Here is a 129,542-nt window from a genome sequence, read left to right as displayed (position 1 = left end):
GGAAGGGCCGTCTCTCCAGACTACACACAGGGGACTAGCATGTGAGGTAGAAAGCTAATCTAGAACCTGCCCTATCATGAGAATATTGCATTGCAGGGGGTTGGGCTAGATGACCCTTGTGCTCCCTTTCAACTCTACAATTCTAATTATTCAGCCAAGTAACGGATACAGAACTTCTTAGTACTTCTGCGTTTATTTCTGTTCTATCCCATTCCTGATTTAATCTATCATATGTACAACTGTGAAAGGAGTATAGGACTATCAGGATTTTCTGTTTCTTGGATACAAAATGTCTTGGGCTGCTTCTGCCCTGCCTGGCCCGGCCCCTTCTTCCCAAAAACAACCACAATTTGGGAATCACTGACACACTAGGGAATGCCAATTGACATCAGCTGCAGAACTGATGACACAGCCTGAGTTCAAGTGGAAGCTGCAATTACAAGGAAAAAGGAGAAGCGTGAAGAGGCTAATTATGGGGTAGGCAAGCAGAGGGCTAAATTTGGGGCTTTTTACTGCTTTAGTACAAGACTTCAGGGAGCTGAGGTGTGTGATATAGTAAGGAAGAAATGGCCAGATGACTAGGGAGGGGGGAAAACAAATTGGGCATGAAATATTTCCATGATTATTTCCAGAAATCTGGACAGATTTGCCTTTCCTGGCAAATCTTGTAGAGAAGTGGAGATACTCAAAAGAATTGCAAGAAACTACGTTTTCATAAAGTGGCAGGGTAGGTGGTAGAAGGTACTGTTATTTTTCACTAATATTCAGCCATAGCCCAATGGATGAGGGATGGGGAACCTGTGCCCTCCCAGAGGATACTATTTTCTTATTTTTATTTATAATTTACTGAATTCATATCCTGCCCTTCCTCTCCAGGCGGGTGTGAGGTTTTTTTTTTTAAAAAAAAAACATAGCAAATATAAAACAAATTGATGGTACAGAATACAGGCAATCCTCATTTTGTGTGTGGGTTCCATCCCAGACCTCCACATGCATTGTCAGAGTGCACATAAATCTGTTCCTCCGCCCCTTTTGTGGCGTTTTGGAGCTACTTTTGGGTTTGGCGGCATGCGCATGTTATTCGGACACACCAGGAGTTGCCTGTATTCCTACTACTCAATATGTTTTCACATGCAATGTATATTTTCATATGCAATTTAATATCATAACTTTAAACTGCTGTTATATTCATTTACTTTCTTTATACACTTGCTTAAAAAAACCAAATTTAATCTATATGTCATATTCTTTGTAAAGTGCCAAGAGGTTTCACTTACAGTTATACAAAATTTTGTTAAATAAAGCAAGTTGCAGGAAAAATATTTATACATAGCAACTTGCAAATTTTGCTTCTGGTGTTTATCATTAATTAATATGTGTAGTGTTTGTGTATCACTGTGAAGCTGTTTTCTTGCCTTCCAAAACGGCCCCTGTATTTAGATTTCTTTCGCTCTCTCTTTTTGAAGGTTTCCAAATGTTCTGAAGAAATTAAAAATTACATTGAAGAAAGATCTGGAGAAGACCCTCTGGTTAAAGGCATTCCTGAAGACAGGAACCCTTTCAAAGAAAAAGGAGGATGTGTCATTGCTTAGAAGAACATGGTTAAGCAATATTGAAAGTGGAATAAAAAGCATCCTAGCATAACTAGCCAGATTTAAGTTCCAGGAGTCCTTATTGAACAAATAGACAGTGATAATCTTTATTATTATTATTTTTTTTAAAGAAAACAAAATACCTGCTTATAATTTTATTCCATGAAGCAGATTCTTGCTTACTGTATCCCTAAATAAATTTCTAGAGGCTGTTTCCTGTCCTTTTAATTTCCTGCACATGCTGATTTGAGTAATAAAAGAAATCTATTTGAACAATCAACTACAGTGTTATTTTTGTAAAGAGAATGCTAAGATGCATGGTGAAAGGTTTCTTTTTTTCTTTGCAGAAAATAGAACCATAACTGTGAGAACACCATGATAGGACTGTTATAATAAAAATAGTTCATTTACATCTGGTGAAGTACAATGATTATGTGAGGGTTTTAGTTTTTTGGTCAGCTGCAGTTGTGTGGTGGCAAATTCAGAAGTGCTGGGGCTTCTCATGATAGTCACAGCCATGACCCACCTCGCTACCACCCTTCTAAGATTATACAACCTTTTAATGTTTTTATATTGTAAACTGCCCTGTGAACTTCAGATGCAGGGCAGTATAGAAATTTAATAAATAGTAATAATAAAACAAGAACATTCTAAGATTATATTTACCCAATAATAAAAATAATAATTAGGGATGCATTGCTATAATTAGTGCAGATCTCCACATGTTGCTTTAAACTAGATCCTATTTTCTATGCAAATGATTCCGGTTGCTCCAATATCTTCTTTCAGAGTGACTTAAGTTGCATTTCCCTTGAAGTTCCATTGTATATAACAGAACCTGCACACTATTGCCTTGAAACTGAGGCACCTGGTTTCAGTGTTCCTAAATGTTTAAGCTTTGGAGCTACAGAACAGCAAGTCCTCAATGTTCACCCCATGCGCTTTCTCCAAAGTGACCCTAGGAGCCAATCCTCAATGGCTGACTGACCACCTTTCACTCTGATTGGCTCCAATCAGCACAAAGGATGAGAAGGCTTTTTCTCAGTGGCTAAAAAACTTGCCTTCTATACTAACAGAGTAGCTCTAGGACACTGGAGTCAGGGACCCTGCTGTAGAAACTGTCACAGGTATTCAAGCCTCCACGACCCTGGACTGCTGTAAACAATGTACTTCAGATTAAACCGGCTTTATTCGTTTTTTAAAAAACCCTTATCTACTTCTTTTTGTTTAGAAAACAAATATTAAAGCAGTTCACAACAGGCGATCCAAAATCCGATTAAAACCAAACCAACAAAAAGCAACTGTAATCAGGTAAATAAAGTTACAGGTAGGTAGCCGTGTTGGTCTGAGTCGAAACAAAATATAAAAAAATCCTTCAGTAGCACCTTAAAAACCAACTAAGTTTTTATTTTGGTATGAGCTTTCGTGTGCATGCACACTTCATCAGATACACTGAAACAGAAGTAAATAAACTATACAATAGCATGACTGCAATAACCTTTGGCCCTCTGTGTGTTGTTGGAACAGAGGAAGCTGCTTCATATGAACAGACTACTGGTCCATCTAGCTCAGTATTGTATACATTGATTGGCAGAGACTCTCCAGGATTTCAAGCAGGAGTCTCTTCCAATCCTACCTGGGAGATGCCAGGGATTGAACCTGGGAGCTTCTGCTTACAAGGTAGCTGCTCTACCACTGAACCATGACCCTTCCCTACAACTTGTTGGGATTCCTATGCACTGGCGAGCTATGTAACGTGAGCCAGGCTAGTGTAGTTATTGGGTTTGTTCCCAGGAGAAAGGAAGTCTTTATCTCCCTATGCTCACATGATGTTTTTCACTGTACTCTGTACACTCTTTCTCTTCCGGCTAAGCAAGATGCCAGACACAATGCTGTATCTCTCTTGCCATATTAAAGTAGTTAAACTCTACTTACTGATTCCTGTGTATTGTTCTCAAGCTGAAGGCAATCACAATTTGCTCTAGCTTCTGTTAGCTGTGTGGGGGCAGGCTAGCACCTGCCCCCCTGGCTACGGATTGCTAACACAACTATCAGCCTTGACAATTGGCCATGCTGGCTGCAGTTGATGGAGTTCCACAGCACCTGGAGGGCCCAAACTCCCCCCCCCCCGACACAGTGGGCACCACAGTGGAGAAGACTCTTCCCAGGACCCCAAAAACTCAAACCTCAGCGTAGGACAGCCTTCTTCAACCCTGGGAACCCAGATGTTTTTGAACCACAACTTCCATGATCTCCAGTCACCTCGCTCCCTGCAACTTGTGGCCTCTCCCTCTCAGAAGCCAGCCGTGATGCTGTGTTCGGAAGGCAGGTCAGCAACCCTGCCCTGCCTGTGCCACCCCACCAACTGCGACTGGAGCCGTTTAAGGCAGTGGGGCTCTTTTACTGAACTTGAGTAGGCTTTACTTCTGAGTAAAACAGAAGGCTTGCACTGTTAACTCATAGGTTCAATGAGGTATGTGGAAGCTTTTTCCAGCAGGAAGGCTGCATTTTTCTTGGTTATGAACTGCCTGTCCACATGCAGACTCAGTTCTCCCCAGACCACAATTGAAATTTTAGTTAATTTTAAAATTAACCAGAAATTAAATGGATTAAGTCCTACAGAATAATAGGAAACGCTTATATTGAACCAGATTACCAGTGCATCTTGTTCAGTATTGTCTAGACAGACAGGCAGTGGCTCCAGCATTTCAGACAAGAAGTCTTTCCTGGCCAATAGGGACTGAACATGGGACCTTCTGCTTGCAAGGTAGGTTCTCTGCCACTGAGCCACCGTCTTTCCCACTAAGCCCCATTGAATTCAATGGAACATCCTCCCAGGTAAGTAAGGGAATACAGCCTAAAGATGTAAAAGTATGGAATTGATGATTTCTAAAGAAAATATGTACTTTTAATAGACTTATACAAACTTGATATACTTACTGACAATCTTAATGTACACACTTATAAAAAAACGGCAGCTAGCAAGCGCAACATAGGTATTCTCTCTTGTTCCCTTTCTTACGCAGGAGAGAATACCTCTTCCAAGATGCCTCCAGGTCACATAAGAAGCTGCTGAGACACACCATTGGTAGTCCATGTTGTTGTTGTTATTATTAACTGAATTTATATACCGCCCAATACCTGGAGGTCCCAGGGCGGTTCACAGAACAAAATCGAAATATAAAACCACAAAATCTATAATCAAAATTGTTGTGTATTGAGTCAAAGGATTTTATATCTGTATTATTATTGTCTGTATTTGCATTAGGATAAAGTAACTGCCTTTTGGTTCCAGAGGGTACAGCTACTATTGGTTCATTTAAGCTGCTGTATTTGGATCCTCTGTCTTATTGGTTTCCTCCAAAAGGCAGCACTGTGATTGCTTGATATTGTTCCCTCCAAAATGTATCCCTTCCTAGCTAGTCCCCTGTCCCTATAAATGTAGCTTTCCTCTCCTCAGTCTTCAGTCTTGTTCACTTTAATAAAGAGCTGTTACTAGAGAACTGTCTCCAGCATGTTTTGTCAAGAGAGCTGAAATCACAAACCCCACGTCACAACAACTGGCGACGAGGATGGGATCCGGAATGCTGAGGAGCGGTTAAACACAACCCTGCCTCAGAGTCCGGATTGCAGCTGAGAACAAGACTCACTGGCCAGCTGAGAAGACGACCCTGCCCGCTAGGACAATGGAGAGTCCAAGGGTATTGGAGCCCTTCCAGCCATCAGAGCCCCACACCTGGGAAGACTATGTCGAACGCTTCGAGTTCTTTGCAGTGGCTCAAGGGATCACCGATGCCAGCAAAAGAAGGGCCACATTCCTGAGCTACTGTGGGCCCGAGACCTTCAAGCTGGCCAAGGCATTACTTGCTCCAGCGAAGCTGAGTGAGACATCTCTCAAAGATATTCTTGCCTGCCTAACAAGCCACTTGGCGCCTACTGAGACCAAGATGGCCCGGCGGATGGAGTTCCATAAGAGGCAGCAGCATGCTGGGGAGTCTGTATCCACATTTCTGGCTGAACTCCGGAAGCTCGCTCAGCACTGCGGCTTCCAAAATCTGGAAGAGACTCTCCTGGATCGGTTTATTGGTGGTCTGAGCAGCAAGAAAGCCAGAAGACGCATCGTGGCTAAAGAAGAGGTTACCCTTGCTTCAGCCTTGAAAGAGGCCACCGCCACGGAGAATTATGAAAGAGAGGAGCTTGATGCCAGTCGCAAGGCCACTAAGCCACAGATAGAAGTTGCGCATGCCATGGACGAGCTAGAGGCTACTCCGAGCCAGAGCCCAGTCCGTGGGGTCGAGTCGGTGCGTCAGGCCTGCACAGTGCACAGAGATCGCCGAGGCAGTTGCCCAGGTTGTGGCGGAAACCATGAAAGGAAGAGTTGTCGTTTCAGGGATGCTATCTGCCGGACGTGCGGAAAGACGGGTCACATCGCCAGGGTCTGTAGATCGGCGGCGTCGGGAGCGACAGGAGCACCTAGACTGGAGCATCGCAGACCGCCCACAGCAACTCGTTTTCTAAAGGACTGCCACTACGTAACGGAGATCAACGGGAGGGCCGTGCAGTTTCCAGCGCAAGGCAAGGCACACGTCAAGGTGAAGATTGAGGGTCAGCAGTGCGACATGGAGGTGGACTCCGGATCCGCATTCACCATCGTGTCGGACCAGACCGCGAAGACATTCTTCCCCAGGGGTAAGTTGCCCCCTCTGGAGCCCTTTCCGGCAACCTTGCAGTCGTACTCAGCAGGCCGCATCCATGTTATGGGAATATGTGCCGTGAGAGTACAGTTCCGGGACAAACAGGCTGTACTCAAACTGGTGATTGCGAAGGGCAGTCGCCCCAGTCTCCTGGGCACTGACTGGTTCCCTGCCCCGGGACTGAGTATCTCAGGGCTTAATTCAATCCAAACCTGCCCTGAGATGAGTGAGGTATTATGCAAGGAATTTGCTGGTCTCTTTAATGGAAAACTGGGTTGTTATAAAGGGCCCCCAGTTGACTTCGAGTTGGACCCCGGGGTGGCTCCAATCCGACTCAAACCAAGGCGAGTGCCATTTGCACTGCAACCCAAGATCGAGGCAGAGCTGGATAAATTGGTCAAGCAGGGAGTTCTCTCACCCGTGGACTCTGCTAAGTGGGAGACTCCAATCGTCACGCCCCTTAAAGCAAATGGGGAAGTCAGGATATGTGCAGATTACAAATGTACTATCAATAAGGCACTCAGGGGAAACTCATACCCCATTCCAGTCGTATCACATCTGTTGGCTAAACTGGCTGGGGGCAAGGTGTTCGCCAAAATTGACCTGGCACAAGCTTACCAACAGCTGCCAGTAACCCCACAATCAGCGGAAGCACAGACTATTGTCACACATAAAGGGGCGTTCAGAGTTAACAGATTACAGTTCGGAGTTTGTGTGGCCCCAGGGATTTTTCAAGGGCTCATGGAACGCCTGTTAAGAGGTCTGCCGGGGGTCTTGCCATTTTTTGATGACGTTTTGATTGCTGGAAAAGACCCACAGGAACTGGTTGCGCGTGTCCGTGCAGTGTTGCTCAAGTTCAAGGAGGTGGGGTTGCAACTGAAAAAAGAAAAATGCAGTTTTGGGGTGCCAACTGTGGATTTCTTGGGGTTTAAAATTGATGCATCAGGCATCCACCCCACAGATGCTAAGATTAAGGCCATCATCGAGGCACCACGACCACAGAACAAGACGGAGTTGCAGTCATTCCTGGGACTTATTAACTTTTATCATTCGTTCTTACGCCAGAAAGCTTCGGTAGCTGAACCATTACATAGACTATTGCAGAAAAAGAATGTGTGGCGATGGGGGCGGGAGCAGCAGAAGGCTTTTGACTCCTTGCGAGGAATGCTGAGTAGCAGGAGCGTCCTTGCTCATTATGATGAGTCAAAGCCGCTGGTCCTGGCATGTGATGCCTCTCAATACGGTCTGGGGGCTGTGCTGAGTCATAGGGAACCGGATGGGTCGGAAAAGCCCATCTCTTTCTATTCCCGTACGTTGTCGCCCACAGAGCGCAACTATGCTCAAATTGATAAAGAGGCACTGGCTATTGTGTCCGGAATCAAAAGGTTCTATGATTATTTGTACGGTCGCCATTTCTCCATTGAAACGGACCACAAACCACTGTTAGGGTTGTTCAACCCAAACAAACAAACGCCACAAATTCTCTCCCCCAGAATGTTGCGTTGGTCAATATTCCTGAATGGGTTCCAGTACACCTTGACCCATGTGCCGGGGAAACAGTTGTGCCATGCTGATGCGCTGAGTCGATTGCCCCTTCCTGGCGGGAGCAATGAGGATCCTGCTCCGGCGGAGCACATTATGATGCTAGAAACACTTCCGGGGGCTCCTGTAACAGCTACGGATATAGCTGAGAAAACGAGGAAAGATGCTGTTCTCTCCCGTGTGCTCACTTGGGTGGGGAGGGGGTGGCCAGGTGGTCCGCATGAAGAAAAATTCAGGCCTTATGCGACAAGGCAGCACGAATTGTCCATGCATAAGGGTTGTCTCCTATGGGGAGATAGGGTGATAATCCCAGCACCACTGAGAAACAGGGTTCTTGAGACGCTTCACATGGGACACCCGGGAATGGTCAGGATGAAGTCGCTAGCCCGATGTTATGTGTGGTGGCCTGGAATGGACCAGAACATAGAACAATGGGTACGAACATGCAAGGCATGCCAAGAGGTGCGGCCAGAAGTGGCCAGAGCACCAGTCCACTGGTGGGAGCAGTCCAGGACTCCCTGGAGCCGGCTGCACATAGATTTTGCTGGGCCATTCCAAGGGAAGGTCTTTTTGGTTATCGTTGATGCATATTCCAAATGGTTAGAAGTGGCGATGGTCCCTAGCATGGCATCAGCTGCCGTAATCAAGGTGTTGAGGCAGCTGTTTGCTACCCACGGGTTACCTGAGACCATTGTATCAGATAATGGGGCAGCTTTTGTATCCCAAGAATTCAGGGCATTCTTGGCTGATAACTTTATAAGAGGGGTCACATCCGCGCCCTTTCACCCATCCTCCAATGGGCAGGCTGAGCGCATGATAAGAACAGCCAAAGAATCCATTGCGCGCTTAATGGAGGGTAACTGGTCGGCTCGCATTGCGCGAATGTTATTTTTGCAGCATGCGACGCCGTGTACTGCGACGGGCAAGTCGCCAGCTGAGCTGCTCTTAGGTAGAAGACTGGTAACGGTGCTGGATTATGTCCACCCAGATAAAATGCCAAACCGTAATTCAAGAGCAACCCCCCAGGCTGAGACTGACACAACAAGGTATCTCGCCCCTGAAGATCTGGTCTGGGTGAGGAACTATTCACGAGGTCCGCGGTGGGTGGCCGGTGTGATCACCCGGGCTAGTGGACCTGTGTCCTATTATGTGACCTTGGAAAATGGGCAAGTTTGGAAGAGACATATAGATCAGCTGAGGCGCCGGGTGCTCAGCAGGGAGGAGTCAGATAATTCATCCCTGGCTAATGACGCACAGCTGCAAGACCAGAGTGAAAATGGTCCAGAGGTACAGTCACCAGGGGCTTCAGCAAATGAACCAGGGTCTGCTAGTCCTCATGATGACGAGGTACAGGTCGGGGACCCTGAGATGTCTGGGACTCCATCTGTTCCTGATGAAACCCCTATAGCAGCCCCTCCACCACAGGTAACACCCAATCCAGAACCTGCAACACCTGTTGTCAGGAGATCAGGTAGAAGTTGTAGGACCCCACAGTACCTGAGGGATTACGTCTGCTGTGCTCACTAGGGGGGGAGGGGTGTTGTGTATTGAGCCAAAGGATTTTATATCTGTATTATTATTGTCTGTATTTGCATTAGGATAAAGTAACTGCCTTTTGGTTCCAGAGGGTACAGCTACTATTGGTTCATTTAAGCTGCTGTATTTGGATCCTCTGTCTTATTGGTTTCCTCCAAAAGGCAGCACTGTGATTGCTTGATATTGTTCCCTCCAAAATGTATCCCTTCCTAGCTAGTCCCCTGTCCCTATAAATGTAGCTTTCCTCTCCTCAGTCTTCAGTCTTGTTCACTTTAATAAAGAGCTGTTACTAGAGAACTGTCTCCAGCATGTTTTGTCAAGAGAGCTGAAATCACAAACCCCACGTCACAACAAAAATAAAAACAGCAACCCAATATCACCCCCCCTCCCGACACCATGCCTGCATTACCAGACAAGGGAAACAGGCATTTCTGCTTCACAAATGCTGCCCACCCCCCATGCAAATCTGCTAAGCGACTCAAGCGCTTGTGAATAATTAAATTAAATACATGTATATTGTTTGCAGCTTTCGCTGTTGTTGGTTTATTTGCAGGGAGCTGCAAAGGGAAGGCTCCACTTTAAGGGTGCGACGATGGTCCCTGGAGCTGACGCAGCTCCTGCTCATGGACCGCCCGCGAAGCCTGACGAAACCTTTTCCCAAGCGACGGAAAGCGCGCTCGCTGAGGCTAAGGGGGGGAGGGGCGTTTCGAGAGGCGGCCCAGCCTCGCTCCGTACTTCTCCGCCGCAGGGGCCACGCATGCTCTTTAGCGGCCCTGCCGAACATGGCCTTGTGCTGGACTTTTGCGCTAAGGCGCAAAGAGGGAGCCAAGTTGCTGCTCCTCTTGCGCGGGGCGCAAGGAAGCTCTCCTCGCAGTCGGAGCAGCAGCGCTGCCGCCGTAGCCGGGTCCCCCCCCGGAGACCACCTAATATACACGCAGGAGCATTTCGCCTTGAGGGCGTCTCTGAGAAAGGTATTGCGGGCCGGGGCGTCTCGGCCTCACCTCCCGCCTCGCCTCTTGTTGTTGTTTTTTGTGCAGAGAATTGGGCGCTGGAATCCGCAGCCGCGGTGCCTTTTGAGTTCAAGACCGCATCCAGACCCCGCATTGAATGCAACAAGGTGCCGCTTTAAACCGATCACGGCTTCCCCACCCACCCAAAGAATTCTGGGAGATGTAGTTTGTGAAGGGTCCCGAGAGTTCTTAGGCGACCCCCTGTTCTCGGAGAGCTACAATTCAGAGTGGTTTAACAGTCATTCTCTCTTCCTGGAGAACCTTGGGTGTTGTAGTTCTGGGATCAGGGGACTCCTAGCAATGCTCCATTAACAGACTACATTTCCCAGGATTCCATGGGGGATACATGACCGTTTAAGGTGGTATCATGGTGCTTTCAATGTATGGTGCAGATGTGGTTTTACTGTCAACGGCTGCAGACTCCCATTTTTTGCCCTGAAGGCAGTGGGCATTTTCCTTTTCCTGGCAGCCTCCGCTATTAGCTTCCATCAGGCCCAGCCAGCATGGTCAAGAACCAGGGATGATGGGAATTGTAGGCCAGCAACTTCTGGAGGTCCTCACATTGGCTAGAACAAAACAGACTATCTACACCTAGGGAAATTGCATGGGTGTTTCATTGAGTTTTTAAGTTGGGCTTTGAGTTCTGAAAAAGAAAAAAAGTCCTGAAGCTGAACAGGGATAACATGAGGTAGTGATGCTTTGTTCACAGTGCCATGCAGACACTCCTTAAAAACCAAGCAAACTGTGGACCTAGGCGTGGAAGCAGCCGGACTCCGGTGCAGGGTCCAGAACTATGAGACAAAGGGATAACTGAAAATGCAATGCTGGTGGTATATGCTCTTACTAGCAGCATTCTGAGTAGCTGCTCCAGTACTGGCATAATTTGTAGATGGGATTACAAACAATTGGGATAACAATTATGACTCAAAGGAGAAACTGCACCACCCTGATTACTGAGCCCTGGCGTGCTTTGGGAGTTGGTTTGATTAAAATCTACAAGAACATTACATTATTTCATCATTAACTAATATGCTAAGCATTTCCAGTTACGGTACTCAATTTTTTTGTTTCCTAATACTTTCAAAAGGTTGGGGAATAGTATTTTAACTCAGTAATGTGTTCCTGTATGACTGGACGTACACTGTGCCGTATTTTTTAGCATTGTAAGGCTGCAATCCTATACTAACTTTGGGAGGAAGTTCCCTTGAAGTCATTGGGACTTACTTCTGAGTTGACATGTATAAGATTGGTCTGTAAGGAGGCAGCCACAAGTCTACTATCTTTCTGCCTAAGCACTCGCGTTTCTTGTTTTAAAATAAAAGGTGAGGGAGGTATGACTGAGAATCTTTGCTTATGATTAAACATTCTGGTGCTCTAGTTATTCTGAGTAGGAACTGTAGGTATCCTGCATGGGAACACTGGATTATACCAACACATGCATTCCTGCTGCCTGTGAGCAGGCAAATATTGCTGATGCTTATCTGGATATGATGGAATCTTGGTTTCTTTCACTGAGTGGAAAAACTAGGTTTACAGGAATAGTTCTGTTTCATGTTGTCTTTCCTCAGATATACTTTGACCAGTGCACGAGCCAGGGTAATCATTTAGCTTCCTTCACTTCTTTCTTGCAAGCCTTTCAGCAAGCATGCAAGACTAGAGATTTCTCAGGATATCTAGGGCAGCAGATCTCAGACTTCTTCTGCAGCTATTGAGGTGCAAGAGGGAGGTGTTGGCATGCTCCAGAAACCTTAGCTTGTGGTTAGGGAGCTTAAGCAGAAGCCCAGGTTTGGACAGCATACTGAGCTAAACCTTGGCTTAGCTCAGTGCAGTGCAGAAGTTAAAATAAGAAGAAAACGGACCAGGTAGGAGCAGAGCAGCTTTGAACTCTCTGGGAACCTGTGTAGTCCCAGTGAGCCATGGTTTGGCTGACCATGATATCTGAAACAGGCCACTGTACCCTTTTCTGACTAAACTACAATACTTAGCCTCTCCATGGAGGGAAAGAAACTCTTAATTGTGCCAGAGGCAGGTCACAGAACACATGTCTGAACTCCGAATAAGCCTTTCTGCTTCAATAATACTTCGGCCACGATAAATACTTTTCTTGGCTTGCCTCTTAGAACCTTCCTGTGGACATTAGTGAAACACAAGGGATGTTTATTACTACTGTTGGCCGAAACCATTGTCCTCTTGTCTTATCTTCCCTGGCCTTCCTTGCAAACTGAGAGAGAAGGTGCTCTGCAATCTTATTTTGATTGTGCTTCTTTGCTAAATGAATACTGAAAAGTATTTTAGATTCCAAAAGAAGAAGAAAGGGGAGACGATATCTTTGAGAAGCCACAGTCAACAATATTAATCCTTGAGAAGGTCAGTGAAGTTTAAAACATTGGTGTGTCCAATTAGAGCCTGTAATCCGGTTAAGCAAAGGAATGCAGTATTTGAGCTTCCCGTAGAAAGGGATAAAGCAAGACTGGACATGGTAGGAGTTGCTTTAGTTCACTTTGTTTCTGGTGATTCCATCAATGTATGACATGATTCACATAGATGGGACTGAGCTAAAAATGGCTGGGGAAGGAATGATGTTACCCTGCCCCCCCCCCGGTCACCTCAATCTGTCAGCACAACAAAAGGCACGATACATGCAAGTACATTTTACGTCCTTCCTAGACCAATGACACTCTTTGGAAAAGGTTTAGGTACACGAGTTTGTGGTATTTGAAGGAATTGCTGTGACATATTTGACAATAGCAGGCTCATAAGCCTGTGAACAATTGACTGTGGCATGAGAAGGGGCCTTTTTGATGGGTAGTGGCTGTGGAACTGAGGGGATGGAACTATCTGACCTGGGAGGCTTAAAAAAATACCACATTTATACCCCACCTTTCCTTGTAAGAGCTCAAAGTGGCATACACACTTCTCCCCCTCTTCACTTTATCCTCACAAGAACCCTGTGAGGTAGGTTTGACTAAGAGACAGTGATTGGCTCAAGGTCACCCAGTGGGCTTCATGGTTGAGTGGGAATTTGAACCCTGTTCTCCCAGGTGTTAGTCCAGCACCCTAACCGCTACTCCACACTGGCTTTTCTTATGTGCCCACATTATAGACGTACTGTCTTGCAGTCAAGACTGTGCTATCTTCTATTCCTGGCTTGCTGTAGTATTTCGACAGATTATTCAGCTGCATCATGATGATTATCTGATTGTGTTTCATTATATATTGTGTTTACATTTTGCTAGCTCTTTCGAAGGATCTTCCAAATGGAAAGCATCATATAACATTTAATATAAATAAATAGTTTTATGGGGAAAGGCCCAAGGAACCTGTCCTGGAGAGTAAAAAGTTATGAGAGGAAACCTAAGACCTCAGAGCAATTCTCAAAAAGTGGGGAGGTTTTATGGCAGGTGAAATCTGCAGGCTTTTGTGGTTATCCAAGGCATTCTCTGAGTCAGATTCACAACAGAGTACTCATTTTCTATATAGTATGGAAATGCTGTGTTTTTGAAGGGTCTAAAAGCCCAACGCAGGTGGCGCTGTGGGTTAAACCACAGAGCCTAGGGCTTGCCGATCAGAAGGTCGGTGCCGTTGCTCGGTCCCAGCTCCTGCCAACCTAGCAGTTCGAAAGCAAGTAGATAAATAGATAAGTAAGTAGATAAATAGGTACCGCTACAGCGGGAAGGTAAACGGCGTTTCCATGTGCTCTGGTTTGCCAGAAGCGGCTTTGTCATGCTGGCCACATGACCTGGAAGCTGTACACCAGCTCCCTCGGCCAATAACGCGAGATGAGCGCCACAACCCCAGAGTCGGTCACGACTGGACCTAATGATCAGGGGTCCCTTTACCTTTAATAGCCCAACAGCCCTGTTGGTTTTTCCATTAAGTAAATTGGGATTAGGACTGCAGTTGCAGGTGATTCTCTCTAATTTATGTGTATGATGGGCAACAGTGAGATGGTACCTGCATATTTAGGTGGAAATCCTATGCCCACTTAACCAGGAAGTAAACCCTGTTGGAGTTAATGGGACTTACTTCCGTGTAAACATGTGTAGGATTATACTGTTGTTTGACAAGTGTATCCCAGTAAAGTTGTTTTTAGCTATCTCCCATTCAGGGGTGTGGATTCCCAGGTTCAAAATATTACCCATATTTGGAACTCCAGGTTCTCAAGGGAAAACATCATTTTCTTGTCGTTGTAAGAGGCTGCCTCTTACCATTGCATTCTTGGGTTGTCTAAAGCCAGGGCCTTGGGTATCAGCTAGAGTCAACCCTAGACCTTCAAAATGGGAAACTTAAGGGGTGTGGTTTCCGTTGTTCTGAATATGAATAGGGATGGTACTGTAAGCAGTTTTTAGTGCCTTCTATTAGAATCATCCCCAGACTTTATAATACAGTACAAATGAAAACATGCTGTATTGTGAAGTGAATTCAAGAAATTACTTTTAAAAGTTCCTTTTAGAGTGATTATCCTCTTGATTATCGGTATAAGTGGCAAAAATAACTATTGTCTCTGGCAGTCATTGATCTTAATATTAGCTTTTAAAATGGCCCTGTTGTCATTAAAGAACTATGTCTGTCTCTTTGCTCATTCTTTGCTCCTACTATCTTTCTCCTCATTAATTAAAGAGCAGTCTTCATGAATTATTTTGTCATGAGGCTATGAGAAAGTATTTTCCTTGCTGTTTCCCTCTGGCATTATAGGCATAGCAAGACACTGTTAATATAATAACTCAAATCTGCTCTATTTATTAGGTCCCAAAATGTAATTACGGTAAGCACCATACTGGTCGTATTAATATATACAGGAGCTAAAGTGGATATCACAGTTACGAATAATACTTAAGGGATTAATTAATTAGGCTACATCTGCATCTTAGAGCTAAAGCACTCTTATTCTACTTTAACAGTCACAGTTTTCCCCAAAGAATTCTGGGAATTTTAGCTTTTTAAGTGTGCTGAGAGTTGTTAAGCGATTTCTATTCCTCTCACAAACCTACAATTCCTAGAGATTGCTGGGAAGGAGGGTTGTTTCTTAAACCACTCTGGAACATAAATTCTGTCTACAATTAGTAGCACCTAATTTTGGACAAGAGGCTGGACTTGTTAAAAAAAAAGGTTGTTGCTTTTATTTTCCATTGCAACCTAAAAACTGACCTTTAATCAGTTACTAAGGTCACCAGACTGTGTATTTTAAAATCTTTCTCAGATGATTTTAAATGTCTTTTAAAGTCTTGCATAGATGACCCCATGCTTGGCTTATGATCAAGGGCAGATTTCATTAAGGCCCACTAAGTAACTTTAACAGAGGTGTAGGGGAATTGGTACTCAGCTGCCTTTTACTATTTTATCTTAACTGTTATTAGAAACATTGGACAGAAATGAAATATAAAAATCATGCATATCCATGTCTTGTTCCTCCTATGACTAATGGAAGCCGATCCAGTAGGCATGTTTTTTTTTTTTTCCAGATTGAGAGCACCACCTTTGCTGTAGGAATTGTATATACTGGTAATTCTGTATTGTGGCAAATAACTAATCATGAACAACTGCACTTTCTTGTGCATGCATGTGAATGAGCACAGAATTTCATTAAGGTGGTGTCACAGTGGCCTGGGTGGGCTACTTCAGAGTAACGACTCCACACAGCTCTGCATTTTATCCTTTTATTGGTGCTGTGTATTTACAGTGCTGAAAGCAGTGCTATTTACAGATAGTGGTACATGTTGTTAGTCTTCCGCAGAACCTCCGAATGGCGGTTTGCGCGTTTTCCCCCAGCAAAGTAATCTTGGCATGCTGAATCTCCTCCCCCGGCGCTTTTTACGCAATTCCGGAGTAGCTGGGATCGGCCTCTTTCCCACCATCTCCCTGCTTCCCTGTTCCTTTCCCCGGCGGTGCCTGTGCTCCGCTAAGGTACTCAAGCTCCTGTTTCCACTTCCTGAATCACCACTCGAAGTCTCCCCCTCCCCACTGGGGGAGGAGCTGGTATTCAGTATGGGAGGGGGCTGCCGGTACCTCTTATCCCTCACAGGTGGGGTTGTTGATGTCTCTTCAGTATTGGTTAATGCTCCAGGTGTGTAGAGTATATCTTGAGATGAAAGAGGGTGGAGGAGGAGCATCCTTTGCCTTCATGGAGCTTTGTGGGCAGCAGCAAAGAGCATAAGACAAAGTTTGTGGTCCAGCTATCCTAGTACAGTTGTACCTTGGAAGTTGAACGGAATCCATTCTGGAAGTCCGTTCGACTTCCAAAACGTTCAAAAACCAAATGGCGGCTTCTGGTTGGCTGCAGGAAGCTCCTGCAGCCAATCAGAAGCCGCGGCAGCCCTGTCGCTTCCAAAAGAACAGTCACTTCTGGGTTTCGATCGGGAGCCAAAACATTTGAGAACTAGGCTGTTCGACTTTCAAGGTATGACTGTATTAGAATCTACAGTGCTTTATGGTAAGATAATGTTATCAAGTTGCAATAGTTTGCAATTCATCCCAGATATAGCCTAGTTCACAACTTCTACTCTGTATTTGTTTGCGCTTGGTGACCATTTGGAGGCCATGACTGGTGCAGAATGCTTTGGGACAGCTGCTGACGGAGTCTATAATTTATTATTTATACCCCGCCCATCTGGCTGGGTTCCCCCAGCCACTCTGGGTGGCTTCCAACAAAACATTAAAATACAGAAATCCATCAAACATTAAAAGCTTCCCTAAACAGGGCTGCCTTGACATGCCTTCTAAAGGTCTGGTAATTGTTGTTTTCTTTGACATCAGGTGGGAGGGCGTTCCACAGGGCGGGTGCCACTACCGAGAAGGCCCTCTGCCTGGTTCCCTGTAACTTGGCTTCTCGTAGCGAGGGAACCGCCAGAAGGCCCTTGGCATGGACCTCAGTGTCCGGGCAGAACGATGGGGGTGGAGATGCTCCTTCAGGTATACTGGGCCGAGGCAGTTTAGGGCTTTAAAGGTCAGCACCAACACTTTGAATTGTGCTCGGAAATGTACTGTTCAATGAAGCTGAATGTTGGATGATTCAACAGAAGGAAGTAATTCTTACCACAGCTACTGTTAACCTGCAGTTAATCGTGCGTGCGCGCACAGAACAATCTGACTATCTAGAATGTGTATACAGTAGTACCTCAGGTTACAAACGCTTCAGGTTATAAACTCCGCTAACAAAGGAATAGTATCTCAGGTTAAGAACTTTGCTTCAGGATGAGAACAGAAATCGTGCTCCAGCGATGCGGCAGCAGCCGGAGGCACCATTAGCTAAAGTGGTGCTTCAGGTTAAGAACAGTTTCAGGTTAAGAACGGACCTCCAGAATGAATTAAGTTATTAACCAGAGGTACCACTGTCATTATATACAGTCATACCTCGGTTTAAGTACGCTTCGGTTTGAGTACTTTCAGTTTTAGTACTGTGCGGACCTGTCTGGAACGGATTAATCCACTTTCCATTACTTTCAATGGGAAAGTTCACTTCAGGTTAAGTATGCTTCAGGTTAAGTACAGACTTCCAGAACCAATTACACTCATACTTCGGGTTAAGTACGCTTCAGTTTAAGTACCGTACTCCGCAGACCCGTCTGGAATGGATTAATCTACTTTCCATTACTTTCGATGGGAAAGTTCACTTCAGGTTAAGTACGCTTCAGGTTAAGTACAGACTTCCGGAACCAATTGTGTACTTAAACCGAGGTACCACAGTATATCCATAGTGGAAGCCTGCAAGGAGTTGATACCATCACTGGAAAAGGAAGCCCAGGACTCCTTTTGTTTGTGCTGATTACAAGGCAAACACTTGGCACAGACGACAATCATTAATAACCCTGTTTAATCCATTTCAAGAATGCCGTGTTAAAGGAGTGGTATAGGGAGTATTGACAAGAAAACACTACTGTATATTCTTACAGTAGTAAGAACATCTCAAGAGAAGCTCTACATAGATTTGTCAACACATGACAGTTTAGAAAGTAGATGTGTTTACTTCAAGATTTATATGGTTGCCTATTTTTGCACCATGAGATTTGCTTATTTTCCTGGTGAGGGGGAAAGGATTAAAAACAGCAAACACACTTATTTTGTAATAATGATTTTGTGGGAATGTTCAGGAATGTGGATGAGGAGATATTGTTTAATATATCCTATCCCCGCTTGCGCTAGCAAGCACAAAACTTTAGCAGAGTAAAACATTCCCCTTTTGCAAAATACACAGCAGAAGAACGTTTGCGCAGGCTTGATTTAAGCCACTAAAATAAAGTGTATTTTCCTGGTATTTCCCCTTTTTCCCTCTTAAAAGAAAAGACACAACACAATGCTCTTAAAAGTATAAAAGATGTTTACTTACAAGCATCTCGAGGTACAGCACACTCAAGAGGTAGACTTGCTTAGTTAAAAGGTAATATATACATTGTGAAGTTCACTTATAAGAAGTGAGACTCCATCTCATCTCTCTCTCTAGGCTGGAGGCCTTGAGGGAGAGACTCACTAAGATGTGTGTAGTCCAAGAGGTCTGGTCCAAGAGAGGGAAAATGGCTGTTTCCTTCAGGATTTATCTGCCACTTCCTCAACTCATTTGCATGTGAAGGAAGAGGAAACTACGCTTAGTCATATCCTCCTCCTCAGTCCTCCAAGTGGACTATCTAGGGATTGTTGTGACTTGACTGCACTTAACCCTTTGCATCCCACAAACCCCTTCTCAGGCAATTCACAACATACACAAAAACATACATAAATAACTTTAATCAACCACCCAAGAGTCCCAGCTTGCCACGAAGATCCTGGAACTTCTCTCTTGGCAGGGGCTTTGTTAGGACATCTGCAGTCATCTGGTCAGTGTTGCAGTAACACATTTCAACAAGTCCATCCTCGATCACCTGGCGTATGTAGTGGTACCTGACCCCAATGTGTTTGGTGCGTGCAAGGAACTTTTCACTTTGTGTCAGCTTCATACTGCTCTGATTGTCCTCCATCAAGCTGACAGGTCCCGTTCTTGGCACGCCAAAGTCCTTCAGGAGCTGATCCAGCCAGGGGATCTCTCTGCAAGCTTCCGAAGCCGCAATGTACTCAGATTCTGTGGACGATAAAGCTACACATTTCTGTTTATAGCTGCCCCATGCAATAGCTCCGTCCCCATACATAAAAACATAGCCACTTGTGGATTTATAATCCTTATTGTCCCCAGCCCAATCCGCATCAGTGTACCCAAGCAGTTTAGGGTCTCTGACAGCTGGCAGTTTTAATTTACAGTCCATGGTTCCCTTTAGATAACGAACAACCCTCTTAACTCCAGCCCAATCATGCTCAGTGGGACAACTTACTTTCCTACTTAGGATCCCCACTGCACTTGCCAGGTCAGGTCTGCATGTGGTAACCAAATACAAAAGTTTGCCGACCGCTGACCTGTATTGCGTGTTGTTTGGCAGCAACTTCGAACCTTGTTGATTCTTCAAGAAGTCTGTGGCCATCGGTGTCGCAACTGGGTGTGCGTCCTGCATCTGCATGCTTTCAATCAGTTCAGTTATCTTTTGCCTTTGGCTGAGTAAGAACGATCCATCCTCTTCTCTCTCAACTTGAATTCCCAAGTAGTATTTCACTTTTCCAAGTTCCTTGACCTCTACTTCCCTGTTGAGGTGTTTGACCATGTCTTTATAGTCTTTCTCATTTGACGTAGAAATTAAAAGGTCGTCAACAAAGGCTAAAATGTACGAAGACTGTCCATTCCTTTGTTTGGTGTACAAGCACTTATCAGCAGTCCCTTGCTTGTACCCAAGCTGCACCAGCATCTCATGGAGTTTCTGGTTCCAAGCCCTCGCTGCTTGCTTCAAACCATAAAGTCCTTTCTGCAGCTTGCACACTAGATGTGCCTCATTTGGTTTAATGAAACCTTTGGGCTGCTTCATATAAATCTGCTCAGAAATTTCGCCGTGAAGAAAGGCTGTCGCAATGTCAATATGGTAAACTGACATTTGCTTAGATGCTGCAATACTTAAAAGTAGTCTGACACTGCTGTATCGAACTGTCGGTGCAAACACTTGATCGTAATCCTCTCCATACTTCTGGGAAAAACCTTGTGCCACAAGCCTAGCTTTGTAGCGTTGCACCTCCCCTTCTGAACCCTTTTTAACCTTGAACACCCATTTACTTCCAATTGCTTCCTTACCAGGAGGTAGTTCTGTGAGTGTCCAGGTCCTGTTCCGATGAAGTGCATCTATCTCCTCCTGAGCAGCTTTCCTCCAGAGACTGGCTTCATCTGGTGGCATCCTCTCTATCTCTTCCCATTTGGAAGGTTCCTGTGGAGACGCCGACCTTGTAAGGTAGGACAGCCGTAATGGTGGAACACCTCTGTTGGTTCTGGATGAGCGTCTGACCTCTGGTCTTTCGACCGCATCAGCTTCCTCATCCTCCTCCAGCAGTGGCATATCCCCATACAGCTGCTCGTCATCATCTTCGTCTCTGGTGCTGCCAGGGGCCTGGACCTCCACGTCTTCTCGGGTGTCACCTATAGGGGGTGCTACGACACTAGAAGTTGGATTAGTACTTTGTATTGGTTCAAAAGGAAAAATCACAAATTCCTCATCCTGTGGCTCCTTGGAACAATCAATGGCAGTGTCCTTTGTATCAACTTTGCCTTGCTCATCGAAGTAAATTACATGCTGCGAACTTGTCTTGCCAGTTTGCGGATCCAAGACTCTATATCCTTTTCCTCCAGAAGCGTACCCAACTAGGATCCCTGCCTTCGCTCTGGAATCAAGTTTGTGTCTGTGCTCCTTGGGCACATGATAGTAGCACAAACTTCCAAATACACGTATATGTGACAAATTTGGGGCTTTTCCATGCCAAAGTTCAAATGGTGTGCGCTCTGCGCCTTTTGTGGGCAGTCTGTTCTGAAGATAGACTGAGCAACGAGCCGCTTCACCCCACAGCCTGTGTGACAAGTTAGCTTCCTTTAGCATGCACCTTGTCATTTCCAAAATGGATCTAAATTTCCTCTCTGCAATTGAGTTTTGTTGGGGTGTGTAGGCAACTGTGGTCACGTGTGATATGCCTTCTCTAGCCATGACGGCCTGCATCTCATGTGAACAAAATTCCCCACCATTATCGGACATTAAAATGGAAGGGGCTCGCTGGAACTTGTTCTTGACCATGTTAAGATAGTCCCTGAACAATTCCACTGTCTCACTCTTCTCCTTGATAAAGTAGGCTACGCAGAATCTCGAGAAATCGTCCAAAAATATCAAAATATATTTATTACCTCCTAGAGAAGACACATTCATTGGTCCACATAGATCTGTATGGACAATGTCCAATACTTTAGTGCTTCTCTTCTCTGCACAACGTGGGAAAGAAGGTTTAGTTGCTTTCTCACTAACACAAGTTATACATTTTGATGTTGGTGTATTTGTGTTGCTTTGCTTTACCTGCAGACCTCTCACAAGATCACCTTTCTGTAGTTCCAGAATAACGTTGGTGTCTCTGTGTCCAAGTCTCTTGTGCCAGAGTTCCAGACTTCCTTCGTCCTTTTGACTTGGTTGCGCCACCTTTGCAGACTGGTTCTGCTGGTTCTCTGAAACATTAAGCTCATATACACCATCCTTTAGTGTGCCTTGAACATAAACTTCATCATGCTTAGTCACAATACATTGTCCTTTTTCAAATGTAATTTTAAAACCTTTCCTGTCCAAACTGGACACGCTGAGTAAGTTGCAATTAAGCTTTGGTGCAAACTTAACTTCAGTTATCTTAGTATTAATTGTTTCATGATCTACGTTGAATTTCAAATTCACAGTTCCTGAACCAATTGCCTTTACAATGTTGCCATCAGCAATCTCAATTTCAGAGGTTTCATCCCCATTAATCTCATTAAAATACTCCTTTTCATAACAGAAATGAGAACTCGCTCCACTGTCAAGAATCCACTTATTGCGCTTATTTTCACAATCCTGGACAGCTAAACTCCTCTCCTGCATCAACATGGTTTGCTCATGACTCCCCTTCTTAACACCTTGTGGTTTTGAGGGGTGGGATTCAACTTTATCCCCATTTTGACTCTTGCAGTTCCTTGCTATGTGGTTTTTCCCATTGCATTTAAAACAAATTATTTCTCTAGATGTCTGTCTGGACTTTCCAAAATGCTTGGATGCATAGCTGCTATCCTTCCTCCTTGGATTCCTTTCTTGAGAATCAAGGCTATCTCTGCATTCCTCTCTTAAATGGTTGATAAGCTCATTAAAAGTTAAATCCTTTGTGTGATCCATTATACTTTTAAATGGAGCAAACGTAGGTCCCAATGATGCAAGCATAAACGTTACTTTAGTCACATCATCAAAGGCTCTGGGAGTAAGGGCAATTCTTTGAACAATCTCAGAAAAATTCTTAAAATGCTCTGTAAACTCTTCTCTAGAATTCATCTTCAACTTGAGTAACTTATCCAACAAGTATCTATAGGAACTCTCTGTAGATTGTGCATAAATGCGTTCAATGTCCTCTAGGATCTTAGATGCATCATCTTCAAAATTTATCATTGATAGATGCTCATTCCTCAAACTGCTCAAAATTATGTGCTTGGCTTCATCATTTTTAATACTCCAAGCTTCTATCTTAGCTAAAGCTTCTGCATCGGTTCCTGTAGGCTTTTCTTCCTTAATGGCCTGCAGAACACGCCTAGCAGCAAGATAAACTAAAACGCGCTGCTTCCACTGCACAAAATTATTGTCATCCAGCAGCATAAAACTTGGTCTTGCCTCACTATCAAAACTGGAGCTTGCCATCTTAAAACTTCAAAAATTTCCAAAATTCAAAAATCTTTCAAAAATCAAATTCAAAATCTCAAAAATATCTTCACTACCTCTGATCTTTCTCAGTGCTGTAAACTCTGAGGGAGGGGAGGGGTAGTTAATCCCCCAAGCACACTGCAGAACAAAGAGACCATGTGCTCAACCAGGAAATCCTAACTGGAAAAATCCTACAGAGTTCAAAATCACAATCCAAATCAATCCTTCAAAAATACACAAAATACGCAACTCTGGGCCGCAATAACCCTTTGTGGGAATGTTCAGGAATGTGGATGAGGAGATATTGTTTAATATATCCTATCCCCGCTTGCGCTAGCAAGCACAAAACTTTAGCAGAGTAAAACATTCCCCTTTTGCAAAATACACAGCAGAAGAACGTTTGCGCAGGCTTGATTTAAGCCACTAAAATAAAGTGTATTTTCCTGGTATTTCCCCTTTTTCCCTCTTAAAAGAAAAGACACAACACAATGCTCTTAAAAGTATAAAAGATGTTTACTTACAAGCATCTCGAGGTACAGCACACTCAAGAGGTAGACTTGCTTAGTTAAAAGGTAATATATACATTGTGAAGTTCACTTATAAGAAGTGAGACTCCATCTCATCTCTCTCTCTAGGCTGGAGGCCTTGAGGGAGAGACTCACTAAGATGTGTGTAGTCCAAGAGGTCTGGTCCAAGAGAGGGAAAATGGCTGTTTCCTTCAGGATTTATCTGCCACTTCCTCAACTCATTTGCATGTGAAGGAAGAGGAAACTACGCTTAGTCATATCCTCCTCCTCAGTCCTCCAAGTGGACTATCTAGGGATTGTTGTGACTTGACTGCACTTAACCCTTTGCATCCCACAGATTTTGCATTCATCTCTGTCTTGCTTCAGCACATAGCCAGTTTTCACGACAAAACTGAACAAAAAAGCAGTAACTTTCTGATAAAAAGACTAACATTTCTATCTATTAGATGTCAGAGGAGGAAAATTCTAAGGGTATATAAACTGATTGTTGTGAGGATAAAATGAGATGCGGTGGTAGAACTGCAAATATCATCATGAGCTCTATGGAGGAAAGGCAGGATATAAATAAAGGTGCTGGTCAGCAATTAGGCTTGTTCAATCTTCTTACTGAAAATCAAGTTGCTGCTATAAGCAGATTTCAAGAAACCTGTTAAAGAGTGTTTCAGCGGTGTGTTCTTTATTATAAATATATATATAAAATACAGTAGATGGGATTCAACTTTGCAAGTGGAACCTACAACAAAATGTTGCAGTGTGGAGTGTTCAGATTTCCAGCCATGCCATTCCTGTCTCACTTTCCAGTTTTCTGTCTCTCTGGCCCTGTCAATCTGCATTCTGTGACCACTCAGCCCAGTGTTCATTTGGCTGATGGGGGTTTTGTGCCTTCTTTGGATTCTTTCCACCCAAATATTTTTTGTAACTTTGGGGTTTCACAAGCCTGCTGACACCTCTTCCATGTGTGAAGGTGTTACAGTGTTGGCTATATAAGCCATGACACCTAGCCTCAGAAACGGGGGAAACGATTTCAAGTTCACTGACATAATATACTCTACTGCACATAAGTCAGTAACTCACTTCCTGCAAACTTTGGTGTGTCATCTGAATATGTAACCTGAATGCTGACTTTTGTACCTCTGTGATAGTTTTAGCTGTTTGTAATAAATTGTGTGTTTTTTCTGACAAAAAAGTGCTTTCCTTCTCATGTTAATAGAACCATCGAATGGTAGAGTTGGAAGGGACGCCCAAGGGTCATCCAGTCCAACCCCCTGCAATGCAGGAATCTCATCTAGATCATACATGATCATTCAACCTCTGTAAAAACCTCAAAGGAAGGAGAGTTCCACCCCCTCTTGTGGGAGTCTGAGCCACTATTGAGCAGCTCTTACTGTCAGAAAGTTCTTGATGTTTAGCCGGAATCTCCTTTCTTGTAACTTGAATCCATTGATTTGGGTCCTAGCCTCTGGAGCAGGAGAAAACAAGCTTGCTCCATTCTCCGTATGACAGCCCTTTAGATATTTGAAGATGGCTATCCTATTTCAATCTCTTCTTTACCAGGCCAAACATACCCAACTCCATCAACCATTCCTCATAAGGCTTGGTTTCCAGAACCTTTCAAGATTTGTAAGGAAAATAATTCTTATCTCATATTTTTTTCCCTGCCTCCATTTACTTCCAAGCAGCTTCAGTACACCTGCGGGGCAGGAAGGATTCACAAAGGAGTGTGTGAATTTCTGTGGTTCCCCAAAGGGGACTTAGTCGGAAATGGGGAAAGAGCTGCTATTTGTCAGGCCCTCCAGCAACCTTCACCAATCTGTTGCCCTCCAGATGCTTTGGACTACAACTCCCATCAGCCCCAGCCAACACATGGAGGCTAGTCCATATGGGCAAATGGGGCCTATCAGCTTTCCCCCTGCTTAGTCTCCATATTGCCATTTTAGAACTCAGTGGGGAGGAGGAGGGGCAAACTTAGAATTTGTTGGCTTTACCTTTCATTGGCTCTGGCGCCATCTACTGTGGGGTTCCCTGGCTTCTGCCCTACCAGCCAGCACTGCCTACAGGATGATTTGAATTGAAAGAGTGATTAAGATGAGGGAAATCTCCCAAGAATGGGAAAAGTCAGCTGTCCTTAGGTGTTAACAAAGTGCTTTGCTTCTATTTAAGAAGAGAAGCGTGACATACACACCCCGCCACAATCTCATTTAAGCTGTAGCATCTGGTGTTAAGCCTATCTAGCCCCACTGAAGCTAATGAGACTCAGCCAGGGCAAATAGCACAAGCTTAACTTTCCAAACTCTTGTCTCCCCCTCTCCCCCATTTCTCAAAATACAGATTATTGACAAAGAAATCAACCCATTTGTGGACAAATGGGAAGAAGAAGGACAGTTTCCAGCACACCAGGTTTTTAAGATTCTGGGGAAAGCTGGATTCCTTGGAGTGAATAAGCCAACTGGTAAGAAATAGTCTTAAGCCTTTACTTTTAATGTAAAATGCATGTTCTGGCCTTTAAATGGCTTGGTTCAGAGATTTACCAAAAGCTGTTTCTAAATTAATCTCAATAGCTATTTGTAAATTCATCTCATTTGGAACATTTTAAAGCCGGGGGGGGGGGGGGAAGAGAGAGAGAGAGAGAGAGAGAGAGAGAGAGAGAGAGATTTCACCAAGATACATAGCAGTTTCCCCTACCCTCCCAACCACAGGTGTAATTTGCTCTGGGTGTATTCCAGGAAATATTTAATGTATTCTTGCAGAGCCTCCTTAAACATTCGAATGAAGAGTCTGACCTTATGAACCATTGTGCCAGCAAACAGGTGTGTAGGATGAGAATCAAAGTTCATTGTGGTCAATCTGCCTTGTGTGAACTGACTGCATTTTAGAATTTAATGCAACAACTGAGAACGGCAACAGAAGGTTGCAGTGCTTTTAAAAGAGCCAGCCAAGCTGGCTCTCATCAGTACCATTTCTTTTTATCTCCTGTCTCTCTCCCCCTCTCCCCCAACAGTCAGTCAGTATTTTAAGGTTACTGAGCATGCTTAGGCTTGGTTTTTTATTTATGGGGTTTTGTACTTCTGAAAAACTTGGGGTTTCCCTGAGACTTGCTTATACCTTCCGTGTGTGTGGTGCTATTTTGTCTACCTAGGGGCTGGAGAATGTGATCACCGTGTCAACCCCATAAATCTGAGGATGGTTTCATAATAGGATTTAGGGTTGCTGCACAGATCCATTACACAGGGCAGCATAGAAAAGGACAAGGACGGTGGGTGCCCCAGACCTATAAAACACATTCAAAGCCTACCCTCAAATAATTATGGGAATTGTACTTCACACATACCCCACAGACCTACAATTCCCAGCACCCTAAAAAAACTAGTTCCCAAGGTTCTTTGGGAGAAGAAATGTATTTTGAATGTGCTTTAAAGGTCTGGGGTATATACAGCCAAAGGTAGTTTCATTAGGGATAGGTCCAGGAGAACATGGGTTGTTGCCAAGTTACATTTTTTCACCTTAAGGTCAGGAGGACTGCTAACTTTGAAAAAGAGCCATTGGTTTGCTCTGACTCAGGTTTTTGTTAAAATCAGACTTTTAACTTTGTGGCAGGACACCTTGTAGAAATTGTTTTTTTTTAAAAAAATTAATTTTTATTGATTTTGCATAATAAAATTTTACATAATAGCAAAGACCATACACATACATAACATATTTTTCACATTCTCCTACCCCCCTCCCAGAGCTCTCTCCTCCCACAAGAGAACCCCCCGAGAGGAAGGCAATCAAATGTGGTTCATTTTATAGTTGGGTCTCTATCCACCTCCCCCCTTCCCCCCCCCGAACCTCCCTCTGCCACCAAGAGGTCCCAGGATGGCAAGGATAGGGACAGGCGAATATCCACCCAGCTGTTGTCTAACTTTAACTTTCAAAAACGATAAGAAAAAAGAAAAAAAGAAAGACAAAAAAAGAAAAAAGAAAAAACAGAAGAAGAAAAAAAGCCACAGCGTATCTAATTTCCTAAACATTGTCTATTGGGCTTCCCCAGACCCCCCCCCCTTTGTTGATTTTCATTTGCCAGCTCCATCTTTACAGTTTTCACTATTTACCAACCATTCTAATCTCATTTAATTTAAAATTGTCCATTTAGCCAATTAATCAAATTATCAATAATTTTTTTTTATTTGTTTACTTATATATCTCCTTCCATTCCCCTCCTTCTCCCCACACCCCAGAACTCTCCCTGCCACTGAGAGCCTCCAGGGTACAGAAGATAGGAAGAGATGGCTCTTTTTCCAGCTGGTTCTCCCCCTCCCCCCCTCCCCCCCACTCCGGGAGTCCCCCTCTGCCACCAGGGAACCCCAGAACGGAGACGACCACGGGAGGAGGATTAGAGAACCCCGCTATCCCATTATTCATTCTTCCCAGCTATACTAATAATCTTCTTTCCAATCTAAAAAGAAAAACGCACACACATCTCTATTCTACTTTCCCTCCCTTGCCTGAAATTTTCCTGCAAGAACTTTCATACTTTTATAAAATCTATATATCATTTTCTTATTCCATTTTAAATCTTATCTTCTAATTTTAGCCTCTTCCCCCCCTGTTCACGGCACCTCCCTTCTCGGATCAGCAAACTCCATAGTCCATAAACCAGTTTCAAACCGTTTTAGCCAGCCTTTAAACAAGAAACCTTTTTCCATTTACCCCACTCCCTTTCTGCGAAATTTTACATGTCCAAATTTTCCATTCCCTCGCTGTTGCCCCTTTATTGTTTGTATCATCCACTCAATGTAGGTAATCCTCTCCCACGGTCTTTGTTCCCTATGGGTATTCTGAAGTCCAGACATAATTTCTGCTCCCCCTTCCATGGGAGCGTCATTCCCCTGATTCACGTGCTCAAAAACTTTTTCCTCTTTCTTCTCATTGCAGACTTCCTCTTGATCCAAAAACTGACATGTTTCTCGCTTTCCTTCTGTTTCTTGTTTATTCTCTTGTTCCAACGTTTTTTGTCCCTTGTCCCCTTGAAGAAGTCGATTTGTTTCCTCTAATTGAGCAATCTGTTTGTGTGTTCCAATAGTAAGTTCCCATAAGAATTTCAGAGTTTTTTCTTTAAATCCAACTGTGTAATCGTATGTTGACATTTTTGTACTCCTCTCAAGGACACAGTGCAATCCCAGAGCACAGGAAGTGTTAGTATTTTTCATTCGATCGCCATTTTTCCAAACTGGTTACAATGTATTCAGAAATTAAAATCCATTACTTGTTTCTAAATTGTAATTCAAGGGAGTTTTCGTAAGCAACTTTTACAGCTCAGTTTATCAACATTGTTTCAAAACTCCCTATTACACAAATCTTGCTGAGTCCATCAGGACCGCCGATTCCAGCAGTAGTAAGAGACTCTTCTCTCTTATTAAATCTCACACTCTCCCCTCTGCCTTGTCACCAAGGGGGATTTCAGCACAGTTCTTGCAGATGCATAGATATAACAAATCCACAAATGACTTGGCAATGGGTATTTTCTTAACTGTTTCCACTTTCAATCAATATGGGGGAGATCGGCTTCCGTTTTTTAAATCTCCACCCGCTCCAAATTTAAGTCCCAAAAAGAATTTTTTAGCCTTCTTACTCACGGTAATCTATTTTTTGAGTCCTTTTTCTTTGGAAGTATTCAGCGCTCTCCGCCTCCGGAACGGAGCTTCTCTTTGCGAAGACAACAATGGTGCTCAAAATGGCCCCGCGACTACAACCCTCCTCGCTCTGGGGCTCTTATCAGAGCCTACCAGAGAGTTGGGGAGTCCGAATTGGGGCTCCGCTGAGGCTTTTCGTCCCTATAACGCTCGATATAGGGCTCTATGGGGTGCAGCGTCGCCCCCGCTGCTCCCCCCCCTCGCAAAGACAGGCTGCCTCGGAGATCGAGGCAGACCCCACCGGACGGCGCTGGCGCTAAACCGGAAGCCCGACACCTTGTAGAAATTGGACTAAAGTGGACTACGCCAAGAATTCAAATCACTTGCCAATTTTGTCCTAGGGTCTGCTGTCATATCTCTGTTAAAACACTCAAGTAGAAATTGAGAGAGAAATAACTTCTTGCTCTTACCTTGGGAAGATTTTTTAATCCTTAGTAGCTTCTGAAAGAGAACTAGAACTAGTCTAGTTACTAATTTTTTTAGTAAACATACTGTACTTTGAATCATAGTCAGGGTTGAAAAGATACAGAATCCATGAAAAGCAAATGAGGCATAATTGCATGGTTCAGATATAGTTCTGAGTAGTTATATGTGAGCATTTGGGCATTCCTGTTTAAGAAATGCACTTTTTATAACCAAATTGCAGAGTTAAATGGAACAAAAGCTTGGTAATGTATCACTTAACTTGTTTTCTTTTTTTGTCTGATTCTGCTTTTTAAAAAAATGCTCAGCTTTTAGCATAAATTGAACATGGGCTTCAAAATGCACTGCATATTTAAATTGCACAAGATTGGACTTCTTTTATTATCCTACAGCTTGGGTCATATCTCTAGCTGTGTGCTGGATGACTTTTCACCACAAGAAAACTAGCAAGATGTGCAAGGCAAACATTTTGAACATATTACCAGATCTTGTTGAACGCCTGCTATTTGCTATGTCCCACTCAAGTACGGGGTTTTCCTTGCAGGGTGGTGTGTTTGCATGTTTTAATATTGTCTGCAGGTAATGATGACTTGTCTCTTTAATGCTCCAGAATTCAGCCTCTGTGATTTTGGTTCCTTATAAGAATGCAGCTATTTAAAAATAGCCCCCCCCCCCCGGCAAATGTTTCTTAAGTCTCCAATGTGAATATGTTCCTCAAGGTATAATATTGTCACCGTTTCATTGTGGAAACTTTGCTTCAACTGGGCTGGCTGGGAGGATGATTCTTTGATTTTATAAGAGATAGACTGTGGGAATTAACTATTTAATAGAGGGTAAGATAGTAAAGAAAATAAATACCAAACTATGCTATCGTTGGGGACATGGGTGGCACTGTGGGTTAAACCACAGAGTCTAGGGCTTGCCGATCAGAAGGTCGGTGGTTCGAATCCATGTGGCGGGGTGAGCTCCCGTTGCTCGGTCCTTGCTCCTGCCTACCTAGCAGTTTGAAAGCACATCAGAGTGCAAGTAGATAAATACGTACTGCTCCAGCGGGAAGGTAAATGGCGTTTCCGTGTGCTGCTCTGGTTCGCCAGAAGCGGCTTAGTCATGCTGGCCATATGACCTGGAAGCTGTACGCCGGCTCCCTCGGCCAGTAAAGCAAGATGAGCGCCGCAACCCCAGAGTCATTCGTGACTGGACCTAATGGTCAGGGATCCCTTTACCTATGCTATCGTTGAAGGCATTCTTTTCTTTATTGTTTATCTTGGGCAGTTACAGCTTCAGGAAAGGCCCAAGAACTCAGACAAAAGAAATACAGTCATACCTCGGGTTAAGTAAGCTGCAGGTTGCGTACTTTCAGGATAAGAATGCGGCAGACCCGGAAGTGTTTAGTTCAGGGTTGTGCGGCGCACGCATGCGCAGAAGCGTTCTGCGCACTTCCTGTGTGCGCGGAAGCACCGCTCTGGATACGTACTTTTCAGGGTGCGAATGGCACCCTGGAATGGATCAGGTACGTATCTAGAGGTACCACTATAGATAGTGTGTTTATGTATGCACATATATGTTCTCTCTCTCTCTGTGTGTGTGTGTGACCTTTGATTGTATCTCCATGATATATAATTAAAGCCAAAATTCTGTCGAAACAATGCCATTATTTTAATAAGGTTTGGCCCAGAATGAGGGAACGGTAGCCATAAACAGTTGCTCTGCTTCAGAAAACTGCTACACTTTGATGGGTTTGCTTGAGAAATCCAATTAGTTCTGAGCTTCCACTTTATAAAAATGCTGACGGTGCAAAGAGAACATTAAAGATTAAGTTTAAAGGACAAATGAGATTATTGGTTAAAGAGAACTTGAAACCAGAAACTGGATCAAAGCAGTTCTCTAGACCGGCATACTTAGAGCAGTCTTGCATTCCCAATTTGGTCGATGATTAGACTTCTCTTTTCATATCTAAGGGTATGTTCACAGAACTGTTTGCTTCCCACCAAATGCTCTACCACTGCTAATCTTTTACATGCCACTAGCATGATCCTGGAGTTTCTTGACAAATACAGTCATACCTCAGGTTACAGACACTTCAGGTTGCATGTTTTCAGGTTATGTCCCGTGCTGAACCTGGAAGTACCCAAACTAAATCGTGCTTTGTGCATGCGCAAAAGCGCAGAATTGCGACCCACACGTGCTTAGGCTGTGCGTTGCGAACGCTGCAGGGTACGAACGTGCCTCCTGCATGGATCACGTTTTCAACCCGAGCGTCCACTGTACTGCCGTTCGATGTGGTGTTTCCCCGCCACAAACCAGTTTCAATCCATTTTTTTTAACAAACAAACAAAATAAAAGCAGAATAATGTGAGCATACCCTAACTGCTGTCGCACAGACGCAGATGACAGTTTGATGAATAGGAGTTCGAGGAGAGTTTCAGAGGCGGGGAGACCGAAAAGGTCATGGGGGTCGAGTGAAGACATTCATGTGCCCTTTCTAATGGAAACATCTCATTGCAAATGCAGCGTCAAAAGCTGCTTGGGGGGGGGGGGAGATGACCTTGCTGTGTTTCAAACCACTAATATGAATGTACTCTTAACACGGCTTGTCTGAAGGTATTTAGGCTGCAGTCAGTTGGTATTATGCCAGTTCTGATGTTGGAGCAGCTGCCTTTGAAAATAACTTCACTAGTTTTTGTATATGATTAAATAAAGTTTTTTGAAATCCTGCATCACAAGATTTCTAGATTTGGTGTGCCTCTCTCTGTCTTTGTTTTCAATCACCCCATCTCCTTTCTTTTCTTTCTTAGCTGGATTGGATTGCAAACCTTTGGGCAAGGCTTTGTGTTTTATGTTATATAGCACTTTGTTGGTGTTTATGCAGTTAAAGAAAGGTAAAGGTAAAGGACCCTTGACAGTTAAGTCCAGTGGCAGACAACTCTGGGGTTGCGGCGCTCATCTCACTTTACAGGCCGAGGGAGCCGGTGTTTGTCCGCTCCGCAGACAGTTTTTCTGGGTCATGTGGCCAGCATGACTAAGCCGCTTCTGGCGCAACAGAACACCAAAACCAGAGCAGTGCAGGGAAACACCGTTTACCTTTCTGCCGGAGCAGTACCTATTTATCTACTTGCACCTTTTGGCATGCTTTCGAACTGCTAGGTTGACAAGAGCTGAGACAGAGCAACGGGAGCTCACCCGGTCGCGGGGATTCGAACCGCCAACCTTCTGATAAGCAAGCCCAAGAGGCTCAGTGGTTTAGACCAGTGCTCCCCAACCTTTTTATCGCCGTGGACCAGTCAACGTTTGATCATTGTACTGCGGCCCGCTGAGGGGGGGGGATGTTGATTGCTTATATTTTATTTAGATTGTTTTGATTTAATAATTTTATTTTAATTGTATTTAATGTTCCTTGGGTGGCCTGGTACCAATTGATCCATGGACCGGTACCGGTCCGTGGCCCGGGGGTTGAGGACCACTGGTTTAGACCACAGCGCCACCCGCGTCCCCCTATGCAATTAATATATAATAATTTAAAAGATGTTCAGGAAGGTGGTGTGCATGCCCCCCCTCCCCCCCGCTCCTCATTTAAGCCCTACAATAACCCTTTGAGGTATGTTAGGCTGGAAGGCAGTCACCGACCCAAGGTCACCCAGTGATCTTCATGACCAATTGGGATTTGAACCCTGGTCTCCCAGGTCCCTGTCTGACACTCTAACCTCTACACCACCTTCGCACACAATTTCTGTCTAGCCACCTGTTCTACTTCAAAAGTAGGAAACATCTGCATGGTTGTTCCATTGTGAAGAATGAGATGTGTAATAGGAAAAGAATGTTTCATCAGAAGTGGACAGCCGTGTTTAACGGTGATCAACTGAACTGTATTGGGTTTTTATTGTGAAGGTGTCACCAGCTTTTGTCTACATACGTAGTTGTAGCTTATTAGTTTGACATTCCAGTACATTCTTTTATTAATAGTAAACTCTGGTACAAGTTTGGGGAAGTTAGTAAGCAGTTTTCATTATTGCAAGAGGAAAAGGAAAACCATAAATAATCAGCGAATCCTAAAATTGAATGACAGAAATGCTGTTTGAGAACATCTTCTGAGTCATACTGTTTTCAAAAACTTGCTCCAGAAATGTTTGATTTATAGGAAGTCAACTACAACGTATACTTAATGGCTCAATCTGGAGAAACATTTTTCATTTTAAGGATTGGAAAGACCAAGGACACATAATTTCTTAAGATCAAGCAGTGATCTACTGAAACAGACATACCTTCCATCTTTCCAAATAAAACCCGCAAGAGAACAACTTTTAAACAAAATATGGAATTCCTTGTTTAAAATTCTATTCAAAAATCTCTTGTTTCAGAATGCTCAGAGAAAGTTGGTTTTAAAAATCTATACAATTCTATCTGAATTTAAAAGGCAAGCAACATGCATAAAAATGGGTTTTTTTAAAAAAAAATTATTGCAAATTTGTAAAGAGAAAGAAAAAAGCAGGGAAGAGGGAGGGATAATTCTGACATTGATATTGGTGTTGCCAATGATCCCAGCCACCTGTGTTAGCATAAGGTCTGGCATAGCTACGGCCATTTGCACTAGGCTATAGGATTGTTATGCAAGACGAGAATATTGCTACCCTGTTGGCGTCCAATATCTAGGCCTCCATTTATTAATGTTTGTCTCCTGAATATTTTAAACGAAGAGTGCAGATTCGTTAGGAAGGAATGCATAAATAAACGTTGAGGCAAATTAAATCAAGTGTCCGTGCAATCTCCAGAGTACACAATAAAGCTAGAAAAGGCTGTTCTCATTAACATTTTTTAATGGCAGCATGGCATGAAGCGACACAAGCTTCTAATTAGAGGAATGATGTAGGCAACACTCTAGGTTGGTAGAGGTATGGCTTGATCTAATGCTGAAAAAAAGAGTTCCCACGGTAATTGTGCTTACTGATAACCTGAATATTCAGAAACTGGGGGGCCAAAATTGAGACAGGGCTGAAAAGTGGAAATGTAGTTGGATGGTATTGTGCAACAGCTAGGAAATTGGGGAGGCAGCAGGGGACAAAGAAGGGAGAGTGGTAGATAGGTGGTGAAAGAGCGGGAGTGGGGTGAGGAGTAATAATGGATGTTATTTTCTGACTGATCAAGATGGCCCGAAACTGGAATGACCTATGGAACTGGCTGATTCATCTGGGAGACCTTGAGTCCAGGGGAGGGGGGGGGCTGAATTAGATATAAGTGTTTAAATGTTATGATGATAAAAGAAATAATATCTGAATGTATGGAAAATTTTTGGGTAGAAATTTGAGGCTAAGGGGAGAAATAGAGGATAGATGGATGGGAAGATAAATTTAGATTTGGATTAAGATGAATTATGGGTGGAAGATAGTCGATGCTTTTAACAATAGAAATAGTTGTGAGATAATGAAAAAATGTGTTGGAATGATTTAAGATAATAAATGAAAATTGCTTAATTTGGAGTTAAAAATGGACCCAGTGTGAGAGGAATCAAGGACGTCTACAATGTTAATTAAAATATTAGAATTGATATGTTTTTCTTTTCTATGTTTTTCTTTTTATTCTTTTTTTTGTGAATTTTTGAAAACCAATAAATATTATTTGAAGAAAAGAAAAAAGAAACAGTGGGGTGGGGGGGAATGGCACAATCCCAGTGAGTCTGTAGCTCAGAGCATAGGCTTTGCATGCCAAAGGTCCCAGGCAAAATCTTGGGGTCTGCAAGCAGCGCTGGAAAGACCTGTGTCTGAAGCCTTGGAGACCTGCTGCCAGCCATTGTAGAACAGTGCAGACAGTACTGAGGTAGATTGTCTGTCTTGGTATAACCACCAACCAATTTTTATATGCCTTTACCTGGGAGTAAATTGTCTTAATCTCAGTGCAACTGACTCAGGTGCAGAACTGTTTACATGCTGCTTTTTGGGGGGTGGGGAGCATTTTGAAAATGCAACTGCAGAGGATGGGAAGACGTCCCATGGGCAAAATGTAAACTCTGTTAAAGGAGCATCCAGCCTCTATTAACAGAGCTTCAGTATATGCACTCCTAGGATTGTTCTGCCCTTTTTCTGGTGGCACATTTACCTTGGGGAGCCGTTTCACCTTGCTTGTCAACGTAGCAGCGACTTCAGATTGGCAGATTCATTGCCTGCTGTTTTGCAGATGCCCCTTTCCAAAGGGGAAGCTCCGGCAGGCGTTAACTCTGAGCTCTGAATTCTAAGTGAGTTTCGGAGACCTTTCTTGTGACCCAAGCAGAGACAATCGTATAAAAGTGTCTAATGGCAGGGACTGTGGAGATCCCTGTGGAAAACGGGGGCAATCTATTATTCCCATGCCTGCAGAATCTTAATAGCTGATCTCAGACAGTGCTGCGCTGAATACTTCCCATGTGTGTGAAAGGAGAATCCTTAACCTCAATAGATATACAAGGAAACTTGATTTTTTAAAAAATGCTATGTCCGGCCTTGTTTTTTGCCCCTTTGATGCAGGAAAGAGCCCTCTGTTACTCAAACAGTTAATTACTGTCCTTGGGAAGGGAGAAGGAATGCCAGTATCTCTGTGGATACTTGCAGAAAATCCTATCTCCCTGGGGAGGAAACGGCACAGCTGGAGCATGAAATGTACATTTTCTAATCGTTCTGGGAAGATCACTTGGTAGGTTTTTGTTGTTTTCCCAGCTCAACCCCAGCTAAGGTTGAGGATGGATGGAGATGGAGGTATTGTTAGCAGGAGTGAGAGATGGGCACTGTGGTCGCTTAGGAGAATGGGGCAAGTGAGGCCTTCCAGCAGGGATGGGCAACCCGTGGCCCTGTACATGTTGGTGGACTCCCACCTGTCACACTGCTTGGGGATCATGGGCAGTGCTTTAAAAAAGAGAGAAGAACTTGGGGATAGCCAGGGAAGCTGAATGTTGGAAGATTGTGGACAAAAGAACGTACTTCACACAACGCAGCATAGCTGAACTATGGAATTGGCTCCTACAAGAGGCAGCTACCAACTTGGAGAGCTTTAATAGAGTATTAGACAAATTCATGGAGTAGAAGTATGATTTTGAATGCCAGTTGCTGGAAACTGCAGGAGGGACGAGCGTTGTCATGCTTCCATCCTGCTGGCATGCTTCCTGGGGGACCACTGTGAGAACAAGTTGCTGGACTAGATGGGCTTCTGCAGCTGAACCCAGCAGTCCCTTCTTATGTTCTTTAGATGCTTCCACTTGCTTCACGGGATACGTCTGTCCATAAAAAAATCATAGTTCCAAGATGGTGGGTGGTAGGAAGAAACCATATAACCTTTGTGTGGTGCTTAGGATGTCATAACTGTCTGCATGGTTCTTAGGAAATGCAGTTCCCCCTTCCCCACTATTTACTCTCTATCAGCTATTTAAGGCAAAAGATGTAAAGTTCGGCTGTCGTGTTCATTGGGCATTGATTACTTAAAAGGTCAAAATGATGCTCCTGTTGGTAATTAATCTGCGTTAAGGCCAGGGTTCTTTTTTGTCATGTAAGGAGCAGAAAAACACCTTTCTCGATAGTGGCAGGTTAAATTTTTAATGAACATGGCCTTTGTGCCACGATCGTTAGTCATTTGTGATATAATTTGATTTGCAATTAATTACAATGATGTGTTTTCCATTAATCAGCCGTGCCTCCTTAGGCAAGCAACAGCAAGTTTAGTCTAGGAATGTTTCTCGGAGCATTTAATCTGTGAGCAAGTGCAGCTCCTGGAAAGTAGGGAAAGATGACACTGTCACTTTTGGTTGTGTAAGTTTCTCATTTCTCCACATTTCCACAGCAAATTTTGATTTTCCTCATGAAACTTCATTCGCATTTTAGTGTGATTTTTCTCCCTATACAAAACATTTGACTGATATATGCATTTTGACTGATATATGCATTTTTGCTAGGAAATGCCCCTAAAATAATGCATTTTTGTATGTTCTGTTCAATAATATAAGCATTTTTGTTCAAAGTTCCCCTATTACATGCATTTTTGGTTGGAGAACTGCATTGCAACATTTGGAGAAGTGCAAATTTTGAGGAGTACCTGTGTTTCAGTGGTTGGAGCAGTAAGAATGAGGCAGTTTCTCATTTAATGCAAGCAAAATTGAATTGCTTCTTAATACCAAAGGGCAAAGACGCACAAGGTATAACACTTGTGTTGACGTCAGCGTAGAGGCCCTAGTGACAGCCCCACAACCGCAAAGGCTGATAAACTGAAGCCAATTGTACTGCATCACCAACTGTACACCGTATTCCGTGCGTCGTTTGCATCATAGATTTGTATAAAGGTGTTGTGATATTTGTGGTCTATTTTCTATGCTTTTCTCTTAATGTCCCTCAAGATGGAAGTAGCCTTTTCCACAGCACCAGTACAGAGACATTTCAGTCAATGCCCAGATCCCATTCCTGGCCTACGGCTGCCAGCACAAACAGTATCAGCATTATAAGCGAAGCTAGGAATTTTTTATCCCACTTCACACTTGCTTCAGTTGAACTGTTTTTGCCTTTTTGATCCCCATTCTGCTGTTTTGGAGAGATAACTTCTGGGGTTCTTTGCTGTCCCTGTTTTGTTTTTACCACCCTAAATTAATTGGGGTCATCAGCAAACTTGGCCTGCTCAGTGCTCTTCGCTGTTTTGTCACAATACAGTACATAACTTTGGGGGACCCCACTTTTTACATGCCTCCGTTGTGAGAACTATTCATTTATTATGTTCTCTGTTTCATATTCTTTAACCATAAAATTTTAACTGTTTCATATTCTATATCCATAAGAGCATCTTGCCTCTTATCTTATGATTACTAAGTTTGCGTAGGAGTCTTCGGTGAGGGACTGTAGCATGAATCTGCTGCAGCTTGGTAAGTTTGTTTAGGTTATTAGTTTGCTGCTCTCAGTTTTTAAAATTGTTTTTACTTCATCTCATCATAAGGCATGGATTAAGGCACAAATGTCAAAGTCCACTTTTTGAGGGCAGAGCTGCATTTCAGGTCATACGTTTCATCTTCCACGACCTTGTTAAAATTTTGTTTTGCAGAGGAAGCAGTTTTCCACACGTTGAGAAAAGGAGAGAATCAGAACACTAATCTCTGCTGCATATTAAGGAAAACAGCCTTGGAAAAACTGATTAAAAATCAAGGCACACTGCCAAAAAACCTGGCTGTTCTTTTTCTCAACAAGCTCAGTTCTTAAAAAAAAATTAAATAGTTATACATTAATTCTGGTTTCCAAGGCTTTTAAAAAAGTGTTATATTTTGGTCTGCTCCCCCCCACCTTTTCTTTCTCTACCTTCTTTCCTCTGCCCTCACCACAAAACTAATGGGAACTGTAGTTTACCCTTAAAAGAGCTACAATTCCCAGCACTCTTGACAAAATACAGACCCCAGAATTCTTTTTCCCAGGCGTTGCTTCAAATGTATGGCACAAATGCAGCTTAGCTATGGATGGAAATGTTGGATGGGAAAGCTGGTGCTGATTGTAAATATATCTCAGATCCATGGTCAAGGGAACAGGTTGCTATATCTTCTCCCTCTTTTATTGTGCCCAGATATCCACTTGACTGCTTAATGCTGGCAAACATCTATAGCTGTTATTTATAAACAGAATTTGAAACTGTTTTTAAGTGTATGACAGAGCCCAGGGTGACAAACATAAAAAAAACTAAAACAGTACAATTTAAAATAAAATAAAGCGTTTTTAATTTTTTTTTTAAAAAAAACAACTAATTTCTTTTGCAAAACAATTTTAAAAACCCATCTAAAAGCATTTTAGGACATTTGAAAGCAATCACATACCCCCACAGCTGGCACAGCCATTACCTTTCAGCCATCAAACACCTGGGTAAACAGGATTGTTTTTACATTTCTCCTCAAACCCAGTAACACACTTTACCAGGGAGGGCATTCCACAAATGGGGACCACCACCAAGAAGGCCCCGTCACAGGCCAACACTGCAGCAAGAGGCAGCACCTCCAACAAGACGGCCTCCCTTGTTGATTGTGGACCAAAGGTAGTATACATTGGATGATTCACTCCTTTAGGTACTTGAGTCCCAGGTCATTTAGGACTTTGGGTGCTAGTACTACCACTTTGAATCAGGCCTGCAAGCTCACTGGCAACCATTGCAGAGTTTTCCGGGTTGGTGACACCTGGTATTTATAAAAAAAATTAACCGCCTCACCTCGGTGTTTAATCTAGGAATGGGGAATCTCTGGTTATCTAGATCAGGCATCCCCAAACTGCGGCCCTCCAGATGTTTTGGCCTACAACTCCCATGATTCCTAGCTAACAGGACCAGTGGTCGGGGAAGATGGGAATTGTAGTCCAAAACATCTGGAGGGCCGAAGTTTGGGGATGCCTGCTCTAGATATTCTGGGACTACAACTCCCACCATCCATGACTATTGGGCATGCTGGCTGAGGCTGATGGGAGTTGGATTCCAACAACACTTGGAGGGCCACAGGCTCCCTATCTCTGGTTTAAACTTTTGTTTAGTTAAACTTCCTTTAATAAGAGGTTCCATAGTAGCAAGAATAGGAATGTGGAATCTGTGCCCCCATTCCACCCCTGCGGATGTTATCATCCCTGAGCATTGACCATGGTGCTTGGGGCTGATACTAGTTGATGCCTGACAACAGGCTCTCTTTAAATTCCAACTCAGCCATGAAGTTCATTGTGTGACCTTGGACCAATCTGTTTCCTGTGTCTGTTTTTCTGTCTGTCTCTCTGTCTGTCTTATATACCCCCTGACAGGAGGATAAACTGCATGTTTGTGATGTTCAGAGAAATCCATGTCCCCATGATGGAAGGGTGCAACATAAGTGTAACATGCCTAACCCTCATGGTGCGTTTATTTAAGAAAACCAGGCGCCTTTGAAATAACTATTGGGGAAGGGGGCCTTATGAAATAGATGAATTTAAATTAGCCTGAGAAGAGGTTTGTTTGTACATTTCAAAATGAGATAAGGTTAATTAAAATCAGCGGCAGGGTCCTGAATAGGTGCCAACTAGGATTCTGCATGATCTTGTTTGGCATTTTATGCATTAGTTAATACAGAACAGGGCATTTGTTTTTAAAACTGCTCTTGGCTTGACGGACCATTAAATGCATATTCAGTGTATCCATGTGTGTTACTTTATTGGCTTTGAACCTCTTAATAATGCGATTATGCATTCCACCGGGTTGCTGTGTGATCTGTGATAAATTGTATTGCAATTAGCATTGACAGGTACTATTATAGTCAAATGCCTGTATTGCTATTGCATTTTTTTTTGTCTTTTGCAGAGAGATTTGTTTCAGGTTGTGTACCATTTATATAGTGCCATCAAAGTTCTGGACTGCAGTTCCCATCGCCCATGACTAATGGCCATGCAGATGGGAGTTGGGGGTCCCCTACGCTTGCTCCAAAATTTTGCACAAGAGAGGCAGAAAGAGAGAGGAATGAATGCAGGGGTAAATCGTAGAAAATATGTTGGGCTAGCAGGCAGGTGGGCATTAAGATCACGTTTGCCAAGTAGTCCTGGAAATAGCCTGATAATGGAAGTGTCAGAATAGATTAGTATCTGAAGAAGTGTGCATGCACACGAAAGCTCATACCAATGACAAACTTAGTTGGTCTCTAAGGTGCTACTGGAAGGAATTTTGTTTGTTTGTTTGTTTCCTGTAACTAGAATAGATTAGCTTTCTCATTGTGCTTTATCTCTGGCCTGGAATATGATGATGATGATGACGATGATCCCTCAAGGCAAGTCTGTATGATTATATCCCCACTCAGTGCAGAATGAAGCTGCGGGAGAAGAGTGTGCTTAAGTCCATCGGGTGAGGTCATGGCCGAGGTGACATTTGAATCTGGAGGTTACAGACGTATAGCTCCCTCTCAGCCACTGTGCTACACCAGCTTGTGTCTGTACTGCAGGGGAACTGCTAATGCCCTTTGTGGGATTATCATTTTCTAGGATGTCCAACTAGGCAAAGTGCTGATTACACTTACAGATTCTGTGTTCTCACATCTCCGACTGGGGTGCTGTTGTTGTTATTTCTGTTGGTCTTTGTATCTTAGTTTTGAATCTTGGTATGTGGGAATTGTTCGGTTTGGCGCTGAACAGTATTTTTTATTGTTTTATTTATTGTTTATGACTACTTTTGTTATGTTGTAGTTGTGTATCTTCATGTTGCAAGCCATCTTGAGCATAGTTAGAACTGTGGAAAGGAGGCATACGCATAAAACTTACGTGTGCATGTATTAAGGGAGAAGAGTTTTTTCATAGTTTTTTATAGTTTCTAGTGGGGTAGCTATGTCTCATCCAGCAAAAAACAACAAAAGACTTGTTGTTGTTTAGTCGTTTAGTCGTGTCCGACTCTTCGTGACCCCATGGACCATAGCACGCCAGGCACTCCTGTCTTGCACTGCCTCCCGTAGTTTGGTCAAACTCATGTTCGTAGCTTCGAGAACACTGTCCAACCATCTCGTCCTCTGTCGTCCCCTTCTCCTAGTGCCCTCAATCTTTCCCAACATCAGAGTCTTTTCCAAGGATTCTTCTCTTCTCATGAGGTGGCCAAAGTATTGGAGCCTCAGCTTCACGATCTGTCCTTCCAGGGAGCACTCAGGGCTGATTTCCTTAAGAATTGATAGGTTTGATCTTCTAGCAGTCCATGGGACTCTCAAGAGTCTCCTCCAGCACCATAATTCAAAAGCATCAATTCTTCGGCGATCAGCCTTCTTTATGGTCCAGCTCTCACTTCCATACATCACTACTGGGAAAACCATAGCTTTAACTATACGGACCTTTGTCGGCAAGGTGATGTCTCTGCTTTTTAAGATGCTGTCTAGGTTTGTCATTGCTTTTCTCCCAAGAAGCAGGCGTCTTTTAATTTCGTGACTGCTGTCACCATCTGCAGTGATCAAGGAGCCCAAGAAAGTAAAATCTCTCACTGCCTCCATTTCTTCCCCTTCTATTTGCCAGGAGGTGATGGGACCAGTGGCCATGATCTTGGTTTTTTTGATGTTGAGCTTCAGACCATATTTTGCGCTCTCCTCTTTCACCCTCATTAAAAGGTTCTTTAATTCCTCCTCACTTTCTGCCATCAAGGTTGTGTCATCTGCATATCTGAGGTTGTTGATATTTCTTCCGGCAATCTTAATTCCGGCTTGGGATTCATCTAGTCCAGCCTTTCGCATGATGAATTCTGCATATAAGTTAAATAAGCAGGGAGACAATATACAACCTTGTCGTACTCCTTTCCCAATTTTGAACCACTCAGTTGTTCCATATCCAGTTCTAACTGTAGCTTCTTGTCCCACATAGAGATTTCTCAGGAGACAGATGAGGTGATCAGGCACTCCCATTTCTTTAAGAACTTGCCATAGTTTGCTGTGGTCGACACAGTCAAAGGCTTTTGCATAGTCAATGAAGCAGAAGTAGACGTTTTTCTGGAACTCTCTAGCTTTCTCCATAATCCAGCGCATGTTTGCTATTTGGTCTCTGGTTCCTCTGCCCTTTCGAAATCCAGCTTGCACTTCTGGGAGTTCTCGGTCCACATACTGCCTAAGCCTGCCTTGTAGAATTTTAAGCATAACCTTGCTAGCGTATGAAATGAGCGTAATTGTGCGGTAGTTGGAGCATTCTTTGGCACTGCCCTTCTTTGGAATTGGGATGTAGACTGATCTTCTCCAATCCTCTGGCCATTGCTGAGTTTTCCAAACTTGCTGGCATATTGGGTGTAGCACCTTAACAGCATCATCTTTTAAAATTTTAAATAGTTCAGCTGGAATATCATCACTTCCACTGGCTTTGTTATTAGCAGTGCTTTCTAAGGCCCATTTGACTTCACTCTCCAAGATGTCTGGCTCAAGGTCAGCAACCACACTACCTGGGGTGTACGAGACCTCCATATCTTTCTGGTATAATTCCTCTGTGTATTCTTGCCACCTCTTCTTGATGTCTTCTGCTTCTGTTAGGTCCTTACCACTTTTGTCCTTGATTATGGTAATCTTTGTACGAAATGTTCCTTTCATATCTCCAATTTTCTTGAACAGATCTCTGGTTTTCCCCATTCTATTGTTTCCCTCTATTTCTTTGCATTGCTCATTTAAGAAGACCCTCTTATCTCTCCTTGCTGTTTTTTGGAAATCTGCATTCAGTTTCCTGTATCTTTCCCTATCTCCCTTGCATTTTGCTTGCCTCCTCTCCTCCGCTATTCGTAAGGCCTCGTTGGACAGCCATTTTGCCTTCTTGCATTTCCTTTTCCTTGGGATGGTTTTCGTTGCTGCCTCCTGTATAATGTTACGAGCCTCCATCCATAGTTCTTCAGGCACTCTGTCCACCAAATCTAAATCCTTAAACCTGTTCCTCACTTCCACTGTGTATTCATAAGGGATTTGATTCAGATTGTATCTTACTGGCCCAGTGGTTTTTCCTACTTTCTTCAGTTTAAGCTGGAATTTTGCTATAAGAAGCTGATGATCTGAGTTACAGTCAGCTCCAGGTCTTGTTTTTGCTGACTGTATAGAGCTTCTCCATCTTTGGCTGCAGAGAATATAATCAATCTGATTTCGATGCTGCCCATTTGGTGATATCCATGTGTAGAGTCGTCTCTTGTGTTGTTGGAAGAGAGTGTTTGTGATGACCAGCTTGTTCTCTTGACAGAACTCTATTAGCCTTTGCCCTGCTTCATTTTGAACTCCAAGGCCAAACTTGCCAGTTGTTCCTTTTATCTCTTGATTCCCTACTTTAGCATTCCAATCCCCTGTAATGAGAAGAACATCCTTCTTTGGTGTCATTTCTAGAAGGTGTTGTAGGTCTTCATAGAATTGGTCAATTTCACTTTCTTCAGCACCGGTAGTTGGTGCATAAACTTGGATTACTGTGATGTTAAAAGGTCTGCCTTGGATTCGTATCGAGATCATTCTGTCATTTTTGAGATTGCATCCCATTACAGCTTTTGCCACTCTTTTGTTGACTATGAGGGCCACTCCATTTCTTCTACAGGATTCTTGCCCACAGTAGTAGATATGATAGTCACCCAAACTGAATTCGCCCATTCCCTTCCATTTTAGTTCACTGATGCCCAGGATGTCGATATTTATTCTTGTCATCTCATTTTTGACCACATCCAGCTTACCTCTATTCATGGTTCTTACATTCCAGGTTCCTATGCAATATTTTTCTTTACAGCATCGGACTTTCCTTTCGCTTCCAGGCATATCCGCAACTGAGCGTCCTTTCGGCTTTGGTCCAGCCGCTTCATCAGCTCTGAATCTACTTGTACTTGTCCTCCGCTCTTCCTCAGTAGCATGTTGGACGCCTTCCGACCTGAGGGGCTCATCTTCCAGCGTCATAACTTTTATATGCCTGTTGTCTTTGTCCATGGAGTTTTCTTGGCAGGGATACTGGAGTGGCTTGCCAGTTCCTTCTCCAGGTGGATCACGTTTAGTCAAAACTCTCCACTATGACCTGTCCATCTTGGGTGGCCCTGCATGGCATAGCTCATAGCTTCTCTGAGTTATTCAAGCCCCTTCGCCACGACAAGGCATTGATCCATGAAGGGGAAACAAAAGACTTATAGAACCTTAAAGACTAACAGATTTATTATGGTTTAAGCTTTCATGAACATACAGTATGTTTAATGCTCATATTTGTGAGAGGACAGCAATCTCCTCTGCGCCCTTGAGTGTTCGTCTATAGCTGGTAAAATGTGGCAGATCAAATCTTTTCACAAAAGTGCTTTTCCTCATTGTTCTGGACTCTGAGAGATGATTGTCAGGTTTCGAGTAAGGTTGGCATTTGCATATGAAAAGCAGCTTGAAGCAGCTTATTATGCATTTAAATGGTTGCTTCTAAATTTTACATTTTATTAACTTAAAAACTCGCCCACTGCAGCCCCCCTCCCTTGTTACAATAAGTCCCCAAGTTCTCCAGAGCAGATTTTTGTAGGTGTCAGAGGCTGTTGTTGCGACTACTCTAGAGTAACGATGCTCCACATTCTTGTCTTTAGACAGTTTTATTTACCGTGTTCCCCCTTTTTAAAGACACCGTCTTATAACTTTTTTTCCTCAAAAAAAAACACGGTGTCTTATTTTCAGGGGGTGTCTCTTTTTTTTTAACGGTGCTACATGACTTGGGTTTTGTGAAGCAAGAACTGTCTATGGATAGATCTGCTCTGGGCGCCGGCGCTGGAGCCCTATCGGTTGCAAAAGCTGACGCAGATTGCAACGTAAAAGAGGAGATACTTAAGCCGTTGCATTGGGACACCTTGTTGAAGAAAAAGTGAATATCTCCCTGTTCGCGACGCTTTTAAAGCCTTCCCTTTGTCCCCTTCCTGAGCTGACTCTCGAAACATTAATGAACTCCCTCCCCCTTGCCCTTCTCCCCTCTAACGTGGCTGCCTGCCTGCAGGGACGATGAGGTGGGAAACCTCTTTGCCAAGTTACCGTACAGCAGTTAAGAGAGGGATGCGGGCAGACGGACAGGTTGCCTTCCTCGCCACCCCTCCAGGCTCCCTGCGCTCCACCGGCAGCTCCTCTTAAGCAGTGGGGGCGGGAAGTGATCCTGCCGAGGGATCTGGCTCCGGAGACTCTGCAGGGGGTGGGGTGGGGCTGCTTCATCCAGCGGCAGGCTCGCAACTCCCCCCTCGCGTCGCTAGGGCTGCCGAGGCTGGATCGTGTCCCTCATCCCGCGCCTGCGCTGCGCACCAGGTTTTGCCCGATCTGGTTCCGCGAGTTCCTAAAGAACTCGCGGCCCATAACGTTCCAGCGGCACAGCTCCCGCCGCCGTAGTCGCCCCGCTGCCGCTCTGCCTCAGGCCATGTGGCCCACAATGTTCTGGCGGCGCAGCTCCCGCCGCCGTCAGTCGCCCCGCTGCCGCTCTGCCTCGGCCATGCGGCCCACAATGTTCTGGCAGCAGAGCTTCCGCTGCCGCTCTGCCTCCCGCCACCGCTCTGCTGCAGCTCCCACCGCTGTCAGTCGCCCTGCTGCCGCTCTGCCTCAGGCCATGCCGCGCACAATGTTCCGCCGCCGTCAGTCGCCCTGCTGCCGCTCTGCCTCGGGCCATGCGGCCCACAATGTTCCGGCAGCAGAGCTTCTGCCGCCGCTCTGCCTCCCGCCGCCGCTCTACCTCCCGCCGCTGCTCTGCTTCGGGCCATGCGGCCCATAACGTTCCAGCGGCACAGCTCCCGCCGCCGTAGTCGCCCCGCTGCCGCTCTGCCTCAGGCCATGTGGCCCACAATGTTCTGGCGGCGCAGCTCCCGCCGCCGTCAGTCGCCGCTCTGCTTCGGGCCATGCGGCCCACAACGTTCCGGCAGTGCTGCTTCCGCCGCCAGTCGCCCCGCTGCCGCTCTGCCTCGGGCCCCCTCCCATCTGGTCTCAAGCCTCTCTGAGGCTCCAAAGGGAAGCAACAAGGTACGTCTTATTTTCGGGGTATGTCTAATATTTCGCGAATGCATAAAAACCCTGCCATGGCTTATATTATGACTACGTCTTAACAAAGGGGAAACACGGTAGTGCAGTCTATTTACAGTGAAATGGGGGTGCAGAAACATGTCTGCTTAGTCCGAGCCAGAATCTGGGAATGGCGCGCCCCTCGTCTTCTTCCAGCATAAGAGTCTTGGGACGCCAAACCTTCTTCCCCGCCTTCTCCTGCGTAATTCCAGAACCGGAGGGAAAAGGGGCCTGCGTTCCATGTTTCCCTTCTCCCCCTCTCTTTCTTCCTCCCTCATGTGTAGCAGGGGCTCTTCTGTGTTGCCGGAGCCCTGCATCCCTCTTCCTCCTTCCTCACTGGACCCCTCCCCCTCCCCTCTGGCATTGCTGCTATTGGAGGAGCTGCTCTTGATGATGGGAGGGGGATCTCTGTATTCCCTTCCCCTTACAGTAGGGTACAAGAATAGCGAATTGACAAAAGTCACTCCTTCCACCTCTATTGGCAGGAGTGCCCCTTGAGTGAAATTCTTCTGAATCTGAATCTAAGACAATTAATACCACGCTCTGTGGAGCCCAGTGGGTATCCATTGATAGTCATACTCAGAGTAGACCCATTGAAATTAATGGGCATGGCTAACTTAGGCTGATTAATTTCAATGGGCCAGTTCTGAGCAGAACTTCCTTAGATGCAACCCTAGGTTTCCTTCTTTTCAAGAGGGCTGCATCATTACCAATTGGAGGCACCAGATTTGGGGTAACTTTCGAGGTAACCTTCGAGTTTGAGCTTTGAAGCAACAGTACTTATGTCCAAGCTTGGTCAGTGCTGTGTAATGGTCTCCCTGCACTGTCCTTGTGTGGGAAAATAGAGCTAGTATGTACTCTGTAGTTTGTCCTGGTGGAGACTTAATTTCTTTTCTGACAGATGTCCGAGAGGAGCAAACTCTGACCCAGTGGAGCAAGTCAAGAACCTGACTTCTTTACGCCCAGACTAATGAAATAAGTCCCATTTAGAGAAGCATTAACATCAGCTTAAAGCCTTGCTATCAACTCTTCAGCAAAAACAACCCTGGATAAATCTTAGCCCATGATTTCTGGTACTGTATATTTCCGTAATTGAACAAATGCCATTTGCTTCAAAATATGAGGGCTTTATGAGTTTTTCTTAATGTCAGTTGCTAAAAATCCTTTTAGGCTGTACATATATAACTTCAGACAAATAAGCATGAATTAGGAGGTTTATTCCTGGTGATGGAAATGGGAGGAATAACCTTTAAGAAGAGAATTTAGAAAACGTTTTCTACCAATGTAAGCATTCTTCTTAATCATGGTTTTAAATTGGGTATTAAGCGAGCAGTGCAAATAAGCATCCCTTGAGCAGATCACCACTTAGAAGAGCTGTGAGCTCCTCTCCAGGAGCCTGCATGTTTCTGCAGTCCCAGTAAACTATAGTTTGGCTTTACAAGATGTACAAACAGTATAACACTTGATTCCATGACAATTTTTCATGCTGGCTGGGGCTGAAGGTCGTTGGAATGCAAAATATCAGGTCAGAGAAGGCTGCATTATAGGATACTGGTAGCCTTGCCAGCATTGATCGGGAATTCTTAGAAAGCAAAAAAAATCAATTCAAATTCAGTTCACAATCTTGATTTAAAATGATATCCAGTTGTATCCAAGCATAAATGTCAACCTACTCTTTTCTGTGATGGACCATCCTTCAAAAATTAGGTTACGGTAGCTTAAGAGGTAATCCAAATGCATAGTGAACAACAAATTTTTCAATAAAGTAAGTGGTGGTGGTAATAAATAAATAATAAATTATTGTAATAATTTATAATAAAACAATAGTAATAAAAGTAAAGTTTTGATTGAATACAATTTTATAATTCTAAAGAAGAAAATTTCCTTTCTTATGAACAGAATATGGTGGCCTCGGCCTGGACTTCTCATACAGTATTGCAGTGGCTGAAGAACTGGGAAATATTCGCTGTGGAGGGGTTCCCATGGCGATTGGAGTACAAGCTGACATGGCGACACCTGCCCTTGCAAGGTAGGTATTCCAAGAAAACTCACTGGCTCTTTCTCTTGACTTTAAAGGGTTTGTTCTTCAGGGGGGCAGTGAGTTTTAAAAAAAAGCAGAAAAAGAGCTACAGCTTTCTAGCTCTGCATAATGAAGGAAGGCAAAAATGGAAGATTTTAAATGTGACATATGTTTCACCCAAAGACATAAAATACAACAAAGGAACAAGAGTAGCGCACACAAATTTTAATGAAAAGTTATATCCTTGTTGGAGGATTTGTTTAAATGCTTCATTTGGTTGTTTCAATTATTGTGAATCGCCCTGGGATCAATTAACAAAAGGCAATATAGGAAATCCCACAAATAAATAAATAGGGTAGCTATTAACTTGCCTGGTATGTGTTTACATTCACCACAATTCAGCAAAGATCTGAAATAAATGGTAAGGTCCTGGTTTAATTTGTTTGCTACCAATTTCAAGAAAGCTGCTATTATTTTGGTGTAAGGGCAAAATGAGGTTATAGCAAGAGGGTTTTTTCAGATAGTTTGTGTGATGCTCATAAGCACATATTTCAACACTAAATAAAACAGAAGCGCTAACCCCAATATATTATTGTTATCATCAACTTCATAACTTGATTACAAGACATCCAATTTGGTCTCTAGCTGCAGTGCATAGCTTGGGAGTAGGAAAGTGCCTTCCTATCCATCTTGTGGTGTAACTGTATCTAAAGAGGCTGTTGACTCTTAGTACCTGTATAACAGATTATCATCAAGTGCCCAGATGTGTTTACAATGTCAAGCCGGCTCACCGCCTGACTGATGGCCCCTCCAGCTGCCTCTGTGAACATCGTATGGGGCAAGTTGTGCACTCTGCCCCAATTTCCCATCTGTAATATGGGAGCTGCCATATGACCTACTTAGCAGCTGTTTTGAAGGCAAATGCCATGAAGATCAAAGACCACTCTGTAAATTAGAAGGAAAGGTAACATAGAAAAATCCATTAGTAGAAATGGTTCTGTACACCTGAACCTGCATATTATCTCAGCTCACCAACACCCACCACTTCGGCAGGTCAATAATCGCTCTAGTTTATCAAAGCTGCTGGTTATCTTGTTTGGAAGTTCAGGAAATAGAAGCCTTGTTACATGTTTTTTTTCACTGCAGTACCATTACTTTTGCCGATGAGATGAGCCTCAAGGTAAAAAAAAAAAAGTAAATAAACTCTCAGCAGGTAATATTGCCACCCAACTCAATAGAGACAAGAACAAGATTGGACAGTTAATTTGCAAGAAGATGGATGGAAGTAATTCGGGATGAGAGAATCATAGGAGCATCAACGTTCAACATGTAGACACCAGAGTTAAAAATACCATGAAAGAAAATCTCAAAGGGATTTTTATCACCTGTCTTAGAAACTTCTGTATGTAGAAGCTGTTGAAAAGTTCTCTCTGTCCACACCATTCATAATTTTTATGCCTGTCATGTCTCCATCACCGTTGCTCAGTTTCCCCCCTAAACCAGTAAGTCAAAAATGTTGGTTGCTCCAGCCACGGGATCATTTTGGTTGCCCTTTTGTGCACCTTTCCCAGCAAAACAGTATCCTTCTGAAATAGAACAACTTTAACCTGACATCTGAAACCTACCAGAGATGGTGCCTGCTTGATTTCTAATGGAAGGGGGTTCCATGGAGTTGGGCCCACAACACTCAAGGCATGCCTCCTTGTTGACACAAGTCATGTTTCTGGACCACAGAGGACCCACTAATAATGTTCTCCCAAATGATCTCAGTAATTTACTTGGGACATATGGGGTAAGGTGGTCATTAAAAGCATCACAGACCAAATCTTCTAGAGCAAAGCTAAGGGTGGCCTAAAATACAGTGTGTTGTTGTAATCCAGTCTTGAGGTTACCAAAGCATGGACTACGTCAGTGGCTGCACCTGAAGCGGATCAATGGCACCCTTAGCCTCTGAGACAACCTGGTTATGCTTTCTTGGTGGGGCAGAGATTGCCTTCTGTTGTGTTGTCAACTATGAAGGAAGCCTGTGGATTTAGATTTAAGCACACGTAGGCACATCATCATTATTACTGTTGATATATTCATGGCCTTGCACACAATCATCTAAACGCAGTGTGCAATTAAAACAGCAAACGGTATTACAAAACAACAACCAGCTGATATATTTAAAACTAAACTAAAACAATACAGGATAGATACCTGTGGCAACCAGCTGGGAAAGCCTGTTGGGATGAGAAATGTCTTCAGCTGCTTCCAGAAAGTGGAGATAATGGGTGCCTGTTGTATTTTGACAGAAACGTTATTCTACAATACAGGGGCAGTCATACTGAAAGTCCTACTCTGAGTTACTGGAGCACAGGCTTCTGTGATTTGTGAAACTTGCCAAAGAAGCTTTCCTGCAGACCATTGGCTTTAAGGTAGTGTCTCAAGTCACCTGGTCCTGAGCAGTAGATTTTCGTAGCAACACCTTGACTTGACCCAGTAGCAAATCGGCAGCCAGTGAAAATCCTGCAATCAATTCGTTATATGCTGGTGGTAATTTGTCCCCACAAGCAACCTAGCTTCCATGTTCTGCACCACCTGTAGCCTCAGGACCAACCCCAAGGGTGGCCCTACAAAAAAGTCCTTTGCAGTAATCCAACCGTGTGGTTAAAGTTGAATTTGGAATTGGTCAAGTCCAGGTGTAAAATGCATTTTGCCTGTCTTCCCATCTCTACTCCTTTCTGAATTAACAGCCCTATTATTTATCTAGACAAGTTAGAAATGTGAACATTCTTTGATCGATATGACGGCTTCCCCCAGAGAGATCTTTCCAAATAGCATTCTCTCTTTCCTTTTAAACATGTGTGGTGTAAACCCCCAGACAACGTGCGGGTTGCCATAATTTCACATATTGATTGCTTCCTCCCAAACTCTGGCCCATTTATTGTACTGCAGAGGATAAAAATGGCAGCTTGATGCAATAAGACTGTGGAAAGAATTCCCCAGAATGGGGTTTTGTTATATTTAATTCTTCCCTGTGGTTTATAAACAAATCAATAAATAGCCGACACATGGCTTCATCCCCCCCCCCCCCCGCCAGTGTTTTGGCTTACATTTGCAGTGTTTTTTCAACACCATGTGGCAATGACAGCCTCTGGGATACTAATCACATCCATTTACAAGCTACACAAATGTCTCACGGAAATGGCAAGAATATGCTGCACTAACAGAGATGGGAGGCGACAGGGAAGGGACACATTGGTTGAGAACTGAATAGGCACGTCCAACTTCCAAGAGATTGTCATCTACTCCCACTATTAATAAACTGGCAATGATCTACCCATTGGATTGAATGACCAGAGTCGAGGAGCTTATTTGGGGGAGGCTTCACCAAAGTTTGAGCATGATCGATCACAGACACTCTGCGATCAACCGGTAGGTCGCGATTGACCTGTTGGACATGCCTGGAATACGAGAATCTTTGCAGCAGAAATTGCAGGCACTGTTGGTAGGAAGAGCAACATGGGAAATTCTGATTATATTGGGAGTCCTGCATAATAAACCCTAAACCGCTTGCCCTGATACTTCTTTTGCAAAGGAATTGCAGGAGCTCAAATGGACCGCCTAGCCTTCCCTCTAATAACAAACTCCAGGGGCAACGGAAGTGCAGCCCATAGCAGGTCTTCAACAAAAGGGTGGCATCGCCATGCTTAAGGGAACACTGAGGTTTGTAATTTTTTAATAAAACTTCTAAAGCAGGAGTGGAGAGTCTGCAGCCCACAAGCCACCTTTGGCCCATCACAGGTCCCAGCTTGGCCCACAAGGTTTTCCCCAAACCATGGCCACTTTCCCCATACCTGATGGCAAAACTCACACTTCTCACGATGTTGCAATGCATTTCTGCAACTACATAATGCATACATGTGTGAAGATTCATATACTGTACAGTGGTACCTTGAGTTACAAACGCCTCAGGTGACAAATGCTTCAGGTTACAAACTCCGCTAACCTGGAAGAGTTACCTCGAGTTGAGAACTTTGCCCCAGGATGAGAATGGAAATCGTGTGCCGGTGGTGCAGCGGCAGCAAGAGGCCCCATTAGTGAAAGCACGCCTCTAGTTAAGAATAGTTTCAGGTTAAGAATGGACCTCCGGAACAAATTAAGTTTGTAACTTCCTCTGTTACATTGAGGAAATTTGCTTAGCAAAAGCATGTATAGAGCAAAAGTTGGTTCCAGAAATGTGTCTTAACAGGAGAGTTTTTCATGAGGACTGTTTCTATTATTATTTACTGCAAACTGATATGGAGACCCAAACTTAAGAATGGAAAAACGAGAAACTGAGAAAAACAGAAACAGATATATTCAACCCTCCCTAAGCATTATGGTGCTGGAGGAGACTCTTGAGAGTCCCATGGACTGCAAGAATATCAAACCTATCCATTCTTAAGGAAATCAGCCCTGAGTGCTCACATGAAGGACAGATCCTGAAGCCACCTAATAAGGAGAGAAGACTCCCTGGAAAAGACCCTGATGTTGGGAAAGATTGAGGGCACAAGGAGAAGGGGACTACAGAGGACGAGATGGTTGGACAGTGTTCTCGAAGCTACAAACATGAGTTTGACCAAACTGCGGGAGGCAGTGGAAGACAGGAGTGCCTGGCGTGCTATGGTCCATGGGGTCACGAAGAGTCGCACACGACTAAATGACTAAACAACAAGAAGCATGTGACTCTCAAGATTGACTCTTTTCAGCATTGCTGCTGTTCAGTCTTGGGTTATCAGCTGTTTGATGCCCTTCTGTGCTGATCCGCTGCGCCACTTGTGTGTGCCAAGTGCCGCACTCGTCCTGGAAGATCTGCCATCTCCTTTGAAGTGGGTCATTTGACGTGGCGGTTAGAAAGACGTGAGCGTAGGGTGGTTTAATGAAATGTGGAATGTGAAAGAACTCAACCTGCAGCTGTTCCTACTTGAAGCTACACTTTTCCCCCCACTGATGGTATGTCATAAAGTGACAGTCTTAATTAGAAACTTTCCTCACTTTAGATTTAATTAATTCAGTTGCACGGCGCTCCGCACGGCTCCTTTTCCTCCCCTGTGGGATATGAAAGAAGAAAGAGTACCATCTCATCTCCCTGCCTCCCTCCTTCATATTAAGAGAAGGGAACAAATCCCACCCACCCCCCTTCAAAATGAAGTGCAGGCATCTAAGACATGTTTTTGTTCAGCGCGGCAAGAATCCCATCTGCCAGAAAGCATATTGATTGCTCTTTAAGGGGAACTTGGGAAGCATTTTCCTGGGATACACAGGCATCTGCGTGGAAGAAGTGAGTGTGGTAAGCGAAATAGTGTTCGGATGCCCTTATAAATCTCTCCTTTGTAACTCCATTCAACAGAATTGCATTTGCAGTTTGTTCCGGAGTTGAAACATCAGTCCCGCTCTTGGATTGTTTGCATGTAGGGCAGGAGCAGGGCTATGCTGAAGTCTGCGAATTATCTTTATTTGTCTGAGCAATTTATATACCGCTTCGTTATAATAAATCTCTAAGCGATTTACAAAAACACAATACAGAAAAATCTGTTAAATCTATAAAATCAGACTTTAGTTAAAATGCTTGCTTGCTTGCTTGCTTCCAAAAAAGAAGAAGTCCTCGGTAGACTCTGGAGGTTCAGGAAGGAGGGAAGCCTCTTGACCCCCAACTGAAAGGGCATTGTGTAAAATTGGGCCCACAATACTAAACACACAGCTCCTGTTGGATTCGAGCTGTGCATCCAACCGTGTGTGGGAAGGGGGGGGGTCTCTAACAGTGACTCCCCCAAAGAACTCAGCGATTGGGAAGGGATATATGGGATTAGCTGGCCGTTGAGGTATCCTGGACTCAAATTGTTAAGGGCCTTGTAAATTAATACATGAACGTAGAAGCATTGAGTGTGCTCATCGGCAAAGGAACCCCTTTGTGTGAGCAGGTGCTTCTGTATAAGGCAGCTTCCTATGTCACTATATGTTTGGCGTTTTTTGGTTTTTGGCTGCTTGCCAAGGATTGCAAAGAGGGAGGGTATTGCAGAAACACAGGGCATTTGTCAATTGCTCCAGCAAGCCACCAGTCCATTTGGATCGGTTCTCACTGCTTAGAAGAAGCTGCCTCTTGGTGCCCTTGCCTTACTTCCTTGATAGCCACATTGTAAATCTTCTTTTTCTGTGGTTTCTTGTTGTTTCTCCCCTTCTGCAGACATACAAGTTATTTTCATGGCTTCTGTCTCTCTTGAATATTTTGAAAAGACATAACTGAAAGTATTACTCTCCCGTTCAAAGAAAAAAAAGGGGGGGGAGGAATATTGTAATGCCGTTTGCATCCAGAAATCTTCAGAATTGTAGCCAATACAACGTTCTGAATATTTCACATTGCAGATTTGGATCTGAGGAGCTGAAAAGAGAATTCCTTGCCCCAAGTATAGCTGGAGATGTTGTGGCTTGCTTAGGAGTCAGTGAACCTGGTGCAGGCTCAGATGTTGCAAGTAAGTAAATAGATTATGCCTAGGAATTTTATAAGATGTGTAAGCTAGTGTTCATTTCGTCACGTTTTTGGATCTTGCTTCTCCTCAAAGTTCCTCAGGGCGACACACACACAATCCCCCCACCCCACACAGACAACACAGAAACTTTAATTTTGCGAGATGGTGCTTGGCCTGAGATCACCCAGTAAACTATGTTTACATTCTCAGTTTCACAGATGTGCAGGAGATTAAGCTGCTAGTTGCTATGCTATATGCCAGGGGTGGCCAACTTCCAAGAGACTACGATCCACTCACAGGTTAAAAACTGGCAGTAATCTGACCCCTTTTAGGGGGTTCAGGTCAAAGTTGCTGAGGTTTTTTAAGGAAGGAAAGCCCTGTTTTGGGTGGTTCAGGTCATTTTAGGGGTGCAGGGCAAAGCAAAGATGTTGAGCTTTTTTTAGGGGGGGGAGCCACTGATCTACCGGTGATCTACCACAGCCGTCCAGTGATCTACCGGTAGATCACAATCTACCTGTTGGACATGCTTGCCAAATGCCATGGACCGAGTAACCTTTTTTCTGTCACATTCTCTCCAAGGCAATCTGTCAAGGGCTGCATGCCACTGATAGGTGGAGCCATACTTAAAGTGGGTGGGACCACTGCTTTCCCCGCCTCCTTCCTCCATGTCTAGCGGCTGCAGTGGGGAGAGCAGATCACCCTTGCCGCAGCTGCAATTTACTAGCTTTATTTTATTTTATTTTATTTTATTTATATACCGCCCTATACCCAGAGGTCTAAGGGCGGTTCACAGGATAAAATCAAAATATAAAACCACAAAATACATAATAAAAAACAAAAACAACCCAATAACCCCCCCTCCCAATATACCGTATTTTTCCATGTATAAGATGCCCCCATGTATATTTTGGGGACTCCAAATTAAGAAAAAACCCTCAGCACTACCTGTGTATAAGCTTGCAGAGGGCTATTGAAATTACACGAAATTGGGTCTCTAGGTATGGAAAGGATTTTCTGCAGGTGGGCTTCCTGAGCTGGTGGCGACAAGGGCTCCTCATCAGGGTTGTGGATCATAATCTTAAAGCAGGGGTCAGCAAACTCTTTTCAGCAGGGGGCCGGTCCACTGTCCCTCAGACTTTGTGTGGGGCCGGACTATATTTTGGGGGAAAATATGAACGAATTCCTATGCTCCACAAATAACCCAGAGATGCATTTTAAATAAAAGGACACATTCTACTCATGTAAAAACATGCTGATTCCCGGACCATCCGCAGGCCGGATTTAGAAGGCTATTGGGCCACATCTGGCCCCCGGGCCTTAGTTTGGGGACCCCTGTCTTACAGCTTTGCAGAATGGGGTCTTGCAGGGAGAAAGGGCCTGGTGTTTTGCATGGTACCACAATGCAAATGGCAAATTGTGGGGCTGCCCCTGAGGTTGGTTCAGAAGCTGCAGCTAGTGCAGAATGCAGTGGCTCAACTCAGCTCACTAGGGCAGACTATAACCATCGTGTTACACCACTGCTGAAAGAATTGCACTAGCTGCCTGTTAGCTACTAGACTAAGTTCCAGTATGCTGGTGCTGTTGCACAAAGCCCTGTACAGCCTGAAAAGATTTTTTTAGACCCCTTATTTCTGGAACAGGTACGCCTAACAATTTCTTTACTTTTGAATAGGCATCAAGACAAAGGCTGTAAGAAAAGGAGACGACTATGTTGTAAATGGTGGCAAAATGTGGATTACATCTGGATGTCAGGCAGATTGGATGTGCTTGCTGGCCAACACGAGCGACGGACCACCTCACAGAAACAAATCTCTTCTGTGTCTGCCGATGAAACTACCTGGTAATAAAACTGGTGTCTTTGTGAATGTCTGCGAAGGCACCAACTGGCTGAAGCTAAGCAGGTCTGGGTCTGGCCTGTGCCTGGATGGGTGACTGCCTGGGAACTGCAAGTCTGCTGCCTTCAGTTTCATGAGGGAACAAAGGCAGGATGCAAATGTAATAAATTAAATTATATGGGGAAATGGCAGTAGTACCAAAAATTGGAGGGCTGGAACATCTTCTGACCTCCCTAACCTGTCCTTCCATCCTCAAATGAAAACAGTGTTGCCTGGAAATGAGATACTATTTTAAAATAATCAATCATGTTTGAGAGAGGCTAAATGAGATGTCATGGTTTGAAAGTCGCAGGGGGGAAAGAATGAGAAATTGGAACGAAAGTAAAGTAAATATTTTATGCATAGTCTCTACCCCTTCCCTCACCCCAAGCAGCGGAAATGTAAAACCATCTTTCTGTTAGATATGTGTTTGATGTGCTAATTTGTAACCTATTGTAGGAATAGATAAGGAACCCACAGATTTATTTATTTTTAAAAAACACAATACTTGTAAAAACACTCCTTGAAACATCCAAACAACACGGAACAATAGTGCTATCAATCTAGTATGTCTTGGAGAACGGTCACCAAAGCTACAGCCAGGAGATAGATAGATATATTTCTTTGCTGCATACTGTATAAACTGTTTTTGTTGCTTAACTTCATTAGGTGACCTGCAAACCTGATGGCCAGAATCCCAACTTTCCAACCATGAACTTAGAACAGTTCATGAAATAGGCTTTACTGCCTCACCTTTTCCCTTTCTGCAGCCCCCTCACCTCCTTTCCTACAAATCTGCTCCTGGAAGTTGGAGGTGGCTTGGGAGTGATGTGGATATGGTGGTGGTCAGGGCTTCAGGTGGAAAGGCTGTTTGTAGAAATTGCTTCCCCCCGACACTTTACAGTCGACGAAGGAGCAATTCGGGATCCAAACAAATGAAAACACAGAACCACCACCATCCTCCTTTACAAAATATGGTTGAAGCTGGGGTTTAATATGTCCAAAGACATATATGTAGAGTTGAGATTGGCAATGACAATTGAAAAGCACACAGAGCTGAAACGTCCTCCTTCAGCTCTACATACTTTGCATGGGAGAAAGAGGCAACCCTCTCAGCATCTCATGCTGTGAGGCAGTGAGTGGGGGATTTCAGAGACTTTGTGGACAACTGGTGAAGGCCTCCAGGTCAGCTTAAGGATAAGTAGATAGTTGTGGCCGATTTCGATGTCAGCGGACCATAGTAGGGTTTCCTGCATCAGAGTCACTACCGGTATGTTTTCTCCATGGGAAAAATACTGTTCTCCCCCCGCCCCCCAGAGATAAGACTGGAATTTTCATTATCGGCACTGCCCACAATCTCAGATGAAAGTATTTCCATTTATTATTAAAGGACTTTTGTTCTGTTAACTGCTCCTTTTCCGTTAAAAGAACAAACCAACAAACTTCTCATGCATCTTCAGGGCTGATCCCGCCCCTCTTCTGCACTGGAGAAGGACAGGTGGGAACCGCAACAAAATGTTGCAGCGTACAGTGCCTCTGTTCAGGGTTCCATTAACGCTACCACCATCCCACAATGCTCCGTCAGCATTCTGTGACCATTGATCACACTCAGTTCTCATTAGGCTGGCTTTGGGGTTTTCTCCTTCCTCCTTAGGGGTTTCCCCCCGCCCTCAATATTTTTTGTACTTCTGTGAACCATGGGTTCCACCCTGCCCCTCAAGCCTGCCGATATCTTCCCTTGCATGTGGGTGGTGCTGTTTTGGCTACATAAGTAAACAGCACCCACTGCCTGAACATGCAAATGGAAGGAATGATAATACCGTGACTGAGATCAATTAAAATTTATGTGAACTGAGTTAATAATAATAATAATAATAATAATAATAATAATAAAATTTTATTTATACCCCACCCTTCCTGATTCAGAAACCCAGGCTCAGGGTGGCTAACAACAAATTTAAAACACCTAATTGTAATGCAACACAAAAACATCATAAAATACAGTATAAAAGCATGAATAACGTTCAAAAATCAATTTGGGGAAAATCCATCCAATAAACATTAGACAGTCACCCAGGGCTAGCTGGCTAAATTAGTCCTACTTGGGCCAGCGAGGAGGCCAGGGGAGAGTTAGCTGTGGGGTCCCAGAGAGGGTAATCTTTGTAAAAAGGGGAGGGAGGGAGGGAAGAGAAGGGAAATAAAAGATCAGGCTGAGTTCAGATTAAAGGCTAGGCAGAATAGCTCTGTCTTACAGGCCCAGCGGAAGGAGGTTAAATCCTGTAGGACCCTAGTCTCAGCGGACAGAGCATCACACCAGGCCGGAGCCATCACTGAAAGGCCCTGGTGGAGGATAGTCTGACTTCCTTAGGGCCCAGGACCTCTAAACTATGGTTATTACAGGCGGTCCTGTAAATACGAGGGCCCTAAGCCACAAAGGGCTTTAAAGGTCAAAACCAGCACCTTCAACCTGACCCTATACTCCACCGGGAGCCAGTGCAACTGGTAAAGCACTGGGTGAATATGCTCCCATGGCAGAGACCCCCTGAGGAGCCTCGCTGCAGCATTCTGCACCCGCTGGAGTTTCTGGGACAGTTTCAAGGGCAGCCCCATTTATGGACTTCACCAAAACCAAGTCTGGTCATAACAGAGCTAAACTTGCAGCCCGTTTGCTTTTTCTTTTAAAAATGGCCAGTAATCCTAACCAGGGTGAAAAACCTCTCTTAGTTTTTGAACTTTACTGAGTCCAGCTGCTCATTCTGTGGACTTTTGATTCCTTTAGAATTACAAATGTGCGTGCAGTTCTGACCAAGTGGCAATAGAAACATAACAAATTAGGACCTTGCTACGGCAGCCAAGATTCAGAAACTTATTTGAATTTGGAATCTGGAGGATGTTTTCAATCATGTGTCCGTTTTTCCATGCGTCACTGTGAACTCCACTCTGCTAATGGGCTTAATTACACACGCAAGGTTGAAACATTAAGTGGAAGAGCCCTAGAGACTCATGGGATTAAATGGGGAGGGGGAAACTATGTACACTGCCTCCAGCTCCTTGGGGGGAACCCTGGGAGGCTGTTAGCAGCCAGAGTGAACAATGCTGAGCTGCCGGTAGGCAGACCAATGGCTTGACTTGGTCTAAGGCAGCTTCCTATGATACTGTACATATAGTCCGACACAGAGCTGCTTATCCCTGGCATGCCAACACATGGTTAAAAAGAGAAGAAGTCCCAGGATGATTCCGTAGCCTTGTTTTGCTGACTGTCTCAGGTCATGTGACCTTAAAGAAAATAGCATTTATCTATTTCATTCTGACCTCCACCCAGCTAAGAGAACAAAGATGAATTTTTCCCTTCTCTCAACCCACTCCTTCCCATTTTCTTCAAATGCTTTTCTTAAAAAGCTCACTTATCCTGGAATGACCCGAGGTTAATTGTTGCGTTGTGTTTTGCTCTCAGAACCATATTCTGGATGGGAATGGAGGGTACATTCTCAAGGGTTTAGATACTTGAATGACACTGAAAGACTGAATAAATTTCATACTAATTCTCTGCATTTTTTTACATGTTTTGTTTCCTTTATTAATCAAGATTCTAACGTTTTACCATAATAAGCAACCTGGACAGTTTTGACATTTTTCAGTTTGAAACTCAGATTACTCTCATTAGGAAGCTGTTCCTGTTTTTCAGGATTATGAAAAGCAAGACCTTTTTTTTTAAATCTTGAGAATTCTGATTTGCTGATTAACAACAGCACCACCGTTTTTACAGATGAGGTAGAAATGGAAGTATTTACCTTATCTTAGGGTTGGTTTTTTTTTAAAAAAAAAAAAACCCACACACTTGCATGTGTTCTTAAATTTTAACATCTTATGTGTTTAAAACAGAAGACTCTTGGTTATACCTTTTAAAAAGAAAATACCACAGTTGCGCTTGGGACTAATTGTTTCCTGTCTGTTTTTCCACAAACACTTATTTTTAGGTGTTCACATTGCTAAAAAAATCGACAAGATGGGCATGCGGTCATCCGACACGGCACAAATCTTTTTTGAAGATGTCAGAGTTCCCAGAAAATACCTCATTGGGGAGGAAGGAATGGGCTTTACGTATCAGATGTTGCAATTCCAAGAGGAGCGAATGTGGGGAGTAGCCAACAGTAAGTCTTTTGGACAGTGATAAAGCCTGTCCCTTACATAACAATGTACAAAATGCTTTTTGGTGCTAGAACACAGCCATATCTTGATGGGGATTTTGAAAGCCCTTACTTTTGCTGAACACCAAATACTTTGGTATGCGCTGGCAAAGTCAGTTTTTTCCTCCCTTCTGCATCCTTGACGGTCTGTGTGCAGAAAAATACATAAATGAAAGTTCAACAAGCAGGAGTCCACAAATAGAACAAAAAGTTCCATTTCTGACTCAGTATAAGGCAGCTCCCTATGTTCTTATAAGTTAGCAGTTGTCATTTTTCCAGGGGGCCTTTCAGAACTCGGCTGTACATGCTTATTACGAAAAGGTCCTCCTAGAAAATGTGTAGAATTTTCTTGCACTTAATCTTACCCTCTGCTTCGCTCAGCACCCAAAATAATAAGAAATTAACTTTCCCCCCTTTCCTTAACTAGGGTTTTTAGTGCATTTTTTATAACACACATAGTACTGCCATCTGCTTCACAATGCCATTACGATGGATTAAAAAAACAAAAACAAAACTCCCTGTTGGAAATGCCATTTTCTTAATTTTATTATAGAGGTCACTTTTATATGTTCTTATAATAAGTGCAAGAAATCAATGCTTGAATTCTGCTTCTGCAGTCCTTATGGGAAACAAAGTTTTATTGGGTTGCTGCCAACCAGCTTCTACTCAGAGCAGACCTATTGAAATTACCATAATATAATTTCAGTGGGTCTGTTCTGACTATGCCCAGCATTGATACAATCCATTTTATTTCTTTATATATACTGCCTAATGTCATGGTGGCATCCAAGTAGTTTACAAAACATGTAAACCAGTTACACAACATTGTTTAAATACAAAACAATTAGAAATACACCAGGCTGTTACAACAGCATGTCAATTAAAGCAGGAGACTTTCATGAAGAGACCAAGGGAATGCTTGCATTCCAATCTTCGCTAATTTCCCCTTGTTTTATTTATACTGTATGCCACCTTTCTGCCAAGGCACCCAAGGCAGCTTGCAAATTGAAATAAACCTATGGTGTGAAATACAGATTAACACTTGCAAAAGGTGTGTGATGGGTGGAGCTGTGGTCTAAACCACTGAGCCTCTTGGGCTTGCCGATCAGGTGGTTGGTGATTCGAATCCCCTCAACAGTGAGCTCCCATTGCTCTGTCCCAGCAGTTTGATAGCATACCTGCACAAGTAGATAAATAGGTACTACTGTGGCAGGAGGTAAACAGTGTTTCTGTGCGCCCTGCTTTCCGTCACAGTGTTCCGTTGCACCAGAAGCGGTTTAGTCATGCTGGCCACATGACCCGGAAAGCCGTCTGTGGACAAACGCCGGCTCCCTTGGCCTGAAAGCAAGATGAGCATCGCAACCCCATAGTCGCCTTTGACTGGACTTAACCGTCCCGGGGTCCTTTACCTTTTACCACTTGTGCAACTCCCTCCCCACAGAGGTGCGTCTGGCACCTTCATGATACAGCTTCCAGCAAATGCTGAATATACATACCTCTTTATCCTGGCTTTTGACACTTGAGTTGCATATTTTTAGGACACACTTTCTTAGGTAGGTAGACATGTTGGTCTGACGCAGTCAAAATAAATAAAAAAATTGTCCAGTAGCACCTTAAGGTAAAGGTAAAGGGACCCCTGACCATTAGGTCCAGTCGTGACCGACTCTGGGGATTCGCGCTCATCTCGCATTATTGGCCGAGGGAGCCGGCGTATAGTTTCCAGATCATGTGGCCAGCATGACAAAGCCACTTCTGGCGAACCAGAGCAGCACACGGAAACGCCATTTACCTTCCCGCTATAGCGGTTCCTATTTATCTACTTGCATTTTGATGTGCTTTCGAACTGCTAGGTTGGCAGGAGCTGGGACCGAGCAACGGGAGCTCACCCCGCCACAGGGATTCGAACCGCTGACCTTCTGATCAGCAAGCCCTAGGCTCAGTGGTTTAACCCACAGAGCCACCCGGGTCCCTTCCAGTAGCACCTTAGAGACCATCTAAAGAAGTGTGCATGCACACGAAAGCTTATACCCAGAACAAACTTAGTTGGTCTCTAAGTGGTACTGGAGTCTTTGTTTGTTTGTTTCGACCTCCTTTTTATGTTGTTTTGAACCATTTTTTAAATACTCATGCAGTCATAGAATTGTAGAGTTGAAAAGGGATCCTCAGGGCCATCTAGTCCAACCCTCTGCAATGCAGGAATATCAACACACGGTTTCCCACCCAATTTGAAACCATACCAGACCCTGCTTAGCTTTCCAAATGTGCCAGCAATTGTACTGCGGCACCACTAGGAGGACTACTGTGTTATAACATCGTAACCCACCCTGGGATCTTGAGAGCAAAGAGCAGGTAATTAATAATAATAATTCTGTCATGGCACACAGGTCTTAAGTAGTTTATTCATTTTGAAAATTTATGAACCTCCTGATAAAGAATAAGATAAAATTATCCAAGCGGTATACAAGTGCAGTTATATATAGAACAGGTACATCAGTAGAGCATGAGACTTAATCTCAGGGTCATGGGTTCGAGTCCCACACTGGGCAAGAGATTCCTGTGTTGCAGGGGGGTTGGATTCCATGACCTTCGTGGTCCCTTCCAATTCTACAATTCTATGGTTAACATGACAAAAATATACAAACCAATTAAAAGCAAATATGGTATCAGCAAGACATTTAAGTTACTGTATTTTTTTGCCCCATAAAACACACCTGACCATAAGATGCACCTAGTTTTTTAGAGGAGCAAAGTGGAAAAGCCCCATTTTTTTGAGGATCAGCTCAAAATTGTTGAGCTTACTTTGCAAAGGGAAAAAAATTCTGTTTTTATGGGGTTCAACTCACAGTTCTGCAGCTTCTTTAGGAAGGGAAAGGGAGCCGTTTCTACAGTTTCCAGACAGATAATCTAATCAGCCAGTCACATGTTGCTGGGGCAACAAACCGCCTCCGTCTGCAGAACATTCAACAACGGAGGCCTGGGCAAGGAGGCGGGGCCAGAAAGGGAGCCAGCGATCGACCACACATTCGCTCCATAAGACGCACAGACATTTTCCCTTACTTTTTAAGGAGGAAAAAAGTGTCTCTTATGGAGCGAAAAATACGGTAAGTATAATGTCTGGATAGGTTTTCTGATACAAGTTTTTTCAGCCACTGCCTAGACCAGTGTTTCTCAACCTTTTTTGGGCCACGGCACACTTGTTCCGTGAAAAAAATCACGAGGCACACCACCATTAAAAAAGTTAAAAAATTTAACTCTGTGCCGCCCTATATTATAATTATGACTGTAAGAAACACTTGCCAAATATTGCTTTCCGGCGGGTCAGTGTTGTGTATTGGCGGCCGCCAGGCTCGTTTGCACTGAGCTTTAGGAAAGAGGAGGAGAAGTATTGCTTTCCGGCGGGTCAGTGCTGCTTATTGGTGGCCGCCAGGCACGTGACAATGCAAATCGCCCTTCTCGTCGCCGCACGTCGCGGCACACCAGCCAGCGTCTTGCGGCACACTAGTGTGCCGCGGAACAGTGGTTGAGAAACGCTGGCCTAGACCAGCAGAGTGAAGGTGCCTGTTTGATGTCAGGAGGCGACCCAGGGGACATGGCGCTGCCACAACACCCTTGACAAAGGGACACCTGAGTTTGCTAAGTGAGCTGTAAAATAGCAACAAAGCAACTTCAGCTTGAGAAGCTGCATATGTTTTCACATGAATGCTGGGAATAACTATTTTTGGCTACACATTTGTTGTGCGGAAGCAGCAGGGGGAATGGAAAATGGCAGGCAGTGTCAAATGTTCAGAGGCACAGTAACACTTAAAAGTCATTTTCCTTCAGTGTTACGCTGAGAACTCGTCTGGGATATGAAAACGTCTTAACAAAGGAAGGCTTCCAGTTGCTTTGCAACTAATGGATTCTTAAGCACTAACGCTGAAGATTAAACGGATTTCTCTCCCTTCTCAACCCTTGAAAACAGTTTTGCCACTGTGACGGTTTATAAAGTGGTTTGCTGTGGCTCAGTGGAAATAGGATTTGGCTGAGATTCATGGGGTGAATTCTTGGTGAACAAAGTACTGTAAGCTCTACTTTGCCGCAATCCAGAGTCCCACAGAAGCTCTAACACACATGCAAAGCTCCCCACAAGGTTCCCTTCTGTGTCTGAAAACACCTCACACGTCGTCTTCTTGTCCTTTAAAGTTGTCCTTTAAAGCTGTTTCCAAACACTAACTTGTTTGGAGGTTGCAAGTTACCCTACCCTGAATTGGGGAATCAGGCCCTCTGTGAATGAACATTATTGTTTGTTGCTTGAGGACTTACATGAGTGAATGGGTCGTCACAGGTGGAACTTTCATTTTTGCCTCTCATCATCTCGCCCACAATGCTTTTCAGTGGTCCATTCACAGAAACACATGTGAAGAAGAGCAATGGAACGGTGCACATGGGTATGTGGACTACGTCTGAACGAAGCAGTCATTGTTTAACCACAGGCTCTAGGGACACACACACACACAACCATATTTACCCTTATCATTATGGGCCACTTCTCTGGTAAAATTCAAAAGATTAGGGTTCATAACCTTTGAGGAAAAGTCATTCATTAAACTCACTTCCTCTTCCATTCTCTAATTCCTATAGTTTTGATGCCACTGGAAAATGTGATACAAGAGACAGTTGATTATACTCGCCAGCGTAAGGCATTCAACCAGCCAATACTTCATAACCAAACAGTGCACTTTCGCCTGGCAGAATTAGCAACGGAGGTGGAACTCCTTCGATCTTTACTCTATCGGGCTATTGGTAAGTGGACTGAAGTTTTGCTTCAGGTATCTGCTTGACGAGGTGTGTGTGTGTGTGAATAGGGTGTGTTCCCATCCTCAACTTTCCAGAGCAGATTTTGAGGGTGCTCGGGAGCTTGCTGGCTGGAGAAGATAAACTCCTGTTGTGCAAGTTGGAGTCTGTTACATTCATGCATAGACAGTATTGGGGGGAAACCCCCGCACTATTTTGTTAGAATTTATCTGCTTGTTGGATCAGATCAAAGGCCCAGCTCATGCAACATCCAGCCAGATGCCTCTGGAAAACCCACAAGCAGAACAGTACCACTCTCCCCACCTGTGAATCCCAGCAAGCGGTATTCAGACATACCACCTTTGACTCTGGAGGTAATGCATAGCCATTATGGCTAGCAGCCATCGATAGCCTTATCATCCATGGAGACACATTAAGCCACTACCTTGCTGAAGCTAAGCAGGTCTGGCTGTGGTATCTGCTTGAATGGAACTGCAAGTATGCCGTCTTGGGTTCCATGATGGATGGAAGAAAGACAGAATTAACTATAAAACCTAGCAAACAAAATATCCATATAGGCATTCTTAAAATGTATTCTTTATGTTTTCTTTTATTATAGCTCTGTATATCTGTGGCAATGATGTGACCAAATTTGCATCCATGGCTAAATTAAAGGCAGGGCGTCTAGCTCGGGAATTAACAGATAGTTGTCTCCAGTTCTGGGGAGGAATGGGGTTCACTAATGAGGTGCTGGTGAGCAGACTCTACAGGTGAGTGAATACTCTGTGATCAATATATAGATAGAAGAAATAACCTTTGATTTAAATGTTTTGTTTCTTAAAAAAATTACCAGTGGTATGCATTCTTATTCCTAAATGAGGTTTAATGGTTTGCGGCAAGGTGTTGTACGCTTGGAGTTAATATAAATATGGGGAAGGTATCTTCACGTTATTAAATCCATGCATCCAACATATTTCTTCACAACCCTGTTTTAACCAGTACATCACAATTTGATATTTTAAGTTCAACTGATGGAATTCAGAAAAGTGTACACCCACACAAGAATCGTGCTAAATAGGCAAGCCACTGTTTAGTTCAAGTGTTTATTATTACAGTCGATGGCCAGCATTAAGAAATCAGGATAAGGAGCACATCGTCTATATGTATATAATAAGGGGGGGAATGAAATAAAACAAAGTAATAAAAGTAGCATAAAATGAATTAAAATGGTCATCAGCATTAAACAAATTATAGTCATAGCACAAACTCCAAAGGTGAAAGTTACTTAACAACAGTTCCTGGCATGTGTTGCTTTCTGCAACACAGTACTTTGCCACCCTAAGAGTGATAGATGCATTTTGGTCTGAGAGAAGTAGGACATAAAATGTTTCTGATCAACCTGGCAGATAAGAGGGGCTCAGTGAAGTTTCTAGCAGATCTCCATAAGCAGAGCAGTGTGGGAGGTTATGGGTTGCTGACTAAGAGATAGTTAGTTGGGTTATTGAGTGGTTGGAGTCAGAGTGTGGTTGGAGGTTGAACCTAAATTGCGCTGGCATTCAACATCTTACAGTAGGCCGTTTCAGAGCCACTCCAGCTTTTTCATGTCCCAGAGGGATGAGGGAGCCCAGGGATAAGCCATATAGCTGGCGTTTGTGGGTTGGCTTAACCCATGCACTGACCGCCATCCTGAAGGGTGAGTGGGGCTGAGCCAGTTGGGTGGAAGGTGAGCTTCAGGCAAAGTTGAAAATGGCAAGCCAAGCCCTGGCTTTGGCCTTCTGAAGGCTGACCTCGACATAGGCCAGCATTTGGCATGAAATGGGGTATTTGAAGAATAGTCCTCAGAAATTTAGATTGAATTGCTCTATATTATGTCCCCGACTCTAGTGTAAAACTAAGGGTCATCATAAGAGTGGGTTAGTGATTTGGCCTGAAAGAACCTAATTACATAAATTATTAACTCCTCTGCTACGGTTTAAATAAAAAATAGCAGAAGTATTCTTTTGGGCTGTCAGATCAGCGAATTCTGCTTGTGCCTTCCAGCTGCCATTGGCTTGAAAGACAATGCCCAGGTATCTGAAGGACTTTCTTTACCTGTTCTATATTATGCCCATTTATGAGCCAGCTGCAAAGCATCGGTCTTTCAGCAAAGATCATGACCTCTGTTCGCTGTTTAGTTTAAAATGCAAATCGTACTTTTGGGAATTGAAACTCTTCAGCCAAAAGCAATTTATAAAGTTCCAGTTGTATGTGCAAGTATCCATCTTTGAATCCTGGCCAGGCGGTAGCAGAAATGCTACAGACAGTCCCCTCCCTGCCTTTCTATTCTTCCTTTCTGCAAGGGTATTTGGTAAATTCCTTTGAAAAACTTTGCTTCCTCAAATGAAAGTCAGGGATTGACTTCATTCCTCATCCCCCTTGCCCGGCCCCCCACCAGATATTCAGTATTTTATTCATTTTATTTTTCTGGGGACGGGGAAAGCTTTTCAATAAATGCTCCTACTTTTGCTCAGACTTCATTACTGTTCTCAATGACGTTGTCACAGTAGGGTTTGTCTCTCATAACTGAGCAGCATGTACCCTTAACCTCACTCCCTGGTGATGTTTCTGCGTCTGACGCATAGTAAGCGTCTGACGCATAGGTCAGTTTGCGTTACTACAGCCATCATATCCCATAGCATCTGGCTGCTGCGTTTGGGCTGCAAGTTGCTTCATAGAGGAATACTTTAGTCAGGCTGACAGTCCGTCAGCTGTCTTGTTCTTGGGTTAACCTTTCCAAAATTGCTCTCAGCTATGGAAACATCCCCCCCCCCCCAGTGCTGTGGAAAAAAGAATTTACAAAAAGTCTGCTTACCTCAGTTGCCACGCTCTGGGATTTCTATTTGTCAGCTTCCTTCTCTGTGTCACTCTTTTTACTTTCCCTGTTTAGGGAAGCTTTTAATGTGTGATGGATTTCTGTATTTTAATGTTTGATGGATTTCTGTATTTTAGAATTTCTGTTTTGTTGGAAGCCGCCCAGAGTGGCTGGGGGAACCCAGCCAGATATAAATAATAAATTATTATTATTATGCAAGAGTTTTCATGGAATATCTTGGCTATATGATTGTACAAATGGACACATTGTTTGTGGGTATGTGTCCCTTACTACAAGTGCACTTTAAAAAAAATTTGTTTCTCATGCAAGTAGTTTAGAAATCCCACTTGCTTGGACAAATTAATTTGACCAGCTACTGTAGTTATTTCAACCCACATACTTCAACCCAGCAGTTCTTTCATATGGGAGGAGGCACACATATATTGTCTCATTGGGTGAATATATTCAGTTGGTAAGTTTCCCCATTCACTTCAAAGACTGGGCTGCCTCCATGGGCACAAAGTGTTAAATATTCAGAGCTATCCCCTGAGGAACATAGGAACCTGCCTTATACCAAGTCAGACTATAGGTCCATCCTGCTCAATAGCCAGTGTGGTGTAGTGGTTAAAAGCGGTAGACTCAATCTGGTGAACCGGGTTCGCGTCTCTGCTCCTCCACATGCAGCTGCTGGGTGACCTTGGGCTAGTCACACTTCTCTGAAGTCTGTCAGCCTCACTCACCTCACAGAGTGTTTGTTGTGGGGGAAGAAGGGAAAGGAGAATGTTAGCCGCTTTGAGACTCCTTCGGGTAGTGATAACGCGGGATATCAAAACCAAACTCTTCTTGTTCTTCAATATTATCTACACTGACAGGGCAGAGGCTCTCCAGGATTTCAGATAGGAAATTGCTAACTCTACCTGGAGATACTCAGGGATCTTCTGCGTGCACAGAATACCACTGAGGCAGTCCTTCCCATGCTTGTAAGAAATTAAAGCAAGAGGAAGGATCTGCAAGAAAACGTTGTGGAATGCTCTTGTTAAGCGTTCCAGCCAGCCATGCCCTTTCCCTAGAAAAATGAGGGCTGATGTGTGTAGTTGTTTTTTGACTAAATGATACTGAATATCGGCTGAATAGTTTCCATTTCCAGACTTATTGGTTCATTCATGTAATGGGGAAGAAGGTAACGTCTTTCAGAACCTAAAATTCTTTGCAGTGATAAGAACACCTAACTGCAGTTGTGTTTAAAAGTTGCCAGATGGGACAATCTTCATTTTGCCAATGTTATTTTTGCTTTGTTTTTCCTTTGCAGAGACTCTAGATTGCTCTCCATAGGAGCAGGTGCTGATGAGGTCATGCTTTCTATTATATGCAAGTACATGGACATCTTACCAAAGAAGTAACTCCCAGGACTCCTGCTGATCTCTGCTTACATTTCTGTTAGCTGAATTGGGTATTCTGTAAGTGAGGAAAAAATCTATTCTAAGAGTTACTTACCTTGAATGATCTTAACATTCATGTTGCTGGGATTGTGCCTTATATGGTGATACCATACCTAATAATTGCCAGAAACAAACGTGCAACCTTATTTTACCTCAAATATTATATGGCATGACCTATGCTCACTCTTTCTCTGGTTGGGCAGAGAGATGGACTACTTCTCTGGTTATTCTTACAAAGCTAAAACATTTTAATTATGTCACAAAAACCAGAGCTTTGAGCAGTAGCTTCTGGTAAAGATTGCTTGAGCCACACAGCTTCTGCACACTTGCCAAACAATGTAAAATTATTTACTTTTCCACCAGAAAGTTTTTTCTGGGCCTGCTTTTAATTGCTGTAGAAGTACAATTGTTGATTATTTGCTTTTAAATTCCATATAATAGAAGAACCTCATCATGTGTCAAGAAGAACTTCAAATACCAATAGAGTCTCTTAAATGCCTGTGTGAATCCTCTCTGCTCAAAGGAAAGCTTCTGGCAATTCCTCAATTGGAATAGCAAAGTATTGATTGCACACCTTTGTGTGTGCACAGCACATATCTAGGCTGCTCCAGAGTAATTGTTTAGGTTTATTGTTAGTGTAGCCGTTTTCAGCAAGGAGGCAATTAAAATGGGTAATTCACAGAACATGTTACAAAGCAAACCCCCTAAAATTCTATCTGGTTGGCTAAATTAGTGTAATTTGTTAACGCATCTGACAATCAAGAAGTGGTAATTGACTTTGCAATAAGTTGCAAACAGTGGCTCTGTACTAAGCTGAATAAAAAATATTTTTAAATTTTGAAGAACTGGCTTGTACTATTTCTTTTGTCTGAAGCAAAAACAAAGCCTTACCCATCTGGACAGTGCAAGAGTGAGGCAGTTTACATTTAAAATAGACGATTCAGATCCTGAAACAGTTAAAAAATGATGGGCTTTCATAATAACAACTTTCACTGCTCACAATGCACATTGCTATCTTAAAACTTGCCTGCTTTAAAAGGACTTGTTTTGATCTCTTGCCCCTTATGTGTCCACATGGCTGGCCTTCATCAGGCTAGACAGACGGGGGTAGTAGCCATAGTGAGAAATATCCCTTTCCCCCCCTTAGTTTGCTATTTAGTTGCCCTGCTCTCAGCCTACTAAATCCTAAGTCTGGAACTCCTGGGCAAAAGGGACTGAAGCAGCCACACAGATAGTCTGTCTCACCTGCTTGGCTCGTCAGAGTTGGAAGGACTGGCTAGAGAAGAGAAAAAAGGGGCAAGAACTCTAGTCACAATAGAATGTTTCCCAGGTGCCCCACTCAATCAAGAAGTGAGAGGTCTCTGGACTTGCCTACCCAGCTCAAAGTCCTACCGTCATGACAGCTCAATACCAAGAGTTTTAAATTCACATTATTTTCTCTACTACAGAACTGTTTTAAAAAATATATTTATTGAGTTTTATGATTACAAAACAAGAACTATTCATCAATTCATTCATTTAAAAAAATTAGTGATGAAATAACAATGTTGGAATAAAGAGTAAGATCTAATTTTCTGTTCTTATAAACTGTAGGTGAGGCAGCAGTTCTAGGATTTTAAAAGACAAATACGAGTGTCAAATTCTAGATTTATGCATGTTTTTTCTTCAGTAGGTGGCTTTCTCTGCCCCCAACCCCAACCCCCCATTCACATTTTTTTTGAAGTGGGGGTATTAAGCCAGCTTAGTTTAATATTAAGCACTTTGGTGATTTCTAACATCTTCTAAGTGCCATACAGATATTTAAAAATGAGACCTTCTCTGCTCACAATATAATAGAGGGATGCAGAAGAAATATAGATTGGTGAGGGGAAGAGGAAAAGCAGCATTGCAGCAGTTACTTCTTCGCCAGCTTTTGAATGGGATCTGAGTTGGTCTCCCTCTGACCTTGATGTTCTACCCAGAAAGCTGTAGGCACTGTTGCCCCAAAGGCCTTTGGGCTGGTAAACTCTGTTCTCCCTTTCTTCTAGCTATTAAATTACCTGACTTAGATTGGGAAGCTTCAAATTCACCCAGTCACACAGCTCACTAGGTAAACTTGGGCCAGTCACTAACCTACTTCAGCAGAGTCACTGTGGAAGATAACAAGCAAAATGAATATATGAATTCTGGATAGGATTTCCCCCACCATTTCTAAGAATTACAACAATGGAAGTGCTGTTTTCAGTAAATTGCAGCCATTTTAAAATTTTATAACATTAACTATAAATCATGACACATTTCATTTGAGTATTTTTAAAAAAATACAAATATTAAAAGTTATCTGCAGAAAGGAGTTCTAAAGCACATGAACGCATAACTATATCCTTGCTCCTGCCAATATGGTGCTATGCCGTGCTCTTTTCCAAGGTGCTCACCATGAAGTTGTTACAGTAAGTGCTGCATGTTTTAACAACAAAAAAGAGGTGCTAGTACTGCGTACCCTTGACTACTCCCTGAAAAAAAGCCCTGGTGCCATGTATTTATAGACCTGGTGGAATGGCAAATCTTGATGACCTGAACCCTCCCCTCAACCCTTGTTAATGGGATCGTGTGACTAATCTTATTAAAGATAAGATGCAGTACAACTGAGTTGCCCATCACAAGATCCCCTCAGTGTATACACTCGACCATTTCTGCAATCTAGAGATTTTATTATTATTATTTAATCGTTCACCTCTAGTGCATACAATTCCACAGTACATTGCTCCGGGTAATTTCATAATGGCAGACTAGATTGTCTGAGGTTCTAGATAGATGGGTTATCATCTAATTGGCAAGCAGAAGTTGGGATAGCTTATTTAAAATATTTATAGGCTGCCTTTCTTTACAAAGACCTCTCAAAGATAAATTCCAAGACTGCATGCTCTTTTACCATTTCCTAAAATAGTGGAACTGTGTTAAGATGAGCCCCTCTTAACTTCTGAAAAAATGGCAGCCTGCCAAGGTGAAAGCCCCATATCTCCTAAAGAGCTCCCACAAATTGGGATACAGTGAGACCATGTAATCAGCTGGAAAACTACTTCACTGCTGCAGCATCACTTGTCCTGCAGCTGTCCCAGGAAACTGGCTGACAAAGTAAGGAATTTCCATATTCAGGAAGTATTTTGTACTGAATTAATCAATTTGGCATTACTTCTCAGAAAGAATGTCTGTAGCCATCACAGCAGCTCCAAATATTTTTGTGCTCTGTCTCCTTCCTGAGGCTTGCAAATATGCTTGTACAGTATTTCAACAACCTGGGTTTTGATCAGAGCTTCCTAGTCTAGTATACTGCTCTACATACTGGTGGGTTGGGCCTAATCCAAGGTGGATTGCAAAAGCAGCCCTGGCACCATATAAATTTACCTTAATAAGAAAATGGTTCTGAAATACATTAAGTTAAAGGTGGGGCCCAGGTCTGAAAAGGTTGAAGACTACAACTCTAGAAAATAGTTTAATCTGCAAGAAAAAACAAATGACACTGTCTATACCACAGATAGCAATTTATACTGTAATGCAATGCTATGCATATCTACTCAGAAGTAAATCCAATTAAGTTCAAGCAAAATAAAAAAATTCCTTCAGTAGCACCTTAAAGACCAACTAAGTTTATATTTTGGTATGAGCTTTCGTGTGCATGCACACTTCTTCAGATGCATGCACACGAAAGCTCATACCAAAATATAAACTTAGTTGGTCTTTAAGGTGCTACTGAAGGAATTTTTTTATTTTGCTTCGACTCAGACCAACACGGCTACCTACCTGTAACTAGAACCAATTAAGTTCAATGAGACTGACACCTAGGAAAGTGTAAGAAACATTTGCTGTTATATTAACCAGTACATCTATGTAAAACTATCAGGGTTTAACTAACGAAAACATAAATAATGTAGCAGTATTTTGATTTGGAACAATTTTGCCTAACCCATAGAGGGGCTCAGAACTATTAGCCTACTGAATAATGTTCTCAAAGCTGACAGTACCAGCCCCAATCTAGTAGCACTGAGAATGCCATCTCAGTCCAGTAACTGGAACCAACTGCAGGAATTGCTAATGCAGGCAGAAGATTTGGATGGTCTTCTAGATCAGATTAGGCAGCTTTCAAAGAGGAGAGACATAGTAATGGGAGACATAAAACAACTGAATATCTGTTGCAAGTCAAACTCTGCCAAGAGTGTCTCACCCAATGGGCAGAGCTGCAGCAATAGCCTCCCAGCTCTAGCGTCACTGTCACTTACTAGGAGGTAAGGCAGCCAAGTGCTGGATTGGCGGCACCAGTGCACATATAGTGCCATCCTCAACACTGCCTTACTCCTCCCAGTAAGCAGAAGCAATGCTACTGTGAATTCTAACCTCTGCTAAGAATGAAAGGTCTAATAAATTCCCGTTTTGCTGACAATTTTATCGTTTAGTAGATGAAAGAAAAGGCAAGGAGAACCAGCCACCCTAGACCCGAGTCTCACCAATAAGAACTGGTTGAGGAGATGGAAGCAGTGGGAGCTTGGGTGAAGAGGTAATGCTATGTTGAGATTCATGACAAAGATGAAAGGGAAAGCAGAATTAGATGTGCACTCTGGACTGGGTTCAACACGTTTAAAGAAATAAACATGAGTTGGCAGTGTGAAGCGATTAAAAAGGCAACTGTTATTGTGAAGTATTGTATCCAGATTGCAAGAAGTAATAATACTACTTTGCTTTGGTCAGTCCTTATCTAGAGTACTAGGTCCAGTTCTGAGCACTGCCATTCACAAAAGATCCTGATGAGCTAGAATGCATTCCAAGGAAGGCAATGGGGGGTGGGCGGGGGGTTGAGGGACTTGGAGCCTATGTGAAAGGTGGAAAGTTAGGTTGCAGTTTACCCTGGAGAAGAGACAAGTACATTATGATAGCTATTTTCAAATATCTGAAGAGTTGTCACAAAGATTATGGAGCAAATCTAGTCTCTGTTGGTCCAGAATTAAAACTAGTGGATTAGAACACACACACCCCAATATAAGCTGATTGACAATGGAACAGGCTACCTCAGAAGGTGGTAGCCTCTCCTTCATTGGAGGCTTTTAAGTAGGAGCAGGATGCCAACCTATGAAGGATGCTGTAGAAGAGGATTACTTGCATTGGAAGGACCTCTCAGCTCCATGGTTCTATGCACAGGACACAAGAACCATAGAGATCCAGACACAGAAGCCCACTTTCATGCTCACTCCTTGTGGGTTGGACCACTTGTCTATTTTGTTGAAACCCTAACACCACAAAAAAAGCCACAGTCACAAGGCTTCTTAAGAAAGGGAGAAAATTAGCAACACCACACCTCAGCCATTCTTTTTAACAGTTCTGGTTAATGTAAATTCTAACTGCAGGAATGAATAAACTGCCGTGGACACAATCCAGCCAAAGTTAAGCATATGCTGACCTTTCCCATTGAAACGACAAGGCTTAACGGTACTTTGCTTTGCCACGATCATGTACTTCATTAAAAAACAACAACAACTGAGTATAACCTTGCATCATCATCAAATGCAATTCATTCATTTTATTGTTAATGGTATTTGGAAAGTGGAACTGGTGTTTTTAGGCATTAAAAAAAATCCTTTTCACGTCATTCTTAATATATACACTTCACTCCACAATGTTACTTCTCTCTTGGGGGGGGGGGGGCTCTACAAAGTGCTCAGCCTTGAGCGGAATTCAATTTAAGAACCCTACAAAATAAGGGTTTTAAAAATAGATGTAGTTCTGGCCTGATAATCATTGAGGAACCACACGCATTAATACTTAATGCAGTTTATAAAAAATAGCTGATCATTTTTCACAGATACCTTTCTAGGATCTTGACGTGGCGCAAATCATCTCGTATTGGAGAATATCCATCACCTCAATTTAATAATCCAGTAAATTACAAAAAAAACAAACAGTGAGAACAGCATCATGTAGCATAAGAGTTTTGTTTGGCTTCCTCTGGAGAGTGTTTTCAGTCTACCCATTGTGGCACCAAGAAATCCACTTGTTGTATCAAATTCATTGTCCTGCGGTAACAAAGTAGGAAATTAGTCTGTGCTTTATACAATTTTAATTTGCAACACTAAACTCCTAAGAATGGCACCTCAGAGTTGCTGTGAGAATTTGGGGGGGGGGGCAGAAAGACAACCATGCAAACTGCCTTGAGCTCCTTAGAGGAAAGGTGGGATATAAATGTCTCTCTCACACACACACACGTGTGTGTGTGTGTGTGTGTGTGTGTGTGTGTGTGTGTGTGTGTGATAAATAAACAGCTTTGCCCTGATCCAAAGCAGCATGTGTACAAAGTGACTTTTAGAGATTCTTCTTGCAGAGCCACTTTTCAAAGTTAAACTCTTTCCAACCATCTGGTGGAGTCTGACTCTAGCTCTTCCTCCCAAACAGCTGAGCAATGAATTTTTACCTTTTTAGAAAGGGTTCCACAAGCTCAGCTTCACCTATGAAACTGGAAAGGGAGGGGCACCAATTGACAACATGGTTCATCATCCAGGTGGGGAAATCCAGATTCCGCATGTGTAGTTCTGACCAGAAAAGAGCGCTTTTTCTTTTTTAATTAAGAAAACTCTGGCCAGGCACACCACAAAATGTATGGGCATATTTTGACGCTTATGCAAATTCTATGGAGAAATCTCAAAATAATTTAAGTAAACATATGAAAATGTTTGAAAAATTGATACCTAGAAATTTTATTTCTGGAAATAAAAGCACATCTACTACTAGAAGTCAAAATTACGGGTTCTTTAAAAAAATAAAAACCCAACAAATTATATACTGAGACATTTCAGAAAAGAATGTGCAACTAAATTTATCAGTCAGAGAGATAAACAAATTCTAAATTCATCTAAAGGAACTGAATACTTTAATCATATACATACCATTTCAGCTAGCATTTTATTTTGCTGTTTAACTTCTGATCCAATTTCAATGGAAAGCTATGAGAAAAAAGAAGATTGTGATCCCATACTGCTAACTGGATTACATCATGCAAAACTAAGTTTCTTTGGGAAACATCAAACGTAGCTAATATGCTTTCTGGAATCATCTTAAAGATCCAAGATACAGTCAACTCTGAAAATATTCTAAAAGATAATAGTAAATTCTAGTCTACGGCTTTCAGATACTGTATAAAACTTCTCAAACTAATAGCAACTAAAGTATTGACGTTTTGTAGTGTCATGTTACAAATCTTTTGTTCAAATTTCTTTATTTCTTGATATGAGATGCTTCAAGTTATTTAACGTACCACAGTTTTCATTTTCATTCTACTTGAGTATTTTAAACCACCTCTATAGTGCAGCCTTCTACAGCCTGTTTCCCTGATGGGTGTGGTAGTCCAACAACATATGGAGGGCACCAGATTGGGGAAGCCTGCAGTAGAGCACAGTTACCTTCCCCTAGTGTACAATGCCCAATCAAATTAGATTTATTGTATTTTATCTGCAGCACCCTTGCTCTCACATGACACACTGTGGTTCAAATAACATAAGGTGATGGGGATGAGAATTGTCTTGCTTTGACAAAGCCCATTTAGCTATGTTTATTCCATTGGCATAGGGACCCAGGTGGCGCTGTGGTTAAACCACTGAGCCTAGGGCTTGCTGATCAGGTCAGCAGTTCGAATCCCTGTGACGGGGTGAGCTCCCGTTGCTTGGTCCCAGCTCCTGCCAACCTAGCAGTTCGAAAGCACGTCAAAATGCAAGTAGATAAATAGGAACCGCTACAGCGGGAAGGTAAACTGCGTTTCCATGTGCTGCTCTGGTTCGCCAGAAGCGGCTTTGTCATGCTGGCCACATGACCTGGAAGCTATACGCCGGCTCCCTCGGCCAATAATGCGAGATGAGCGCGCAACCCCAGAGTCGGTCACGACTGGACCTAATGGTCAGGGGTCCCTTTACCTTTACCTTATTCCATTGGCATAGGAATAATTTAGCCTGATGGTTTACTGGTAGGTCGGTTAACTGACCTTGCTGACTTATAAGTCCTTTGGGAGTGCAACTCTTAGTCACAGTGTGCCAAATAAGCAGCGCTTCTGCTTTCCCAACCTGTAACTAATATCTTGATTAGCCAGAAAGGTCAGTGGGAGCTCAAATCCAATTAGACGGAAAATTTGTTCCACGAATGAGTCCACTATGCCTTCTGATGGGCAATATTTTGCCCAAATTCAATTAAGCCGTCTCAGTTTTTGCAACTATATTGCTATTACCCTGATTGAGCAAGCATTATGTACGTACTGCCATCAGTTTTAATGCTTCTACAATAATATACTTACTGATTTTATGGTAGTGACTTTTGAACGCAAACTTTCAGTTAACTTCTCATTTTCTTCCTCAAATACACTGTACCCACTGTTGCTGTAGCCATAATTGCCGCCAGCAGCTCCTTCACCTGAGAAGGACATCAGTTTAGACCCCAGAAATAGAGCAAAAAAACAAAACAAACAGGATTTCTAGAGGGGGAAGAGCAATTTCCTTTTATTACACCTGTCTAAAGAGATTGAGGCAGGCATTGGTATTACACAAGATGAAGACCCAAAGTGTATGAAGAAAGGAAATGAAGGGAACACAAACAATTTTTACCTACTCCACCAAATGCCTCCACACAAAACTTTTTCACATACAATTCCAAACCAAAGGGAACCTTTGGATCCAGAAGTGTATATCAGGGGCCAGCAACCTTTTTTAGCCATGGGCCGGTCCACCATCCCTCAGACCATGTGGCGGCCCAGACTATATTTTTAAAAAGAAATGAACAAATTCCTATGCCCCACAAATAACTCAGAGATGCATATGAAATAAAAGCACACATTCTACTCATGTAAAAACATGCTGATTCCCGGACCGTCCGCAGGCCAGATTGCGAAAGCGATTGGGCCGCATCCAGCCGACAGGCCTTAGGTTGCCTACCCACGGTGTATATCATTCAAAAATGATTGAACAGTCCAAAACCACCTCCCATTCCCACAACTTTCATCCTGACAAACATCCAGGTCCATCAATGTTCTTTCCTGCACCTTCCAAAATGCTAATGCCTTGCTGGATCAGATGAATGCACCATCTTGATTATACTTGAACAGAGACTCATATCTGAATGAATTCCTCATGTACATTTAAATGCTACCAGATGGCTCAAAAGATTTACTACACTACAACAATTAGTGGACAGTTATGGATACAGCCAGATACATGCAATATCCATTTTTACAGCATAGATTTTAAGTGTTAAAAGAAACCCCAAATCCATGCTGTAAATATTTCATCACACACACACACACACACACACACACACACACACACCAGTTGCTTCATGCTGTGTCACACAAATGCAAAAACAAGGCCATTAGTGGCATCTCTTGCTGGACTGCAACTCCCATCATTCTTGACCACTGGCCATGCTGGCTGGGTGCTGGGAACTGAAGTCCAACAATGTATTGTTGGCCCCAGGTTCCTCACCCCAGCTTTCACGATTTAAGGAAGTACTGTTTGTAACTCTCTTCAGTGCCTGCAATATGGCATGGCAGAGCTACTTGGAAACAAAATTGAAAGCTCTGCTGCATACATTCAAGTCTCCGAACAAGCAAGTCATAGGAGTCACCAGACTAGAATGAGCAAGGAACTCCTTTTCAACACAATGAAAGTACAAGCTGCCCCAGTCAACACACAAGCTGTTATGTGCACATCTGAAAGAAAATCCACGGTGTAGCCAAATAAACTGAAAATACAACATGTACTGTTTAGAATAATTATTGGCAATTTTAACTGGCCTTAATTTATTTCCAATTTCAATTTTAATCAGTGCTTCAATCTGTAGTCCACCACTTTAAGGAGACTTTGGGAAGCGGACATTACCACAACTTTCAACAGACTGGTTAATGAGATTCTGTCTTTTCCGAAAACAAAGACACCACAAAAAGACAAAACTGTCAGGCAAAAAGATAGCAAGTACTTTTGACCTTTTTCCTGCATTAAAGAGCAATGACTGTTCAACAAAGACCACAAGTGATGTAATTGCAAGTGTTACATGAGTCCACCTAATGTAAACATTGCAGGAGACTGCATTTTGTCGCCAACATGATCCTTTTGGTTGATCTGCATTATTCTTCCCACATAAAAACAAACAAATCAGTCAGAACAATAAATAAATACAAATACAATAAATAAATATAAAATCCAATGTTTAGAACTGTAAAGTTTATAATTGAAAAGTTTACAAGCCTATAAGCCTACCCCACTCCAAGTGGGAGTGCCAAAATGCTTTACACTCTGCCAGTTTACTGAAAACTTTATGGTCTGGAAGACTATTTTACCCCCAATAACAGAAGTGAAATAATGAGTTTTGTTTTATTTATTTTTTATTTATTTTTATTTTTGTGTGTGTGTGTGTGTGTGTGTGTGTGTGTATTAATTTTCCTGTGAAAACTCCATGCACAGAGTTTAGCTGGAACAATATTTACAAGTGGCTAGAACGAAAGATATCAGAGATATTCATTATGCAACTTGTAGAACAGCTCACTGACTTTTCTTAGGAAGCTGCATATCAAATAATTACTTTACTCAGTCAAAGTTCAGTTATGTATCACACTCTAGGGATGTCTTAACCCAGATGTTGTCTGTTTTATGACTGACGCAACATGCAAACCACAGTCAGATTCTTCCAGAATCTCAGCTGTCACTTTCAGACAATGACTCAAAACTGCATCTCTCCCACAAGAATGTTTCTTAAATCCACCAGTGACACTTCTAGTGCACACTTAGCAATTTCACAATTGCAATATTCAAACATCCACATACCTGATCACCAGAAGCAAGTGTCCCTGCCCCACACTGCTACCACAAAGATCCCAAGAGAAGACAACATGAAAGCAAAGAAAATACCCTCACACCTGAGTTCTGTGTGATTAAAAAAAGCAGCAATACCAGTGAGGTGCTACTAATGCCTCACAAGACAGTCTAGCAAAGAGGAGAGAAACCACTGATGAAACTCAGCTTGACTTATGTTTCTCATCAGTCAGGTGAGGCAGTGGAAGTGCTGAATCAGTGCTTGGAAGCTGTAATGGACTGGATAAGGGCTAATAAACAGGTAAGATTCCTCAGTTTTCATCCATGGGTGGTTCATTTGAGAATGGAGGTAAGATTGAACCTGTTCTTGATGAGGCTGCATTCTTCACATGGAGCAAGTTTGTAGCCTGGTGGTCCTGATAGACCTTGCAGTCAGTGGAAGCTAGTTGCAACTGCTCCTGGACAGACAGCCTGACCACAGTTGTCCATGTCCTGATAACATGTTTATTAGACTACTGCAATATGCTGAATGGGAAGCTGCCTTTGAAGACTTGCCAGAAACTTCAATGGGTTATGCTGCTGCTAGTCTGAGACAGCCCAGAGGGATTATATTTTGCCGGGTCTGCAGACTGTCAGTCCATCTCTGGGCATACTTCAAAGTGCTGGTGATCACATCTGAAACAGATTGGGACCTCCGTAGCTTAAGGACCATCTTCTCCCATATGACTATTTTGGGAGCAGAAACCCTCCTCAGAGTTCTTCTACCCTCCTCTACCTAAATACAAGGGGTCTGGCTCAGTTGAGGGTCTATGCAGCTGTGATACATGTGGAATGTTCTCTCAGAATCCCGAGCTTAGCATTACAGTCGTACCTCGGGTTGCGAACACCCCGGGTTACGAACAACTCGGGTTACAAACTGCGCAAACCCAGAAGTATTTTCACGGCGCGTGTGATTTGCGCATGCGCAAAGCGCGTAAATAGCGCTTTGCGCATGCGCAAAATGGCGGTTCGGGTTACGAACTTTTCGGGTTGCGAACTGCGACCCGGAACGGATCGCGTTCGTAACCCGAGGTACCACTGTACACTCAAACAAGGAACCATGCTGGTAAGCCAAGAAGACAGCTGTTTAACTTTGTGATAGCCAGATGTGGGAATGTTGGACTAGGACCTGAGAGCCCAGGGTTCAAATCCCCACTCAGTCATGAAGCTCACTCGGTGACCATGGGCCAGTCTTTGTCTCTTGAGCTCCTTAGAGGCAAGGTGGAATATAAATATAATAATAAATAAGGGATGGGGATCCATTTTCATTGACCTAAGGGCTGCACTCTCTTCTGGACAACCTTCTGACATCACACATCAGTAGTAGGCAGGATCAGAGGCAAAGGTGAGTGGAGCAACTAAGGTAAATTTTACCTTTGTACACACCACTATCTCCCCTCCCTTCCAGGCAAGCAAGAGGCATTATCAGAGTTCAAAGATACATTCCAACCAAGTCAAAACACTTAATGAAGGTGCAAAGTAGGGATGGTGAGGGATGTAGTTAACAAGGTGTAACCTGGAGAGATAGGCCTAGACAGCTGCAACTAGGTCCTGAGCCACAGGTTCCCCACACCCGAAACAAATTGTTTCTGCACTGCAAAGAGAGTAAATTTTGACAAATCAATCCAAATATGGAAAAAAATATGTAAAGAGGAGACAAGAGGGGGAAGAAAACACCTCATCGTGCAGAATTTGTTATAACCAAATTACTGTGCGGGCAACTCTGCAAGTCCCTAATGAATCCACAGGGACTAAGAGTTTGCCAAATACCCTAGCTATCCATTAGTCTGCTGTCCAAATTAGGCGGGTTCATTACAGTACTTGACATTACCATTGTAACAGTAAATGATATTTTCTGTCTTATTCATGAAAATTAGCATTCACCCACCAAAGAGCTGCTGATAAACAGAAAAATATGTCGCAGGTCAAAGAGTGGGAGTTTGTTTCACAGAACTCACTGCTAGAGAGAAAATTTCACAACACTCAGCAGGACGTGATTAACCTGATGAAGACCAGGCTGCATGTGGAGCATCCTTTTGGGAAACGCTGCTGTTTCCATAGTACTGCTACCAGACCTGGAAACAATGAAAGGGGTCTTATCCAGAGTCAGTCCATTGGTCCTTTTAGTTCAGTAAATTACAGTACAGTGATTGGCCGTGGTCTTCCAGGGTTTCAGACAGAGGTCCTTTCCAGTTCTACCTGGAGATGCCAGGGACTGAATCTGGGATTTTGTGTGCTCTGCCACTGAACTATGGCAAGTATAGAGTGAGCACCTCATTTCATTTCTGCATTGGAATTACTAGTTGAAAGGCTTTCTGTGACAAAGATACTGAAACCAGTGCCCAATGTAAGAGAGCAAAGGAAGAGGAATGGTCAAGACAGACACTATTAAGTGTGCGTCAAAAGAAGTGGGATGGCTTCTCACCCCACTTCAAGCACTGGCTAGAAAAAGAACAGTTGTATTGTTGGAAGCAATTGCACCAAAAAGTTTGGGGGAAAATAGGGCGCTGTGGGTTAAAGCACTGAACCAGTGTGTAGTGATTAGAGTGTCAAACTAGGACACTCAAATTGCCAGTCAGCTGTGAAGCTCACTGGATGACCCTGGACCAGTCATGGACTCTCAGTCTAACCTACTTCACAAGGCTGTTGTGAGGATAAAATGGAGGGTGGGGAGAACCATGTGCCCCCCCTTGTGCTCCTTGAAGTAAAGGTAGAATATATGTGTTATTATTCATATTACTATTAGCAACCAACCAGATGCCTATGGGAAGTCCAGCGAATGGTATTCAGAGACATGAAGCTTCTGATTGGGGGGGGGGGGTACTTAAATTTAAAATTCACTAAGTATGGACAGTTCCTTCCCATTCACAGAACATTAGATTACTTATACCGCTGAACTCGAATCTCGGTTCAAAAAGTGAAACTGAAGTACAATTTCTCCCATCACAGCTGTAATTCAATGAAAACACACCAGCCAGCACAACATGAATCACAGGAAACAGATGGCACCGTAGAGATCCACCACTCAAGTTTACAAGGCTCAAGTGAGTGCCTAAGCAAAAACGCGCAGCGGGTTCTGAAATAACAGCTGCAGAGATGTTCAGCTCACAGGCCCAACCCCCGACGGGAGCAGACAATACCAAGGAGTAAGTAAGGAGTAAGTTACAACACGTCTCCTCTCGTCCAGACTGCCCATTTCACGCACGCACACTTTACTCGGGAGTAAGCCCTGCTGGGCTCAGTAGCTACGTACAAAGACCAGGGGACGCTTTACAGAGAGAGGGAACCTGTCCGCCCCCGCGCCAGGTGTTGAAGGGACCCCCCCAACTCCCTCCTGCACCCCAAGAGGAAAACACTGCCCTGGCAGCAAAAGGAAGATTTAGCCTGAAGACCTGGAGAACGGGTTGCTGGTCCCTAGCAACCAGCCAGGGCCTTGGCAACAGGCCTCTCTTCCCCAGAAGCCGCTTAGGCCCGGCTCCCCAACTGCCCCCCACTTACTCAGCCCGGCCCTCCTCATCCTTGCTCTGCCTCTGTGTGGGGTGGGCGAGGAGACGCGGTGAAGCCTCGCTCCTGCGACCCACGGGCCCTTCTCGAAGCCGGCCTTCTTCCGACACTCAGCCGGGCAAAAGTGGGGGAGCTTTACGAAACTCTTTCGCCAGACACAGCTCACCCCACAAACGCCACGACAGCGCTTAAGTCCCGCAAAGCGTTCCGGGTAATGTAGTTCTCGTTGGTTTCCCCCCCGCAAGGTCCTCTGGGTAACGTAGTCCCCGTGAGCGAATGGGAAGAGGCAAAGAGGAAAGGCGGCAGGGCCTGGAGGTTTCTGGGTAATGTAGTTCCAATAGATCCAATCCGGCGATGCCTCCGCTGGGAAATTAAGTTCCACGGGCGAGTAATAAACGTGGATGATGAGATATGGGGCGGGCCTAAATAATCAAAAATGAAAACAGCAAAGTAAAAAGTACAAAAGCACGCCGTCGAGGAAAAGAAAAGAAAGCGAAAGTGGTTCATATTTACCTGCTCATCGTTCCAATTTTCTCCCCCTTTCGCTTCATGGGCATCTACGGCTGTAATCCATTTATCCCGGGGGAACAAATGGGACTTTCAGAGCAAGCCTAACCATGCCTGCTCAGAAGTAATTCAAGGGGTCTTTATCCCCGGTAAGGGGTTAGGATTGTTGCACTCTTACTTCTAAATAGGCACGTACGGTACAGGATCCCACTTAACTTAATGAATTGCAGTCTGAGGCTGCTCGTTAGTTTTTGGTTGTTTATTAGGATTAGAAAACGTGGGGCTGTGGGTTGATTTGTAGAGCACAGCCTATGATGTGGCCTCAGTTTAATATAGTCTCAGAATCATAGCTGTCAAGTTTTCCCTTTTCTTGCGAGGAAGCCTATTCAGCATAAGGGAATTTCCCTATAAAAATGGAGAACTTGACAGCTATGCTCAGAATACTCTCTTATATCTTGAGAGTGTGTGTGCTCCTCGCCTTTATGACAGTTTTTGCCTATTGGTGAAGGGGGGAGGGGTGTTATTTGTTTATTTATATCATATTAAATTTATTAATTGCTTTTACTGCAAAGGTGAATTTAAAGTGACTTACAGAAAAAAGCTTTTCAAACAGGTATGAAAGCAAGAGTAAAAACAACTTGAAAGGCTGACCAATAGAAGAGCAAGGCCAATTCATAAAATCATAGAATTGTAGAGTTGGAAGGGACACTGATGATCGCCCAGTCCCATCCCCTGCAATGCAGGAATCTCAACTAGATCAACACATGACAGAATCTCAACTAGATCAACACATGACAGATCCAACCTCTGCTTAAAAACCTCCACGGAAGGAGAGTCCACCACCTCTCATGTTCAAAAAGTACTGTCAAAAAGTAATGAGCAGAAAAGTAACGTCCCAAAGCCTGGGCGAATAAAACTGTTTCTGCTTGCCACCTAAAAACAGATACAGTCATACCTCAGTTTAGGTACGCCTCGGTTTGAGTACTTTCAGTTTAAGTACTCCGCAGACCTGTCTGAAACGGATTAATCCACTTTCCATTACTTTCAATGGGAAAGTTCGCTTCAGGTTAAGTATGCTTCAGGTTAAGTACAGACTTCCAGAACCAATTACACTCATACTTCGGGTTAAGTACGCTTCAGGTTGAGTACTCCGCAAACCCATCTGGAACGGATTAATCAACTTTCCATTACTTTCAATTGGAAAGTTTGCTTCAGGTTAAGTACCCTTCAGGTTAAGTACAGACTTCTGCAACCAATTGTGTACTTAAACCAAGGTACCACCTGTATCGAGAATGCTGGGGAGAGCATTCTGAGAAGGCTTGTTCTCACATCGCCACATTCTGCGCCTCCCTTAGAAAGGGCACAGAAGGGACTCCGATGATGATCATGAGGTCCAGGTTGGTTCATGTGCAGAGAGGCAGTCCCTAAGATATTGGGGTCATGAGCCACATAAGGCTCCCCTTTGATTTAGCACATGCGATCATGCTGTTAAGCACCATATAAATGCCAAATGCTTACATGTTTAAAATAAATAAGTATCACTGTCAATATTACTGAATCCTCATCAGAAAATACTAGTATCAAATGTGGGATTACTGCAGCACCTAAGCATAATGCTTCAGATTTCTCTCTGTACTTCTGAGCTCAAAAATGCCCTAGAATTAATTTGCAAAGCTAATTCATCTTCTCCTACAACTTGCCTCCATTCAAAATGTTTCCTGAGAATTCAGCATTATCTTCTTATATTATGGATGTGACTCATGCCATACACTGCAGGATTATAGATTTATTTCCCAGGATGATAACCTTAACAGGAGGGGGGAAATGCAGCATTTGGAAGCAGTGAATCACTTGAGTACAACTTTTTCTTTTTCCTTGCCTAAAGCTGTTACAAAACTGTTTTCTCAGTTTCAATATCTTCCTTTGCCTGCGTGCTGCTAAGTCTCCCTACAGGGGAAAAGAAGGATAGCAATGGAATGTGACAGCAATAAGAATAAAGTCAAGGTAAATGGAATCTTGGCTGAATTAAATACAGGGATGAGCAGCTGTTGCCTATTGCGTTCCCAAAGCTGTTGACACATGACAGTCAACAAGTGTATGCTCTTGTACCCATGTACACAGAAAGTGTACACTCCTTCACACAAATACTTGTACTTCTGTAGAGACAGCTTGTACCTTTATTCAGTACTGTATACCATGTGAACAGACCTCTTGTTGTTCTGTTCTCTTTATGCTCCTCCTGATTAATGGAGTTTTTTTTTTTTAAAAAAAATACAGAACAGGAGCATACACGATTTCCCAATGCTTTCCAGTTCATTCGCATCTCCCCGCCCCTCATGTGCAATCATAGCCCAAAACACTGTTCACAGTTTTAGTAAAATACAGTGGCACTACAGGAAGATGTAAAGGGACAAATGTTTTGAATGGATCAGGCTTTCTGAATTTGCATTTCATTTGGTGTTTCAGTCAGGACCATGGCAGGGAGGGGAGTTGATAGTGAATAGCAGGTGCGGGGATCCCTGGGGCTTCTGCAATGGGCCCTGGATCTCAAGCTCAGCTTCCTCATCCCACCCCCACCCCCCAAGATCTCAAGGTTACTTAGGCTTCCCTGTAGCAACTGTTTACAGACCGCCCTTCCCCACTTAACCAAGCATTGTAAATTGCATCCATGTAATTGTTCTCGAAGCTACGAACATGAGTTTGACCAAACTGCGGGAGGCAGTGGAAGACAGGAGTGCCTGGCGTGCTCTGGTCCATGGGGTCACGAAGAGCCGGACACGACTAAACGACTAAACAACAACAATTGATATCACACCTAGTTTGGCCTGGGAGACAAAATTTGGCACCTTCCACATGTGCAGCCTGTGTTCATTCGCTTGGCTGCATCCTCCCCTTGAGGAAAACACTGCCGTAGCTGCAGCTATAGAAGTTTTCTCCTCTCCTCTGTGTTTTCAGGCTCTTGAGCACAATGTTCTTAATGACCATTTATTTTTCTGTCTCTTCCTTCCCTGTACTTTACAGATGTTGTCTGACACCATTAGTGAGCTACCAAGCTGTTATCTTGGGCTTTTGCGCATCTGAATCTTAATGTTTGGTTGGTTTGAGAGAAATTGCTTCTCTCACCACCACCTTCATCGAAAGAAGGCTTGCCTGTTAATGGGTGATCCATCACTGTAATTAGATAATGTCTGCCTGAGATTTTTATAAGCACAATCAGCTACATCAGCTCCATAAAAGCAAGTGTGTATCCCTTTTAAAGGAGCACTTTTTGTTTCCTGCAGGGAATATAGTGCAAGTTCTGCTGCTCCCCTATTCATTTAACATCTTGTAGAAACTGGTAATTGCTAGCGCATAAATCACTTGGGCAGCTGGGCCGAACAAAATCAATCAGTATTTGAAAATGCCTGCTCTGGTTTGCTCTTTACTCAAGCAAAGTATCCATTGGCCTTGTGGCAGTCAGAATCATTCGGTGGCCTTGGGGTTGATGCAGCAATCCTGGGGGGATTTGGGGGGGATTTCACAGCTTCATGTAGGGTTTCCCTACTAAATAGCACTGTAGCTGCTCACAACAGGGTTGGAGTATCCCTGTCCCTCCAGATATTGTTGGACTCCTGCTCCCATCAACCCCAGGCAGCATTGTCAATGGTGAGGGATGATGGGAGTTGTAGGTGAGCAACATCTAAGAAGCCCATGGGTTCCTCACTCCTGTCGGGCAGGAATTCTGGCAATCCTTTTGAACTAGCGAAATCCTCATCTGATGATGGAAATCAACATGGAAAGCATGCTCTTTCGGCTTACCACATCTCACAGCATCCTCTTAAATCAGTTTACTGTATTGGCATTTGTTTGTTTTAAATATCTTGCAGCATCCACAGGGAGCATCTCGCTCCTTTGTTTCTTTAACTTGCTGAGTGTCACCTTTGTTGGCAAGCATGAGCTAAAAAAAGGCCCACTTTCTAGCCCCTTCCCAGTGTCATCCCTGGTACCCCAAACACTAAAGCGACGCAGGATGGAAGAGGTCATCAGGTGTGCAAATGGACAAACCTTTGACTTTATATCTTTGACCTGATGCTGTTGATCTTCACTTGTATAGTTCATGGCAGGTTGGTTTTGAGGGTTCCTCCTCCCCAAATTAGAGCCTCTAAGAAACATTTCTGGCTACAGTTTTGTGCATATGAATTGCATTATTTCGGAAGCATCTTATGGTTGATTTACTGTAGGTTAGGAGTTCACCTTTGGTTCCAGTCATACATGCAGAGGTTGAGCTGATGTGGTGGGGGGAGTTCCACAAATCCTTAAATTGTTTTGAAGTGCTATGTAATGGGTTGCCTGCTTGGGGGAGGAGGAAGAAAAGTAGAAACTACACCATACAACCAGCAGTCCTCCCCAAAGTGAGAAAAGTGCTGCTCGTGCTCCTCCTCCTCCTCCTCCTCCTCCTGTCCTTGGTCTGAGGTGTGGCAATCGTTTCAGCCCTTGTCAGTTAATCTTAAAAGCAATTAATGCTTGCATTTCATCCCATGGTGTTAGGCTGCTGCCAAACTGGACCGATCATAGGAAGCCATTCTAATGATGAAAGGATTGTACTGAGCATCTGTAATAAAACATAGACACTAACATGTCCCTAGATTAAACCGGGGGTTCCTATTATTCATGAAGATGTGTGGTTCGCATTCACAAATTCCTGTGAAAAATGAAAAGAAAATTGTGTGCAACTTTATGTGAAAAAATGGTCTTGTGTATCCCAGTGTGGCTCCGCTACTGATCCTGGAATCCCTAGAATTTAGCTGAGGTCCTTTGCATACCAGCATCCTTCACTACTGCTTGGGCATTGATATTCTGCAATCAACAGGGAGTGCACTTATAACTCTTGTTCCACATAGCACAAAACAGCAAACTCAGCAGATGGCATGGGCTGTAGTCAAAACAGAGCTACAGAAAGACAAGCTGGGGGTAGCAGCATGCTAGGGGGAGTCCCAAGGTTTTCCCTTAAGGAAAAACAGTTACACACACACAAAAAGAGCCTGATGACGACAATGACATATTACATTTCTATCCTACCATTTCTCCATAAGGAGTCCAAGGTGGGAAACAACAAAGCAGCAAAACAATACAATTGAAAATAACATAAGTAAAGCATTTAAAACCATGGAAAACAGCTAACAACATTTAAAGTGCAGGCTTGGTTTCTGGTGGTGGTGGTGGGGGAATGGAACCTCCTAGAAGGAGGGCATGGCTGACTGGCACACTGGCTCCATGCTGCAACATTTTGTTGCAAGCTCCACTTGTAGTGCTACCTTCCTGATTGCAATCTTGCAATCTCTCCACCCCCACCCCCCGCATGTCTGTAATGATATTTTCACTTGGTTGAATGGGACTTACTTACAATGCATAGGATTGCTGCCTTCAATCAGCAAAAGTCTCCCCAATCAGTGTGATTTAACACAGCTCCTGAGACTGATGACATTATCAAAAGCCGGATTTTAACAATTTCCTGAACTTCCACCCATTCAGTCATTTAATTACTCCCAAGCCCCATCAATTTCTCATTCTTTTTATGTTGCAGATGTGCATTTCAGAGCACTGGAGGCCACGGGCCTTGTCACAGCAGAGATCCACAGGTTCCTGACACATGTGTCACACTGCAAATGTTAATGAAGATAGCAAGAAGATCCTCATACTTGCGGAAAACTCTTTGTTTGAATGTCTGAACTATACACTGTACGTAATTTATTCTATAAGGTCGTCTGTTGTTGTGGAAACAATACCATCAACCTCCCAGAGGTTTTTGACCTTTATGAGTCCCTGGCTCCCTTGACCAACTACATTCTGTCTGTGGCACCCCTGTGGGACTCAGTAGCCCAATTATATCACCCCTTGCCTGCAGAGCTGGCAGCCTCTCATCCTTTTATGAACCCTTGAGTAGTGTTCTCTCCATCTCCTCTCCTCTCCCCTCTCCTTGGGAATCATCTGGGCAGCCACTGCTGTCACACCTGGTCTCTGAGTTGCCCACCCTGTGTGCCAGGCCTGCATGGTGGAAAGTCTCCCCTTCAGCAATGGACACCTGGCTCCCAGGCAGGCTTTGCACACAGCAACCACAAGAAAGGCCAGCACAGTGCCTGCCTGCCCACTCAGCCTCCCACTAGTTTGTCCTCTCCCGACAGCAAGGGCTGGCAGACTGGCTGGCTGGGCTCCCTCATCCACTTCTTGCTTGCTTACTCTGAGGCTGCTTCAGCTCCTGGCAACCAGCACCCCCTGACCAGCCCCTGAGTCACCAATTACCTGCGGAGCTTGTAGCCAGGGCTGCTGCAACCAACAGTCACACAAGCCTTGGGGAGGCAGAGGCATCAGAGGAGGGAGGGAAGGAAAGGAAAGAGGGAATAAGGCTAGTGTTGCCCACTGCACCCCTGACCATCATTCAAGGCACCCCAGGGTGCCACGGCACACAGGTTGAAAACCACTGCATCGTGTTCCTTCTACATTGGTGGAATCTTAATGTCACCATTTCCAAACAGCACCCAGCAACTTCTATGTGGGCTTCCCATCACAATTTTCATTCACTTTGCAAGGGCTCAGGAAACAGCAACCTTTTAACTGTTTTAATGGGCTTCAGGTTTGGATGTTTTTTTAAAAAATCTACCAGAAGCTGGGTCCTGATTGCTACCTACTTTATTCATAATGCTAGTCATGTTTTTCTTCGGCAACATTAAGGCAGCACTTGGGTTGTCAGCTTTGACTGATGAATAATCAGCTGAGTGGGTGAGACAAATTCAGCAGAAACTCTTGAAGCTGGTTAAGATTTCCAGAGTCAAAAGAGGAGAACTTGGGTAGGACAATGACTACTAGCCTCATGTGTAAAAGCCAGAGGCTCTATTCAGAGGTGCTTAATAATATCAAGAAAACAGAAATCTGTAATAATGATCCAAGGAACACATAATTCTTATTTTTCCTGAAAATGATAATTAAATAATGACCTATTACTTTGATGTCTATGTCTGTTGGCCTTTTATGACTGAACTTTAAAAACAACAACACACAACCACATTTATTTTGGCCACAAACAGAGATAGCTTGAAACACATGTATTTTTATGTTAATAAAACACAGGAATCTCTTTACAGGTAGGTAACCCTAGGCCCAAGTTGGCATGCAGTCATTGGCCTGGTTTCGAAAGCCCTCTATAAGCAATCAGTCCAGATCGTAGGCAACAGCAATGTGTCCCTGCCCAGGCAGTCTTTTGGGTGGGGAGGAAGAAGTGGAGAGAGAGAGAAGGAAGCAGCAGAAAGAGAAGGGGGAGGAGGCGGCCTGCTAACTTGTGGTGGACCCTGCTGGATTAACGCCAAGGTAATGTGGCCCTCTAAAAATTGCCTACATTGAAACTACATTGAAAATTGCTTACATGAAACATTCTCTAATATAAAATTCATGATTGTATGGGGATGACTTCATTTTGTTGGGGCTCAGACAGAAGGACAGTTTATGGACATAAATGTTTAAAAGTGTACTGCTTAAAAGTGTGTTTTGTTTTGTTTTTTAAATCATTAGTGACTGCCTAGTCCGAGGTGGCATGACTTTTTGGTTGGGCTTCTCTTCTTCAGGGGAGAGGAATTTGTCCACAAGGCCTGCCAGTGCCTCTCCAGCCTGAGGATGCCATCTTGCCCTCTTCTGATTCCAGCTCAGAAGCCCGAGTGGAACTGCTGTAAGCCAAAAAATGGCTTATCTTCTGAGTTAGCCAATAAAACTCAGAGACAAGAGGAGTTAGGAGTCCATTATGTTTATTGCAAAGCAATAAGGTTACAGTCAAATCTTTTCGCAAAACTGCAACCCCGCCCAAAGGTCGGGCAGGAATTTATAACATTTCAGACAAAGGATTTTGATTTAACCAATCACATAAAGCATTACATCATCTAATATTTTAATATTCATCATTGTCTCATTTCATATTTAATACGTATGTCATTACCTAATCTAATACGCATGCGCAATAAGCATTGCTAACTAGGCCAAGGATTGCTAGCTAGGCCTTTTGATTCTCAATAAGATGCCACATTTGTGAGATAGTATGCGTGTTGGGAACCTGTGTTACGTGTACTATGTAACAATTTGTGTTCTAGCTTATGAATTATATCTTTGTGATTTGCGTGTTAGCTGACCTTCTGTTCTGGTAAAAGAACGGCATCTTGCTAGATCATCAGTTTCTTAAAGCGACAAGTTCCCATAATTCACTATTATAAGCATATTCTAGGATTTATAGGGATTTACATTATCACCTTAATTGGGGCCCTTTGGGCCCCTGCTACAGAACCACAGGGTGGTCGTCAACTAGGCTTTACTCTGAGTATACCCACTTGAGCGGGGCTCCTTTGAGTAAAACGTAGTTGAATACTATCCACATTCTCCCTCGTTTTGTCAGCGTCAATGACTGTTAAAGTGGGCTCGTCCTGTTTAAGTGAAGAGACTCTTCTTTGCTGAAGATGGTGGTAGCAACAACTGAGGTGGGATTGCAACTCATATTTAAGACTCAGTCTGAGGATGATTGTTGGTAAAGGAACATCTGAGTCTTATGTTGGTGGAATTGGCAGCCGGTGGCCTGCATGGAGCTGTCTCAGGTACCAGTGAAGCCTCACCTCACACCATCATTCAAAAGGAAACAGGGACGATCTTTGGAACCAATAGTGTGGAATATTTTTTTCTTTTAGCAACATTTTATTATTTATTTTTAAACAAAAACAGGAACAATTAAAACACTTATCCAGCAGTACATCTAATGGTGTTTCTTCTATCCATTGACTTTAGAGATAAGCTTACACGTTCAGTGTTCAAACTTATTATTTAATACAACCTCTCCACTGAGAAGACTGTTCATTAACATAGTTAAAGAAAGGGGTCCATGTTTCTTGGAAAGTATCTCATTCTGTTACGTCTTTAATCGCCCTCCTGTGTCTGGTGAGACACTCAGACATTGCTGTATCCCATATACTAAAGTGTGGAATATTAAATGTCATGACAAATAACCTCCTATGGGATGAAGGGTGGTTTATAAATGAAATCACAACATTATGGGGGGAATGGGGTTCAATTCATGAATAAGATGACCAGATATAAATGAAGCCAAGGGTTTATGAAGAAGTTTCATGACCTATATTCAATCTCTGGGATGGGTGTCTATTTTGTTTCGCTTTTAAAATTATAGGCTGTTATTTTCTGTGTTGTGTTTAATTGCTGCTTGTTTGTTTTTCAAGCTGTTCTCATCACATGGTTGCACATCACCTTGCTTCCCATGAGAGAATGTGGCATGAGATGAAAAAGCTTCCTGGCCCCTGGTCAAAATGTATCACTGATGCCACACTATAGGTTCAGATACTGCACTGGCTCAGTAAGTATTAGCTTACATTTCATCAGACTGCACCATACGATCAGGCACAGGGATTGGGGGGGGGGGAAGAGTATAGAACCTGTTCAATTTCAGCCTATGGCTGTTTGGTCCAGAACCTCTAGCAGGCAGAAAGGTAACAATCATCTGTCCACTGATTACAGCATTTTAAAAACGTACCGCTGCAAATCCCCATCAATATCGCATTGTGTGTGATTCAAAAATGCTTTCAAAAATGAGTGTTAAATTGGTTTTGTATTTTGCACAAACCATGCATTAATAACTACTCAATCAGCATTTTTAAAGTTCAAATCTCAATGCTTCTTTAGTGCAGGACAAGCCATGTTCTCTGTGAAGCACCAAGATCAATGTAACTCTAGAGTGGGGAAAGGCAATCTGAAATACTTGACCACAGGGTGCAAGAAAACATGCCCTCAGCAGAAAGTACAGATGGAAATGCTAGGAATTAAAATTAGAAATAAGAGTTGCCAGCTTTTTACTGGTTCTGCTCCCATAACTTGGGAGTGCAGGATGAATCCTGAACATTCCTTGCTGCACCTTTCCCTACCACTTACTATGATGCTAAGTAAAGCTTCACCCAATTAATTCCTTCATATCAGGTTATGGTTAAAGGCACAGGAGGAGGACTGGTAAACAAAGTTGGCAAGCCAAGAATTGGGCTGTTGCCTACTTTCCCCATGTCCTCAACAGATAATGTGTGTGATTTTTTGGGGGGTGCCGGTACTGCATACCATTGAGTACCACCAGTAAAAAGTTCTGGGGTCCAACAAGAGATGCTGCTCATTTGGAATTTAATGGCAGGGAGTTCTGAAAGGTAGGTGCCACCACAGTAAACAACCAATTCCTAGACTGTATAGGTCAGACCTCCTGATGAGATGACATCTGCAGGAGTCTGTCCTTTGTGATGCATTGAATGTATAATGAGTGAGATTATCTTTTAGATATTCTGGTCCCAAGCTGTATAGTGCTTTGTACACCAATGCCAGTACTGCCCACCACCACCATAAAAAGTAATAGCATCTGCCTGGCTTTAGTAAGAGTTTCAGGGTTTTGCTGCCACCGCAAAGAAAGCACCCACCCCAAGTGCCCAATTCTAAAGCACAGCCTCTGAAAGAGAACTTAACATTTAGGCTAATCGTACAGAATATGATAGGACTTCAAGGACCCTGTATCCAGGCTGTTTTTTTAAAAAAATATATAATCTCCATAGGAAAGAATGAACACCAGGCCCAGAAACAAAGAGTGATCCAATGCGGCTGTTTCAAAATTGGCCCCATATGTTCCCCATGGCCAACTTCCAGACAGCAGGCTGCATTTTGTCCCACCTAGAGTTTCCGATAATTCTTCAAAGGCATCCCTATCTACAGCATAGGACACTCATCTGGCCAGGATGTGACTAAGGCATAAGCAACCATGGCCAGGTCATGGTTAAGAAACTTCAGTCATTACTCTTTACATCACAGGAAACTGTGGCTACCCTTGTTTCCTGGAAGACTGGTTCATGGCGACCAAACTGCACTGATTGGATGAAGCTGATGTAGATCCAAAGCCTACGGAAGCTCACTTGGAAGTACGTTTATGCGAGCACCTAAGTTCGCAGCCATAATACCAGGCAATTGTGCTCACAGCATAGGGTTATCTTCAGCATAGATTCTACTCACAGCAGACGCACTGAAATTAATAGACGTGTCTAACTCGGGTCCATTAATTTCAATGGGTCTACTCCAAGTAGAATTTAGCTGGACACCACATTTATTTTTAAAAAGTGAGCAAAGAGGAAGCTTGTAGCTAACAAGGCGATTCTAGACACGTGTAATCAAAAGTTCCATTGAGCTTAATGGACCTTCCTCCCAGTTAATTGAGTACAGTGTGGCTCCCTTGTTAGACTCCAACCAATCAACATGCATGGGTCTTTTTCTTTTTTCTTTTTGGTAACCTGCGTACCAAGAACCAGAAATTCCTGAATAACTGCAAGCACCCTTCCTTTATCTATCAGGGATTAGCACAGTTTCAAAGGTATTCACAACATAGCTGCCAAGTTATCCCTTTTTTTAAGGGAAATTCCCTTATGCTGAATAGGCTTCCTCGTGAGAAAAGTGAAAACTTGGCAGCTATGATTCACAATCTCACTGGAGTCCTAAAATTTCATTTCCGAGTATGTTGGAATGAGTTATTCTTCTGAAAACAGGAGGCTAAAGGGAGCTGGGTTAGGGAGCTGGAAGCTGGCAACTGGATCAAACACAGCAACAAACGCATTATGCCAGGCATCCCCAAACTCGGCATTCCAGATGTTTTGGGACTACAACTCCCAGCATCCCTAGCTAACAGGACCAGTGGTCAGGAATGATGGGAATTGTAGTCCCAAAACATCTGGAGGGCCGAGTTTGGGGGTGCCTGCATTATGCTTTCCACCGGCTTCAGGTGAACTGCAATTACTAAGCCTTCTCAAAGTGAAAGAGAATTCTTTATTACCATAATAAGCCCTTCAGCAGCGCCGTAGCAGCCCACACCCTGCACTCACTGCCCCTTTGCCCAAAGAGGGTTAAATAAATAAATAAAGCGCTCTCACCATGAACTACTGCAATAACTTTGACACCAAAAGTAACTCTCTTAACCTCAATTAGCAGACAGTGGAAGTGCACACTATGAATCTTCCGTGGAAGTGAAGAGGTGTCAGTCACGTAAATGCCTTGGTTGCGAAAGGCATTTTCTGGAAATGGAATTGCTTTAGGTAAATGACCCTGAGTTATGGCTTGTGAGATACGAAGGGCAGGGAAATGCTAGAGGAAAGAGTTGGGGTGCTCTGTTGCATTACTGAAATCTACCTGAGAGTAAAAGAAAACAGCAAATGGAGTTTTCCCAGCAACACACGGGGGCAGTAGCTAAGAGTATCAGTTGCTAAAGTTATCTGCAATGTTTGGCAGATGGAACATGCCATTCTGGTCAATTTTTCATTCCACTTCAACATTCTTCGAATATTTTGCAGTGGATGGTATACACAGACTCTTCAATCCAATGGCATCCCTCTAATCGGAACACCATGACTTAAAATAAATATATTAATCACAGCTCAATAAGTCCACCCACCCTTTCTCGTGGGCGCCATTGCGGGCTGGCATTTCTCCATGCACCGGGATCCATTGTGAAAAGTCCCAGGGAATTTCCCAAGCAGCAAAAGAAGGGGCGGAGCTTGCTGCCTGGGTAATTGGTCCCGCCCGCTTGCCTAATCAGCAAATAGCAAGCAGGCATGGGCCACCAAGAGGCAGGCGATAATGTGCTCTCCTTGCTGTTGACCATGAATGTGAGTGGAATACTAAATTGACCAGGTTGTGGAGATGAATAAACAACTAAGGAGGAATATTAGGATGGGCAGGTCTTCTGCAAAAGAGAAGTGAACAAAATGTGTGTAAGTGTGAGTGTAAATAATGAGAGGACAGACAAGAAAACAAATATGAAAAATATAAAGCCAAAGAAAAACGGTCTCCCTTCCCATTCTACACTGTAAACCTTTTCAGTGTCACCTGCACGAAGGAGTGATTTGATTTCACCATCATGTGAGGTATCCTACACTGCAGAAATTCCAGTTATCTCCATTCCAGCTTTATTGTTATTACTTTAATGGGCTGTGAATATTTCTACCTGTGTAAGTATGTACTACACCAAAACCTCCTACCCTGCCTCTTCCCTTTTGCCTTCATGTACTCACACCTAACAAAATATTGGAAAATATCTGTTTCCTTGCTACTTTCTAAGGGTAATGGGTGCTTAAGCAACAGAGAAGTGGAAATGCCGAGGGTGAAAATGAATAGATTCTATCATGAGTAAAATAATAATCCGCTTTATTAGATAGGAGCAGCCTCATACCCAGCTTTGGTCGGGAATTCAAAGAAACAAAAATCGAACACCCAGGGTAGTTTCAAAATCAGTGGTTCAAATCAGAGCATTTTCGAGAGGTTCCATCCATCATCTTTATTCAAAATGGTGTCCAATCGTATCCAAACACAAGTGAAAACCTGCTCCTTGATCTCAGGAACCACCATGCAAAATTTGGTTACAATATCTTAAGAGCTGTCCAAAGGTTAGGCTTATGAATTTGAGCATTGGTATTGAACACTACTGCGCATTCTGCATTTGGGTTATTGTGTATTAAGAAAAGAAAATCCTGTTCTGAGACCATGGGACAGATTAGCATAGAAATTGACGGGCGAATGCTGAGTGACGGCAACACACTGAGAGCACCTTCCCTTTCAGCAGAGCAAAATGAAATATAGAGTAACAGTTGATTAATTGTTTGACTGCTTTAGAGGATCTGGGAACCTCTGTACTCATTGCTTATTTCAGGTACTGTACACTTCTCGGCACAATGGGAGTTTGGCAGTAGTCCCAGACAGCTGGTGAACTGGTGTCTTCTGCAAGCTGACATGCAGGCAAGGCTGGATCTTTACACCAAGTCTGCCCATAAGTCTTGTCTAGTCCAGGTTTGCCGGTCAGAATCCAATAGCAAAGCCATAGTTCAGTTTCTGAGCATATCACATGCATGCAGAAGACTCCAAGTTCAATCCATGGAGGTTCAATCCACTAGCAGGGCTTTTCATATCGAAGAATCGCACAGGGATCATTCCCAGCTCTGCTAATGGAGATGCCATGGGTAGAACCCAGAGCATTCCACATGATGTGGTCTACAACTGAACTATGGCACTAGCATTAGATTATGGGTGCCGTTGGAGTCATTGCCATTGCGATATTCACATTCAAGTATTGCCTATTATACTGAGAAAAGGAGGTTGTTTGGATTTTCTCCTAAAGATGCTAGTTTGGACCAACCCTTATTCAATGTCTTGAAGCTGTTCTTCCTATTCAAAGCCATCCTGCAGACTTTATAAGCATCTTCACAGTTAAAGGGAGCAAACGTGTATTATATGTGCAAGGAAGATTCCATTAAGACATTTAGCACTTTAAAAGCAATAGAGGCCCCATTAAAGGAACTCATACTTCCCAAGAGAAAAGCCTAATCAAGTGTTGCTTTTCCCATTGTTTTTAAATTGATTTACTTAAATTTACGTCTTCTGCTGGAGAAGGGTTTAATCCTGAGTTAAACCAAAGTTATTCATTTTTTGGGAAACCCATGTTGGTGTTCCCACTTCAGCTGTGGCAGTGTAAGGCAAGCAGGGTCAGACCAAGATAATTTGCTGCTTGGCGCATAGGGCGAAATGGTGCCCCTACCCCACCCTGCTGCCCCATTCCACATACAGAAGCTGATCAGACCAGCCGTCAATTTTTATTTCAGCACTGGGAGTGGGACAGCGCCCTCCTGAAGGCAGCCGGCTAGCAAGCTAGCTTAGCGGTTGCAAGGCAAACCACAAAGCCTACATACCTCTGCCCTTGTGGTGTCCTCAAGAGGGCAGTAATGTTTCCTCAGGGCTCATCCACACTTTTGCCCCACACTTTCTAGGCTCAGGTCTGAGCATTTTTTTAAAAAAATATTGTTTTGCCCTGGCCCTTCTCACAAAAACACTGAATTGATACAAATGGCAATTTGAGTTTTCTGTAGATTGCTGTTTGCTCCGATTCAGTGATAAAGTGAGGTTTTGGGAGGAAAGAACTGGGGCAAAAAAGGGCTCAGATATGGCACCTTAAAGCACAGGTCTGTGCCTAGAAACACAGCACAATATAAAGTCTGGATGAGTCCTCAGTCTCCAACTGTTGGGTTGAATGGCGTCCTTGGTGTCTCCTGGTGAAAAGTGATCAGCACCATGCATTCATTGCTATAAGCTGGCTCAGAAATCCTGTGCAAGAAGCAATCCCCCCCCCCCAAGGAGCAAATAAGATTGCCAAGAATTGAATGACTCCTTTCAAAATGCAGGATGCCTTCCTTTACCTCCAGTTGAGTGTTTTTTTAAGGTCAAGGGAATTTCTTGACAAAATTTACAGTCACCAAGCCGGACCTGGTTAACTTTGCAATAGAAGGTACTGCGAATCTCTTTAGTTTACCTGGCCAAACAGGCCATTCTTCCTTTCTCTCTTCTTTGCAGATTTAATTGTTGTTGGATACAATGTTTTTAACCTGTATTTCACAATAGACAATAGAGTAGAGGAAGACTGAACTGCCCATAAATACTAAGTGGAATGTTCTCATTTCTTTTGGGGAAGAGGAAGACCGGTGTGTGTGTGTGTGTGTGTGTGTGTGTGTGTGTGTGTGTGTGTGTGATTTTCACACACTGTGCTTAAATGTGTGGCTGTAGAGTGACCTCCAAATGCATGGTCCTTTACAAAGAATGAAAAGACCAGTCCCTGCCCCTAGGAACTTACAAACTAGAAAGCAGCATGAGGAGGCAGCAGAAGGAGGGCCTTTGCAATGGGACTTTGCAGTGTGACAGGTCCACCACTGCCTTCTCAGCCCTGCTGCTCACAGTGGAAGCTGATGGACAGAAGATTTGGTCCTGATGCCATTGCCCATGACTGGAGCAGCTCAGAATCTGGCAGACCCCAGGCTCCATCCCCATCCTTGGAACACTCATTTGGGGAACTTTCAGCTGGCCCCAACCAATAGGGATATTGCTAGCAGGCGTCCTGCCCACTCATATAGTCAGTAGGAAGAAGTGTGGAGTGGGGCGGCAGTGGCAGCTGATGTGAGGTTGGCTGAGCCAGGAGAGTTAGGGCACCTGTGCCTAATCTAAATCAAAGGGAGGGTTAGATTGTTCTGCCCATTGCAGTGGGGCTCAGGAGAGTTGTGACAAAAGCTTCATGGTGACCTGCGCAGAAATATTTGGAGGAAAGAAAAAAAGTCTTGGGAGACGTTTTCACCCCAGATGTAAAGGGAGAAAGGGAAATGTGTTTTCAAGGATCAGGAAACCTTTGGAGAGGAAAGCAGCAAATGAAGGTCCTGGGCAGAGATGCTCGGGATATAAGGGCAGAGCCCTAAAGGAAGGCAAAACCATGGGGGATCTGGAAGGTGGCACAAGATCTATTCCAGTGGAGTAGTTTAAGCCGTCTCATTTTCAGAGGACAAGAAGCTAAGTCACAGATAGGGAAACTGAGGCCCCGGGGGCCCGATGTCTGAGCCTCTCTTTCTAGCCCTCAGGACTCTCCTCATCCTCAGTCTTCTCCACAGGTCACACCTTCCACCACCCCTGATTGCATTGCATTTTTGCTTGGCTAGAAATTATTCTTGAACTCTGATCATGCTGGTGGAGCATAGAGTGGGATGTGTGAGTGCAGAAACAAGCCTATTGTACCAAGCTAAAATCAGCATCCATTGCTCCACCCATGTTAGCTTCCGGCCCCGCTCACCACTGTCTTGTGTCCCCGCTTCCAGAAGGTTGCCTAGAAGGGCAGTCATTGTGGTGTAGTGGTCAGAGTGTTGGACTAGGACCTTGAGAGACCAGGGTTAAAATCCCCACTCTACCATGAAACTCACAGGGTGAATTGGGGCCAGGCACTTACTCTCAGCCTAATCTATGAACTATGTACTCCACCATAAGGTCTTTGCAGGAAAGGTGGAATATAACTGTAATGTAATCAATCAATCAATCAATCAATCAATCAAAGAGAACACAGCCCATGGAGTGAGAAGGTTCTCCGAGCTTGAATTAAGTGGCTTGGGCAGCAGAATACCGAACAGAAGTGAGGTGATCAATACAAGAGGAGGATGTCAAGTCATGGATTATTTGCGGGGAAAGGAGTTGCATGAAAAGGACAGAGAGTAATTCTTGAAAACTGTTACTATGATCAGATAATAAATATTTGACAAGGAAGGAAAAGGAAGGCTTAGCTGATTATGAGAATAACTTTCCTTATATACAGAAAATGGATTCTTTTTGTGTATAATTATTTCTTTTCAGGTTGGATGTAGATTAAAGCCTGGGCAGGTAAATATTGGCATTGGCATTTTCCACACATTTGATCTGGCACACGATCATTATTTCCCATTTAGCTATATAAAATGTAATTGGCAAAACGTTTTCTAACGCTCTTGCAATACATAGGTGTTTTTCTTCTTCTTCTGTGACGTTTATGCACTGTAATGCTAATAATTAGCATGCTTATGTGCTTAATTGCTACCAAGATGAGAGCACTGCTAGTCACTTTTTGTGTGCAGGCTTCAAATAAATCAATTTAACAGGCTAGCTATAAAAAGCCATATGTTTTCTCTTCAGCATAAACTGCAGCTGAGCAGAACACAAAGTGATGGGGAGGGAGAGAAGGAGGGAGGCAAGCAGAATACACACACACACACACACACACACACACACACACACACAGCCATTCCAATAGATTTCAACCCACCAGTATTATAAGTGGTGAAATGTCCATAATAGTATATAATCTTCTCATCGCACCCTGAAATAAAGAATGGGTTGAAATTTCCAGAGACTGTGTGTGTGTGTGTGTGTGTGTGTGTGTGTGTGTGTGTGTGTTAGTGTTAAATTCAGTTTAAATAAGGGGCATGTTCTTTTATGGTGGATTTTCTACAGCTCCGTCATCGTTATCATCATCACCACCACACAAAAAGCCATCTCTTTCAAGCTCATTGTTCAAACAATAACACCAGTTTCAATCCATAAAGCTAATTGCTCTCTCCACTCCACCCAGCCTCTCCAAACCCAAATCTCTCATCAAAGAAACTGAACTCTCAAGAAGGAAGGGAAGGAGGGAGGGAGGCCTGCTGGACAGTTTGTCACCTCTTTCCATCCTGGACACCCCTCTGTCCTATGGGAAGGATGAGAGCAAGAGAGGCAAAGGGGAGGGGAAAGAATCGTAGAATTAGAATTGTAAATCACCTTGAATGCCTTGGCAGAAAGGTGGCATATAAAGCCAATAAATAAGGGTAAGGTGATCACTTAACCAGGTGCACAGGCCCACTCTTAACTTACATTTTTCCAAGCAAGACTGAGGACCAGAAGACTGCTTAAAAAGTGGAACCCCCCCCCCAAATAATTTTTATTTGGTTTTACAAATTAACATTTATAATAATGCCACAACACATCTGTAATTAGAAGATTCCTCCAAATCTCTGGGCTTCCCACCTTCCCCTCCCTGGGTTCTGTTGTTAAACCTTTTCTACTGCATCTTTTGCCATTCTTCTCTGGTAGGGAATCTTATCTTCTGGAATTCTCAAGAAGGATTCAGAATTTGCTGTCAGAGCGGAGTAGCCAATTTCTAATGTTTCCTGCTTTTCACTCTTTCCTTCAAAGCATGGGAGCTACTCATTCCACTAGCCTTGTGTTTATCCTCAAGAGGCACCGGTGCCTTCAAGCATCCCTCCCACCCAAGGATCATGGGGCCTGAGCTTCTGCTGGGAACACTGGGGGTTCAGTGCCTTGAACACTAATAGGAAAAGATGCTGTAGTGAAGGGAAAGAGAAGAGGACCAATGGGCACCCATTGTTTTCATGGAAACGGCGCTCATTGCCTGCTAGTCCTAGGGACTAGCATAAGGCTGATTGAGGTATCTCCCTGGGGGAGGGGGTAATTGTGAACTATGGCCTTCTTAATTATGGTTATATTAATTCAGGCAATAGAGCTCCGCAAAGTTAAAGATTTACTCCATCCCTATTTACTGCTACCAATCTTTCTCCCTTCTCCTGGCCCGGTAGTCACTGATACTTGGCAGGCTGGATTCCTTCTGCAGCTGGTCTTGTTAAGCATTTTTCCTACTTAGCTCTTGACACAATGAGCTTTTGGCACAATAGATACTTGACATTAATAGGTTTTGACCTACCTTCTCCCTGCCTCATTTGTGAGTATGAAGTCCAAGGAAGTATATTAAGAGGTTATTGATTGTCCTCCTGAGTCCAGTAATTGCACTTTTCTTCCCCCGTGTAACAGGCATATATTTAATTTCCTAAAGGGAGGAAAGGAAATAGACTGTTAGACCTAGGCTCAGTTTCCATGTCACCACACACTATATGAAGCATAACTGTGATGTGATGTCCTGAGTTGTCCAATCATGGCTTGAAGACAATTTGCAAGGTGTGGTTTCCTATCATTCCATCTATTTGCAGACTTAGGTGGTTGAGTGCCATATATGTTTGGAAGCAAAACTGGGCCACCCAAAAATAAGGGAGGTGTGTGTGGTTTCATGTCACTAGGTACACAAGAGTTTGAAAGTTTGCCAATTATTATTTATATAAATAAACAATATAAAAACTGAAAGGAACATGCAACCTTACAGAAGACAGCTGAGCATATTGAGAGGAGAGCGGAAGAGTATAAATAAACAAGGTCAAGCAGTCTGTATGATTCTATCAATAAAATCTATGGTTGGCATCACCTGAGATACGAAATGTTAGGATGTCAGATAAATTAACTCACAGCCTGCAAAGGAACATGAAAGAAAGGTAAGAAAGGGATTTGGCCTGCTCCTGGCAGCTGGGGGTGGGTGGGGGGAATCTTTGCCATATTAAAAAGTCCCCAGCTACTCTATACCGTGCAGTTTAGTCTCCAGAATTGCTCTGGTCACCTCTGCTATATGCATAGCTGTCAAGTTCTCCCTTTTTTAAAGGGAAATTCCCTTATAGGCTTCCTCGCGAGAAAAGGGAAAACTTGACAGCTATGGCTATATGCTATATATTTTGGAAAGTTATTTGTCTGTTTCCACCTATCTGTTTGCTCTCTATAGATTTAGCTGCCTCTCAAGAATCATTGCCAAACTTAGCATGAGAGTTCTGCCATGGAATTCTACTCAATATTGATCCAGAGTATATTCCAGTATATAGTTAACAGAGCAAAAACTTAAACATGTTGCAGGATTCCCAAAAAATAGACCAGAGGCAATTGTTTTTAATCCAGCAGAGCTTTACTGCTACTGAAGGTCACAAATCCAATACATTCGGGATTGGCACTGCCCATAAAAAATCCAGTTGCAACAGACTTAATTTAAGCTTACAATAACTTATAGTAACACCAAACCTTAACACTAAGCATAGCATGTACAAAACACCACACCAGAAGGAAAAGAGATACTAAGAGAAAGTGAAACCCAGGCTCCTTTTGGTCCTACTTTTATAGTCAGCATGACCTTCACAGAAGAGATAACAGAACCAGTTTAAGCCAACTGTACTCAGCCTCTCTGAAGGAATAACCCAAACATTGTGAACCTTCTGCTTGTTTCTTTCACACAGAGAAGCTTCCAGAACCCACTTGAATTAATTAGAATAGGAAATATCTCTACACATCAGATCAATACTTTCTGTACAGGTTCCTGAGTTGTGGGTGGTGATTTTTGTTGATGTTTGGATGCTGGCTGCCATTTTGAAAAAAAGATGGCAGACCAAAGCATCACTTGGGTACAACTTTGCCTGTTGGGGGGCATAGGCTCAGGTGCCTCTTGAGCTACCATTGCCAAACTCAGCATGAGGGTTCATGAAGAGAGGGCGCTTGACCACCATCTTTCTAAAACCTCCCTCTCCCTCTTCCCCAGCCTGGTGCCCTTCAAATGTTTTGCACTCCAATTCCCATCAGTCCCAGCTAGCATGGCCAGTCATGAGGGATGATGGGAGCTGTAACCCAAAACATCTGGTGGGCCCCAGAGTAGGGAGAGGTACGCTTCATCCCTTTTCATAACTACCATCCGTATGCCCATATTGAACTTCTGAAATCTGGTGCTATCCAGTCACCCTGCTGAAGATTTGCCATTGATTTTCACACAAGAGAGAGGCTTCCTCATTCGCTTCTGTATAGTTTTAAGATTGACTGTCCTGCGAATGACCCTAGAAATTATTTCCAAGGGCTTTCAGTATCTGACAAGAGCAGGCCTTTTATCGAATGGCACGCAGGAATCGGAGTTCCATTTGTTTTGCCAATCTGACATTCTCTGTCAGGTTTATAGCTGTGACTTGAGAAGTGGAGGCCCCAAATCACGGCGTTCTGAAGGCAAACGAAGAAAAAGAAGGTGCACGACTGTAGAGTGCACAAATCGTTATAACTGCGAAGGAAGGAGGCACATAAATTCCAGGCTGTCCTGGAAACAAGCCCTCCTACTCTGCTTCTGGAACGGAGTTTCTCCCAGATAGTTCTGTAAAGGTTACTTTTAATTGAATGTGACAGATGGACTTCCTGGTGTCCTGTAGCTGAAAAGCCCAAGTAATCCTCCACTGAAGCAGAAATATTTCACACACCATCACATTTTTGAAAATCTGATATATCTATATCTATGTGTGTCTATTGGCATTTATTGGAGGAAATGTCCAGCAATGTATCAGTAGATGCCCACACATAATTGGTAATGAATGCTTTCTCTCTCTCTCTCTCTCTCTCTCTCTCTCTCTCTCTCTCTCTCTCTCTCTCTCTCTCTCTCTCTCTCTCCCTCTCTCTCTCTCCCTCTCTCCCTCTCTCCCTCTCTCCCTCTCTCTCCCTCCCCCCTCTCTCTCACACACACTCTTTTTATATATATTCTCAACAAATAAGTTTGATATGCAGAGTTTAAGCAAGTAGCTATCTAGTCCAATAGCCAGTTTTCCACAGTGGCCCACCAATCCTACTTGCCATGGTGGCTAGTCTATTAGGGCAAATGGGGCATTGGCCCACCAACCATAGTCTCCCACCTTCCTGTCTTCTTACTTGCAACCTTTTTAGGGGTCGGAACTTCCTGTCAGCTCCCTCCCCCTTAGTCTCTGAGTTGCATTTGTAGAACTTGGGCGGGAGGAGAATCATAACAAATGAGAATTAGTAGGCTCTGCCTGCCATTGGCTCTGTCTTCCGGCCCTCCTGTTTCAATGGTCACCAGCCACTGCTGCCTACTTCCTCTCTCCTCCAGTTACACATTCACTGAAAGGGAAAGGGGAGATAACATGGTGCCCTCCAGATGTTGCTGGAACTCCAGCTCCCATCATCCCTTACCACTGACCAAGCTGACTGGGACTGATGGGAGTTGGAGTCCAACAGCATCTCAAGTCCACCATGTTTGGTTACCCTCAGTAGACAACCTCTGCCTGAGACATTTTTGCAACCCTTACACAAAAACGTATTCTTATTTGCTTCATATAACAATAATCTAGCTTAACACGAAATGCCAATGTCTCAGCAATAATAACATTGCTACTCATCTAAAGGAAAGTGAAGGCAGTTTTGCATTTCCTCAACAGAGGCACATTGTCACATGTGTTCGATGTAGGGAAGGTGTTATTTTTGTGAAGCGAAGGTTTGGACGACGTGGCATCAAGCTAAAGTACAACTGGAACTCAAGAAGTTGGGACAGAGAGGGAAGATAAACGGGAGCCAGTGTGGTGTAATGGTTGGAGTGTTAGTCTAGCACATGGGAGAGCCCAGTTCAAATCTCCATGCAGCCATGAAGCGAACTAAGTAACTTTGAGCCAGAACTGTATCCCAACCTAGTCCATCTTTTAGAGTTGTTGCGAGGATAAACATGAGGAGGAGAGTCCTGGATGCCCCCTTGAGCTCCTTGGAGGAAAGGCAGGATATAAACATAATCCAGTATACCTGGATACATAGTCCAGTATACCTGAAGGAGCATCTCCACCCCCATCGTTTAGCCCAGACACAGGTCCAGTGCCAAGGGCCTTCTGGAGGTTCCCTCGCTGCAAGAAGCCAAGTTACAGGGAACCAGGCAGAGGGCCTTCTCGGTAGTGGCACCCGCCCTGTGGAACATGCTCCCACCAGATGTCAAAGAGAACAACAACTACCAGACTTTTAGAAGACACCTGAAGGCAGCCCTGTTTAGGGAAGCTTTTAATGTTTAATAGATTATTGCATTTTAATGTTCTGTTGGAAGCCGCCCAGAGTGGCTGGGGGAACCCAGCCAGATGGGCGGGGTATAAATAATATATTATTATTATTATTATTATTATTATTATTATTATTATTATTATTAAAAACATACATAAAGAATCAATAATATAAATCCCTCTCCCCACTCTGGTGATTCAGTTCCCAAGTCATCAAATCTTCTTCTCCATTTCTATCTCAGGCAGCAAAGATTGTTGTTGTCTTGAACTCTCTGATAATAGGAATACTGCAGTTTAAGCCAAGTAGATTAGGCTTTAAGACTCAAATCAGGTTTTTTGGCAGCACAGTGAGTATAATTCCTAATGAGCAGGACTAACCCACTGCTGTTTATTTCCCAGTTCAGCTTGAAGGTGGGAGAGGCCATCTTTCCTAGGAGAGATCTGTCTCCCTCATTCTTCTTTTCCTTAGTAGGTACAAATCCGTAAGACATCTCCTTACGTCATCATTGTGCACTGTTAAATGCAAGTACAGACCCACTGATTGCCAATTCCATTTCCTAGGCAATGCCTGGAGAGATTTTCTGGTTTCAGCCTGACAGTTCAGTGGTTATTTATATGAGATGCTGACAAAAGGCAGAGGTCAGGAGCATTTGTAGCAAAGCAGGTCAAAGCCTCATGAGGCAGTGCTGAAAACACGGAGTCTGCCCGGTTCTGAAACATTGATGCACCCATCAGAGTTCTTCCACACATCTTGTCTGTTTACAGAAGGGGTCGCTGAGTCACTGCGTGATTAGGATAGCTTGTCAACATCCTGCCATGTCTGTGCATTGTCAGACTGTCAGGCTGCAGCGTCCATTTTAGTGATCCTGACACAGATTAGGTACTGTCAACAGGAAATGTTTTATTAATGCAAATGTGCATTCTGTATCCAGCGGATTTTATTCAGTGCAGGTGACATCTTTTATGTTGATAAAATGTTGCTTGCCTTCCAAAATTCCAATTGTTTACATAGCTCACACAAAAGAAGAATTTGTCCAAATTCCCCAAATGTGAATTTGAGCTATTGGCCCATAACGGGGACTAAGATATAAGTTTCCCAAATGAAAACTTTTTGCATTAACATTAACACTAAACTCACACAGCAGCAGTTGATGCCTATTGTCCGTCACCCCCAAATACATGTAAGACAGTGCTATATAATTATATATTGTTTCCTTTTGGGGGGCTTATGGGTAAACCCAAAGTGGGAGCTGGGAACAGGGTGTTGCCTATGGGTGAGTTTTAGCATTCCTAATGTCCCTCAGCATACTTCCTAAAATGCCCCCTAATTTCACTACAGGTGAATGGAGGATAACCATTTGGAGAGAGCTTTCCCAAGAAGAATCCAAAACACAATCTACAACAAGAGCACAGACTAATTATCCAGCTAGTTTTTATTCCCATTTTACTGCTCCTTCTCACTTGCAAGCCTCATCAGCTCCTAAGGTCTTTTGGGGAATGACTGCATGCTACTTCATTTGATGTTAACACGCGCCAAGGATGAAGTTTTCAAAAAGCATCTAACATGGGCAACTTAACTGAAAAACACGTCTCTTTAAAGAATGGACTTGTGATTGGTTCTGTATTCCTATTCAATTTTCTTTTCTTACATTGAAATAGGGGGTGGGGAGACCTGGTCGGACGCTCTTGATGGTCACATCAATCTCTGGAACTCTGAGACAAACGAGCCTAGTTTGTCCTCGCTGTTTTTAGCTTTTGCAGTTTGTGTGTTGCTGGTGAAATATTTCTGAGTGAGAACCTTTCGGAAAAAAATATCTTTGATGCTTTCAGCTATGTTCTGTGTTTTTGTACCACTTTATGTTCAGGCTCTATTTTTGTCAGCTTTACCATTTTTTAAATACAAACGCATTTAAATTGTCTTACTGCTTTTATGCTTTTACTTGATGTATGTCACTTGGAAGCTCAGTCAAGTGGAAAATGTTGTCATATATACTTGGGTTTTGTATTCAGGTCTTTTCAAAGGTCTGAATAGGCAGGTCTTGGGCCTCCTGGTGGAAGAATACCAAACAGGGAACCAATCTACGCTCTCTTGGGAAGGAATTCTCCAATATTATTGTGCTAATGATGGTTTTGGGAAGATTATACCCTGTTTCTCATATTTTAAGACATACCCATAAAATAAGCCATAGCAGGATTTTTAAGCATTCAAGGAATATAAGCCATATCCCGAAAATAAGACATAGTGATAGGCGCAGCAGCAATGGCGGCCGCGGCAGGAGGAGGAGGAAAAAAATAAGACATCCCTTGAAAATAAGCCATAGTGTGTTTTTTTGAGGAAAAAATAAATATAAGACATGTCTTATAATATGAGAAACACGGTATGTTATCCCATTTTCAATACCATCTGTGCCTGCAGCAGTTTCATGGCAGGCCCCCTGCTTCGCTTCCAACTGGTGCACGTCCTACAGCTTCCTGCTGAAATCCTGTAACTCTTTATGCCACAGACGTTCCAGGGTTGCTGTTTCGGACCTGTGTTTGTTGTGCTATAGTGTATGATTGCCTATCAAGATGTCAATAATGTGATAACACTGAGGAGGCATTGCAGAACAACTAAAAAAAATGGAATGAATGTGTGGATGGTGCCCAGTGTAAATCCATCACGACTGTACTATTATTTTGTCAATGAAATCTTGCAGAGTAAACACACACAGAGAGACAAAACAAACAAACAAACAAACAAACAAAAAACTAGTCTGGAAGGGCCCAGAGTTCCCCATTATGTTTAAACTAGGAAGCCTCTGTCTTAATATTGATTAATAAACCAGTGGTTTCTTACTATTGATTAAGAAACCAGTGGGTCCTCGCCTTCTTTTCCTCATTTATTAACTGACATTGGAAACAAGCTTCAGGGTTTGGACCTGAAGAACCTCTAGCTTAAAACAACCTAGGACAGGCATCCCCAAACTGCAGCCCTCCAGATGTTTTGGCCTACAACTCCCATGATCCCTAGCTAAGAGGACCAGTGGTCAGGGATGATGGGAATTGTAGTCCAAAACATCTGGAGGGCCGAAGTTTGGGGATGCCTGACCTAGGATCATTATGGCAAAGTTATCGTGCAATATGAGCAAGGGGGGCAGTGGAGGAGAGCTTGATCATATGAATGATCATGTCAGGCACACACCACGACCGACTCTACCGGTAACAATAGAATCCTTCTTTCAAGGGTAATTTCAGCAGGGAGAGGAGACCCCACAGACACCAGGGTGAGCCTCTATGGGTGCATGGGTGCCCCTGGGCACCACATTGGCAACACCTGCTTTAAAGCCTGGGTTAATATTATTGCTGTCCTCTCTCTTTGCTTAATGCAGTCCCTAGATATTACTGAGCCACTGTTTATAATATTCCTTTTACAGGAGGGTATTCTATCATAATGTTTAGTTGTTGTCGTCCCCCCCCCCTAAATTATTTATATAGCTTTTTTTAAAAAGCCAACAACACAAAACCATAATATCCCTACTGTTATTATTCAAAAAAAAAAGTGTTTGTCAACAGAATTAATATGGAGTATTAGGCTATTCCTTGTTCATGGACTTGGGATTCAGAGTGCAGATTTACTATAGTTATTAAGCAGCCTGACAACAGGGCCTTTTAGATGGTACTTGCTGCCACACTGTCCATATGTCTCAGTTGTAAGAAAACAGGTTTTAAAGGAGAATGCATAGCTTCTCAGAGCAATATGCTGTCACTTGATATTGCCTAAAAGAAAATAAAAATAAAAAACAAGCAAAAAATTACTTCCACCATGTGCTCTTCATTACACACTGTATAATGTATATTATACAATGGGGAAAACAGGAGGATGAAGGGATTTCCCACAACTGTGTAGCTCAAAATTCATTTTTTTCTATTTGTTTAAATATTTAAACAAATATTTACACATCCATTTAAAATGTAACCATTTGGAGGAATGTCACTGTCCTTTTGTTCCCCAGCAAAGGACCATCAAAAAGGCCATCGTCCATCCATAAACCCCCAAAGGAGTACATCACAGGCCTCTTTACACGCACTGTAAATTTAAGCCAGTCAAAGAATCCTAGGAACTGTTGTTTGCCCGGGTGCTGAAAGTTGTTAGGAGACAACCCTATTCCCCTCACAGAGTGGTTAAACAATCAATCCCTCTTCTCAAGAAACTCTGGAAATTGTACCTTTGACACCTGCTACAGCAATAGCTATCATAGTTTTCATGGAACTTACCTGCTCTTTGATGCTGCATCATCATCATCATCATCATCATCATCATTAAATATTGCCAGTGAAATGCAACTTCAGACTGTCCAGTTGCTTGGATGAGATGCCCTGTTGAGTGCTACCTGGTCCAGATTGTTCAACAGCACACATTGAAAGGCGGGTGGGCCAAAGGATTCACTATTTGCTCTGCCACTGTAGAGGCAACCTCTGCTCTCAGAGCCAGTCTGCTTCTGAATACCAGTGGCTTCAAATTGCAGGGTGGAAGAGTGCTGTTGAATCCAAGTCTTGCTCTCAGACTTCCCACAGGCACCTGGTTGGCCTTTCTGAGAACAGGATGTTAGATTAGATGGGTCATTGGCCTGATCCAGCATTCTCTTCTTATGTTCTTATGCTTGCATGTGGAAAAGCTAGGATTCTTCCATGTTATTCAGAACTATGTAGCTATGGAAAGTTGCTTTGTGATCAATACATAAATGAAAACTCAGCAGCATGTATTCATGAATGTTGCATAATTCCAGGTGTAGAGCATCAGGAAACTGCCCAGAATTCATTTTAAAAGGTGATTTTAGTTTGCTTCTGTTCAAAAGTTTCAATTTCTCCTCTCCTGCCTCCTCCTCACATTCACATATCAATACATGCATGTGTATAATGGTTGAATAGGGTATATGCACAAACATGGTTTTTCTTTTTATACATTTTACTTGTCAGTGTTTCCTATCCTTGAATGGCATGTGATGTTGAACTAACACAGTGTAACTATACAATCCCTTCCCTGAGCACAGATATTTGTTTATTTAGAAATGTTTCAATGCTGGCTATTTGGGTCAAGAAACCAAATACACTTCCAATATCCATTTTCAACAGAAGGCAGGCATTCAAAACAGCAGCCGAAAGCATTTTGCACACCAGCCACACACATCTATACAGAGTGTGTTTAAACAATTTAAGACAAAACCATGCAGTGCTATAAACCATTATGAGTCAGAAATTCAATCCACATCTCACCTAGAAAACAAATTTTGATAGTTGTTCCGCTGAACATTTGCAAGTGAATGTTTAGCTCTCTCTTTCTTTTTGCAACACACAGTTTACTACAAAGCATAAAGCTGTGCTTTGTTCTTAGTTAATCAATTATTTCTCCCAACTATGTTGCTACAATCGCAAAGCAAGACCCAAATTGTTTTTCCCCAGACAGTGCATTGAAACACGGGGCCACATCTGCACCATACGTTTAAAGCACAATTATACCACTTCCCCCAAATAATCCTGGGGACCGTAGTTTGTTCAAGGAGATGAGAGTTGTTAGGAGACTCTTATTCTCCTCCCAGAACTACAGTTCCCAGAGTTCTCCAGGAAGAGGGATTGGTTGTTAAACCACTCTGGGAATTGTAGCACTGTGGGGGGGAGGGAATGAAAGCAGATAATCTGGGGATTACGGTTCAGATGTGGAGGCAACTTTCCCCCAGAAGGGCCCCCATGTTAATGCATGGGATTGTACCATCAACTTGCAGAATTGGCATTAACCGAGAATGTGAATGGTGTGTATCAGTCACATTGATTAATGCACAGGCCAAAGGCTATGCACTGTGCTGTTAAGCAAATGCATAAACACATAGCTCATTGTTGATGTTTATTATGTTTAGTATACGTTTTCCAAACACACGCCTTTAATATCCCAATATACCCATTTGGCTTTTGACTGTGGAACTAGGGAAGATAAAGTAAGGGCCAGACACCAACATAACATTCAACAAAGCCCCCATTTCTCATCGCTGTCCCTTTGCAGTTCAAATGTTGCCAGCCATGTATCATTGCTGCTGGCACCAGGAAGGCAATCTCCACTTTGCCATGCAATGACTTGCCCCTCTTGGATCTTTTCTTTGCGAGGCAAGTAATAAATTATACAACTTCAATTTCCCCAGGACATGCCAAAACACATTTCCCCATTTGGGGAAGCAGAAGTCTTTTTTCACCCCTATAATGAGTAAAGATGTGATGATAGCAGGGTGACAATTCATAACGGGCAAACTGCAAAAAGCCAGACCTCCAGCTCTTAACAAAGGACGTCTGCCTGATAAAATTCCACTCTGTTTTTCTGTCAAACTTCATGCCTAAAATGGAAACAGGTGCAATTGCAAGCCTCGAGGAGCTGTGGGCAAGTTGCTCTCCAAGGCCTTTGCTGCCTCCCCCCCGGGGGGGCACATTCACACCATACATTTAAAGTGCTATGGTATTCATATGAGATACCAGCACTGAAGGGGGTTGGACTAGATGACCCTTGAGGTACCTTTTGACTCCACAGTTCTATGATTCTAAATCACAAGCCTAGCTTCCCCCAAAGGATTCTGGGAGCTGTAGTTTGTTAAGGGTGCTGAGAGTTGTTAGGAAGCCCTGTTCCCCCTCCCAGAGTTTCAGTTCCCAGAGTTCCCCGTAAAGAGGGCTTGATTGTTAAACCATGCTGGAGATTGTACCCAAATTTCCACTCTGAGTCACTATCTTGTAGACCTTAGAAATATCTCCCCTTCGTTTCTGCAGCAGCATGTTTCTCCTCTCTTGGGTATTGCTTCGTTACAAACCATCTGCTAACTAGATTTCCAGGATATTTAATCTACCTTGCCAAGCTATAAAAGAGACCACCTGCCACCTCTGATTGCCTAGATTTTGTAGAGAGATTCCTTCGTAGTTCAGCACAGTGCCAGAAAGACTCAAGAGCTGGAGATGGTGGGGGGGGATCAAAGTAAATTCTCACCGAGTACATAGAAAAAGGAGGTTTGATTTCATTCAGAAGCAAGAAAGCAAATAACCTGCAAAACACCTGCATTTCAGGTGTCTAATGAATGTAGGTAGAAGGCCTTGCAGAGTTTTCAAATAAAGGTATACACCTAAAAAACATCTCTGGAGTTTTGTTGAGAGGCTATTATCTCATGCACACTTATTTTTATTTAATGTATATCCTCCCAAGGAACTCAACAAAGTAAAGTATATAAAGCTCCCCCCAATTAAACCTGTGAAGAAAGGCCCTGAATGTCCACCACTTATCTAAGCCAGTACTTTTTCATTCAGTGCATAGTCAAACTATGGAACTCGCTCTCCCGGGAGGCAGTGATGGTCACCAACTTGGATGCCTATAAGAGGATTAGACAAATTGGTGGAGAAAAGGCCTAGCAAAGGCTACTAGCCAGTCGGGGGCAGCAAGGCTTCCAAACCAGTTGCTGGAAACTACAGGAAGGAGAGTGCTCTTGTGTTCCCGTTCTGCTCATTGGTTTCCCACAGGCGTCTGGTTGGCCACTGTGACAACAGAATGCTGAACTTTCCGTACGAACCTACCCACAGGGGCGTAGCAAGGGGGGAGTGGAGGGGGCGGCTCCCAGCTCCATCTTTTGGGGACAGCGCGAGCACCGCCGCCAGCACCCCGCTGCGTAGCGCGCAGGCACAGCGTCACTATGTAGCGATGCATGCATCGTACGTAGCAACGCATACGTCATACGTAGTGACTCTGCGTATGCACGCTACATAGAGACGCCCCACCCCCAGGTGCACATCATGTTTGCTGCTCAAGCGGCTTCCTACGCCAGTGCCTACCCAGACCCTGAGATCATCTTCTGAGGCCCTTCTTTGTTTGCCTCCTCCTCGAGAGGTCTGGAGGGTGGCAACACAAGAACAGGCCTTCTCTGCAGTGGTTCACTGGCTGTGGAATGCTCTCCCCAGAGAAGTTTGCCTGGCGCCTTCATTATACACGTTTAGGTGCTAGGCAAAAATGTTTCTTTTTAACCAGGTCTTTGGTTGACCTGTTCGACATCCTATACCCTTTTAAAATGTGGCTCTTTTGTGGGGGTGGTATTATTGGGTTATTGTTTTTATTTTATATATTGTGATCTTTTCTGTGAACTGTCCTGAGACCTCTGGGTATAGGGCGGTGTATATAAAATGAATGAATGAATGGGCTCTGGGAACAGGAAGGGCTTTACTGGCCACCTGAAACCATGGGTGGTAGTCAACTAACGTTCACTAACTTTACTGCACCTAACTGCTTTGCCCAGCCTCTGCTCATTAATTGTAATAGGTCTGCTTTGGGTTGGCAGAGGCTGGACAAGGCTATTCACAACAGTTATGGTATGCACAGGATTCTTAAACACACACACACACACACACATGCACAAAACCCCATGAAAGCATAAACACAGCAATCTGGTTGCAAATATATTGAAATTCATGGAAGAGTTGTTCTGGATTCTTCTTCCAATTCTGTAATTGTCAGTGGCTCAGTTTATAACAGCAAATTAAAATTATCATATTTATATAATCTATTGAAATCTATTAACAGTCGAAGGCCTTGCAGCAAAACTAAGGCTGTCGATTTGTAACACAACAAAGAATGAGCCAAAAGCCCCAGGGAGGCAAGCACACAATGAATTATTCTTTCTGTATTATATGTGCAAATGAGACCAATTAAACTATGAGATGCTCAGCCACGTTTCATTCCTAGACCTTAATTAACATGTTGACGATAGAGTCACTGGTTGTAGGAAAAAGTAAGAAGATGCAACCAAGAGTAGAAGGATCATCAAGTAACTAATCATTTGCTGCAGACCGCTCTCAAGTTCTTCCTAGACAGAAGGATTTTAGAGGAAGGCTTTGGCACAGTGGTAGCAGACCTGCCTGTCAGCAGAAGATCCCAGGATCAACCTCCAGGATGGCTTTGGTGATTAAGTGATATACAAATCCCTCAATCAATCAATCAATCAATCGAAATATCCAGATAGGGCTGGAAGAGAGCCTCTTCTGACATCCTGAAGAGTTGCTGCTGGTCAATGTAGACCAGGTGTGGGGAACCTTTGGCCCTTCAGACGTTGCTGAACTCCATCTCCCAAGCAAGGGGTGATGGGAGTTGTAGTTCAGCAACACCTGAAGGGCCAAAGGTTCCTCATGTCTGATCCAGGCAATACTAAGCGAGGTGGTCTCCCTGCCTTTTGCCCTACCAGTCCCAAAAGGGAACCAGCAGCCATCAAGGCTATGGTTTGTTGGTAGAGCATTTGCCTTGCAGGTAGAAGGCCCCAGGTTCAATACATAGCATCTCCAGGTAGAGCTGAGAGATAACCCTGTGTGGACTCCTGGAGAGTCACTGCCCATCAATGTAGACTATAGTGAGCTAGATGAGCCAATGGTCACACTCGGTGCAAGGCAGTGTCCAATGTTCCTGTTCCTAAGTGTTGGCAGCTGTTGCTTCACCTCCAGAGAAGCGTAACTGATAAAGAAGAAACCCGCTTGCAGCCGCCATTTGGCAGGTGGCCTTCATGTCACAGGAAGGTGCTGGACGATGACAGCATCATGTCTGAGAACAAGGAGGCCCGACAAGGCCACGATGCTGATATACAAATAGAAGCTTGTCAGATAAACAATACATCAAGCGACTGAAGCAGGAAATCAGTTTGGCAGGTTCACAATTCACATGGGTTTCTCCAGAAGCCAAGAGCCACTTTTAAGAAGTGGAGAGAGGGTGGGAGAGAGAAATTATATTTACTCAGCGGCACGCACACACAATGCTGCCACAGCCACAATCACACTGCAAATCACAGCAAGCGGCCTCTTGGCTATTTCTCCTGGGATTTTTAAAAAGATAGTTATGGGGATTGTGAGAATGAATACACCGGAAATTAAAAAGCATCAGAATAAGAAAAAGAGAAATGTCGGTGAAAAGTCTGGCTAGCTGTTCGTTTGCTGCCTTCTTTATTCCTCGGTTCTCAAGGCAAACACAGAGTGAATGGTAAACATCTCTGTAGAATCCTGGGTTGGAATACTGATCATCCTTTTTCAAGAACAAGTGGTACCTGCAATAAAAAAAATCACCATGTGGAGTGACACTGTTCAGGTTTCCAGCTGCCATTATGTGCTCTTTATGAAAACAGTGTTCAACTGATGATAGACTTCACGAAATTGGTACAGACAGGGGTGCATTTAGGTAAGTTTAGACCAGCCTTTTCCAATCTGGTGCCCTCCAGGTGCTCCGGACTGCAATTTCCATCAAGCCCAGTCAATTTGGGAAAGGCTGTTTTAAATTCTGGACCTAACCAAGGTGGGAGGGCTGGCCATAGGTGGCCCTGGGCACACCAGTTAACATTTCTTCCCATCACCATTCCCTACAACTGCTTCTACACATCCGATATGTTAGAAGTAGGAAATGAAATGCCAACACTGAATTTCTCTTTCTTTCTTTCTTTCTTTCTTTCTTTCTTTCTTTCTTTCTTTCTTTCTTTCTTTCTTTCTTGAATACTCAGAGCATGTACAGCTTCACATTTTAAACTTGGTTAAATCATCACTGGCTTCAAGAATGAAACTGAATTTCCTTTCACTGCCTAGAAGTTTAGCACATTTACTTGTGCTAAACTTCTAGGCAGGAGAATATATTTCAAAGAAAAAATAATAAAGAGAGCATCTGGAACTGTAATTGTGATTCTGGCCACTCCCTGGCAAGAATTAAGAGGAGGAGGAGGAGGAGGAGGAGGAGGAGGAGGAGGAGGAGGAGGAGGAGGAGGAAAGTGTGCTGTTGTGAGCAGCAGAACCTTGTCAGCCCAGGTGCTGATGCAGGGACTGTTGTCTGCTGCACTGAATCTGCCCCTATCCGGGGTGGGGCTGTCATTCTGGGTCCTCTAGGCCAGGCACCCCCAAACTGCGGCCCTCCCGATGTTTTGGCCTACAACTCCCATGATCCCTAGCTAACAGGACCAGTGGTCGGGGAAGATGGGAATTGTAGTCCAGAACATCTGGAGGGCCGAAGTTTGGGGATGCCTGCTCTAGGCTGTGGGGCCTGGATTCATCCCCAAAGCACAGATTTGGGTTGGCACAGATTTGAAGTAAAATGCAGTGCCAGGATTAAAATGTGTTTCTAAGATTTCTGGTGACCATAGCTCTGTATCAGAGGCGGGCAACCTAAGGCCCATGGGCCGGATGCGGCCCATTCACCTTCTAAATCCGGCCCACAGACGGTCCAGGAATCAGCGTGTTTTTACATGAGTAGAATGTGCGCTTTTATTTAAAATGCATTTCTGGGTTATTTGTGGGGCATATGAATTCGTTCATTTTTTTCTTCAAAATATAGTCCGCCCCACGACATGGTCTGAGGGATGGTGGACCGACCCATGGCTGAAAAAGGTTGCTGACCCCTGCTCTATATCTCTTCCACCAACAGCTCTATAACAATTTGGTCTTCTGTAATGGCGGAGCCTACTTTTCTTTCTTTTCCTTTCCTTTCCTACAGGGTCATGGCTAAGAGGCTGAGCACCTACTTTGCGTACAGAAGTTCCCAGGTTAAACCCCTCACTTCTCCAGGTAGAACTGAGAAAGACCCGTGTGTGAAACCCTGGAAAACTGTGGCCAGTTGAGGACAATACTGAGCCAAATGGACCAGTGGTCTGGTTCAGTATAAGGCAGCCTCCTATGTCCCTCCATCCCTTGTAAGTCTTGCGTGGTTTCTTTTCTGAATGCAACCCTGTGTGGTTTAAACAGATATAGAATGTTTCAGAGTATCTTTCCTCTCTCACTGTGTTGGGATACTCATGTCAAAAACAAATTAACCCTGGAAGACTAAAGAGATGTCTTGCCTCATATTGACCTGGCCTTTAAACTACATCTATAGAAATCGTACAGGATTCTGTTGCTGTGCCTCAGGAGGCTAATGAGCCACTGATTTTTCCTGGCACTTTGCCGGCCTTGGTGTCTGTCCTCAGGCTTCAGAAAATCACTTTGCTCCATGCCCTGCAGCAGGGATGGGAAATCTCAGGCCCAGGGGCCAAATAATTATTCCCCCCCCCACCAGACCTCTCTATCTGGCCCTTGATGAACCCCTCCTCAGCGAGATTTCTATTCCCCGCCCCACTCACCGCACACAACTACATTTCCCTGAGTTTCATGGGAAGAGGGATTGGATTTTGGGAATTGTAGCTCTGTGAGGGGCTACTAAAAACTCTTGGCAACATTAACAAATGACTATTCCAGGATTCTTGGGGAGGGGCAGAGCTCAAATACCACCCAAATATACATGATTTGGCTTGGGACCTGGTTAAATCCAGTGCACACCCCTAAAAGCTTCTTCCTGCACATCTGAGGGCAGCAGGGTAGTTTAGGGGTGGCTGGACAAGCTATGCAGTGCACATAGCTCTATCCTTCAATTGCAGGGAATGGCCAGCGACTCAGGAGGAATGGCCAGGAGGCTTCCGTTCTGATGTCTGAGGCAGTTGCTTCACTCTATAATTGGGGAGCAGTCCCGAGCGTAAGCATTTTTTGCTTTCACCTTGGAGCATCCTGACTTTGTGGGCCAGGCTTGTGCTATGTTTGACTAACCAGGCCTTTTGCAGCCCACCACCTGCTATGAGCAGGTTTGTCAACAGACTTTGGTGGGTCACAGATTTATTGTTCATCTATTATAATTGTAAACTGCACTCCCCCCAAGGTGCTTGGGATGGGATATACTTCAACAATGCAGCAATCCTGTGAGGTAGATGAGCTGAGACAGTGACTGGCTTATGATTTCCCAGCCAGCTTTTGGCTGAGCAGATACTCATACTCCGCTCCCCTCCAGCTGTAGCCCAACATTCTCTCCATGAAGACACAGGCTCTACCGAATATTCTATATTAGCTGTCTCATTCTGTGCACCAAATTGAATTGTAGACATGCCCAGTGCTGGTGCTCTTGTATCATGCATCTGCTACATTTCCTGTTTGCTTTATATCTGCCATCCCCTAGAAGAGATTGCCCAGCGTATTTGTCTAAGAATCCCCTGTCTGCACCTCTGCCAACCTGTAAAGTGTACACAAATGATGAGGAGTAGAGCGGTGACCTTTGAGAATCTTCTCCTGAGCCTGGTGAGAAGAAGATTGTCTTATAGCTGCTTCTTCCCTGTCCACATCTATTTATTTCCATTCAGCCAGTGTGGGTGCTTAAATGGCTTGACCCTGCTTGCTGACACTCGCGAATCAACAGCCATTCAGATCAAAGCCAACTGTCACTTCATTTTCAGCAGAGAATAGGCTCTGAATGAATCTTTCTTTTTTTGTTTATTCAGGCCTCACGGGTATTTCACATACAAACTGGCTCCAACTCAGACTGAGAAAGAACAAGCAAGATACTGACTGAAAACTGTTTCGACTGCTGAACTTGGGCCCACTTCTGGAGAAATCATTTGTTTCCAGTAGTACCGCTATGCAATTATAAACTCCATACTTAATGGTCTTGGCATTAGACAGTAATGTGTATTATTTGGCCACATCCACACCAAACGATTAAAGCATTCTTATACCACTATAACAGTTATGGCTTTCCCCAAAGAAGTGGTCCAACAAGCAATCCCCTCTTTCCCAGGGAATTCTGGGAACTGCAGCTCAGACCCTCCAAGTGTCTCTATTTTCCAGGGACAGTCCCAGATTTACAGAAGCTGTTCCGGTTTCTGATTTAATCCCAGAATGTCCCGCTTTTCCTTAGGATGTCCCTATTTTCTTCAGAGAAATGTTGGAGGGTATGGTAAAGGTAAAGGTGAAGGTGAAGGTAAAGGGACCCCTGACTGTTAGGTCCAGTCGCAGACAACTCTGGGGTTGTGGCACTCATCTCGCTTTACTGGCTCAGGGAGCTTCCGGGTCATGTGGCCAGCATGACTAAGCTGCTTTCTGGCAAACCAGAGAAGCACACGGAAGAAGAAGAAGAAGAAGAAGAAGAAGAAGAAGAAGAAGAAGAAGAAGAAGAAGAAGAAGAAGAAGAAGAAGAAGAAGAAGAAGAAGAATTTATTTGTACCCTGCCCATCCGGCTGGGTTTCCCCAGCCACTCTGGGCGGCTTCCAACAAAGATTAAAATACATTAAAATGTCACACATTTTACCTTCCCGCAGGAGCTGTACCTATTTATCTATTTGCACTTTGACGTGCTTTCAAACTGCTTGGTTGGCAGAAGCAGGGACTGAGCAACGGGAGCTCACCCCATCATGGGGATTCGAACCGCCGACCTTCTGATCAGCAAGCCCAAGGCTCTGTGGTTTAACCCACAGTGCCACCCGTGTCCCTGGAGGGTATGGTAGGATGTCCCTATTTCCATTGGAGGGCATGGAGTTATGCAACCCCTTAACCAAGGAGATCAGTAACTGTAAAACCTTTAGAAGGCATCTGAAGGTAACCCTGTATAGGGAAGTTTTTTAAATGTTTAATTATGTTTATATAAATGTTGGAAGCTGCCTAGAGTGGCTGGAGTAACCCAGTTAGATGGACAAGGTATAAATATTAACAATAACTAATTATTTATTTATTTATTTATTTATTTATTATTAATAATATTAATATTAATAATATTAATAATATTATTAATAATATTATCAATAATATTAATTTTCATTGGAGAATTGTTGGAGGGTATGATTTGCATCTGGCCCAATAAAACTGATTTCTGTGTAGACATGCCTACAGTACAGTCGTACCTTGGTTCTCAAACTTAATCCATTCCGGGAGTCTGTTACTCCCGAAATGGTTCGAAAACCAAGGTGCGGCTTCCGATTGAGTGCAGGAAGCTCACTCGGACATTGGACATTCGGTTTCTGTAAAACGTTTTCAAACTGGAACACTCACTTCTGGGTTTGTGGTGTGCGGGAGCCGATTTGTTCGGGAGCCAAGCCGTTCAGGAAGCGAGGTACCACTGTACTTGCCTAGGCTTGCCCTGTTATTCTCCTACTCCAAGCTAACTCCCAAACTTAGAGCAGCCTCCAACATTTGATTCTTATGTTGAAAGGCTGGCAGCTGCCATTAGGTTTGAATGAATTGTATCTCACACACACACATACACACACCTGGTATTTATAAATTACATATGATTTGTAAGACAAATGGAAATGCTAGATGTGTTTCGTTTGCTTTGGCATAAAATGATTTTTCTTTGAACTATAAATGTTGCTCCTCACCACTTAAAATTTCTGGTGCAATTTTTTGCTCCTTTTATAATTGCTGGATTTTATAATTCCACATTGTGGATGATGTAATGAAAGTATAATATAATTTGATTGCACCACCTTTTCGACTGTTAAAAGGAAGCAAGAGATTTCTTAAAGACCCTATTAGAATCTGAAATACTCTGCAATAATTTAAAAAGGGCCCCCTCCCACCGCAAAAAAAGAAGTCTCTGTTCCCACATCAGTAGCTGCTTTTGTGTTATAATCCACCAGTTATGGGAATAAATACTAAGCCTTAGGGTGTCATCTAATTATACTGAATAATACAGCTAAAATGCATTCATTTAAAAAGTTGCATTGCTTGCAACAGAACTTGTTAAATCCTTTAAATGGCTTTAACTTATGGATTTAATTTCTGGATTCTCAGTTTGCAGTCGAGTGTGTCATTCTTCCTCTAGGCTTTATGCAAATCATTGGCTAAATGGGGAGAGTTCAAATCTGAATATTCAACTAGAATCTATCATTTATTCAGATCTGCAAGTGATACAAACATTCACAAGGGTTTGGAAGATGCCTGGGTCATCTCCCTGGTGTGTGTTGCTGCAGGCCCGGCTCTAGGTGTAGTCCTGGTGGCGCGGGGCGCGGGGCCGGCAGGGGGGGGGCACTGCGCGCTGTGAGGGCGGGGGCACTGGAGCGATCTCCACGCCTCAGCGCCAGGGCGCCCGACCTGCTTGAGACGGCCCTGTGTTGCTGGGCACTAAATAAGGCACCTGTGGTGACAACGGGACCAGGATTTCTGGCGGAAGTCTGGGGTCCCACTCAGCAGAATGAGTAGGAAGGGCCCTCAAAGCAGCAAGGCTGGCTCAGCACATTTTGAAGTGAGCAAAGTAATATGTATTGCCATCTAAAGAGCCCCCCACCCATAAGACTATGCAGGGGTGACCTGTGGCACCAGGATGCATCCCTTACCTGTCCTGCCCCATTCCATCCTCAACTGTTTTTGTTTCGCTGGAATTTGAATGTAGCTGTCTCTAATGGTCAAGGAAGACTATTGAGTTGTTTCAATTAATTGTATATTTTATGCAATTTTTTTTTTGGCCAGTTTATTACTTCTGAAGTGCTGTCACTTGCTCTGAGATTAAATAGTGAGAGAAATAAAAAACAGATAAGGTAAGATTTACTTTATTTTATTTATATCCTGCTTCACCTTAAGGGCTTGGGCTTCTGATGTTCTTAAGTTTGCATCTGTGTGTGTGTGCGTAGTAGCACGTGCAAATTCAGTGCAGATCTGGGTCCTTTTCTGGCAATGTTTTCTCTCTCCCGCTCTCTGCTGATGCACAACTGGTTACCCTATCCAAGAGAGAGTACTGTAGTTCTATTCACAAATATGCAGCTGTTCTGCCCGGACACTAAGGTCCAGTGCTGAGGGCCTTCTGGCAGTTCCCTCACTGCGAGAAGCCAAGTTACAGGGAACCAGGTAGAGGGCCTTCTCGGTAGTGGCACCCGCCCTGTGGAATGCCCTCCCGCCAGATGTCAAAGTGAAAAACAACTACTGTACCAGACTTTTAGGAGACACCTGAAGGCAGCCCTGTTTAGAGAAGCTTTTAATGTTTAATAGATTATTGTATTTTAATGTTTTGTTGGAAGCTGCCCAGAGTGGCTGGGGAAACCCGGCCAGATAGGCGGGGTGTAAATAATAAATTATTATTATTATTATTATTATTATTATTATTATTATTATTATTATGTATGGGAAGAGGAAAAAGAATGTCAGGACCAGAAACTGCAATGGGTAGATGAATTCCTACCTTATGTACTAGCCTTTTATCTGACATTTGCTCCCCAGAGCAGGGGAGGCCTGCATGCTCATTTCTGATCAGGACAGCCAGTGTGTAAATGCAGGCTCCCCGCGAGCAAAAGGAGGACTTGAGATATCTGCCTGTTATTACCTGCTTGTCAAAACCATGGCAGTAAATACAAAATACTTGGAACTTCTTTATCTGATCTCGGAACCTCCCTGAGGCTGCCTGGCTTCAAATAGCTACAAGGAAGCTATTGGGACCGATATTCAGCATGACAAGAAGAGGGCACAAGAAGTTTCTGGTGCCGAGTCTCTTGAATGATTCAGAAATGGAGTGACCTTTAGGCTGATCAGCAAGATGCTTCTGCCTGGGGACAGGCCTCCCGAATGCCGATTCCTTCCTGTGAGTGCCATCTACTGGGGCATGAATGAAATAATAGTTTCCCTCCCCTAATTACAGAAATCGGGGCAATGCATTCTTATCCAGGAATTACCTCTGGGCTGATCCAGGTGTTACCAGATGCTTGACCCCCAAAGATTATCTTTTTACTGCACCCCTCCCAGCCCTAAATAAAATGTCTAAGTCTAAAAATAAACAACAGAAGGAGCCAACTTTACTTGAAGGGTATAAATCTCAACGGGGCACTCGTTCTGGTGACTGAAAGTTATACAGAGCTTCCTTCTGAAATGTCAGATCTACATGTCACTTATATGAAGGCTGCTGTCCACAGATACGCACAATCACACCAGTCCTGTCCAACTGAAGCAGAGGTGGGGAATCTGTTGCCTGTGGATGCTCATCCATTAGGGCAAACAGGGGCACTGCCCCACCTAGCTCAGTCTCCTCCTACTGGGAATCATAGCTGTAGGAGGGAAATAGGGTTCTTCTAACAAATCTCAGCACCCTTCACAAACTACAACTCCCAGAATCCTTCAGGGGAAGCCATGGCTATAAATATCTGTCAGGGGACCACCAGGGGTCAGCGGAGAGTCCCAGAAGGGGGGGGGGACAAAGGCTCTCCGATGCTGCCAGAGCCCTGGATGGCAGTGAGGCGGAGCCGTCCACTGGAGATGGTGCTGAACCTCAGGAAGTGGTGCAGACCTCAAGGATGCTGAGGAGGGAAGGTCCTCAGAGGGAAGCGTTGGGGGGGTCAGATCAGAGAGCCCAGGAAGGGGAGGTGCCAGAGGAGATAGCACCAGCCACCCAGCTGGGCAGTTCCAGTGGGGAGGGTTCTCCAGCAGCCCCAACAACGGAGGGGTGAAAAGAGGCGGCCAGAGAGGAGGAGATTCCAAACGCCCAGTGTGTTCTGTTGGAGGAGGTCACGAAGGGTGGTGCTTCCGGATTCTGACTCAGGATAGATCAGTCATGCTTTTTGTTGCTCTGTCTTGTACATATGTATATAAATAAAACTCTGTAAAAACCAGCCACAGAGTTTGGAGCGGATTACTCGTGAGGAAGCCCCAATGCCATTACAATATCATAGCACTTTAAATGTATGGTGTGAATGTGTCCCCAGACTGAGAAGTCCCAGTTCAAATCCCCATTCAGCCATGGCTTTCTCTGTGGCCATGGACCAAGGTTTATAGCCTAACCTACCTCACCTTGTTGGGAGATTTATTAGGGTCTGTAGGAAAGGAGACCATCTCAGATATTTGGGGCCTATATCATATTTTAGGGCTTTAAACACTAATGTGAGCACTTTGAATTGGGACCAGAAGCAAACTGGCAGCCAATTCAAGTGTTTGAAAACAAATTACAATAAAAAGGGAGACAGAAAGATGTATGTCACCCTGAGCATCTTGGAGGAAGACTAGAATTCTTCCAGCAGAAGGCTGAATAGTCTTCTGTTGGGGACATTCTCCTTCTAGATTTTCTGCATTGAGCAGGGAACTGGGCTGGATTGCCCTACCAACTCTTATGATTCTATAACTAGATTCTATAAGTTCTAGTAATACCAATAACAAACTTAGTTGGTCTCAAAGGTGCTACTGGAAGGAATTTTTAAAATTTAGATTCTATAATTCGTACTTCCCTGGACACACTTCAAGCAGTTGGTGGAGCTTTCTGAGAACTTGTAACTCACAAGTCAAGATTTGCAACAGGCTGATGATGGTGAAAACATACCGTATAGTTTCTCTCACTATTTAATCTCAGAACAAGTGACAGCACTTCAGAAGTAATAAACTGCCCAAAAATAAAAAAATGCGTAAATATCCAATTAATTGAAACAACTCAATAGTCTTCCTTGACCATTGGCTAAGATCTGAACAAATAAACAAAAATTTCCCTGAGACCGCTAGGAGTAATTATTTCCAGTGACGTTACTAATCAGAAAGTCAGTCAGATGCACTATTTCAACAATGGTCCTTCATTTACGCTGTTCCACCTGAAAATGCAGCCATACATGCTTTTCACCCATATCCCCACAGAGAAATAAAAAAGATTTAATCATTATTCCTTAGAATAGCAAGAGCAAGCACAGAAAAATAACAGTTTCAGGTTTTTTTTTTCTTTTTTACCTCCCTGAGAAATTCTTTTGGAGTTGTCCTCTAAGCACCAAGAACAAAGTCTGGAATTAATATATCTGGAGAGGTTTGAGTCTATTTATATACAGTATTTTTTCCACTTAGAAATGAATAAATAAATGTTAGAAATGAATAAAGGAGTTGAGAAATGATTTCTTAAGCATCCCACGTTTATTCATCAGTGCCTCAGCCAACAGTGAGTTATATAAGGCATAAAACCTACATTTCTTTGGTTTATTTTTCTTTTCTTTTCCCATAACTCAGAGACAGCTTGAACTTACAACTGTTTGGAAAAAGAAAAGCTGTGCCCATTTTTTATACTGTAGAATGGGTTTTAAAAAGCTGGCGATTGCTGTGTAGCATATTTTAGGAGCCCAAATAAAGCTTCTGTCATCTACCTTTGACTCCCTTACAATCAACCAGGGGCTCAATGTGTTTCCAGAAGCACAAACTTGCTTTGGATCAGCAAAAAACAGCCACTGGGTCTCGCTCTCAAACCCAAAGCTTTCTTGGGAAAAAAGTATTCTAGCCAAATGGACCTTTCCATTTGGTAACTGACCATTTTGATCCCCACAGAGCCTAAGTTTCTCCCAAACCACAGTGCAGAACAAACAGGACCAAAGGATTATCTTTTGAGTGAAGTTTAGTCAAGTCTTCCTGGCTGTGGTATTCATAAATCAAAACAAGTCATGGAAAAACAACCTCTCCTTATTAGGTCCCGCTTCAGAGCATTATAGGGTTTTTTTTGTTTTTGTTTTTAGTGGCTCAATGAGTTGAGAGCTGGATCATGAACCAAGGCAGGCTGGAGGCAAATCCTGCCTCATATGGGTACCTACTTGTGGTGCTCCCGTGCTATAACTATTTTGCAGGAGAGAGTTCTGTCACATCCTGGCAAATTCAACTTGTGCAATTAAAGTGGATTTGGTGGCTCTTATGCAGCAAAACTGAACTTCTTCTTGTGATGAAAGCGACAGGAAAATGTACCATGTGAATGTAAAATAACATTTGCTTGATGGGATTTCATATGACCTGCCTGCAAACAAATCTGAATGAAAGCCCAATAATAATAATAATAATAATTTATTATTTATACCCCGCCCATCTGGCCGGGTTCCCCCAGCCACTCTGGGCAGCTTCCAATAAAACACTAAAATACAGAAATCCTAAAATACAGAAATCCATCAAACATTAAAAGCTTCCCTAAACAGGGCTGCCTTGAGATGCCTTCTAAAGGTCTGGTAATTGTTGTTCTCTTTGACCTCTAGTGGGAGGGCATTCCACAGGGTGGGTAGCTGGTTATC

General features: G+C 43.5%; 3 protein-coding genes across 6 annotated transcripts in view; 2 read left to right on the top strand and 1 right to left on the bottom strand.

The window, feature by feature from the left end:
* LOC118091912 (guanine nucleotide-binding protein G(I)/G(S)/G(O) subunit gamma-11) overlaps positions 1 to 1,872 on the top strand; it is a 3,587-nt gene extending 1,715 nt beyond the window's left edge. For both annotated transcript variants that reach the window (XM_035129496.2, XM_035129497.2), the window contains exon 3: positions 1,467 to 1,872. In XM_035129496.2, coding sequence (XP_034985387.1) covers positions 1,467 to 1,592 — 126 coding nt within the window. In that variant the 3' untranslated portion in view covers positions 1,593 to 1,872. The remainder of the gene's footprint in view (positions 1 to 1,466) is intronic.
* Positions 1,873 to 10,065: 8,193 nt separating this feature from the next.
* On the top strand, positions 10,066 to 71,659 carry LOC118091708 (probable acyl-CoA dehydrogenase 6). Its single transcript, XM_035128939.2, has 9 exons — positions 10,066 to 10,335; positions 25,979 to 26,099; positions 49,079 to 49,208; positions 55,587 to 55,693; positions 57,363 to 57,530; positions 61,542 to 61,715; positions 66,372 to 66,533; positions 67,144 to 67,294; positions 70,685 to 71,659. Exons 1-9 carry the CDS (start codon positions 10,147 to 10,149, stop codon positions 70,773 to 70,775), a joined length of 1,293 nt encoding a protein of 430 aa, XP_034984830.2. The 5' UTR covers positions 10,066 to 10,146; the 3' UTR covers positions 70,776 to 71,659.
* Positions 61,387 to 85,382, bottom strand: BET1 (Bet1 golgi vesicular membrane trafficking protein). Of its 3 annotated transcripts, none has more exons than XR_004693425.2 (5): positions 85,160 to 85,382; positions 79,117 to 79,232; positions 77,723 to 77,779; positions 76,649 to 76,855; positions 61,387 to 61,898 (listed from the first exon to the last, which is right to left on the bottom strand). XR_004693425.2 is itself a non-coding variant. In XM_035128940.2 (4 exons), the coding sequence occupies exons 1-4, from the start codon at positions 85,176 to 85,178 to the stop codon at positions 76,700 to 76,702; spliced, it is 348 nt and encodes a 115-aa protein (XP_034984831.1). In that variant the 5' UTR covers positions 85,179 to 85,382; the 3' UTR covers positions 76,479 to 76,699. The 3 variants fall into 3 exon arrangements, 1 of the variants encoding a protein (XP_034984831.1); XR_009558399.1 differs by lacking the exon at positions 61,387 to 61,898 and adding an exon at positions 66,626 to 70,115; XM_035128940.2 differs by lacking the exon at positions 61,387 to 61,898 and having other exon boundaries at positions 76,479 to 76,855.
* Between the last annotated feature and the right edge of the window lie 44,160 nt (positions 85,383 to 129,542).

The sequence above is a fragment of the Zootoca vivipara genome, chromosome 12, assembly GCF_963506605.1.
Source record: "Zootoca vivipara chromosome 12, rZooViv1.1, whole genome shotgun sequence".
Classification (NCBI taxonomy): Eukaryota; Metazoa; Chordata; class Lepidosauria; order Squamata; family Lacertidae; genus Zootoca; species Zootoca vivipara.
The sequence above is the reverse complement of the archived record's forward strand: the minus strand, read 5'-3'. Positions and strand labels throughout refer to the sequence as shown.

Coding starts and splice junctions, on each gene's coding strand:
- LOC118091708 (XM_035128939.2), top strand. CDS start 10,147: ATGGCCTTGTGCTGGACTTTTGCGCTAAGGCGCAAAGAGGGAGCCAAG. Junction 49,209..55,586: donor GCGACACCTGCCCTTGCAAG/GTAGGTATTCCA, acceptor TTCACATTGCAG/ATTTGGATCTGAGGAGCTGA. Junction 66,534..67,143: donor TTTACTCTATCGGGCTATTG/GTAAGTGGACTG, acceptor CTTTTATTATAG/CTCTGTATATCTGTGGCAAT.
- BET1 (XM_035128940.2), bottom strand. Junction 77,780..79,116: donor AAGTCACTACCATAAAATCA/GTAAGTATATTA, acceptor TTTTTCTCATAG/CTTTCCATTGAAATTGGATC. Junction 76,856..77,722: donor ATAAAATGCTAGCTGAAATG/GTATGTATATGA, acceptor TTGTTACCGCAG/GACAATGAATTTGATACAAC.